The sequence below is a fragment of the Xiphophorus maculatus genome, chromosome 16, assembly GCF_002775205.1.
Source record: "Xiphophorus maculatus strain JP 163 A chromosome 16, X_maculatus-5.0-male, whole genome shotgun sequence".
NCBI classification, from domain to species: Eukaryota; Metazoa; Chordata; class Actinopteri; order Cyprinodontiformes; family Poeciliidae; genus Xiphophorus; species Xiphophorus maculatus.
The window spans coordinates 11,220,818-11,339,172 of record NC_036458.1 but is presented as its reverse complement, the minus strand read 5'-3'; the positions used below and the strand labels follow the sequence as shown (position 1 = coordinate 11,339,172).

At 38.9% G+C, this 118,355-nt stretch overlaps 1 protein-coding gene across 3 annotated transcripts; it reads right to left on the bottom strand.

Annotated features, from left to right (window-relative positions):
• Nucleotides 1-18,687: 18,687 nt before the first annotated feature.
• On the bottom strand, nucleotides 18,688-93,798 carry LOC102217257 (BAH and coiled-coil domain-containing protein 1-like). Of its 3 annotated transcripts, none has more exons than XM_023348825.1 (29): nucleotides 93,518-93,798; nucleotides 90,385-90,712; nucleotides 54,974-55,156; nucleotides 46,784-46,906; nucleotides 44,412-46,694; nucleotides 43,829-43,940; nucleotides 43,532-43,731; nucleotides 43,126-43,287; nucleotides 41,277-41,530; nucleotides 40,846-41,191; nucleotides 38,548-39,483; nucleotides 36,692-36,861; nucleotides 36,202-36,338; nucleotides 35,906-36,019; nucleotides 32,561-32,675; nucleotides 32,021-32,252; nucleotides 31,719-31,910; nucleotides 30,694-30,867; nucleotides 29,991-30,271; nucleotides 29,736-29,816; nucleotides 28,171-28,297; nucleotides 27,705-27,819; nucleotides 27,211-27,286; nucleotides 24,752-24,860; nucleotides 24,560-24,673; nucleotides 23,207-23,368; nucleotides 21,221-22,461; nucleotides 20,876-21,112; nucleotides 18,688-20,765 (listed from the first exon to the last, which is right to left on the bottom strand). In XM_023348825.1, exons 2-29 carry the CDS (start codon nucleotides 90,554-90,556, stop codon nucleotides 20,556-20,558), a joined length of 8,658 nt encoding a protein of 2,885 aa, XP_023204593.1. In that variant the 5' UTR covers nucleotides 90,557-90,712; nucleotides 93,518-93,798; the 3' UTR covers nucleotides 18,688-20,555. The 3 variants fall into 3 exon arrangements, with proteins under 3 accessions (XP_023204593.1, XP_023204594.1, XP_023204595.1); XM_023348826.1 differs by having other exon boundaries at nucleotides 43,126-43,284; XM_023348827.1 differs by lacking the exons at nucleotides 90,385-90,712; nucleotides 93,518-93,798 and adding an exon at nucleotides 60,710-60,843.
• Between the last annotated feature and the right edge of the window lie 24,557 nt (nucleotides 93,799-118,355).

Below are 118,355 nucleotides of genomic sequence, written 5' to 3'. Positions count from 1 at the left end.
CCTGCGTTGTGTCAAAACACTTTTAATAGCAGCTCTATAGAGTGCTGCTAGTTAGAAATGATTCTTGCATGGACAATTCATTCTAGTTCAGCTGAGGAGATCACATCTCTGTTCCTTGATAGAAACAGGAATGAGATTTTACATTTCAGTCAGAACCCAGAGAACAATTCAATATCACATCAAGACTCCAAATGCCGATTTTAGGAGTTTTAAAAAAAAAAGCAAGAGCCGGATTGATTTTTGTCTGTAGTTCAGGAGAATCTATAGTCATAGCCTCCATCTGTATCCCATCTAGAAAGTCAATCACTAATCTGAGGTAAAGAGTGGACTACATTGAATGGTCTATCTAGCTGGTGAGGCATGGAAACCATTTACAGCTAAATATCACCAGCATAAAAGTGACAAGAAATGTTATTTAAAGATTGAGTAATGTATTAAAGGGAGCGAATAAATAGCAAATAACAATGGACAGAGAACCAACCTCTGTGGAACTCCACAATATAAAGAGGCAAGTACCACAGTCAGGGTGGATATATCATCCTCCACGCAATGGTTTGCTAAACTAGTATATATTCATGATGGCCAAAAAGGATAGCAGTCAAAAAGCCTCACCAAAATGTATTATTACAGCGATAAATGTGGGATATCTGGAGACAATGAATTGACAGACGGAGACATTAAGGATATCAACCTTTGAACACAAGACCTGTTAAGACTCTTTCCTAGGAAGATCAATGGTGTAACTATTAAACAATTATATATATATATACATATATATATATATATATATGCAGTTGCCGTTTGCGGATGTTGGAACACTGAGCTACTAGTTGTTTAGCGCTTAGTGTTGACTGGGGATGTCGAAGTAACCATTCCTTCACCAGTCTTTGCATGTAACCTCTCTGATTAGGGTTACTTGAGTAGTAGCATTCCAACAGATCTACATTTTCATCGTCTTGTTCCAGTAGCCCATTTGTCATCAAGGTGCTCTGGTTCCCCAACACCTGACGCAGACCTTGTTTGGCCGGGCGACGTCTGAGCCGGCATGTTATGCATTTTTGTGTCTCTCATGGTATGAGGTAGGCAGTAGCTTGAAGGGTCTTGCCTAAGGACCCAGACTGGATTCGAACCCTGCCCTCTCGGGTGATATACCGATGCCTTATCTATTGAGCTATCCAGCCAGCCAGGGCCTCAGGGAGGAACTGGAGAGGACCTGGAAGGTGAAGACCACAGTGGTGCCTGTGGTCATCGGGGCCCTCGGGGCAGTCACCCCCAAACTGGACCAATGGCTACAACAGATCCCAGGAACAACATCAGACATCTCAGTCCAGAAATGTGCAGTCCTTGGCACAGCCAAGATACTGCGCAGAACCCTCAAGCTCCCAGGCCTCTGGTAGAGGACCCGAGCTCAGAGGATAAGAACCACCCGCGGTGGGTGAGAAGGGAATTTTATATACTGTATATACATATATATACTGTATATACATATATATACATACATACTTTGAGTTGTTTTTAAAATGAAATAAAATATGATAGGTGGATACAGTCTTTCAAGGATGCATTTTAAAACACCAAAAATCAACAGACCTTGACGGAGAAATCAAAATCCTACCTTACACATTTCTGATTGTTGGCGTGTCAGGTATGGGAAGCTACAAAAACAGCTAGACACAGCTGAGTGATTCCACAGCTTTCCAGCTTTGGAAGTACACCGTCTCAGTTGCTACTCAAGCATCAACTGAGCACCTCACTGGAAGTTTACTGACAGCTTTCCTCAGGAGATTTAAAATCCCTCTGTAATTGCTAGGCTCTTCCACCTTGACCAAGAAGCTTTAAAACATCAAAAAATGGATTAGGAAAACACAACAACAACAGAACTAAGCTAACAACAATAAAAAAAACAGTCAACATCACAGCAACTTTGTAACCATGTTTCAGTGTGAAAAAATCTTACTGTTATTCCTTAAAGTTGTTTTCCTTAGTTTTACATGGTTAAAAAATTGTAGTTTGCAGAAATATCCTGTTGTTTACAGCCTGTCCCCTATCATACATTCTCTTTAAATCAGACTTTTTTTTCTCTGAGGGATAATTCTAGGTTTTAACTAAGTATTTCAGTGAAATATTTTAACAAAAATACTTCATCATCTGAACACACAACACTCTTTCAGGAAACACATTTATTTTGATTTGTATTATCTTTACTTCTGTTCATGCAGTTACCCATCAACTGTATAAACGAATACTTAGACTTTTGTGCTGCCTTTCAGTTAAACAAAGAAATGTGTGAGCTGGAAATTGTCATTTAAAATAAGTGTGTTCTGTAAGCTTGATTCTGCTAAACAAAAGCACAATGTCATAATTATTCAGTAAATAAAAACAAAATAAAAAAATAGAAAATTCACAATCACATCAAACACAGAAGTGGTTCTGTGTTTTCATCCTCTGCTCACAGGGTGGCAGCATTGTTTTTTTCAAAGAATAACAGTAGTTTGAGTAAATTTTAAAAATTCTGAGACGAAATTCAGAAATGACAGCTGTTCTCTTAATGATGCTTGTTTTCAGAATCTAAAGAATAAAAAGAACTGCATCCGTCTACTGAAATGGTTCTTTTTTTAATCACTAACAGGAACATGTATAGAATGCCACAGACAAAATCGAAATTAATTACACAAAAACTATGAACCATAACATGTTTGACATTTTGTTTAGTTTTTTATTGATCACTAAAATTGTTACTTTTTTTTTTACCTTTGATTTAAACGTATTAGTTTTGAAGCAAACATAAAATAATATTTTTGTCAATTTACAATTTAGACACATTAAATGGATGTTGTTAAAATGTATTCCTGGCCAGCAGAGGACAGCATTGTCTGTAAATTTGAAACAGCCTTTTCTTAAAGTTGTGTATGTTTAATGTTGGGTTTGCTGCTCGGAAAAAAGGGATCAAACAAAAAAATTAAGAATTTGTTACATTTAATTCATCTCACCTATATTGTGGGAAATTATAGCAGAGGTTTCGTAAATGCACTTTTTTATTTTTTGTTATTCTTTTTCCAAATGCACTTTAAGAACAGATCTGATTCATATCCAATTTCAGTTCAGAATCACTTAGATGATGACAATACAGCATAGTTACATTTACATTCCAATTAAATACAGTGCAGTTCAATCCTTAATGTAATTGTAATGTAATTATAATTACATTACAAATAATTGTAATTACATTGTAATATGTCATGACAAATATGACATATTTGTCATATTTAACAGACAAATATGTCTGTTAAAGACATAAATATTAAATAAATAAATAAATAAATAAATAAATAAATATTCTAAGCAATAGCTGGATGCCATTTAAATGTTGCTTTTTGTGTTTATTTATTATTTAATTTATGACTGTCTTAGACCTTTTTAGATTAAACCATTTTTCACGTTGGTATCCATTAGCACCTATAAACTCCATCTCCCTGCCTCTATTATAGCTAAAGGGCCAGCACTTGCTCTGTTTAGGTTTCATCAAAAAGCACTTTTGTCAAGTAGTCAAGGGTTGTGTTGTGGCACATTGCACATAGCCATCTTAAAAAATCTGAGATGACACTTTTCTATTATGTTTCATATTTTGTAGGGGGTTTTTTTCTCCAATATGTTTAGCATAAACCACTCACTTATGTCCTTGAAGCAGATTTGTGGTCATAACACCAGAATAGTATAAAAAGCAGCCAGTTCAAGCCCATCCTACATAAGGTACAGGAATCCAAAAATGTCCTTTCTGTGCTCTCCTGTTCCCATTGGACCTTTCAGCTGCCCCCTCTAAAACCAGCAGAGGAAAACGAACAAACTATGGGACAACCAGTAAAAAGTAGAATGTGAAATGACTTGCTTGGCTGTGATTCTCCTTCCTCTGCAGCTTGGTGCTCACTGACCCCATCAAACCAGCTGTTCATTCATCTACAGTACGAACACCCCCAAAGGCAGCTAAAGACAAACCCTGGTGTATTTCCTTAGAGGCAGGCTATTCTCTACCCAGGAGTGTTTGGTTTATAGTGCCTGCAAAATTATTAATTCCCCTATTTCCTTTATTTCTTCTGTATTTTTTTTTTGTTTTTACCTGAACAAACAGACCAATGAAGACCAATGGACTTGACAAACAGATCATAAAGTCATGGAGGAGTTCACAACAGGATTAAATTGCAAAAGAATAACCCATGTTTTGACCAAAGCATGGATCAATCCATCATCTGAAAAAGGGAAGATTAAGACAGTACTGCAAACCTCCAAAATGAATTGTCATCTACATAATTGGGCGAGATCATAACTCAGAGAAACACTCAAGAGGCCGAAGGCAACTCAGGAGCTGTATAGATCTACTTCTCAGGTGGGATAATCATTTTGACAGAACAACTACAGTAGTAGAAGCAGATGGCACAAACCTGGATCTGACATTTCAAAAATAAACTTCTGGTTAAAATGAAACCATTTGAAGTTTGCAGTTTCCCACAAGTCATGTAGGGATCCATAGCAAACAAGTGGAAGAAGGCGCTCTGGTCAGATGAAATCAAAAAGCAACTTTTGGCTCTGCTGCGGCGTCATCCTCATGTCCAATGGGAACATGGGGAAGACATGTGCAGGTGGGAGTATCATGATGTGGGGTTCATTTTATTTCTTATTCATATATATATATATTAAATTGTTTAGAAACAATGTGTTTTATGCTCTTCCAAAGACTGAATTACCTCCTCTACATGTCATCAAGTTTTATAGGCCTTATAATGAATTATCATTTGCTTCAGGTGTTTTGGAACAGGCATGCATCTTAAAGTTACCAGGCAGAAGCCTAAAGGACTGGAAGCCCCTTGTTTATATAATAAAAAACACAATAAAATGCATTGATGTTTGTCGCTATAATGTGGTAAAATGTGAAAAAAGGGTGTGAGCACTTCTGTAACGCACCGTACAGCATCATAACTGGGACTTTCAATAAGTCCAATTTGAGAAGTCACATATTAGCGCAGCACTGATAAATTTCAAGCTTTTTAAGGGCTGGTTGTATTTCCACATTTGTTTTAAAGAGTGACCCAAACTTGTCTCGGAGGAGCAGACACAGAAGGCTGCTCATGCGGCAGGAGACAGTGGTGTAACTCAACTCGAGGTTATTGCTGTCAGTGCAATACATTATCGACAAAGAGAATCCGTCTCTCAGGTGAAGCAGCCTGTAAATAGGCAAGCAGTAAAAATGGCTGAGTTTCTTATTGATGAAGCTGCAAACTAGAGAATGGAGCTCAGCTGCACAGGCTGGCCTCTTGCTATGAGGTAGACATGGCAAGCTTTGAGGGACAGGAGTTCTCACATCAGTGTCATTCTTGGTTCACCGACCCTGACATCAGGTCTAATATGTGGCCTCAGCTGTTGCCATCCTGACAATTCAATGTGTCTTTCATTTAAAGAGAGCGATCATGTGATTTAAAGTGGCATGTAAGAAATGCACTTGCTCTGTGGGGGAGCTGCATTCAAAACTCCCATGTTCTTTGTATATTCCTGGGAGTACATGTACATGCATGCATGGTCATTTTTGTGCAAACACTTGTCTTTTGCCCACATGTAGGTCTGCTCTGTCAGAGGTTCATATACAAAGCACTGTCTTTCCAAAGAGCCAGACATGCATCAAGCTCCTAATTTCTCCCCTCTGAATTTGTTCTGCATTCCCACACACAGAGACAGTAAAATATGGCGCTCTGAAAACAAGGGAGAAAATACTTTGAGCTGGAAAAAAAAGAATCTATGGTACACATTGCTGACTCAAAGGCTTTAGATAGCCCAAGGTTCTTTTAGAGGGTCAAACGAGCATGTTTGTTTAGTGTCCCAGCCTTTTCTGAAAGGGGACTGTTTGTGTGCTGTAGCCAAAGGCATAAGAGAAGACAATGCCAAAACAGTTCAAATACAGAATTATAGTGATTCTGTTTTGTGGATTTAAATCTACTTTCTACTATGATATTTCTGAATATTAAATAAAAAACATGGTAAAGGCCAAAGGTAACTGTTAAAGAAGACAACATCAGAGGTGTTTAGCATGCTGAGTTCACTAGGATTGAAGTTTTGTTGTATTTTGTGACATCACAACCACAAAATTGATTGCATTTTATTACCTTACATAATGGATAATTGTTTTCTTTCTTGAAGGGAATCTTTAGTATTATTACCGCATAAAAAACTGCTAAAACTGCATATCTGATTTTCATTTTTCTGATTTTTATCAGTGAAAAAGGTTAAAACCATCTATTTTGCTTTTATGCAATAGTTTGTGATGGTCCACTAGATAAAGTCTGAATGAAATACAATAAAGTCTGTGGCTGTAAAGTAACAAAATGTAAAGAAGCTCAAAGGGGGGTATTATTTTTACAATGCACTGCATATTCAGCTCTTGTTTTTTCTTTTTTTCTTTTTTTTTTTTCAAGCTCTAAGCGCTGGCTTTGAGTTCACTTTCAGTACACAGAGATTTGCCATTTGTCCTGACACACACACTTACACACAAACACCATTTCCTCAAACAGACTTTTGTAGCTTGTCTGACAAATTGAGCACATTTGTTCACGAGAGAAATTTTCATTGAGCAACTGGGTCTTTTCTGTGTCTCCGGTTGTTTCTCATTGAGAGGTTCCCTCCCCTCCTTCTCGGTCTGTGGGTAGATTGTTTACAGCAGGAAGTGTCTGGCATCCTCTCACTTGGCATTGGGAGACACTGACTTGGCTGGCTCTGGTAGCCCAACATCATTCACAGTTCCCAGCGCCCGCTTCAGTGTAATTCATGTGCTTTTGGGAGACATCCTTACCGGAACAGAAAGCGCTTCTGCTGATTATTCCGTCTGTTTTTGATTACATCCTGGACGGCCTCTGAGAACTAGTGGACAATTTAGCCATCATTCCTAGATGGGTTAATGGGGCCCAGGTTGTAAGGTTTGTGCTGGGGTTCAAAACAGTTGATTGGCACAGATTTTCAGTTGTGGCAGCAATGATTACTGCTCAGGAACATTTGTTGCTCTTCTCTCATGTGTGAACATGGCATTTTGGTGACAATGCATATTTAAAGGTTTGGTACTGAGTCAGCATTGGGAAGGGAAAATTTCATTAGCTCCGATACAAGCTAGATTACAAATATCTATTAGATCTTCTGATTTCACCCTCCCAAGGTGATGAAAATTTGGGAAATTTGAAGGAATGAACTACAATAAAAAAAGAATAAATTCATTAGAATAAATCATGATGACAATTACATCAACATCCATCAAGAACATTTCAATATAGCAACTTTATGATAGAATTGCACAACATTTTGCACAGATGTGTGACTTCAGCAATCAAGACTGATTTCAGACTTTTCTTTAAGCACTACCACATTGATGTATTTGTGGTTTATTAATTAAATCAATCAACATCTGGGTTTATTTATTTTTGATTTCAATGATCCCTTTAAATGTAGCACCATTATTAGACCTAAATATCAACAAACTGAGCAGTTTCATTTAAAAACCTTATTTATTAATAATTGAGGAGCTTGAGATGAGATACTACCAACTCGAGTATTGTGATTTGTCTGCAATAGTCTAGGATTTGAAAATATAATAAAGGAATACCTTGGTCGCCATCTTTTATGCATATATGAAAAAGATATCAGGCTTTACTTTAAAGACAAGCCTCGCAAAAAGAAAAAAACAAAAACTTTTTCCTTAAATTTACTTAGTTTGCTCTGAATGGAAAGTGTTGGCTCTTTAAATGCAACTCCAAATTTCATGTATTAACACACATGTGTTAAAGTATTAATAAGATAAAAAATAGTTCTCTGATTGTTGATTAGAATGAACCTGTGTCAACGGTTCAGTTGTTTCCTTCAATTAAATGAACATTTATGAAAGCAAAATAATGTAACAGTTTTATACTAGAGTCTTGTTTTCTCTGTGTACAAGAAATAAAGTTTCAATTTGTTAGCAAGGGATTGAATAATTATTTCCACCCACTGGAGCTTAGAGCTGAATCTTGTCAATTCAAACTGACCTTTTGTTCTTAACCCAAACAACCCATAAATAACTTATGACAGCATTTTATCATATTTATGAACAATAGATTACAAACCAAATATTTACTGTATAATACACTTTTTTGTACTATGTGCTATGTTTCTCTTAGATACTTTGAGTTTTATTATATATTAAAATTTGCACATTTTATTTTGCTTGCGCATACAGATCCATTAGATGACAATGAAAAAGACATTTCATCAGAATTTGTGTCGACTTGGTTTAAAATATACTTAAGTAGCATATTACTGTAGCAACGTTTAGACATATGGACCCAACATTTGTATTTCCGTCAAAGTATCATTATTCAAAAAAGAGAAAAGAATCTCTAAGGATTCTGGTTCTTTTTTAGTAGATTCACAGGTCATTGGATGTCTAATTCATCACATGATTCTTTGGCCAGGAGACTGCCCATTGTTTGTAGACCCACAATGTCAAACACTCTAGGAATAAAGAGGATATCATCGTCTTCAATGCGCAAACAGAATTTGTACCATTTGACCTCTGAGATGGATGCTGTATTGTCTCAGTAATGCAAGCTCGTGCATAAATACACCAACTGCTCCAAGCTGAAGTGCTAGGTCTGCTGGAGCTGTTTGTTTTAGGCAATCTTCTATTTCCTTGAGCATGCACCACCTGCCAGCAATCAGAACAATTGTATCTGGATGTTTTATGTGTGTTTTTTTTTTTTTTTTGAAGATTTTGTGTAGACTGTGGAGAAGTTATACCAGTAGTGACAAAACTAACCCATTGTTTTATTTGAAGTCTACAGCAGAAATAAGCTGCCATTGCTTTATCAAGGATCTCTTAGATGTCCTAGTTGTAATCTAAAAGAAATGTATTTTCTTATACAAGTACATTAGAGAGCATGTAACTTTCCCAGAGGGCAGCTACCTGATCCGGTTACATCATCTACTGCACATCAATGTCTGGCTTTGTAGTCATTAAGCTTTCTCTTCACCACAGTAAATCACACAGTGTCGACAACAGCTGCCCTGATCATCTATTAAAACTTCTATAATGTTCTGAGTGAAGAGAGTGGGGCCTGTAAGCTGACACTGTCTTAAAGACCCCGAGTTAAAACCAGTGAGTCTCTGATCTGGTTCATATGGAATCACACCATAAGTAGAGCTGATGAAGGAGAGAGTTGACAAAAAAGCTTTGTAATGAAAGACAGCTGCTTAAAAGCTCATAATAAGGGAGATGAGACTGATATTGGCCATACCATAATTGCATTTCTGTCTTAAGGCAACATAATATGTAAAGCCCTCAAAACTGAAACTAATTTAGTTAGAGTCTTTAAACTTGAATCAACTCAAAGTATGATATATAGCAGACAGATTATTATTGTTATTATCATGCATGTTTTAATTCCTTCTTCTTATTTTACCACTGTAATGTAATGTTTTTTTTGTTTATTATGGGTTTTTTTGTTTGTTTTTTTTATCTTGTAAAGCACTGCACTGCATTGTTGCTGAAATGCACTATGTTTGACTGGACTTGTGGTTTCAATTAATCTTGGTTAATCAAAACTCACAGAAAGAGTTCTTCATAAACTAAGCACTTTGCTGCATTTATGAATGTCTAGAATCATACCAGCATGCAGCACTGCACTCAGATTTCTGACTCTGGCTGCCACATGAACCTCAGCTGACTGCTCTCTAATAGCAGGGTGTCGACTGGTTTCAGACTGACTTGCTGTTTGGTCCAGATCAGATTCAGACTTCAGCCTTTGAAAATAACACCTTTAAACTCTGGTCATATTTGCAATTTCTTGTTGTTTATAAAGCCAAAAATTATTTGACAGAAATAAGTAGGAGGAGGTGTGCCCCCAATGACTGGAATGGGGTGGAATTTAGCGTTCCACTGCACAATCTCAATTTAATTTTGAAGCAAACCAACCAAAAATAGTTTTTCTTTATCACTGTGTAGAGTAGATTTATGGAATGGATTAAATGATGAATTTAAAAAATGTACAAATATAAGCCATCTTAGCAAACTGTTTTCAAAAGCAGCTTATTGGGAAATATGTTGCATAGAACGGGTGTCTCAAAGACCAAAAATGCTATGAAAAAATGTATAATTAATTGCACATTTAATTGCACAATCTCAAGAAAATGAGATTTAAATGTCAAACACTGTGGAAAAATGTAAGCTTATCTGGTATTAAAATATTTAAATGCTTGAATGATTTAAATGATAAGTGTGAGAGGGACAGGAAATCAGTAGATATTGTGTCTTCTACCTGCTCCTTTTCGAACAGATAATGCAAAATTGCAAGTCAATTTTTTTTCTTGTTTTTACTTTTTGTTTGTTTGAAAAAAATAAAATAAAATAAAATAATTGAAATGAAATTTCAATGCTTTGACTTCCGTTCTGGTCATTAAATTGTGTAAAGTCTTAAATCTGTTGAAAGGCTACATGGGAGCATTGTTTCTTCCACTGCTATTGAAACAAAAGGAAGATTATGTAGATGGGGGGTATATGGGTTTAATAAACAGCTGGTAAAATATTAATTAATACTTTTTTTTAAAAAAATCATAAACTATCCATTTAATTCTGTAGACACAAAGGAGACTAATTGATTTTAGCAGGGGTATTCACCACCCTTGCACTGATTTTGACTTTAAAACCATGGAAATCAATAGCAGTACTAACTCACTGAGCTACTGTCAGTCTGTACAGTGGCACACACTCAGGAGGCCTTTCTCCAAAGAGACACAAACTGGACACAAGGCTACCTTGAGGTGAATTCTCTGTGGGACTCTGCCAGTTGAATTGGTCCTTTTAGATTTTCATTTTTTCTCCTGTCTACATCCTTCTTTTTTGTCTTGTTCTATCACTTTCTCCCCCACCGTTTGGCTGTTGGATGCTGTGCTCGACTTTTCTATCTCTTTCTTTGGTCTGCTCACTCTTTGCGTCTCCCCCACTGACAGGTTCCACAGTGAACACTCAACAGAAAATATAAAGTAAAATTGGGCCTCTATAACATCTGTCACAGGCAATTCAGGGGACAGATGGTGATTTGCCCCCGCTAAGGCTGCAGAGATGTTTGTCAGCTGATCTCATAGTGTGATCCATGCATGCTGTTCTCCATCTTTTCTTTTCTTTTACATTAGAAATGCATTTTTTTTCTGTATTTCACCTCTGTAATATCACAGAAACTATAAATGGACTTGTCTCTCTTTCTCACATCACAAGGTACATTTTGTTCTTTGAGTTTGTCTTAAAATTAGCACATCAACCCCCACTGGATTTGTCTGCGGGAAAACGAGAGATGTCTCCAAAACATCTGATCAAAGCCTTGTTTAGTTGCCCAGGGCCTTCAACTCATGTTGATAAGATGTCCACGTGCCAGTCATGGAGCTTATGACTGCGTGGTATCTGAGCAGAGTGCATATTTTTAAAGTGCAAGATATAACTGAGGAGGAGAGAAAAACTCCTGTGAGGGACTCAGATGTGTTTAAGGACTCTGAAAAACGGCACTGGGTGCCTGGCAGCAGAGCGAAATTCTTTTATAAACTAGAATTACTAGCATTTACAGAGTATGGACAGATGCATGCTCTGTTTCTAATCCATATCTAATGCATATTTTTGCATGCCAACATACATGCAAAAATACGTTTCTTCTTTTGTGTCTGGCTGTTTGTATTTAAGGCAGATGTTTTCTGCATGTGCTTGCAGCAGCTTAAAGTGTTGCACAAATGAGCCTTTGTGATGCAGAAAGGTCACGAGGAAGCAGTGTATCATGTTCTTAGAGCACGTGCATCCCAGGTCGGGGACAGATTTCGTCTCTCTTTTTTTCAATCACTTTTTTTTATTTGTCAGCAGCAGAAAGATTGCAGTTTTTGTTGTTCGCTATCACATTTTTCCAACAGAGTTCAATGTTTTGATCATTGTTTTTGATCATTGTTCATAATCACACATGTTTAGATAAATCAGCTGGACTGAATATGGACCAGAATCACAGTCAAATGAGATGGGGTGTTTTAGAAAATATTAAACAATAATAGAAAACCCAATCATTGAGATTTGTGCATCTTTGTGAATATTTATGTCTATAATTCATGACCCAACCTATATATAAAATGGGAAATAAAGGATGTTATTTATGTAACTGAGTGAAATAAAATTTTCAAGGCATTACAATAGATGTAGGAAATTAGAGTTGACATTGCATTGGTTCAAACTGACCTGGACCATTATTAGTTGTGGTTTCTGTTAATTGAAATATATTTCACACTATTTTGAAATAAAGTTTGTTGAATTGTTTAAAACGATGATGGTGATAATTATGGTGATAAATATATATATATATATATTTTTTTTTTAGCTCAAACCCCAAAAGCAAACAGCATTGAATGGAAATTATTTTTAATGGTTACATGAGGGCATTAATAAATATCATATCAAAATATAATTATAATAATCAAATACTTTCAAAGTTATTACTGAGCACAGCTACAGAGCGGGGCTCAGTACAGTTTCCAAAGCAGCCAGTTGTTGTTTGTTGTTGTGTAGCTTTGATACCACGGCACGTAGTGACAGATTCACTTTCAAAAAGAAATGCATTTTTAATACTTGTTATTGTCAGTTTAATCATCATCACAGTGTCAAGATAAAACACTAATTCCATACTGCTTATCCCAAATGGATAATCTAAAACCACATAAATTAACGGTCTTGGGAATTTATGTCTTTCTTTTGAAATAAAAAAGGACACAGAATGTAATAGAAAAGGATGACACATACCATCTGAACAATCTAGAGTTATGTATATAACTCTAGATAGTATATATATATATATACTATATATATAGTATATAATGTGTGTGTGCTGGACTTTTTGCTCTGCTGCCACATTTTCTCACTTACATTTTACTACTCATATACATGCGTATGAACATTGCTGCATTGACTGAGACAGGCTCCTTTTCCACAAGCTGGAGGCAGCAGCTATTGTGTTGTGATAAATGGACTGTCTCCTGTCCCTGTAGCCAGAGGGCTCCACAGCTTTCCAAAGGGAGCCTGCAGATGCTTGGTGGCCTCTGTCCTAGGTTTCCTGTCTCCTGATTCAGCACCAGCTGTGCACACCAGCAGAAAAAAAACTTGTGAAAGGTAAAAAAAAAATGTATATAATTCACAAGAGGCTTCAGAGGTTAGTGTGACCTTAGATAGACAATAGTGTTCACTTTAGCTGATGGCAATCAGGAAACGTATTGAAGAGGAAGGAAAACCGCAATTATATAATTCTGGAGCAGGATAGCATTCTCTTGATCATCTGGATATGATTGTTGCTTATTTAAGCTTGAATGAATCCCATACAGAGCCAGCTGATCAAAAGCTGAACTTGGCAAATTTGCTGTGTGGTTTGAGGACAATCTCTGACAGTTTCTATGGCTGACTTTACCCAGGAGCCGCTCTGGCAACTGAAAGAGGCTGGGCTTTACGGCAACAATGGCAGGCGTGCCAGGGGAGCCACGGCAGCGACCGTGGTGGGCTGTCAGAGAGCTGTGTGGCAGTGCTGCTCGGCTGAAGCTGCTGCTCCCTCCTTAATGGAACAGCTGTTTGGAGCATGGTGCGCCAGGGTGCTGGAGCACAGAGTAAACAGAGGAGAAGAGCAGTGTAAACAGAATGAGAAGGGGGAGGGAGGTCTGGATCTCTGCTACCATGAGCGGGGTAAACACCCCAGAGAACTAAATGGAGGGGTTGTCAACACAGGAATGCACAAACACCACTACATAGCAGCTTTGGGAAGAAATGAGGGGGCGGGGGTGCATTGTGAAACAACCATTACTCCAACCACGGTTCACATGCAAGTAAATGATGTTTTTTTTCTGACTGGATACCGAATTACAAGCTCATATCTCATGGAGCTGTAATTATTTTTTACATAATTTTATTTTGTAATCTTAATTACTTAGGATTGTAGCTCCTTTAATGATATTGAAGACCAAACATTTTTTAATTATTCACTTTAATGCTTACAAGATAAGGAGTGCGCCAACTGTCCTGTGATTACAAACAGATACTACATGAGGCCACCTTTTATGATAGGTGCAGGAGTGACCTTTACTGCGCTTGCAGAAAATAATGTTTGGAAATGTGCCTGGTTAACACAAACACAAAATATTTTGAATTTAATGTTGTCACATACATTCTATAGTCTGAAACAGGCTCCCAAATATCTAAATTTGTATGTGCAAAAACTTGCATGGAGTTTTATTAAATGCTGCATATTCTTTCTTTTCACAGAACTTTGCAAAAGAAAAAAGAAAGGTTGGAAAAGTTAAAATGTTTAAAATGTAAGGACCAGTTTTAAAACTCAAAATTACTTAAAACAAAGTTGAAACATACATTTTATATTCTTGTTTTACCTTAAGAGATTGCTGATTCTTTTCTCCTGGTCCTAACTTTGTTGATTTATCCATGGAAACACCACGTTCATCACTGGCAGAAACATTATCAAAAAGAATAAATGCATTTTAAAAAAAGCCCACTAACTTCAACCCTGAAAGAAAACGTGATAATATGAATATGAGTCACGCTGTTAATTATATTGTTGTTGTCATTTCAACAAGCTGGCAACATCCCATCAGAGTTTGTACATGACATATGTAACAAGGAGCAACTGTAATCTGTGTATTACAGAGAAAAGCTTCTTTAGCATAGCTGAGTCAGAATATGCACGAGCCTGTTACAACAGAGACATGAATCAGGCGTGGCTCGTCTGAGCAGTGGCCACTACAACAACAATGTGCTGCCTGTATAGCAGCCTGCAAAAGTTTGAATTCAGACCTAATTTACAGATGTTTAAAGTGCTTCTCATAATTAGATCTTTAGGTTTCACATAGATCTTTGGGAGATTTAGCTTTTCCAATTGTCCGGTATTTTTACCACACTGTGCTGGTCGTGGTTAAAACATGGAAAGTTAATTAAACAGAAGACCCTAGATATCTATCTCCAGGACAATTGGAAGTCAGTTCTTTTAGAATGAAAAAAGTAGCACTGATCTGTATACAGTCCTCCCTGAGTAAGTTGCTGTAAATGTAGCTACATTTTGTGGTTTCTCTTTGGTTTCATTGCATACATAGTATATAAAAATAGTGCCACTGGGGGAAAAAATACAATTTTGATTTTATTCTAAGAATTCTTTTTTTTCTCAGAATTCAGATTTTGAGATTAAATTCAAAAGTCAGATATTTTCTCAGAACTGTTAACATTCTGACATAAAAATCAGAATTTTTTTTGTTTTCTTTTCTTTTCCCAGTGACTAATCATTTTTCTGTGTATGTAGATTCTACAATTGCTTCCTTCATTTTACTTTGAAAAGTGGGTCAAATTGGATGGAAAACATTTGTGAACATAAACATTTAGGTTTTGCCACATATTTGATTCCAAATCGAAATGTGCTTTGGAGGTTGAACCTTCCCCACAGTCTTTGGCCTTTTGGAATGCTAACAGGTTTTCTTAAAGAAAAGCCTTATCCATCTATAGACCAACTGACCATCACATTCTAAGCAAAGAAAAGCATGTCCACAACATGATGCTGCTGCCACAATTTCCGTCAAAAACATGAACATTTTAAGTTAATGTGCAGTACCATTTTTTTTTCCACACATTTTTTTTAATTAGGGCACACAGTACAATTTTGCTCTCATCTGACCAGAACATCTTCACCTTCTTGCTTCTCTTTGACCGTTACATGGCACAGAATTTCAATTTACAAAAGGACCGATTTGTAAAGTACATGAGTCCTCTCATCAGATTCTCCCAGCTGAATTGTGAGCTTCTGCAGCTCCTGAGGAGTTACTCTGGGAAATTTTACAGAGTATGAATCATTTTTCAAGGAACTCTAGACCTGAAAGGTTACTGGTGACAAACGGCAACTAAAATGATTAAAGGAAGTTATCAGAAGGTGGAGGTTTTGTACAGTGCACCTGTTAGGATATTTCAATTAGATACATTTATCTTACAAAGACACAGCAGTGTTGCATAATTTATTTCCACTTGTTCATTTGCGCATTCAAACTATTACCTTCTCTGGCATCGAAACGTCCACAAAAAGGCTTCACTTCACATCACACAAGAATAACTTGAAATACCTGCTTCGTTTAAAGATGCATTATAAGTGAACCTTTTCAACAGCAACACATGCTTAAAATAGATGATAAGAGCATAAGTGGCCTTTAAAAACAGGCAGTGTGTACCTTTGTTCTGCTCTCTTCTCTTAGCACCTTGTTAAGACCCAAGACCTCACCTCCTCACTCTCAGACTCACAGGCCCCAACACGCACAGGACTGCCGGTCCCTTTCTCAACACTCACATTCTGGGGCCAGACGGGGTCAAGCAAAGGGTGAGACATTTATGAGGTGTAGATATTTGTGCAGGAAGGCATTCCTCCTGTTGACACCGAGGAACACAATCTGGATGCTGACCAAGCTGAACCAGACAGGCAGTGAAACGTGAGGCAAGCAGGCATGTCTGTCAAGTGATATGTAACATACCCTTCATTCCATATTTCAAAAAGCTGCTCCAAATGAGTACAGTCTAAATGTAATCACTTGGTGACCTTATCCTCCTCACTGTTTGTATTATGGATCAGAATTACCTGATTAGATTCCTGATGAATATTATGCTTACTGCGTAAAAGGTAATGAACCAGAACTATTTCAAAACACATTAACCTTAACACTCAGACACCTTAACCTTTTCCTCAACTCAAACACTGTGCAGAGTGCCTCTTACCCTCATGCTGCTGATCCAGGAAAGGCCGCAGCTTGGACATGGGGCAGTGGCCACAGTCAACACAAAAGGTTGTGGTGGTAAACAGAACTGTTTGTGTTCACTGGGCCACTGCTGGAGATGACTGATGTGCCCATTAGCCGCTGCTTGGGCATATGGGGGGTGGAGGGGTGGGAGGGGCAAGGTGGTGGTGGTGCTCTGGCAGCATGCAGGACAAAGAAGACCCCTGGGTTTGGAGAGAAAGGTCAATGACCCATATTGTCTCCATGCCTCCAGGCATAGCCAGTAGATATTTTACTGATTTAGGTTAGAGACATTGGCTTTGTCAAAGCTGATGAGCATGTATGCAAACGGACAGATGCTGTAGGTTATGGCTTGTGTGGGCGGCTAGAGGAATATACCTGCAGCTCCAGGCTGTGAAAGGAGAAGGGCACATGTTGCTGAAGGCATCTTGTGCTCTAATAATAATAAAAAAACATGTAAGTAGGCCAAAAGAATACTTTAATTTGAGGATAAAAGGTATTTCAAATAATGCAGTATGACTTTCTTTCCACTAGAAAGTACTTTAGCAATTTAAATTGACATAACAATTCCACACTTAAATTCCATTAAGCATTTGTTTTGATAAAAAATATATTTTACTCTATTATTTATACCTAATCAGAAAAATAAGTTTCTTGCATTTGCTACAAAAATGCTGCGCATATTTATAAATGACACATTTGCAAATGAAACAATGTTTTACCTATTAAATAATCTCCTTCATATGTCAAATTAAGACTCCATATTTCTTTAGGCCTATTGTATGATATTCTCTCATCTCTACTGATTCATTACTAAATACAGAACTTTTTTGAGATAATAGATCTGGAGGCTAAATATGTTGCTGCAACAAAACTGTCTCCGTTTACAGTGGACTACAGAACTCACACAGAGTGCATTGCATTTTTTTTTATACCTCTTACACTTTCACAGTTTGTCAGGTCACAAATACAAACATCATTGTACCAGCGTGTTTGTAGGATTTTCTGTAAAAAGACAACACAAAATATTTAATAAAGGTCATGAAGAAGGGATGTGAGTGTATTAAAATATTTTGCAAATTATTTGAAAAGTATTATGTGCTTTTGCATGACATTTTCACCAGTACTCCTAAATAAAATGAATTGTAGCACAAACCACAGAATTACCACTTGTATTTAATAATAAATAATAATAAAATGTTAATAATGTCCAAATATATATTACTCTGTGTTGGTCTATCAAATGTAATCCCAATAAAATAAACAATAAAGCATGAGAAAATGTGAAAAAAAGTTCTAGGGGTGTGAATACTTTTGCAAGACACTAAATTATTTCATTGATTTTCAAAGGCTTATTTAAAACCATCAGAATCAACAAGAAAAACAATTTGGCAGTAAGTAGACTTTTTATAAAATAAAAACTTACCATTTTTTAGGTAGGGCCATTTACACAAGCACTTTAAAATAGTTGTGTGAATTGTTTGATTATATTTTCTTACATATTTTTAAAAAAAAATCATTATTGCAAATATTTACCCAGATTAACCCTAGCATCTCAATAATATTTCACTCTGTTTTAATCGCAATTCATGATCATTGCTTTCTGCTCGAATAACTTCAATGCACAACAAACAGTAAGATTATTGTTTCATCCCCCCCCATCTCTTTTTGTTACTAGACCACTTAATCAGCAAATTTTTTAAAACAGCAGAGGCAAATTTGACAGAACAAAATTGATTTTAACCACAATGTGGTGAAGGGAAATGAGAGCAGTGATTGCAAAATAGATTAACTACCAAATAAAGCAAAAATAAAAGGGAAGGGAAAAAAGGCATGTACAATTAATAGATTGTTTTGTGGATTAGACAAATCCAGTGTTGCTTTATTTGTTTTCACTAGATGGCCTCTATAGGACCAGAATGCAAATGTGACAGCACACAAAACAAAGAAAAAAACAAAGAAAACCAAATTACATTCTCATAAAGTTCTCTTGGCATGGACAAACAGCAAACTGACAATAAATAAAATGTTGGCAAACAAAATAAAACTTTCAACAACAAAAAATACTCAAGCTTGCATATCAGACAAGACAAAAATAGAAAAAAAAATTACTTGGCACAAATTAAATAAACTTTTCAGATTGAGTTAACCTACTTCGTCCATTGCTTTGTGAATCTGATTGTCGTTCACAGTTAGCACTGAGATTGTGTATGGACTGTACAAAATAGACATAGATGGCGATGAGAATAACATAATTAATTTCAAATTGTCAACATCCATCTTTGCCAGTACATTGACCTTCATTGTCACATCCCTAGAAGTGACATTTTTTATGCATATTTTTGCATTGAAAAAATCTGCAGGTACATGTGGAACAAACCATTGTCACAATGCAGAGTTAATATTTATGCACACAGTGGAGGACAAGCATTCTTAAAAATTGCCAGTGATTTCTGATCTGAATTTTGCACAAGTGCTTCTGTGAAAAATTTAAATAAAGGAAATAAAATTTCTAAAGACACTTTGGTATTTTGTAGGCCATGTTGTGCTAGTCTATGCTCTGATGAGTGCAACACTCAAACACATTTTCATTGAAAGACCCAGTTTTTTTGTTGTTTTGTTTTGTTTATTTATTTGTGTGGACATGATTATAGTGATGCTAGGACACTTATCGCACACAAACATAGTCTCATAATGGTACACTCACTTTTTTGACCCGTGACAGCAGTCCGATGGGATCTGCCTTGTGATAATGATGCATGATACATAAATTAGAAAAAAAAAGACATAAAAAAAGATTTTTGTAAAAATGAAGTAACACTTGAAAGAAAACACTTTTTTTTAACAGGGCGATTACTTTCTTTGAGAAAGTGAGTCTTCTCCTGTTACAGATTAAATCCTTCTGCCTCCGTCTGTGCTCTCTTTTTCTCGGGTCTGTCTCAGCAGGGCATACGCAGTGCAACACTAATCTCTCCAATCTCGACTCCCCAAAGCAAAGGGAAAAAGAAATAACACAATACAATGTAGTCTACACCCATATAAAAATAAATCAATTGCAAACATGGAAAGATACATCTCATATATACAATAAACTCCTATATAAAATAGCTTTTATGTACATATAGACAAGAGACAACAATACATTAACTGATCTGTACAATGTACACCTGAACAGTTAAGACAGGCGAGAGGTACTGAAGTGTATGGCTTGATTGGGGAAGATTTCAAAATATTTACAGACATTTTTAACTTTACACTCTTGCCTTTACATGTTTTCAACTTCTCTGGAATGAAAAGGCATGAAGACGCTCCATGTGCCTTAAGATTTTCTTCCAATGACTCAGACAAGGCCAGCCTTTTGAAACGTAGTCAGCAGTGACGATTTGGACCTTGTTTTAATTTGCACAATCCAGTGCAATCATAGCTCTCTTTCTAAAACAATGGATAAGAGCCAGAAGTAGAAGTCTTAAAACCAGTATTCAGTCAAGAAAGACTGCTTTTAAAAAAATAGATTCATTACGGAATTGAAACACCACTTGTTCAAGTTTCTGATCCCCAGGAAGACCCAGACTTTTATAGACGCCAGAATGCTCCAGTGTGTAATAGCAGACAGCCCTGCTTTGGCGACTGATGTTCAGTTAGTGGACCTTTCAGACTCACCCATGGCATCGTTCACAAGCCTTACTCCTAAGAAGTCCTTCAGTAGTGTCAATTCAGCACATGATAGAAACCCCCTCTACAGTGACCAGCTGACCGGTGGTGGGGTCGTACGTCCCAGCCAGGTAGTACAGGTCAGGATAACTACTGTTTGGCTTCTGATTGCGAGTCAGACACTCGTACTCCTCCCTGCTTACAACCCGGCACTTATGAGAGATTGTCTGGACATCGTTCTCATCCTCGTGACACGACTGGTAAAGGGCGTACTATGTAGGAAACACAGACACAGCATAGTGATGTTTATCAAGAATTTGAATTTCATCTTATGTACTAGTATTTTTTTAACAAAAGTAAGTCTCATAGAATTGCAACATACCTTGCCATCACGATGTCTCTTGCCTAGTTTGGTCTCCTCAGGGTGGTAAAACCATTTGACTTTGACAACCATTCTTGAGGTCCAGGATTCCCAGAAATTCTCGATTTGACCCACATATGGGAGATTAGGACGTCCAGCCGAGAGGAAAACGGCACAATCACCAACTCTTACAGTATCTCTTCCTCTGACAATAGCCTTATAGAAAAGCTTCCGGGCCTTGCCCTTTAATCCTCGTCTCTGTGGAAAATAAGGAAATGGTTTGATTGTATTATATGTCTTTCCGTCACGTATTTTCTATAAAGCAAGCTTGGTGAATGCAGTAAAAATGTGAATAACTGTTCGCACCTGTGTAGGGTTTCCGGCCCACCTCCACATCTGCCGGCCAGCCAGGAATGCAGATACCTTGGGTCTCGGAATAAATGAAGTGTCATCTGGAAGCATCCGTGGTTTTTTCATGCATTCCTTTGTCGGTTTAGAGACTCCAGCCATGCATTCCTTCCTCTTTAAGGGCTTGCTGTTGGACAACTGCTCTGACGGGCCTCCTTTGGCACTGGAAACAGCAACAGCTTTGGCGACAAAGGAATGTTGCCGAGGCCTTGAAGAAGTTGAGGGTTCCGCAGATGGCAGCAGTCCCTGGTGAGAGGACAGGCAACTTTGGAGCATCAGTGCCGAACTATCCTCATCATCTGAGCTGTAGGATGAATCGTTGTCTGATGAACACAAGCTAGAACTGGAAAGGGAGCCTGAAGAGGAAGAACTTGAAGAACCAGAAGAGGAGGAGGAGACAGAGAGGCGAGAAAGAAAACGACCAGGCATCCTGAGTCCTCCTGTGGCTGCAGCCAGTGCAGCCCGCCTTCTCTCTTCCTCTTCCTCTTCATCATCCAGATCAGAATAGGAAGGGTGACACTCTCTGTGAGAACTGAAGCCCAGATCACCATATTTCTCCTGCCGCAGAGAAGGAGAGGGCTTTCTTTGTGGAGTGGTTCCTTTTAGGAGGAGTTCCACTCTGGAGGCACCACCTTTCTTGTTGTCTTTGACCAGCAGGACTGGGTGAGAGTATGCCTCAGTTTTAGGCATACTGCTCACACTGGAATATTCACTTTTCAGCAGCAGTGCCTTGCTGTTCTTGGTCTTGGGAGATGTCACTCCTTCGTGGTCCAATTTGATAAGAAATTCCTGTCCAGACTTTCTGCTCCTTGGTGCAACCATGTCATCTTGCCTACGCTTCTCATTGTACATGCCAGTCCTGGGAACCATAGATAAACCAGGTCCTGCCCCTGCAGATTGAGAACAGAAGGAGGAATAGCCGTTTGCAATGCTTCTAAAAGAATCCACCTCAAAGGAGCTGCTGCTGAAAAGGCCTTTGGTTGGTTGGGAGGTCAGGGACTGCGTTTGAGGAGAAGAAAACAAGGCATCGTCCTTTCCTCTCAAGGCCTTCCTGGGTGCCCCGTTAAACTGAAACAGACTGTCAGCAGGTCTCTTCCGGGTGTTACCCAGTGAACTCCAACCCAGGAAAGCTGGAGGATTTTTGTTGGCATTTTCTGCCTGTTGCTGCTTTTGTTTCTTCCCTGAGCCTTTTGGTCTCCCTAGGATAAACAACAAAATGTTACCTACATTGCGTTTAAGCAAAATATTGCAAATTATATCACTGCTGCATTCACTTTTTATAGTGTTTAGGGAAAACTTAACTAACTCAGCAGAAACTTTACACAGGGTGGATTGTACATGGCTGACAATATGACAATTTTAATAGAAAAAGTTGCAAGCTATAAATTGTTCCAGAGAACTGAAACAATAAGAAAAATTGCACCTGGGATTGTTCATGATCTGCTTTTTTTTAACATGTGGCGTCAATTTGGGCAAATAATTCTGCTAATAAATATGTTCCATGGTTATCCATATTGTTACTGAACACAATGTTTTATTACTCGCGATTAACTGGACTTTATGTGAATACAGCTGTATGGTGAGAGACAGCAATACCACACTGCTATCACTGTGTGATGTTCACAAGAAATTTTCTGATAGTTTTCAATTTTAAGCACAGTTGTGCAAAATTTGATAGCAGCTCCACCGTGTTGTCTTTCTGCACGGTTGATTACACATGACTTATTTTGCTTACTGCTGCTCAGTTGGTTTTGATGCCGTGTCACCTTTAGTTAATCATCTCAAGTACTTTTAATCCCACATTTACAAGTGTGTTGCTAAAACCAGTCATTGAATAAAAGATTAAAGCAACATGACTTATGAGTCTATCAGCAATAAGAGGGACTTCGGCTTCACTTTGCAACAGTTGTATAACATCATTTTCTGTTCAGAATTAAATCTTACCAGGTCTTCTTTTGATAACAGTTAGGTTTTGGGTGTTTGACAGAGAAATGGTGGAGCTCAGTCTGTCAGAAGGCCTGTCACTGATTGGGGCCTGCTCCAGACTGGAACTTCTCTTGGCTGATGTTCCACTTGGTGCCAGCAGAGCAGGAGAAGACTCCCCACCTTAATAAGGGATTGCAAAAAGAAAAAGAAAATTAGCATTTGATTAAAAATACAGAAAATCATATGCATTGCAAGTGTAACAATGGTAAAACACATCACAAACCTTTTAAATTCTTTGTTTTAAATATTATGTAAGTAATTCCAGATTTGGGGTGTGATTAATCTTTCACAACTTTTTCCATTTTGGTATTACTTTTAGTAAACAGTGAAAGTGGAATCTGTGATATGTGATTTTGTTTGAATTCAATAAAGAGACCTCATATACAAAAGGTGCATACTCACAACAAAACTCAACAAGAAGCATTTCCATCCAAATCTTTTGATGTATCAATAGTGAAAAGAAACCTTACATTGTTTTTCTATAATAAACAATAAATCAACTGCACACACATTGCTAAAAATACAATCACAGGGTAAATTTGTTAATGCCAACAAAAAAGATTTGGGTTAGGGTTAGGGTAAAGATTTATTTAAGTAATTTACAAATTATGTGTGATGGGCAAAAGCAATTGAGCAACCTGTTGAGGTGACCATGCATGATTATTTATTCTTATTAACAGTGTGGTTGGAATAGAACATATTAACACAGACACATATTAACATGCCAAGTGCACATCCAGCCTGTGACACATTGTTTTTTGCTGATTAAAATGCAGCTTAGGAGCTTTCTACACTACCTCTGTTTATATTCATAAACAGAAACATAAAGTCTGACATCCCTCAGCCTTGCCTTTTTGTTGGCACACTTCTACATTGATTTATAATATCAGTGAGTAAGTGATGTAAAGAAGTAGCAGATGAAGCACAAATTGTGTATGTAAGTATAACTACTTGTGAAGTCTTTCTATGCACCTCTCATTTATAGACACATTGAATTCGCATTATAAGGTCTTCTTCTTTCTGTATGTAACAAGCTTTCATCACATGTACAGGGCATATTTGTGTCAAGTCAGATATTTATGTCCTTCCTAGTCTGAATGTCATACATTCCATTTCATACATATTGTTTATTTATTTGTGTGTCTGACCTTTTCTGAAGTTAATCCTACATCATTATTGAGAGGGAAATCCATGCAGATTTTTATGCATGAAGCCCCACATAGTTTATTTATTTAAATATAGTACTAAAAAGGGTGTACTTTTTTTGTATGATAACTGTAGGAGCATTAATTACAAAGCAAGACTACCCACACTGGATCTGATATCCTGGAGGAAGAAGTCGGATGTTTGGCAGAGAAATCTTCCCCCGATCTCCATCATCAAACTCAACCATCACTCCTGGCTTCCCCTCATCAACTGAACCGCCTGCAAGAGACAAAACTGCTATTTTACTGCTAAATAACGACTATGCAAATTCAGTTAAATGTGTATTTATTGTCTCACCTCTGCAAACGTAGCCGGGGTACAGACACCGTGAGCGTTCGCTCCAGTAAGCGCACACCCTAGTTCCATCACTTAACACAGCCTCAGACTCTGGTCGTATATCCAAGACCTTGAAAGCAGACCAAAAGCATAATTAAGATTCATTACAGATTGCAGACAACGTCCTCTAACAAAGATGTGAATGCATACACACACTCACACATACAAACAGTGTGAAAGCAATGGGGCATTGTGAATGGACAGCCACTGTGCCACGTTTCCAAGCGGTCCTTATCTCATGCCAACGTGCCAGTCAGAGCTGAAAGGAGCGGAAGCCATGATGCAGTAAATCCTGACTTGCTGAGTAATACTAAAGAGGGTCTGAATAGAGGGCTTGTGATTGCAGGTTGCCAGATCCTCCCTCCAACAATGCAGCCAGTCTCAGCATCCGCCGCTCACTGGGGGCCCTTTCAGGTTGCTTTCATTTACTGTTGCCATGGTGAGGGACCTTTTGACTGATGAGGTGTGGATGTTAGAGTGTGTATAGGGGGGAGAGGGTGGTGCAGGGATCAGTAAAAATTGCGGTATTGGTGTCAAAGTCAAATAAATGGGTTTTGGACACATTTAAAGTGGAAGTATGTCGTAATTAGAAGCAGCTGCTCTGCGTTGAGTGTTTAGATAAGAGAACGGTTGCCAGAGATGCTAAGTGCTAAAATCGCAGGAGAGTTAAAAGTGAAAGAAAAAAAAATCCTTTGATCCACTAGGCAGGTTGAACTTGGTGAGAAATTAGGGGTGAAGTTGAAAGTTCATTGTCCAGTTGAAGCCTGGAATTGTTTAACTAAAACTGGAATTTTTGATCTTGCACCCATTGAAAACAGTAATAAAAAATAAATAAATGTAATGCCAAAAAAGAATAAACCTTTAACATGCAAATATATTATAGCTCATATGTTATAACTAGAATGCTACATATTTATACAACTATAATTTTAAATGCTGTGAAAAAACAGATACAATGATGTGATGGTAGAAGATGAGTACATGCAGTTTTACTCTTTAATTGTGTACTGCTGTGGTTACTGCTCTTTAAAAGGCAATGAGCAAATAATCCAAAAATAATAAAAATAATAATAATAATTTAAAAAAAACCATTGTAGAACTGATGAGAATCTGAGGAATTACTGTCTAAGAGTCTCTGTGGAATCTCTAGCTACAGCAGACAAGAGTAAAATCATGTCTTAATGACTGCTTTAAACTACATTTTTAGAAAACCAGAGAGAAGTGTGCAACAAGCACACTTCTAATAAAATAATGGAAATAAGATCAAAGACACATGAAAATTTTCCATAAGTTTAAGTTGAAGTGGAAACTTGTTGGTGTGATTTATCAAAATTCAAATTTTTTTTTTAATAATTGAAAACAGGTAGATGACACAACAGTCTGTCCAGGTACAAACCAATAATAATGATAGTACGTTATTGCGCATGCCTTGTACAACCTAAATATACACTGCAAACAAGCTGTTAGTCTTTACTTATCTTAGCTCTTCTACACATTATGCTTATAAGAAAATACTGTGAGGAAATGATGAAAATACTCTTGATCACTTAAGGCAACTGAAAGAAAGTTTTGTTTCCTAAAAAAAGACAGATTTTTAACTTTTTAAATAAAATATAAATATAATAATTGGAACATTCAGTAAAACGAACACAACTGATTAAATAATAAAACAGAGGAAATATTTTTTCTTTTCAAAATTTTCTAATTGTGAACTATCTTTGAGACAGTTATATCACTGTGATTAGCTTTAAAAAACAATCATGATCACTCCTGCACAACGAATGTGACCTTTAAGCAGTTTCCTCTATTCTGATTACAAAAAAAAGCACGCACTAAAACAATAACAGGCGGTTTAAACCCTACCCTACATATTGACATTCCTCCTGTTTGGATATTATATTGCATACAAACCTAGCACCCCTTGTCCTATTTGGAAATGCTGAAAATATACCACCTGGTATAGAGATATGGCCATTGCTTTTATTGACCAAATGCAAGAGACCGCCATCGTCTCATTAAACATTAGCCCTTGCTATAATAAACACAAATTTGCACTGTAAACTCCATTTGTATTAAAAGTGGTCAAAAAGGCAAGCTCATGTATTTAAAGAGATTTAATGTTAACAATGTCTCGCATTACAGCTTGAAAACAAGGATATACCCAGGTGTTGTGGGGGATTATCCCACCCACAGCTTGGTTTAACGGACATTCACAGTCACTCACACATAAAACTACAAATCCTGGCCATCTGTCCGTGTCCATTTATAAGTTTATACGGCTTCAGTGACTCACAGAGAGAGAAAGGGGAAAGCAAAGAAACTAGTATTGCTACAAAAAGGTTACCATTGTTTAAGAAAAAATTAACACAAATGACAGGAGATTATTTTTATTGTGTTCTTGTGCAGTGAGGTAAACTTACAGCTTCCTTTAGCAACTGCTCCAGTGAATAGATTCTTGGTCGGTTTCCCCTTTCACCGTCGATAACAATGCTAAAGCTAAATGAAAAAGAGCACGGCAGAGAGAGAAAAATAGACATGGTTATTTTCAGAGGCTTGTATTATGTTTGCCTGGCTCCCATGTCATATGTTACTCCCACTCTGTTGTTGTTATAGCATCTCTTTGCTGCCTGAGCCAAAGGAGTGATATTGATATTTAGAGCTTGGTATGAGATAATGTTTTTTTTTTTTTTGCAAGGAAGAAAAAGACACAGATGGGGATAAAAAAAAAAAACTACTGCTTGTCCTTTCATGCAAAATTACAGTGTTTTGTGCCTGGTCTTAAGAATGTTTGTCTGCATGAATGGCATTTGAGAGGATTTTCTTTTTTTACTCAACTAAAACAAAACATTCACAGTTATGAGAAAAGTTGGCATTTTATTAACTTTTTGAAAGACCATCCTGGTTTTCTACTTACATATCCGGGATCTCCAGAGTGTGAACCCTGGCGGCGTACAGAAGCTCATCCTCCTTGGAGATCAGCACCTTCAGTCCATCACATAAGTGTTCTTTGGTCAGGATGCAGTTAGGAACTGTACAAGAAAGAGCAAATTGGAAAAATTTATCTTAAATGTCAACAAAATATGCAACTTCTAAAACTTCGATTCAAGATACAACTGAAACCAGATATTTGCCTGTGGTGTTTAAAACGTCACACTGACTTTTTCCCCCCTCAATAACTGAAACTACGTCAAATGAGTCCTTCCAAACGTACTTCAATTTGGTAAAATACATCATGGGGAAATCAAAATATCATCGTAACTGACCTAACACAGGAAACATTTAGCCAGATAATGAGGGAAAGAAGCTATCTGTCTTTTTCTACAGTGTATGTAAATATCTGGTTTCATCTGTATATTTTTTTTGTCATTAAGTCTTCTAACTTTTCAGGTTTCTCTTGTTTGAAAGACCACGGTCCTCCTCCTCTTCTGAGAAGCTGCTGCCATCTATCTGAAAGCCCTCGTCAGCCACGAAACTTTCCAGAAGACGACTTACGGCTCGTCCCTTTGACTGAAAAAATATAACGAAAAAATAATCAAAGAAAAAAATAATATTCAATATTATTATTATTATTATTATTATTATTACCTTTAATTCATCAAGGATGAATCAATGGGATTTTTAATTTCTTTAAAAAATGTTTTTACAAGAGATTAGCAACCAAGATTGGCAGCAGTTCACACAATTTACAAAACACTCACAAGAAAAAAGGAAAAGTTAACACCACCATAAATACAAGACTAAAAGGATTCCTCAATTAAAACATTTACAGACAAATGATTACTTCTTAAACTCTTTAAGAGCAGTCTTAAACAACATTAAATGACAACAGCACTTTTACGTTAATGTTTTTTCTGTACCTGGTCCAAGAAGATAGAGCATAAAACTGAAAAGATTTCTTTTTAAGTTCAGTTTGGATTTTATGCATCAAAATTAAAAGTAAGTTCTCTAAACAAAGAGAGTATCCTCCAGTAGCTTTATTATTTATGCAGGCCAACAAATAAGATGACAGAAATCCAAATATGCCCTTATAAATAAAGATATGCCAGGGATGAATTTTATGTGTAGCCAAGGCTATCCATCCAACCCGGTTGTATAATGTACAATGATGTCTAAAACCTTTTAAACCTGTCATAAATCTTTAAGTTTCATAATTAACAGTATCCAGCAAATGAAAACATTTAAGAGAAGCACACATGTTTAAAATGTCACCATAGTCCAGTACAGACATGGAAGCAGAATCAACCATTTGTTTTCTAACTCCAAAAGATAAACCGGGTTTAATCCTGAAATGTTCCCTTTTCAGGGGTAAACACAGCGAGTCATCCTCCTCGATCTATACCAACTGTTACCCCTCTGCACATGTCTAATCCTCTTTTCTAACTTTATTGACCAGTTGTTCAACCTGTGCTCTACAAAGAATCATCAACAAAAAATCATAAGTATTAATAGTGTGACAATTTTTTAACCTTCAAACTTTCAGCTGTAGTAATGACTGGAAGATATTTACTTTCTGGAAGGCGCCTAAGATTCATCTGCATTAAAACAGCTTCAAGTGATGAAAAATTGTTTGCAAAAAAATGAAATCTTGCATATGGTACATTTAAATAAAGACTATTTATATATAACATAAACAAAAGTGGACCCAGAGGAAAAACTGTTATATGGAAACAAGTGGAAGCTGACTCTCTACACTTGACCACACTGAGATCTGTTGGTCAGATAGTTTTCAAACCAACAGTTTTTTCATACAAGCCAATACTCTGTAGTCTCATCAGGATGGAAGCAGTGGTAGAAGAACGAAGACCTTTCAAATGCAGTTTAGTTTCTTTAGGGTTAATTCTGAAGCTCTTCAAAGTCTTAGAGTCTTAGAACAAACTATATCAAAACTGTGAAATAAAGTTTGCATTTTGATGCTTCTATTCAGTGGATTAAATATGAATGTTACCTGCTGGTCCATGCTGTTTTGTCCTCTGCTTCCATCATTGTTCTGCATAGAAGATGCTCCGACTGACCAGCAGCTTCTCCTCTGATGAAATCAGTATGAGAACAGACATTAATATTTTGTTCAGTGATTCCTGGCATCTATTTCCCTAAATGAAGACTATCTTGCTGTTTTGTGCATGGGAATGACTATTGCTACTGAATTGCCATTTGATGTCCTTATGAGTTGTATTCAGGACAAATAAAATAGTTCTAATACCTTACTGATTGCTCCCCTCAACATTGTGCTCTTGCGTGTCGCCCTCTTCAGCCTCTCACTGGTTGTTGGGAAGGTGGCCATTCCAAAGGTCTTCCTGTAGCGGTTACCTCTCGTCCCGAGGCTCCCCCACCTGGATTCCTTTGACCTGGGTCCACATGTTCTCCTACCTCCCTCGGGTCGCTGGTGTTGGAGGTTTTTCACAGCAGGGCCAATCCCCAACCTATTGTTGGGTTTCTTCTTTACTTTTACTTCACTCTCTGCTACTGATAGAATCTGGGACCCTGCATTGTTCAATTAGAGAGACATTTAGTCCAAACTTACTACAAATTGTAAATAGCACTGAATCAATCATTCCAATAAAGATATTGGGCAATTGTGTTGACTAATTGCTTTTAAAAATACTCATGACCATTGCACTTTTTATATTTTGAAAAGTTAAAACCACAAGCTTTGTCCATTTTACTGGATTTCATATAACAGACTAGAATATTTAGTGTCATCAGGGTAATCTCTGTCCCAATCTTTTCCAGGATTGCCCACTTCAAATGAACAGCTATGGCTATCACTTGATTAGTAGATGTCTAAGGCTCCTGCAGAACTATCATGGGTCTTTTTGCTACTTCTCAGATTTAAGCTCCTAATAAATTGAAGTTGTGATTGATAAATATCAAGGCATGTGATGTGGTATCACATGGAGACTCACCATACAGCTCCTGCCTCTGTTTTTTGTTCCTGGCCTTCTGATTGGCTTCCAGTTTCACAATAGATGAAGGACTGGGGCCCATCATGGATGGGCCTGAAGTGATGTCTCTTGTAGGTTGACTTCTGAAATCTTGACCTTCATCTGTCTCATAACTTCCCTCCTCTTCTTCATCTTCTAATGGTTAAAGCATAGATTGTGCCAGTTTCTTTTAAGTCTACATCTTAACAAACTCATCAGTTTCAATTATAACAACAGATGTTTCTCCTTGTGGCATGTCATTTCACGGTCCTCCATTAGTTCTTTAATACAGAGTTTAACAAGTTACAGAGATGATATATGAAGTGCTTCAGTGGTATTTCCTGGTGTGAACCAAAACACTGTGCGTGTGTGTGTGTGTGTTTTTGTCCTGACAGCTCTTTGACCCAGTCTGCAAGTCTCCAGGCTGTCAAAGTCTCTCACAGCCAAGTATCCACAGCTGTGGCGGCACATCTAACCCAGACCGGGCAACAAGGCTGATCACAGAGGTGTTGGATATCCACGAACACTCCAGGCTGCTGCAACATTTATCAGCATTTTTTTTTGCATGCCCCATTATTTGTTTATAAAGTAATTTACAAACAGAGAAAATAAGTTCTGGGCTTTAAGATTCATTGTGTGGAGTATACTAAACACTCCCACTGGTAGATACATAAGTTGGAGTTTTTGGTTTTGTGCTTTCACTAGAAAAGCGAATCATGCACTTCACACACTGCAGAATTTATTTACCCTTTAATGATCTGATTTTGTTGCATCTTTTAATAAAACTATCAACAAGAGGTACAACAGATGCAGCGTTAGTGCTAGTTAATCTCTAACTACAATTTGCAAAACAGTAAATATAGAGAGTAAAAGTAGATTAAGCAAGTGAAGTTAGCTTGTGTGAGGGTAGGCTGCAGAGGACAGGACTAAATAGAGACAGAAGATTTGTTGTAGTGAACTCTAAAGGAAAAGGGTGAAAGAAAACACTATACCAAGCATGTTCTCACCTTGGTCAGAGGAGTCACTCTCAGCTGAGGAGCTTTCCTCCTCCTTTGCTGCTTCCTGCCTCTGACCACGTAGAACCTTTGATCTGGCCTGGTGAAAATAGGAGGAACCTTGCCCCTGCGTGGAGCCTTTCTTGCTTCCATGCCGCACCTGTCCCGACCAGCTTTCTTGGGTAGTACTGTCCACACTGGCTCCTGAGCAGTTCGCAAAAAACAACCCAAAAAAAGAATGTTGTCATTGTCGGCAAAACAACAATGTGCCAGCAGGAAAAAAGGCCACAGGTACAATTAACTAAAGTAGGTACCTGTATCACTTTGTCCTCCCGACTCTCGTCTGGATTCACCTTTGATTCCACCCTGACTTCTTTGTGCATGCTTGAGGTTTAAGCTGCAAGGTGAACCTTCCTTGTCCCTGGAGCCTGTTCCTGAGAGATTCCTTTTAACCGGGGCCTTCTGTTTGAGCTGAGCCACATCACCAGCCAGCTTGGAGCTGAGCACACTGTGAACACTGCTTTTTCTGCAGCCCTGTGCTTTTATCTGGTACAACAGAGAGACATGAGAGAGACAGAGAAAGCCAGTTACACTCCCGCTTACAGCGGCCACAAAAAGCCTCTGAATGTCAGGGCCCTCATTTGCACATGCACTGAGAGAAAAACAGAACAGCAGAAGCCTCAATGAAATAGACATTAATATGGAGAGCAGCGGATTTGACTCCTGAGGGTAGTACCTAATTAGAAAAAGTGTGCCACAAAGGAATATATCAAATGCAAAGTAACAAAGAGAGCGGCCTTTTTCATTTCTGGCTGCACACAGGACAAAAGGGAGTAGAACAAGAGGACCCTGACCTGTACAGTGCTGATTCGCTCGAAGCCTTGACTGGACAGCCTCTTCTTCCGTCTCTGGGTCTCTCCGCCCCCTCCCAGGTCCTCAGGGGATGAGCTGAGCCCCACCCCCGCCGACCTGCCAGTCAAAACATGAGAGACATTTATCAGAGGAGAATGGAGTTAGTTTGAAAGAAAAATAGGACGGTAGGACATTACAGATAAAAAACACAGCTTGAGCCACATCTCTGTGGTATCTAATAACAGTGCTCTCTGTGTCTGGTTCACAGAGTGACAAAAAAGGACAAGGAGGGCTCAGCGTCTGAGACACACTTGAAAAACTGGTTCTAATAAGCACTGCTGGAGAGCAACATGGTATAGGAGGCATTAAAGCGTTTCGAGAAAAAGCCTTTAGGACTTTTAGAAACACCATCTCTCTAAAGGCTGATGAAAGTTTTTTTTTTTTTCTTTTTAAGTAAATTGTATTCAGCAGTACAAGTAGATTTTTCATAGCACTGAGAAACACAGAGAAGCATCACAACCAAACCTTTAACAATCAGTAATGGGCTGGTAACAGCATCCAAGTAAATTAGTGGTTTTAAAAAGCAATCACTTCAAAACCAATAAAATGTTTTCAGAACCACAAACAACTTTGGACACTTTTTTTTTTCCAAAATTGCTTCTAATGAGAATAGTAATAAAGGACCAAAACAACAAGAGTTTTATTTAGAAGCATAAAAGTACAAGCAACACTCCTTCTTCTATTTGCACACCTGTATCCAGCTGGTTGAAAAAAGGCAACTTATTACTGTTCACTAAAAGAAATACAATGCCTATTATTGACCTAAAGTGGATTACTTCATGTCAACAGTCCTTTGGTGACACTTTTTTGCATTACCAACTATCAAAAATTGTGAGTTTATCACAGAGGTGGAAAGTGGTGTTGTAGGCTTTTCACATTGTTGGGGTGATCTAGCAAGTCTGAATTTTCACTAAGTCCAATAGTTTTTCACACTGTGCAATGATGCTGACAATAAAGAGGAGACTGTATTGGCTACTGCAGCTCCTAATTTGTCTTGGCCATGTCACCTACCCTACCCTGTCCTCAGATATCCGTAGACAGCTGTTGCTGTGGGTGAAGGGTGAACAGAGAGCACTTGCCAGGTTAACCTAGAATTGCAGCAAGGAGATTGTTTGCTGCAAGAGTAGCAGACACTTATCAATCCTCAGCTGGAAATCTTCAAGTATCATATCTGTTAAGCTACTGACTGCAATATCAGACTGGTCTTTATTCTAAATTTTTGCTTAACTCTATATATAAAAATCAAATTAACAATAGCTAAATGTACTAGTTCCAAAATACATCATCATGCAAATGCAATATATGATTAGCTATAATAAAGATAATTTTATGAAATACACCATATACAGCAAATTTTATTTTGTCTTCATTTGTATATTGTTTCACATAAAACGTGCATTTAAATCTGTGGGTGAGCATATTCTGCTGAAATAACGTAATTAGCAAATGCAGACATGCACCTGTAATCTATTGAAACAAAAAAGTAGAGAATTTATGTGTTTGTGTTTTTTTTTTGTTTTTTTTTTTGTGGAAGTGGGTAGTTTGGCAGTTGAGCTGTCTTCGTTTCCCACTGACAGACTGAGTGGCAGAGGTACCAGTGATTTGTGAGCTGTCCCTGTGAGGCAAATCCTGCCGTGCCTTGCTCTCTGCTGCTGACAAACACAACATGACACAGTGACTCCTATCTGTAGGGGGCTTTAGGGGTTGAGGATGCAGTGGCTAATAAAGAAAATTGATTAGTGGAGTTTGCCAGCAAGCAATGATTATAATAATGCAGCCCTTTCCCCCTAAAAGCACTTAGAAATAAAGCAAAAAACATTGAAACTTTGCAGTAAAGTGCTCCTACATGTATATGTAGATTGATATTCAGCAGATGGAGAGATGCTTGAATGGAGCAAACAAAAGTGAGTTAAAACTTCAGGGTTGCCTTGAAAAAAAAAAGTTTTGTACAAGTGAGGAATATTCTGAGGTTTACTATATTCTGACCTGTACAAACAATATTCCTGTCCTCTCTACCTCCCCGCAGAGACCTGGCCTGTTACCTTTTCATCTTGGTGTCATTGTCACCTGTCATCAGTGTCCCCTATCTGATTACTGTTTGCATGGTGAGGGGGCAAAGGTGCACAGGCGGATGCAAAATGGAAGTGACATTGCAGAGGGTCAGCTGGGAACACTGTGGACTGTTGCCCAGAAAGCACAGACAGAAGGAGGGTCGAAGATGGATAAAAGAAAATGCCATAAGGTGGCCTGTTGTGTCTTAATTCCATGTAAACCCTAAAAACAAGGCTCATTAAAGCCTGTTTAGAAACCCTTCAGAATCATGGTGATCACTATCAAAAACTTATATTGTGCTTACAGAAGAGAATGTGTCTTTTTACTTTTCTGATATTCCCAATTTTCTACGTAAAGCCGTTTGAGCGTTCACGTTGCTTTGGACCCTTTTGTGCAAAGATACAAATGCCATGTCACATTCCTGCTGCCATCCTCAAGTTCGTACAAGTTAAAAAAAAAATCCCAAAAGTTGAATGGTGTTCAAAGACCCACAGTGATGAACCGTTTTCAGTGTTATTACATGTAGCCTGCCATATCTGACAGTGGCTCTTCTGCATATTCATTATTTGCCACACCTACACCTCCAGAGTGTTTGTTTTTATCATTTGACAAAATCACTCAATTTTAGTAAAAGTCCCAAAAGTGGTCGTCAAACTCCACATATATGTTTGTAATAGGATAGAAAAGGGTCATGGCATCACTACAGAACCAGTTAAGAAGTACATAGCGTGTTATGGATGTTATACATATTTAACTCTTCGTTACTGGTATCCAAAGATCAGCTTTATCTCCAAAGGCTGTCGTGTCATATACGTATGTTTAGGAAATAGTAGACAGCAAGGAAACATCTTATCAACTTAAAACATTAATATACAAACTGGTAACCAGTAAGTTTGGCACCATTAGTTTTGTTGAAGTGTATCATTTCTTAACAGTAGGTAAATATAGTCGAATTAAAATCTGTCGAATTTGGATCTTAATTATTTTTGTGTGCAAGTAAGACAATGTTTCTGCAACTGAAAAACATTTTAAGACACATCTGAGTCAGGTGTACCAATAAAGATAACTTATAGTCCTGGTGTTTATTCGATCAAGAAGAGTTCAAATAAGAAAGGGGGGATTCCTAAACACTCCCATGTCCTGTTTATGCCAGTGAGGGAGATCTCTGGTTGCTGGTGATTTCATTAAAGCTTTGAATACAGTCAGCAAGCGGAGATGGACTGATTTACACTTACTTGACTTTCCTTTGGCCCTCATTTGAGGACACAGGACCCGTGGTTAGGGTGGGCTTCCTCTTCCTTGGACGTCCAGGCCCTCGCCTTGCAGGACTTCGAGGTGTTTCCTCCTTCCTGCATACACAAGAGGATGTAAACACACAAGAAGGGAGAGGAGCTTGCATTAAAACCATAAGGTGCTATTTGTGAAACACTAAATATAATCCTCTCTAAAGCTGAAAGCATGCTGCCTTAAATTTTGACTAATTTGACTGTGTTTGCTTGAAAAGTCGTGAAGCTTTATGGAAAAAACTCACTGATGATCGTGCTTCCTCTGAAGTTTGGCTAGCTCCTTTTGTTTCTCTTTGTAGCGACGTTGTATATCAGCCAGTTTTACACGCATTTCAAGCTCAGGGCCATCCATTGTTTCCATGCTAACTTTAGCAGGGCATACCTGAAGTACACAGAGTAAAAAAGCAAATATTAGAGATAAAGCTTGGTATTTGTTTCATAGCTGATTTTTTAACAGAGTAAATAAAAAAATCTGTGAAAAGAGTGACTATGCAATCTGATGAATATCCTTAGATAGAAAGCCTTTTAACTAATTTGAATAAATAACTTAATTTCACTGCATTGTTTGATATCTAGGAGAAATTTGGAATGTATTAAAATCCGTCTATTTGACAGATTTCTTCTGAAAAGTGCTTGAAGATGACAGTTGTAATGAATTGGCTCTATATAAATAATGTCAATTTGAAACTGAAAGAATTTAAATTAATGATCTCCTCTCATCAGTTTCAGCCTTACCGGCTCATTACGAGGCGCCCAGCTGAACTTTCTTCGTAAATTGAAGATACGACGAGCTGAGAAGCTTTGCTGTGGGCCAGTTTTACTGCTCTCCTGTGATCCTGCCTCCAAGGCGCGGGCTGTCGCCAAGGTGGCAAGACTTTGGAGATCAAACATGAGCAGGTCCTCCTCTGTAAGGAAACAAAGGACGAATGTTTAAGCTTATTACATTAACAGTCATATTTTTATAGATACCCATGATCATGGTGTATCGCAACGTGTTGCATGAAGGCTACTTCTAGCAGTCATTGAGAGAGAGGCAGGGTACGCACTGGACAGACAGCTGGGCATAATAAAACTCACTGACAAATCTAACTTAATCATGTTTTTGAACCACAGGAGGAATAGCATAGAGAAAACCAAGGTATGGATGGAGAAATCATGAATGAACCAAGACTGAAACTCAGGACCCTCTTACTGCAGTATTACAGTACTAACAACTGTGCCATTTTGCAGCCTGCTGCCAAATATAAACGTATAAAAACAACACTTTTTTTATTTTGCTTTTTTATCTCTTTGCTTGGTAAAGAATGCTTTTGTGCCTCTAAACTGACTTAAACTGTTAATGTTCTACCATGGAAATGATGTTCCTTATTCTGTAATCATGTAATTTTTTTTTTCTGAGCCCTCATAAGGGAGCAGTGAAACGCATTTATGTTGTGGTAAATACAAAACATTCTTTTGTATTAATTAAAAAAAACACAGTGCTTTGAACAGTGAGAATGCTTTTAAAGCCACTTTAAACAATAGGCTCTAATTAGCGAGGCAATGCTCAACGACTTGAAATCATGTACTGCCTTTGTGACTGCAAATAAGACTTTTGATAACATGTTGTGTTTGGGAGGAATGGAAAAGAAATCGATGTGCCTCCTTTTTGATTTAACTGCATGTGCACGTGTGGCTCAAACAGCTGCCAGATGGGGAGACGGTGAGATAGCTTCCTCGACTGGACTTAAGAGAGAGGCAGCAAGAAAGGGGGTGCACACCCTTTCCTGAGAGTTCAGCACTGTAGTGCTTCTTCTCCTTCCTCTCTTGAGGCTTCTGCATCTTTAAAACCAGGTTTTATGATATAAAACCTGCTTTTAACATGCAATAGATGAGCAACACAAGGCAAGCATGAAAGGAGCCTCTCTGGGGACATGTTAAAGTCCATCAAATGCTCCTGAGATCAGCATGAAGAGATGAGTAACTGGGAGGGAGCTTGCAGGATAGTCTCAATGGAAAGAGAAAAAGGAGCAGGGGTAAGAAGTGTGTTGCTATTTCTATGTCAATACCTGTCATTACAACAACTTGAACTTTTTCACATTCTGTCATGTTTCAGCCACGAACTTCCATTTATTCTGCTAGAGTTTTATGTACCAGACCAACAAACGGTAGCATACAATTGTTGACTGAAAGGAAAATGATGCATGATTTTGAAAGGAGCTTTTTAAAGGCATTTATATTCAGTTTGTTTTGCAGCAGCTACAGTTGCACATATTTTGCAGTGTGTCTCAACCACCACTGCACATAGAAAGTTTTTTTTTTTTTTTCCCCAAACAGTTCAAGCTCACTCAGATTGGATGATTGGATAACTTGGTGTTCAAGTCATTCCACAGACTTACAATTGAATTTACATCTGGGCTTTGACTGGGCCAATCCAACACATGAATGTTTTGATTTAAACCCTTCCAATGTAGCAACAAAAATGAAAAATGTATAATTTTCTTTTGCTTTAAAGTTATAGGCTACGCCTATAAAATGCATTAGCACATATGATTGTAACAAAATCAAAACAGAAGTACTGAGTGAATCATGCAAGACCCACTGTCACTCACCAGGGGTTTTTCCACAGATGTGCTTCATCTGCTGCAGCTCCAGATCTGCAAGCTCACTTAGAAGCTCCATGCCCTTGTTGGGGGCGCACTGTGATAGCACAGTTGATGGTGTGCTATTGGAGAACAAGGGGAATGGGGGTACATCTGTGCAAAAAGCAGCGGCAATCAGCAGCTCCAGACTCCAGTAGCAGGGCACATAAGGTTTGCAGGGCACAGCAACAGCTTCTTCGCCATTGCTGCAGGCGGAGGTTGAGGCAGGCGAAGGACACAGAAATTCTACTGCAGCATCTTCTTGGGTCATCTTATTCTCATGCTCACTCTCCTTTGCTGCCTCTGGCTGGGAGCATGGCGACTCATAGACAGCAGGGGAAGCGGGGTCAAGATCTATGATGGCAGGCATCTCTGACTCCTCTGCATGTAGGTTGACCTTTTGATCATGTAGCACCTGACTCTCCTCACCCACCACCTCCTCATCGTCTTCCTCCTCTAAAGTAATGACAGCATGTGGCCCACTGGGTTGCTCTGTCACAAGAGGAACTGGGCAGGAAGCCGTCTCACAGACTGAGCTCACAACTGGGGGGCAAGAAAGCACATCTGCCTCAGCTGAACGCTCTTCGTCGGCCCCCTCCTCTTCAGGCACATAGTTGACTCCCGCGGCGACCTCCACCTCCTCCCTCAGTTGTAGGGCTCTCTCATCCATGCTTTCCTCCTCTCCTGGCTGCACTTCCTTGAGTGGGAGTGGCTCTGTGAGGGGCATGACTGGCACCTGGCAGTCTAACTCCTCCTCTAGACCAGCAAGAGACTGGGGAGCGTGCTCTGGAGGTTCTGCTTGGACCGCTTCCAGATCAGCCGGTTGAGCCAGGCGAACATCCTGCGGGGATGGTCCATTTCTGTATCCCAGGGCAATGGCTGGGTATGTATATCCTGGAGGCAAATCTAAAAGCAGACAGAATTATGAATAGTAGGTGCTGAGGACAATTATTGCAAGCTTTCCTTTTTGTGTGCAGAGTTTTAAGAACTGAGTAACAGCTTAATGAAGATGCTCTTGGCTCTATCTCCCAGCAGCAGAAAGGGGCTCAGAGAAATCTGTATGTGTTTAATTTAAAGTCTGCCATGCCTTTGGTTTATCCGCTACACTAAAAATTCCTCTGGCATGCAGTAAACATTAGCCAGACATCATAATGATGAAAAGAGAGTAATGGTTGAGCTAGGTGGGGGACATGGCTGAGGTATTTCTTGGTGATCACCAAGGGAACGATGTCCAAAATGCAGCCGTCACAGACGGCAGCCATTTTCCTGAGCTCTGAGTTGTTTAGTCAGTTGGGGGGTTTCCAGAAGAGCCACCCACACATTTTTATCACAACACCAGCTGAAATAAGAGATCACTGAATGCCGATTACCATTCAGTGTATTTTCAGCGTGGTGCTTAATCCTTGAGAACTTTTCCTTTGTTAGCAAATTGACTTATTTTACTTTAGATGTATTGGTGAATCCCGATAAATTTGAATATTCTCTAAAAGTTAATTAATTTTGATATTTACATTTTATGAAGGAAAACTTGTCAATTATTTATTTGTAGTAATTTTGATAATATCACCCGTCAATGGCTTATCAAAGTTTCATGGCATGGTGGCAGACTGCTGAGGAGTTATTGTCCCTACTATTATCTCAAAGATTCAGGCCTGGTGACTGGCCAGTCAATGATGATGATACCATTGTCATTAAAGTAGATACTTTTGTTTTGGGTGTGAGTGTAAGTGCTAGACTAACACCAGCAAAAACATTGAAATCACTCTTGAAATCATTAACTTTGGAAACTTCAACTTTACACCATTAGCAACTTGGAATCTGCTTTTCTACTTTAAGTTCTGGGACACTGATTTCCAGATTAATTGTACTTGTTTTTTAAAGCAGGACTTTGGACCAATGTGCAACAGTCCAGTCTTTTCTCTCCTCAACTCGGGCAAGACTCTTCAGAAATTGTCTCTGGTTCAGTAGTGGCTTAATCCAAACAAAGGGGCTCTTGAAGCACTGACTCATGCTTACATCTTGTGAAATAAAACTTCCCAGTCAGTCTTTTGTAATATTCATCTTTTCAAAGAAACTGGATTTTAGGCTTTCATTAGTCATTATCATCAGTATGGACAGAAGTGGATGAAATGACCATGTTTAATGACCAGTTTAAGATTGAAATTATTTTGAAGAAATACACTAATGTTCACTTTTACTGAGATTCACTTGAATCCAAAAAGCACTTTGCAGTTGCAGACAATAAATACTTCTTTCCCTGTTGCTTACCAGGCTCCAGAGATTCTGGGTAATCTTGAGGGGCCTGTCCTTCGCCCCTCTTATCCTGGGATTCAGGACCCTTGAGCATCTGAGGTGGTGCAGGACTGATTGCAGGAGAGTGAGGGGTTGCCGCCATGGGGCTGGGTGCTGGGCAGGGTGTAGAAGGAGTGCTTCTGGGATGTTGGCGCAGTGAGGGGGATTGGTAACAAGGGGACAAGTGAGTGGCACAGGCTCCAGGGGGTGAGTTGCTCCTCTGTGGGGGGTTATACGAGTAGTTCTTAGCAGGTTTGGATGGTCTTGGCTCTGTAATCAGTTCTTCTAGTTCATCTGACGGCTCGTCTGGTCTCTTGTGTATCTGCCATATCAAAAAGTTTAGTTTTATACGCATATCATGTGTGTCTTTAAAATACAATAAACACACACCAAGACTTATTACCCACCTGTTCATTGTGCGTGGATTGATGCTGCATGGTGTGTGCAGCCCTGTGTTGCTGTTGAGGCTGAGGAGGTAGCTGCAGCTGCTGCGACTGGTGATTCTGGTGCTGATGCTGGAGCTGTTGGTGCTGCTGGAACGCGTACAGCTCCTGTTGCCGTAGAAACTGAGATCGGGAGTACACAGCAGGATGTTGCATGTGGGAGGGTGGGCCCCGCGCGCTATACACAGGGGGCCACAGCCCTTGCTGCTCGATCACGTCTAATGAGAAAAAGGAAGGAGGAATTCAATGAGGGGACTCTACGCTACAACAAAAGCCCATGCATGCACACCCATGCACACATTCTTTTTTCATATGACCATGTATAGCACTCTACCATACATTGCCATGCAGATAACAATTCTTTTCTCTTTTTCTATCATAATGTACCTGTCAGAAGACAATTGTCAAACAGCAAAAACCATTAGGGATCATTTAAAAACCATTGTATTCACATTTTATAGAAACATCGATCCTTTCAAAAAAAATTTTTGACTTCACTGCACAACATCTCCCCAGGCAGCAAAAATCCCACACTCTCCCTCCTCTGTTTAAAACAAAAAGCACTTTCTTACAATCTTCTCTGAGAATTTTGGAATGTAGGAGGAAAGTTTAAACAATGGTAGAATGACACCAGATGATTATTGTTTTTAGGTTGATTAGAGGTCAAGCTGCAGGCTGAAAATAGAACTACGTCCCTTCAGAGAACTCAGGAATGCCCCACCTGCTCAATCAAACCTCAATGAAATGGGGGATTTTCATCCTAACTCCCATGTCTCAAAGTGTACTTCCTCTCTTATGGCAGATGTTACGCTCAAGGAACCACACAACAACCTCATTTTCCCGTTCCCTCTCTGTGTGACTTTATTATGCATTTCCTATTAACAGGTTCATCTACTTTTTTCTTAATTCCTTCTTTTGTCATACCCCAACAATTTGAGTCAGACTTGAATATGCAAATGTTTCCCTGTAGGGTAGTTTGTGTTGATCCATTTCCTTCTCAGTTGTTAGTCCCACAGAGCGACGACTGAACTGCAGGTTCTAAGACTGTGAGCAGGCAGATTAAAGTTGTCTGTCTATTGACTAAATATGTGTATTTGGTGGCTTATAAAAAGCAATCATTCTGTCACATTTGTTATTTTTCCTCCCCTGAGCATTCAAAGTTTATTGTAGTGCACATGATGTGCAAAAGTATTTACACTACTTGAATTTTTGTCATATTACAGACAAAAACTTCAATATATCAATATATGATTTTATGCTATAGACCAACATTTGGTGGTGTTGTGAAGTAGAAAAATGAGACAATTTTATATTTAACAAGTTAAAATCTAAAACGAGGGGCAAGCATTTGTACATAGCTCCTCTGAGTGTGTTTATTAAATGTTTTTTTGGGGGTATATTTACCAGTCCATACATTAAGATATTGAAATGCTTCACCATTCCTCTTTAGCTCTTGGGGCCTTGATGGAGGCATTCTGACACATAAATATAACTTGATCCCAACCATTCAGTTGCAGCTCTGTATGTTAAATGTTTTTGTCCGGAAGGATGTTGAGTTTCCTTCTAGTCTAAAGTCTTTTATTGCTTCTAATATGTTTTCTTACAAAATCACCACTAATTCTTTAAATTTACTGTGATCAAACAAACACTAAAAAACACTGGAGTTTATTTAAAAAGACGTTTGAATGTCTAATTCAAACATTCAAACAAGTAAACATTATTTATTCAAGTAAATAATGTTTAATTGAATTACTATTATGCACTTATTTTTATTTTATTTTTTTACATTTGATAGCGTAAAATTATGGCATACCCAAGTGATGTGGCGCTGGATGGGGTGCAGGCTCAGAGGGAAGGACCACTAACTGGGCTGAGGGGTCCTGTGGTAGAGGAAGGACTGGCTGTAGAGGGCCTGGCATGGCTGAAGAAAAACCTGGAGGCAGGTTCTGATGCAACGGTGTATGACCTATACCTGCTGTACAATATTGATTACAACAGAGATTACAAAACTAATATATGCATGTGATTACCAGTTTCAAAACCCAGAAGAATAAAAGGCGACTTGAAATAGCTTCAGTTAAAAACAAAATGGTAACAAAAAGCATGGAGGGAATTTGTAAAATACAAGTGTTGCATTTTCAAAACTTGGATTTTAAATTGACACCGCTGCAAACAAGACATGTGTAACGGTAGATTTTTTTTGTTTTTGTTTTTTTTACCATAAGAATGTCCTGTCATCCAAAGGGATGGACTTCCAGTTCTTGGCATCCAATGATGGTGAGCAGAATGTGCAGCAGGGTCTCCTAACTGACCAGACTGGAGGGATGTCCCACCAGGGACCATCAGATGGGAGGTGAGGTCTCCATGGCAGCTGGTGGAAGGGTGGATCCTTGCAAACTCCACACGTTCCTTATTATCCCTGTCATTATAAAATAGAGGAGCAGAGGAATACAGTACATGTTTTTGTTTTTTTTTCAAAGCAAACTTGTGTAGCCTTGGGATTTACATTTACATACCTGATGTATGGGTCTCTATCTCTATCCAGACAATTGAGACCCATTTGTTCTTCATTTAGCCTTTTCCTTTCCTCCTCATTGGGATCCACAGGATACATAGAGCGGGGCAATCCTGTGAGACGAACATTACATATAAGGCAGATACTCCTAATAGTCTTCTCATTGCAAAACTATGCATTAAAAATATGAATTCATGCTGATACTAGTTACACGTTTTTCAAAGTTCTGAAATATGGACATATGCAATTCAGTTATGCTACTGGTGCAAATAAAAAAAGGACTTTCTGTTTGTTTGCAAAACCCAATATTTGAGACTGGATATAATATGAAAATATATTAATTGAATGAATATTTGGGGTAAAATTCAACAGTAATCAGCAACATTCATCAAATTTTGAGTTCAATTTGCATTTAAAAAGAATCCTGAAAGAGGTGACCAGACATTGCTAAATAACAAAACTAAATAAAATATTTTGACTTCTATTGACCACAACAAATTTTTAAAATGTTGGCCTTCTGAATATTTTATTTTTGTTTCAACAATTTGTTACACTTCCATTTGTTGTGCATTGCTCTATCCTACCTTTCACAGAGTTATGTACTCGTCCCTGCCGGCTGTTGGGGTGACTGTCTCCTGAACGGCATGGCGGCTCCCTTTGTCTGGCGACTGCTACTGCAATTCCCACTGGTGGCTGCCGCACCTCGTTTTCCACATGACCCGCCTCCCCCGTTTCTCTACTCCTTACACTGTAATCAGGGCGCTCACCATCAGCAGGACCCTTCCTGGAAGGGAGAGTCTGCTTGTTGCCCTGGAGAGCACAGCTACCCCCTGATGGACCCGATTTGAGACTTCCCAGACCCCCAAATGGGCTCTTCTGAGAAAGAAGCAATGGTTGTTGCTGGTTGCTGTACTTCAGCAGACTTTTCATGGCACTGCTCTCGCCCTGAGTAGGACCTTGGCCGTCCGGTTGCTGCTGTGGCTGTTGCTGACTGAGAGTGGGTGCGGGTGGGGGCTGTTGAGGAGGGAGCCCTAATCCTTGCTGTTGTTGCTGCTGTTGCCGTTGTGAGTGTTGTCCACCAGAACCTCCTAACTCCATGTACGACCTCCTCTGCTCCTCCTCAGGTTGTGACATGTGATGTGGAGGCCTCATTCCCCACGGAGGTACAGGAGGTTGCTGATGGTGATGTTGCCCACTGTTGTTGTTATACCCATAAGGAGACATGTCCATCTTTCTCTTAAGCTCCTGATTGTTACTCTGGTTCAGCTCAGCTGGAGAAGGAGCATCAGGGCCAGGTCTGCCATGCTGCTGGTGACGAATCCTAGCTACCTTTTGGCCTTCTCTCTGTAATGAGCAGCTGCCTCCAGAAGTATGGGCTGCTCCAGGCCCTACATGTTGTCCCATGTTTTTGTTTCCAAGTGGGGAAGAATTAGGTGGAGGTCCCTGATGGGAACAGTCTCTGTAAGGAGAGGAGTTGACAGAATGAGGGACAGAATGCCCCGCCTTTGGTCCCTGGGAAAGCGAAGGTCTGAACACATCCATGTCCACCGAACTATTAATACACTCTGCGCTACGTGATCGTACAACTTGGTGCTGTTGTTGAGAATGGGGCGTTTTTTGTTGTTGCTGTTGGGGTTGCGGAGGAAGCTGTGAGGGCTGAACATGTTGATGGTGAGACTGCATCCAGTCTAGAGACTTCTCTGTCTTTCTGTATGGATGCTGCTGTTGCTGTTTTCTCTGCCAGTTACTATGGTGCCCACTTCCACCTTTTTCAATTGCTTTGTCCTTGGAGGTGCTGCCTCCGCCGTTTACCACACCCTGGCAATCAGGGTTACCAAGCTGGAACGGTCCATTTGTTTTGTCCCCTAGATCTGCCACAGATGGTACAAATGTTGGCCCTGTGACTTTAGGCTCCCGTCCTACATTGATTGTCCCTCTGTCTTGTGAGGCAGGGTTGGCCAAAGGAGCAGGTGGGGGTGGACAGAAAAAATCTGGATGGTGGTGGGTATGGTGGGAATGATGTGGGTGGTGTGGATGGCTGGGGTGGAGCTGAAGGCAATGGAATCCCCCTGGATGAGGATGTGAATGGGGGTGAGCATGAGGATGGGGATGACTATGTGCCCCTCCGGCAGCAGAGCCCATGTGTAAGGGTGGAGGTACTGAGTAGGGCAGAGAGTGATGAAGTGGTGCCTGACCCCTTTCCAGACAATCTGAAGGCTGTTCACTAATCCTCATCTCACCACTTACCCCTTCTTTGGTGCAGCGACCATTGACATTGGACCCTATATGCCTGCCCTGGCTGCTCCCCCCATCTACCATAGATCGAAGGCCTGTGCCCTCTCCACCACAGCTTGGCAAGGAGACTTTCGACCCTGTTGTCGTTCCTGGATCTCCGTTTGGCATCTTGCCATTATGTAAACAAGCACTAAGGGGCTTGCTCATAGTCTGATGGTGATCTTTAGTGTACTCCATAGTAAGCGATGCTTTATGTCTCTCCAGCGCTCGACTATTGACCTCCTCTAATGGCAGTGGGTGCTGTGGATAGTGAGACTGCTGCTGATGGGTGTGGGAATGGTGGTGGTGCGTGGTCTGAGGTGTCTGGTGATTCTGGTGTTGCTGTTGCTGCTGCTGTCGCTCTTTAGCATCTTGTTTTCCACTGGATCTTTCCTTGTCCTTGACAGGTACCACTCCTCTCTCTACTGATCCCTCTTTAAGACCCTTATGTATACCTGCCCCCAAGCCTGGATCTCTGTCCCTGCTGCAGGACCCCTGAGAGTGTCCTGAACCTGTCCTAGACATTGATGGCAGGCTGTGATTGGCTGAAATGAGTGATGGCTGGGATGGGAGACCCCGCAGGTAAAAGTTTTCTAGAACAGAAAAGAAGGCATGTAAGCAAAGAAGGTTACATTAGATAAATAAATGTGTTCTCAACTGTCTTCTTATTAGCATGTCTTACCTTTTTGTGTGTCATAGAAACGGTGCTGCCCATACAAAACACCACTGTTGGCATGGTGATCTAAGTGGCTCATTGGAAGGAAAGTGTGGGCCAGACTCCCTGAAAATCGAGGGTATCCTGGACCTACAGGAGACAGGGAAAGAGACGGTTGATAAAACGACACCCGCTACTGTGATGGAGTTATATGCAGTAATCCTTCTGGCCCAGTGCAGCTGCTGGTGTTCATACGCAAATAAGTACTGGCTGTGATTCTAATGTTTGCTTTTCCTGCCTGAGTTTAGCATTTAGATAATGAAAGAAAAGCTCTGGGATTGGTGTAATATGACATTTTTCTTTGAGACATACGGCTTATTCTTCATCACACCGTGAGAACCAACAGCAGCACCTATACTCATCTGAGTGTAGCGATGAGGGTGGATTTTAGGCTTGTGTGGACAGAGAGCTCGTTCTCTATAACTCTTAGTAACCTAGTTTAGAGGTAAAAGGATGCTTGGATTTTGGGCCTATAAGCCAGTACACCTGCGCTCTTTAAATCAAGGCCATCTGTGGCACATTTATACCAATACCACAGAAAAACATAATCATTATGAAATAGGACACTGGAGAGCACAAAGGACTTTGAGGGTGGAGAAGAGAGAGAATGTGGACTGAGATGAAAGCCTAGACCGGCATCACTATGACAACACCACTGCAACTGGGTAACTATGGCCTCTAAACACGTGAATGCAAATTAAACTACCCTATTTACACGAATGTATAAATAATTTTCAAAGAAGCTTAAAAAGTAAGCTCTAAGGAGTGCTAGAAAAATAATGCAGCATGCCTGGCCATTTTTATTTATATTTAAGGTTGGATACATGTAAGTAAATAATATTTAAAAACCCTAACATGACAGAGTGAGCCTGTTTTTTCTGGGATTCCTGTGCAATGCCAGTTACTGAAACATGCACTCATCTATGACATGAATGTCATAATTTGGGAGTTTTTAATGATAAATATAAGCCATTCTTCTTTGCATAGCAAGCAACCAGCAACCTCAATACATTTATGAAATAAAAACAGATTGCACAAGTTTGGAATTATTATGGATTTCTGTTAATCCTGTTAAGATCAAATATATAGACATAGACTGAATTGTATACATACAACCCCAATCCATTTGAGTAAATTAAAGATATGAAGTCGCAGTCCAACCAGACACTGACTGCATCTCTAAGCAACCTCCTGGCATCACAACAAGGTCTGAGGGAGTGCCAACCAAAAAAGGAGCCCAAGCGACAAAACCAATATCTTCAAGCAAAACCAACATCTTCAAACAAAACCAACATCTTCAGTGCCCATATGAACAAGTCAAATTCCTTCTTTAGAAAGGTTTTACGGTCAAGCAGGAGAAGAATGTTCTGATGTTTAGATGAGTGAAGGCAGTTTATTGCACTAGGGCAATAGATTAATCAGGGGCTACCTCCAAGTTCTTCAACTCCCCCCTCGATTTAATTGACAGATGGTTGAAACTTGGATACCCTTTTATGTGTTCCAAAAGGACCCTGAAGCCAAATTAGTATCAGAACTGGGTTTGGCATGGTATAGATAAAACAGGGTAGCATTAAGCTTCTGGAATGGCCCAACTTCCATGCTATGAAAAATCTACATTAAAGTCTAACCTATCATCTATAGTTGGAAACTAACTAATTTCAACCAAGTTTATGAATTGATTTATTAGTTTATCAGTTTACCAATCAGTTTACCACTGATAAAAAGAGCAGTAAAATTTCTAATCAGAAATATACCAGAAGATTAGTGCCCACAAAAAGGCACGTTAATTGTTCCAATGTAACTTTCCAACATAAAGAAAATATGGACAATGAGAGAAAGGAACAGAGTACAATCTCTGTAAATTAAATCAAAGACAAACATGCACCTTCTTTCAGGAAAGCAGTATTGCACTTTATGTGGCCTTGTCCTTTCTGACGCTATCTGTTGTTTTTTTTCCTTTTAAATTCATCCCTGGTTGTTGAGTCTCTTCTTTCTTGACATAGGAACAATGCAGCTGGAGCTGAGAGCTGGCTCAGGAGAGGGTGGAGTGTTGTGGTGGGCTTAATGACCTTGCCTCATTGCAGCCCCTGCTTCCTCCAATCTTAATTAGTGAAATGCACACAGAGGGCAAACAGCATGGCAATAACACAGGAGGTGTGGCTTTCTGTGCAGGGTAACAGGGCAATAATTGCATAGTCTTTTCTTTTTTTTTCCTCTGTTTCACAGCTTTTTCTACCTCAAACACTCTTTTCCCTTCCCCACTTTGTCATTTTTTATTGTGATGATTAATAAGCATCCAGATTTATGCCAATTCACCAACTGAGGTGGGGGCAGAGGGATCCTTTGTTTAAGCAAGACATTTTGCTCTGATTTTCAAGGGGGAGAAAAGCAGAGCGCAGTTCGTCAGTCTTTATCCAAGCTGGGAGAGCGCCTTTTTTCTCCAGCAGCATGTTGTTTGTGAGCGTGACGATTGACAGCGTAATCCCTTTTCACAGTGTGGTCTGGCTGTGCCCGATAATGCCAGCCTGCTCAGTTTCAACGTACCCTCCGATGGGACAACACGGGGGAGACTGCTGGGCATGGTGGAGCCCATTCAGCCATTAATCTCTGCTGCTGCTCCAGCAGGTGACTTGAGAATGGTCTTAGTGCAGTCTGCTGACTGCACAGCAGCCAGGCTCTCTCCACATACACAGGGACGAACAGAGACATGTCAGCATCAGCAAGTAAATGACAGAGGAGCGTTAACAGTGCATGCCTTTAATTCTGAGGGAGGAGCAGAGGCAAGACACAGATTCAACACAGAGTTGAATTTCTTCTCTGAATATCCAAAAGGTAATACTTAAACAACAGAAAACAAAAAGAGAGGAAGAGTCTGGATGGGTTAGGGTTAGGGTAGAGTTAGTTCTCCTCAGCCCAATCAATTACTTATTAAGTTTATCTAAAATAAATAATGAATAAATGAATTAATATAAAATTTATACAGCTTGTATAAGGGTGTCAGTATGTTAAGTTCTATGCACAATTTTTCTATGTAAAACAATGTTATCAAGTACATTTGTTGCATTGATATATATATATATATATATATATATATATATATATATATATATATATATATATATATATCAGTCAGAGGTTTGCTGGGATTTTACTTTCCAATTCAATTATTACTTTTAAAACTGACAATCTCTCTGATTTCTCAAATCTTCAACATTTTTCAAACCACCACTATCTGATATCATGATATTGCTCATTCAAATGCACATGGTTACAAAAATTCATAGCTAGGTAAATTGATGGACAGTGCAGGGTAAATGAAGACCAAGAGAAGAGGAGGAGCAGCCCAAGTTGCCTGTCAGGGCCGCTAATTGAGAAAAAATGACAGAACCATCAAGACACAGAAGGGGTGGAGAAGAGCAGAGGAGGCGAGAGATACTTGGCGGAGGAGGGGCAGTACTGTGATGTATCTCCTCAGGTTTGACTAATTGAAAGGAAGGGATGCAGGCTGGCAAGAGAGAGAAAGAGAGCATGAAAGAAGCAGACTTGTGCTTGGGAGAGTTGGGTGGTTGAAGGGTGCATGTTGGGGTGGGAGGAGGGTGGATAGTGCTGCTTAAATCCTTCTACAGGAAAACCAACAGGAAGGACCCACAGAAGGAAAAGAAGGACAACTGAAGATAGGCTTGGAAAGGCGCATCAAACAGGAGTGGATTAGACGAGCAGTGTGCAGGCAATCGATGTATTCATGTATGTCTATAAGTGTAGACTGAGTTATGAGAGAGATTCTTTTTGGCACAAGGTAAATCATTTGAACCACAACCAGCTGGCCTCAGGCCTGTATAAGGTTTGATTCAAAGATGTTTTCTTTTTTTTTCACTCAGCTACCAAGCTGACTGAAAAAAGTTATGCGAATTAACATGACTTTTCACACAAAGGCCTAGTACATAAAAAACAAATCAAGTACCCATTATAGTAGTCTCTATAGGTCTATACAAGGTATTGCCTCCCCATGAGTTTTCACAAACATCTGAACACAGACACAGGTTAAGTCAGTAAAGGAATAACAGAAAGTTTCGTTTTGTATTTTGTCCAATATAGAAGCATGTCTTGCAAAGTTTAACAAAAACCTTAAAGCTGGGTTTCTCAAAATAGTTGTTGCAAAAAACAGCTAATTACAAAGCCAAATATATTAAAACATTTTTTTTAATTTTGTGAAATGCAAGAAAAACAAAAACTGCTTCTGATAAAGAGTGAATTAGGATATTAATGGCAATCTAAAATAGCTGAAATCCCACAAAGGCATATCACCAGTGCATGTAATGAAAATGAGAATAAAATATTTTTGCATTTTTAAAAGAAAATTGCTCTGTTTAGACCTCAGACATTTTTGTTTTGCTTCTGAAAGTTAAAATGAGAATTTACACTATGACAAAATCCTTACGAGACTGGAAAGGGTATTGAAGATGTCTCAAGAGAACTTTAAATCAGCCATTATACTGTCTTGAAAATAGCTTACCTTTGTAGGAGATTTAAAGTAACACCCAAACATGCCTAGCTCTGGTCATCTATACAAGTTCACCCTGAAAGTAGACCATAAGACTCTAACTAAAGTCTCAGAATCCTAAAATGTCATCACAAAATCTACAGCAGGCCCTACTCTTCATGTGAAAGTGTATGCCTATACAATCAGAAAGAATTAAATCATACTAATTGATATGTGGAACGATTTATATGTGAAAGAAGCATCTTAAAGTCACATATCTGAAAGGGAAGAGTGAGGAATGTTGATTGGAGGATCAGCATAAAATCTTGATTTTACAAAAAGTTGATGTTTGTTTGGACAGTACATTATGTTTTTCGTTACTATAGTCTTCACTGGACATGGGGTTCCAGACCAAACAGAGTGAGATGTTCAAACTAATCTGAGACAAAATATAAACTTGGCAAGATACGACAGTTTTCTCAGACTCAAATCAGCTCTTCAGAAATAAATGGTGTGAAATATTGTTACATCACCGAATTAACGGTAAAGGACACCATGTGTGTATTTAAGAGATGCCATCAGCTTTGACAAAACAGCAACATCTGACGGCTTGAAAGTTTATCTGACGGAGTGTGTTTTGATTACTGTGGGCTTTGCATGTATACTGAGATTTGACATTTCCATTCTTTTTCTTTTACCAAAACAAAACTTGGAGAGGTATTTCTGTAGACCCTGCATTGATAGATGCCAAATTGCTTTAAGCTTCTTTTTTATTTCACTTTCAAATACATCATATGATAATTAGAACATAAGAATTCACTTCAAAGCAAGGAAGACTGGAGAAGCATTATGCACAATGACATTTCCAGTTAAAAAACAAGATGTTTACATACAATGTACAAGCCCACCTCCCCCTCCACATTACTGTTTCCCCTCACTGTCTGACATTAAATCAGTCTAGTCATTTCCCAAATTAACTCAGGATTACCAAGATGATTTGGACTAGCTAAATTATACAATCATGAGATCATTTTTTATAGATGTTTCGTTGATTGCTTGCTTCAAATTCAGGAGTAAATATACACTGAGTTTATCCTTTTAAACTATTTCAGAAAGCCCAGGTGTTGATTACAGTTTGCAAATACACTCAAATAAGACAGGTGCATTTGGAGGAAAACTTGGTAACTTTGGAAACCTTAGAACACAATCCCAACTCTAAAGCACGATGGTGGCAGCACCTTGTTATGGGGGAGTTTTGTTGCAGGGGGTAGTAGTAAACTTCACAGAATGCATGGCATCACAAGAAGACAACATCATGTGGAAAATAATAAAGCCCAACTTACAAATAAGTGTGTAATAAGGTGAAGGTAAAAAGACAAGAAGATGAAAAATAAATTAAATATTATTCTTTTACCAGTATTTAGCAAAAAAAAAATTATAAAAAAAAAGAGATCACAATTTACCTTAATCAGAAAAAATCACAGTTTAATGTCAGAAAGTGAGGGGGGAAACACAGTTTAGTTCTTTTTTTAAAAAAAATAATGTAATATCTGGTTTAAGCTGTCTATACCTTAAACGTGAATCGTAAACGAGTAGCTGACTCTAAATTTCAGCTGCTACATTTGAATTTTCATGTAAGTAGTCTGTTTAAAAAGACACTTGGAGACAAGGAAGAAAATATCCGCGGAGTATCTCAGAGCACACAAGTGAGACACTAATGCTGCGACACATGCAGAAGTCAGAGCTTGCTCTGCTGCCGGCGGGGGGCTGCTGACACCCAGAGAGAAGAGGCGAGAGTCTGGGTAATTGTGCCGCTCATTTTGATGACTTGCTTTTTATGCAAAACAGGAAAAAGACAATGTGCAATTATGTCGAGGAGGGAACAGCTGAATGTGGTTGATGAACAGTCTGGATTCAATCATGCTCTTAGTGCGTTATATGCAATTAAACTGCAATAGAGATAATGGCCTCCATTGCCAACTGAGTAATAATCCCAGTCATAATCACCTCCATTACTTTTATTAGGGTTGGCATTGCCATCATCACTCCTAATATTATTTTTCTTTTCCACAAAAGAAAGTGCTTGACGATGAAACCTTAAGAGCGTAAGGTAAGACAAACAGAGAGGCTTCAGAAAATGAACCTGGAGGGAGAATGTATCAGAGTGAGCCAATGTTGAAGTTTATCTTTCAGCTAAGATTTTCTCAATCAATTGGAGCAACTGTTAACTGGCTGAATCAATGATGTCTTGGTTGAAAGAAGCATTCGGTGTTTCAACAAACTCACACGTCGTCTATGGGTTCGAGGAAGTAAAGTCTGAAGTTCAGAAGACACCATAGTCTTTTGTAGTTGTACCTTAAGCATTTTCTTGATGATAGTATACTAGTTTAAATACTTCTTGTAGTTGTTTCTGTTGTTGATCTACTTCTAAAACACTTTTATGTCTTTGAAGAGTTGTTGTGTTGATGTGTGAAACATCTGCTCATATAGAGATTATTTGTCAGCAGGATTACTCAGAATGTTTTTTTATGACGGAAACTGTGTTAATGTAGAAAGTCCATCTCCTCACCAGATGTACAAAGCCAAGCAAAAAGATTTTCTCTAAAATTCACTCACTCACTCACACACCACAAACTGCCACATTACAACCCCAAACGTCAATGTGTTTTACTTGGATTTTATGTGACAGACTAACAAAAAGAAGTACATGTGGTTTTCAAGTATTTGTTTTACAAATAAAGGTATCTGAAAGATTTGGTCGCCATTTGTTTTTGTCTTTTTTTTTTCTTTTTTGCTCTTACATAAAACCAACAGTTGCCAAAATACATATAATCAGCAAATAAGGTCAGCCTGTATGAAATGAGATGAGGTAAAAATTGAACTACTTAGTCCAAATGCAAAACACAATATGTGGTGGAAAACTAACACCATACATCACATTAAGCATACCATTGCCACACGGTGGTGACTGATTTATGTTGCGGGGATGATTTTGTTAAGCAGGGGCTGGGAAGCTGCTAAAGAAGGCTACACTTTTCAGATCTTTATTTGAATATACCTTTGTTTATATTTCCTCTCTTAGTCTAGGTGTAAATATTCAAAAACAAAATGAAATTCTCAATGTCATCCTTCTCTGACTTCCTGATGAAACTAACATTGCGGTTGCTAAACCTACATTGTGTACTTATTTTGGGTGACTGGGCGCATGTTTGTGGAGTTAGGATGTTATAATGCTGAGTGTTGGGTGGGAACGCCCCTTTGTTAAGCTGCAATTGAGGCACTGGCAGAAAGCTTTGCAATCACTGCAACTTTTTATTGGCCCACGTTTCCATGTGCTGCTTCGCGCAGCCTGGGGCGACATTCTTGCTGACATGAATTGAATACCGCAAGATTCCTTGGCTGAACTATTGACCCTGCATCCTTATCCAGACAACTGAACCACAGCGCTCTGTTCTTTTTTCTATTTTTGGTGCAAAACTATCATTAGACTACTGCAAATTTTAGCAGAAGCCTTATACAAATCCCCAGAATAGGAAATGTCAGGACAACAATACACCAGACAAACCTGTGTCTCCAGAACTGCCAAGATACAAGTATCACCTTTTACTGACGATGTGATGAAGTGATGGAATAACTACATGAGCGTGTATACAGTATGCTCGTGTTATGTGAGGTACCTTCATGGGAATGGGGAAACCAGATCTGTGAGGCGCTGGAGTGGGGTCCGCCTCGGAAGGATGGCGAAGAGGGGGAGGAGGGCGGCCTGGAGGGGTGAGGCGGGTGAGAAGGCGGGGAACCCAAACTACTGGCCAGGAAGGTCCCCATGAAAGAGGCTGACGAGTTGCCCATCAATCCACTGCCTGCATCATGGATGGGACAGAAGGGGAAGAAAGAAAGTGAAGATTAGATTTAGAGGAGTGGACTGTTACCATGATTTTGACCAAACTATCTAGGAAGTACCCTAACCCTATCTTGTTGTATACTCACTGTTTAGCTTGAATTATTAAGCCTTGGAGAGGATGAGAGATTGTGTGTTCATGTATTTGCGTGTGTGTGTGAGAAAGAAAGAGTGTGAGACTCTCCTCCCCTTCGCTGTCAGCGGAGTCCTCTCCCCTCACAGCACCTCTCCCCATGGGCAGACAGAGGTCTCATCTCACAGCTGAGTACACACTTTCTCAGGCTCTCTCCCTCTCGCTCTCACACACTTTTGCTCCTGCTCCCCAGCGTCCCTTTCTCAATTTCTCTCCCTCTCTCCATTATCTTGCTCTCTCCATCTCTCACTTTCATGCCCTCAATCTATTTTATTGCTTTGCTCCATTTCACCTCCACTCTCTCTTTTCTGTCTTTCACTCTTGCATTTCTCAGCATGACTATAACAGTTCTATTTTTCACTCTTTTTCAGTTCCATTTTTGGTTTTCCCTCTTTCTTCACCCTTTTTTTTGTCACAACAGCCATTTCCGCTATTCTCTTTCCTATTCCGATGAGCAGAAATACACTATGTCCGTGCCTTTTCAAATTCCTATTGTCTCTTCTTTCCCTTCCTCTGTCACGATTTCTTTCTGACTCATAACGTTGCTTCGCTTTGTTCTTCCCAATAATAATGGCACCAGCAGAGCAATCTGTCCCTGGCTGGCTGAACCTTGTGTTTAACAAGACTATGATGAGTAATTGACCATTTGTAGCAACGCCCATGTGACTGGGGGCTGATTGTCTATTATGCATTGCTGGGCAAGCTGGTGAAAACACACTGATTAACCACTGCTTAAATTGCATTCCCATTACGCGCCCGCCAGTGCACTTGAGTGAGGGGCCCGGGAGCCCAGTTCTTTACACATTCATTTCCCCCAAGTGACACAACCATGAGGTCTCATGCATATGTATGAAGTTGCCAGTATGAGACCTCACTTGCACACAAACGCACACGCACACGCACGCCCACGTGTGTGTATCATACATGCAAAGCTATAAAAATATATACATAGGGTTAAGAAACACTATGAAAGTTAATCATCTTTGTCCTAGGATGGTTGATCTTGCAACATGTGTGACGTGACCTGATTTTCTTCCACCTTTAATCAATCCAAACATGAGTCAGTCCCTTCCACTGACTGTGAGAACAAAATGTCTGGAAGTTTTAATCTGGTAAGCAGGGAATGAGCACCTCCTCAAGGCAGACAGAAGGCCTGAACTCACCAGTTTGCTCAATGCACCTACAGCAAACAGGCATATGGCTAAAAGGTCAAAACAAAAAGGTTAACAAAGGAGGTCACACACATCTACTGTAGGTCAGGATATACATTTTGAATAATCTCGAGCCACATTTTCTGCCATACCATAAGACAGGTGGAAGTTCTCCGGAACATCCAAATTTTCCTAACTTCCACTTAAAAATAAAAAATATATAAACTTCCATAAAATTAGCCTTTCATGTCATCTCACAAATTTAGTTAATATATATAGAGGGAAGCGTCTTGCAAAAATATTATCTCCTTTTATTTTTTATTTTTATTTTTTTGTAAAAGACCTGTAAAAGTGGATAATATTGAACTGGAGAAAACTGGTTTTCAAAAGTATTACAAATTTTATATTGAGCCTCCTTCACTCTGATAAAGTGAAGGAGGCTCTAAATAAAGTGCACATGAATTTAATTTAATTTAAATACTGTAAAATAATTTTTTTATATAATACGTTATTAAATTAATAGCTTCATGAAGTACAGAAGACACAGCAACACCAAAACCAACCAACAAAATGGCTATTCACCTTTAAAATGCTAAGAAGGAGTGATAGAATGGTCGAGTCTACGTCAAGACTTAAAAATATATATTCACAAATGCTCTCCATTCAATCTGGCCAAGGTTGAGTTGTTGAAGAATGGGCAAAAGTTTTTGCGTACAGATGTGGAAAGATAGGAGAGGCGTAGCCCAAAAGAGCAAAACCCCCAAAAGCATATTGCAGTTTTTGGTTGCATAATGAGAGATAAAACAATCCAAAGTGTGTAAATAGGGTTGCAAGCATATGATGCTGCTTTTGTGAAGATAAATAAACTCAGATGTAAAAATAACTGGAGCTGCTAACAGATCCACAATTGCAATAAACTGAAAGAACACCATCATTCCTTCAACTATTTAGAGAATGTAACGTATAGAATTGAAGAAGAGGATTCTTCAGTTGTAGGAGCATTGTGTGTGTTGATGCAACGTATTGTAAACTACCACAAAAGCCAATGTTGTTCTTCCTCTGCTCTCTGCTGCCACCTCATATCACCCTGTCTCCATAGAGGGCTCCTGGCACAGCTCTCCAAACTACAGGGCAAAGCGGGTCGGGGGGTGGGATTATGACCAGCGTGCTCACCAGGCATGCATCCAGCTTCCGTCATCCAGGCAACTAGGGCTCCTATGTGCCGCCGCATTTCACACAGCACACACTCGTCCCCTTTGCCTGTTGCCCCCAGGAAGCCCAGCTTTCCTCATCGCCTCCAGCTCACATAGATCAGCTAATCCTCCTGCATTATTAACAGCTTTTCCTCAGAGAGAGAAAGACAGAGGGAGGGAAAGAGAGAGAGAGAGAGAGAGAGAGAGAGAGAGACTATGAAGGTGACAGAATGCACGAAGCCTCTCGTAACCATCTGAGAGGAGAGTTGCTGCTGTTAGAAAGATGAGTAAAGGAGAAAGAGGAGATGAGAAAAGAGGATGCCAAGGAAGTAGATTTTAAAAGACTAAGCTAGATTTAAGGCCGATTTAAAATTATATTGAGGCAGGGGACCAGGGGGGCTTAGGAGGGATACCTAAGGCCCTCCCCACAACTATTACATCAGACCTTCACATCTATTCCAGAGAGGATAACAATAACTTTTCCAATATCAGCTGCAGAAGAAAATATGGCTTCATAACATACTGACCTTTACATCAGGTTACTGCCTTGCTGACTCAGCAATAATGAACATATCCAATAATTTGTCATTTCATTTTGTTTTATTAAAAGTAACAATAGTTCAATATCATACCATATTTTACCCGCTACATCCTGATAAACTGGAAGTACCAGGGGAGAAATAGCAAATTTCTGGGGTACTTTCATTTTGGATACTAATGTAAATGCAAAACAAAGTTACTACAAGCACTGAATTTCCCTCCATTTATAGAAAATCTATCAGTACTACTCACAATGAAGTTACTTGATCTTTAAATATATTTCCTTTCCTTTCAATGTAGTTGTGCAGGTCCTTAAAAAATCAAGTCATGTGGATCCTAATTGACGCCGATCTCTAATGGAAATAAAGATTAATCCTATTATAGAGTTAAAGTAAGGGGAAAACGAATGAATTGAGGAATCAAAGTTTTCTTCCTTTAAGCTTAAAACATCTAATCAACACCTGCTCTTATTAATGTCTTATACAAAGGTTGAAATGTGAAAGCAAAAAAAAAAAGAGGGTCTATCAGATACCACAGCAGCTCGTGAACAGGAGGTGTTAACTAGTTTTCAACGTAGGTGTGTAAGATGACGGTGGACCAAAACTAAACAACTGTGCACGTGAGGTAACGTGGGCCAACGCAAAGGCCCCTGAGGATGCAAAGGAGCGAGCAGCAGGCTGGGAGGCGGAGCAAAAGAATGAAAGCCCAGTTGTCATGGGAACAAAAGAGAAACAGCGCTCAAGGCAAGTAGGCTTTACAACGACCGATGGACTGATGCACTCAGTCAGCCTGCTGCTCAGCAACAACAGCCTTCACAGCCTACCTTGAAGCCCCAGAACTTGTATTCACACACACACACACACACGCCTCCACATACGCACACACACCCCACCAAGAAATTTTATCTGGTTTTAATTGTTTGGATCCTGGGAGGGAGGCCCCACCTTTTTGTACTTTTTGGGTAACTAATCTGGTCTGTTAGCAACCCTGCTGATTAATATTACTCAAGGTTGTGCTGTTGCTTGGCGTCCTAACAAGGCATTGCACAATAATAGGATGTGAACAGATTTACGTGGGTCAAGAAGTAATCTGGGAAATAAAAACGGTGGAGAAGACAATAAGCACCCACCCATGGCATGTTGTCCTTTTGAATGCTGGACTCACACCAACATTTTCTCCTTAGGAAATGCACACTCATTCACACACTGCCCGTGATTATTTCCCAGTGCATCACATTTCCTTCTCTGCTTTTGATAAATGAACCCAGGAAGTCTTTGGTTCTCAGTCTTGTTTTCAGACAGCTGCCTAAAGGGACGGATAGTCGTGTCGTCTAGACAAGGACACTCGACAGACAATGAGAGGTGAGAGTGAGAGTGACGGTGACGAGAGAAGGGAGACAAAGAGAAAATTGTAGGTGTGACTGCATAAACCTGCTTTCCACTGCTCAGTGATCAGGGAGCGCTGCAGAAAATGGGCCAGAAGAAGCAGACCACGTATCTTTGGAAACAGTCAAGACACACAAGAAGGTGAAGTGTGTGAAGAAGGCAGTCACTGTGGTGTGAAAGTTGAGTTTTTTATAATTCCAGCAAACATTCTCTACCTGTGTGATTATGGAGTGACTCTCACAAATGTATAGTTAGCCCTGTTAAGCAATAGATGCATGCACAAGTTCAAAGTTCAAAAGAAAAATAGAAGGAAAAAAAAACGGTGTGCCATGTGCTCCAAACTTGTTGAAGCACCTTTGATTCAATTTCATTACTCAGTGTTCATTGGCAGGAGTTGATTAGCATCCCACATTTTGATTTGATAATGTTTGCCCATTCTACTTTGGAAGCCTTCTCAAAGTCTTTTGAATTGTGAGGACATCTACTGTTCACAGTCTGCCTCAGATATCCACACAGATTTTCTGCTGAATTTAGTTCTGAACAAAGACATTTTAAATATTTGATTTTTCCCATCTGCACGTGTAGATTTTACACATTACAGTACATTAACATCTTTGTGATCCTAATGACCTTTGGCTTCATTCGAAGGTTGCAAATGTAAAAAAATAATAATAATTTAAAAATTTAAAAATAATAATAATAGTAATAATCTGAAAAATGTGTTGTTTACATTACTATACTATAGATTTTTATGGAATTAATGGGAAGTGAGTATTCAAGAATGAATGCAGAATTTACAACATTACTTAAAGAGTGTACAAACTTTTTCAACCAAGTTATTACACCTCTAGTACAATGTAAATTCTATAAAGTAGGATAAATGCAACATTATATGTATTTTTAAAAATAATTTATCATTCTCCCATTTATTTGACATTACACAAACCTTGTATTTCAACAGGGGTGTGCAAACGTTTGAGAGCCACTGTTTATGTAAAAGAAAATAATTACAACAAAATAATCACTGGTGGCTCAGTTAATTGTGGCATGTATTCTTGGGACAACTCCAAAGCAAACTCATTCTGAAACCAAGTGAAATGAATATTGACTTACCAAGTAAAAACATACTGAGCAGGATGCCTGTTGGTACAAAAAATTGACCTCCACTTTCTTTCCTACCAGACTTTCCTAACGAGCAAATTCCAAGTTCTGTCCAGGAATTTAGATGTCCATGAAAAATCAAGACAGACTTTCCACACCAGCGTTCACTCCTAAATACATAACTGGGTTTTTCAAACTTTTAAAAGCTGGACTAGAGTGAGGGACTGTACACACCAGCAGCTCCAGTCAGACTGCATATGCTATCCCAAAGGGCCGCTGACTAACCCAGCGCCTACTTCCTCACAATAAAACCCAGTAGGAATTTGAAATGGCTACTAAAGTGGGGGGGATTTCCTTTAAACAGTCAAAGCCATATTGAAAGCATTTGTGCAACTGGTAGCCAAATTCCTTCTCAGAAACAATTGTTGCAAATATTTTTTTTTTCTTTTTGTTCTAGAGAGAGTTGATGGTAACATCTATCTAGTGAGAAGCTGGGCTGATCAAGAAGTATACTGAAGCAAGAGCGAGAAAGAGAGAGCAATCAGGCAGTCCAGCGCTGGAGCCGTGCCCAGTGCAGGGGTGGGGGAAAGTGCCAGCAGCGCACGCCTCCGACACTCTCCATACTGCGTGCCTGTGGAGTGAGCTTAGTGGATGTGGTCAGCGCGGGGGTGGGAGAAGTGGAAAGCGAGAAGCAGTTGGAAGGATAGGTGGATAGACACATGGAGGAAGAGAGTGAGAAGGACTCTTTTGACACAGGGCAACATCCAGTGGGGGACAGAAAGGGGGTAAGAGTGGAGAGTTTAGAGCAGATAAGTGTGAGAGCAACTGTGAGAAAGTTTCAATGTGAAAAGAGCATGTGGGAGCTGCCGAGCATATGCGAGCATCTGTGTGCGCGATTGTGAGTCCATATGGCAGCCGTCTTGCTGAAGTTGACAGCCTGTGTTTGCAAAGTGGGGCTGGTGGTCAGCCACTTGTTCACTATCAGAACGATGACAGGGTAAAGACAGCAAAGGCAGACTAGAAATCCTTTTGGAGCGGTACAAAGCAAATACAATTTATTTGGAGAGGTCATATGATTTATCTACAAACTTTGAACAAGTGTTTACACGACATGCAAGAGGACATGACTGAGATTAGCGGTTCTTATCCTAAATAAATTAACCCAAATGGCTTACTGTAATTTGGCAGGAATTCTGAAAATAACAGTGAGCGAACTCAGGCCCGAACAGATACACAAAGAAATGTATCTTCTGAGACGTATTTAGAGGTAACATCAAAGAATTTCACCAGATTTTGCAGTGTCAAAATATGTGAATAACACTTTGACTCCACAGAAGTACAACAAAGAAAGCAGTCATCTTGCACCGATACACACTCTATGTGTACAGATGCTTAAAGTTATTTACAAAATTATTAATGCTCATTGATCTTTTTCACATTTTGTCACAGTATATCAACAACTTCAATCATTTGGGTTTTGCGTGACACACCAACACAACCAACTATGTAAATATTAAGTAAAAATATTGGTCCCTACAAAGTAAAAAGAAAAATATTAACGAATTCATTTTTTTTTACAAGTGAATATCTGAAGAGTTTGACCAGCTTTTATACAATCTCTGACTCAATAAATTACAGAACCCTACTCTGCTGCAAGCACAATCTCACATATTTCTGTTTTCCAGCATTTAGTGAAACTCTCAATTAGATTTAGATCTAGATTTTGACTTGGCCATTCTAACCTTTGAATTATCTTTGATCAAACATGGCATCTCAAAATACAGTCCTCAAGGCATGCTGCCTTGAACTTTAAAATGCATCCTTGGTGCAAGAAACCTGAATCAAATATGTAACCAAGTCATAAGTCTTCTTATGACCTAAATATTGGCTCAGATGTACTGAATTAGAAACACATCTAAATGTGCTTGAGGGACATTTAGTTTGAGACTCCTGATTTGAACATTTTATTGTACTTCTCACTGTACTGCTTTGTTATGCATGTTAAAAGATTAATCTCTGCCCCATTTTAAAATTTTTGCAGCACATTTTCTAATAGGATTGCAGTGTATGTATCTCCAACCATCTCTCAGTAGCTTCAATGCCTGCTCTAGCTCATTATCGAACCATAATTCATCTTCCAACATAAGAGATTGTTGTTTGTACAGGGTGCATCTAGGCCAAATGTTTAATTTTTAACTGACAGTAATACCTTTTCCAACTTGACTGTGTCATCAAGATGGCTTTTCATCAACAATGACTTTCTTCTTCCACAAAAAGTTTGATTTGGAACTAATAGCTGTCCTCGTCCACTTCAGCACCTAGTAAAGCCTTCAGTTATTTAAACCATTACTGCAAACTAACTTCTCTATACTCCCCTCCACAGATATTCTGCTGCTTTTACTTTCTAGATTATTTTGATTGTAAATTACAAAACCTACACATATATCCTTCACCCATGCACACCAGAGTCCTTATGTCACCAAAGTCACACTTCATATTAGAAACTTTGATTTTAACCGTAGCTTGTGTTGAACATATTTATAGGAACTTCAGAACAGGCATCTCTGTTTTTGCTGTGGCCTTTGAGCCAGATCAGAACAAAATGTAAGTGGATGATATACTGAACAATGTTTCATGACAACCTATCACCACTTTTGGCTCCCTGCTAAAGAAAAGCATTTTCAGACGAGGATCTGTGTCACTGTGAATCATAGTTTATTCAGGGTAACATGTAATATTAGTTTCTTTCCATTTCCAGAGATTGAACAGTCATATAAACAAAGGCCAGCGTAGACTTTATGCTGGTCTATCAAACAAAAATCCCAAAACATTTTCTGGTCCCTACAAAATGTGAATAAGTTCAAGGAGTGTGAATAAATTCGGAGGAAATTGTCACTAATCTTTTCAGTGTATACTTGACCTCGGTGTTACGGCAATTATCATTAATAAAGTAATTTTTCACAGAGTTTTATTGCCGTTCAAAGAGTTCACCACCACCAATCTTGATGAGGAGAGGATAGGGAGTGGCCGGCGAGCAAGTGAAAGCAATGTCTGGAAGAGTTCCAGCTGAAGAGATATTTTATTGGTACATTAAATAAAGAGGACATGCAGCACATTTGCAGCTTTACAGAGGAGCAGGCTAGAGAGAGAGTTCCATTTAAGAATAAAAAATATTTCTGACTGTAGTGATAAGAACTGAGTGATGAGGGAGAGCATGGATTTGAGGAGGGCCAGGTAGAAATAAAGTTTAAGAACTACGGTAAAAATTAATGTAAAGCAGCAAGATCAGATGGCATATTTACTGGGCTTAGCAAAAGGTTTGGGCTCACTTAGGTGTCCTGGCTATGATTTATATCGAAATGCAGATGTTTGCAGAGTCACTGGGACAAATCTGAGAAGAGCGGTGAATTCCAGACCGGGACGCCAAAGGTGGGAGGACAGATTTGAAACAGCATCAGGTCGAGGACAACAATCAGGACAACCAAGATTCCAAACTTATCACTCCCCCGTAACACCCACCGGTGAAATCATCCACGTTCCTGCTTCCCACAAAACAAACTTAACAGCGCACGCAGTGAAAATAATGTTACAACACACAGTAGGCAAACTGCCCCTTAAATTTTCAAGATGTATTAGGAAGGGGATTACAGGCTGCTCCAATCTAGTTTATTTTTTTCATTGCAATGTGATTTTTTCTCTGCAAGTGCCTCAATGTTTCCTTTAGTATTCTACTAAACCAGTAGGGTTATTTGTCTTCTGGTTAAACGTTTCTTTTAGACTGGGCACAAAAAGAGACATGATTTTATGGAAAGGTTACAAAGGTTTAACAAGTATGCTTGCTATCTGACCCTTTGTTACATGAGATTAAATTAGGGCCATGTGTCAAGTCCCGACTCTGCATTTTCACAGCATTAAAAGGTGATTCAATGCAAACGTTTATCCACATGTGCATGTTATCTTCCCCATTTAGCTGTCTCTTACTCACACCCCATCCCTCGTTTTTCAACCCTTCTCTTTTACACACACTTTAACTTATGAGCAAACACAGACGCGCGCACACAGCAAAGCGCCCAAACACAAAAAAGAGCCGCCCACAGCTGCGTCAGGCCATCGCTCTAACAATCCAATCTGTTTTCTTTCCCATGATGTTTCCCATTGGCACAGGGAGGAGAAAATCAGATTTACTCCCCCACAGGGCCCATGCAGTTGCACTGATATGGAAAATGATTTCAGTGCTGCTTGAGCCCATAAACATTATTTTGGTCTCTCTCCCCCCTCCCCGTTAATGACACATTTCTTCCCAGCATTGTGGAGCTCACAGAGGAAGGGGTGAGTGTAAGAGAGGGAGAGGGAGGAGGAAGGGGAGATGAATCCTCCAGGGCCTCACATACAACAGGGGAGTCCTTCACCTCTCATACTGCATCCTGGCTGTTCTCACTCCCACCTCTTTCACACACATGAACACACAGGCAAGAACACAAACTGCTAATCAACCACTTCGGAGTTTTTAAGAGCCGGCTGTTGGGAAACAAACTGAATCAAAGAGATATTTCTCACCTCTCTGTGCCTTTTTCATGTTATCGTGTTGCAGCCGCAAAGTGTGCGTGCATATGTATTCAGCACCCATGAGTCGATACACTTTTTGCTGAAATTACAGCAGCGAGTCTTTTGGGTTTTGTCGCTAGCAGCTTTGCCAATATTGAGACCTAACGTTTTGCCGCTTCTTTTCAAAATAGCTCAAGCTCAGTCATTTTGGATCATGGTAATATCAGTTTTATGTCTTGCTAGAGATTGTCCATTGATTTAGGTTATGACTTTGACTGGGCCTTTCTAAAACATAAAAACTTTTTGATCTAAACCCTTCCATTGTAGATATGTATGTTTAGTTTGGCATTCCTACAAATCTGCACCCCAGTCTCCAGTATTTTGTAGCCTGTAACAGGGTTTCCTAAAGCTCTGCTGAAAAACAACAACAACAACAAAAAAGGTTCCCACAACATGATGCTGCCACCACCATGTCATGTTTGTTATGGAGAGTTAAAGGGCTTTAGATGTTTAACTTTGATCTCATGTCCTCAAAGCATATTCTACCAAGTTTGGTTGTTAGAAGATTGCCACTACTACACTGCTAGAAGTGACAAACTTCTAGCAATGTAGTGACAGACTACATTGCTATAGTGGAAAACATTAAAACAGATCTTTTATGGTTGATATTTAACCATTGGCTTATGACAAATCCCAGCTGTATTTGGCCAAGTTGCAACACCATACAGGTGATCCGGTTGCTTCCGAAAGTAACTGGCTGCACTGGATAAACCGGATTATTAAGATATCAAAATAAGGGGGCTATCTATTATGCAAAACACTTTTTTTCTGATGTTTACTTATTTGACGAATACTTAATTTTCATTTCACAATTATGAGCTACTTTGGGTTGGTCTATAAAATACAAATTTAATAAAGTACATGCAACTACAGCGACAAAATATATTAGCTATTTCATCATCGCTTAATCATTATATAGCAAATGACTGTTTGGAAAAAAAGTAATTATTGACCAACTTACTCCAAATGTCAGAAATTCAAATTTTACACTGATCTATTATTCAGCCAGTAGGATCAACTGTTCCTGCAGTAAACTCTAGTGCTCAACACAAATGACGTAGGTTAATCAATAACATTGATTGTTTTTTTAATAGAATGAATTCAGTGATGAAATGTGAAATTGTTCAAAGGATGGAAATACCTTTGTGAGAGCCTGTATGTGGATGTCAGCTTAAATCTAAACACATTTGGCTTAAAGCAGCCCCTCTACAATCCTGCCTTCATATATTTCTTCATTGAAAGCCCCAGTCTAGCTGCGCTGGTTCTCCTCTTTAGCAAAAAACATAAACTGTATGAGCTCCAAACAGTTTCTGCTGGAGGCATATTGTCAGAGATGGGAGCATGATCCAGCCTCAAGCTTTAAAAGCAAGTCATTGTTCTGAGTATGCTGAGGTAAAATGGCCCAATAACAGGGCTCTAAACCTCTAATTTTCATCTAATAAAACCCATCTGCTGTCATGGAACGGTGCGGTGTTGGTGGTGAGAGGTGGTGAGGCAGACGCAGCGGACCCAGGTATGATGAATAATGAAATTTAATTGAGAAAATCACAGTCCAAACAACAAGCAGCAGGCACATGGACACACTGACGACGAATAAGCTAGACATTGACAACGACAAGGACCCGACGAGGAACAAGGAACACAGGTGGAGTTAAATACATGGGAGGTTAATGACAGAACGAGACACACCTGGGAACAATCAAGGGGAGGACAGGACAACGAAGAGACTTAAGGACACAGAACACTCTAAATAAACAAGGAAAAACACAGATCCTGACATCTGCAGGGCTAAAAACGAAAAGACAAACAGAAAATAGCCACGGTGTATATGACTAAAAGGTCATTTTTCGATTATTATCTCATCGCTATAATTGCAAACTGGATTCTCACAATCAGCTAGTTTTGTTGGAATCAACCAAGGGATCTGGTTTATTTTACAGACGATGACTGATCTGTCTGAAACTGCAGGGTTCATATTTAAGACTCCTACCATAGATGGGTGACTAACAGTAGGTTGCGTGCCAGTGAGGTCACGGACAGATTTGCCTGGTGAACGGAAAAAAAGGCAGATTAAAACAAGTACTCAGCATTATACTCTCTAATTAGTCCCCTGTTAACTTTTGAACTTAATTGCTTAATTGAGATGTGGTTAGACTGGGCAGGTTTCCCCTCCCTGAGGGGGACCATACGGCTCCAGTTTTTCAGGCTGCACTGCCTGGCACAGTAGGTGGCTGTTTCTCTCTCTCGTTCTGCTTCTTTGTCTTCTGAAGCATCCCACCACTCTAGCAACGAGGCACGGCGATGCGGCGCAGGAGGCAGTAAAACTGTGTTTTGTGAGTGTGTTTTGGCTGTGATTGTACCACATATGCTGGTGCCACATCAAAGCAGAGTTTTGACTACCCGGTCCTGGGTGGTCTAAACCTCTTTTCTTTCGACCAGCACCAGCAAGGTAGGTAAGCTTTGGGGGGGGAAAAAAAAATGGTGTTTGGATGTGGGTGGATGTTGCCTCACCACAGTGGAGTACTTTCTGCAAAACTCAGAAGTCAGTTTGCTTTGGAGGAGGCATAAACTGCATGCAGAGGAAGAATAAAAGTGTGCCGCAATACACACACAGATAAACACACACACACGCACACACAACCTCACAGGCGTCACATTAGTTGAGTCTCCGCATCCACTCGGGTTGATGTATAATGATACGCAGAACAGCACATAAATCTGCAAGCAGTTCAAGTCATTGGAGCAGATTTTGCCTGCTGTCTTTTCCTTTTTCACTTTTATCCTCGTGTCTCCTTCTGCTCCTTTGAGCCCCATCACTCATTCCCCTTCTCAGTTTTCCCTTTCCGTCCTCACACCCTCTCCATCACTCTGCCTCTTTCTCCTGATGCTCAGCTCCATATTTCTGTCCTCCCTCATCACCTCGCTCTCTTCTCTTTCTTGGTGTCGTTCACATACTTAAAAATGAAAACACTTCATATTTTGGGGGCCTTTTTTAAAAAAAGAAAAAATCCACACTCCCTTCCATTCGCTTGTCCCACTTGCATGCTGTTTCCTTACTCTTGTATGTCTGGGAGTGCAATGAATGTCTTATTTTATGGATAGTCATAAGTTCATCCTCCCTCTATTAGATAAATCAACACTGGAGCACTCAACAGGCAAACCATGACTTGTCAGAATGTCATGTTCCCCGTTTGTCCTCCCATTCTCTGCCGTACTCTGTAATCTGCAGCCCGGCGCCTCCTTTAGGTCATGTGGAGCAGTGCTGGACATCAAGGCCTTGCCTCACTGCTGTCCTCTGAGTTCTCTTGGAGCGGCTTGTAATATGATAAACTCCTGGAGTTGTGTGCTCGAGAAACAGAAGGCAGCTCCCTGCTCTGGCTTCTCTCTGTCTGATGTAGCCTGTCAGAGCCACAGAGGCAGAACAGCGCAGATAACAAGTCGGGAGCTGCCACGCCAGCAAGTCCAAGGTCTTTCTGCGGCCATGAGTGTAATTTGCTGTGAAATTCACAAGGGGAACAAAGGAGAAATGTTTAATTCTTGTAGCTCTGACCAAAACGAATGCAAGGCGTTTTTGCTCTGATAACCTGTACAGACGAAGCACCTGGGAAGCCAAGGCCAAGCATTACACAGTATTACCTTGTAAAGAACACACAGTACAGTGCCTGTTCCAACCAAAAACTTCAGTGTTTTTGATAGAGGACTTATGTAACACATCGCTATAGTAGTGTAGCGTCTAATTATGAACTGGAGAAAACATAATGAAGGTTTGAAATTAGTTTCAGAGGATAATCTGAGGAATCTGGTCAGCATTTGTATTCAAATCCCTTTGCTTGGACGTCATTAAGTAAAATTCAGTGCATCAATTATCTAAACAGCAAATACAGTACGTGTGTGTAAGTTAATCTGAATGTCAACACAGCTGTGAAGGCCTTAAGAGTTTGTTAAAAAAAAAAAAACATCAGAGAACAAACAGCGTCACAAATACCAGGAAGCACAGAAGACGGGTCAGGGATGCAGCTTAAAGCAGGTCAAGGTTATAAAAGAATATCCCAAATGTCGACCCAATGGAGAGCAATGATTTCACAAGCAGCCAAGAAATCAATCGGATCTCTGGAGGAGCTGCAGAGATCCACAGCTCAGGTGGGAGAGTATGTTGACCAGACAACTTTTGGTCATGCACTCCACAAAATGTGGCCTTTATGGAAGCACAGCAATAAAAAAAAGACATCAATAAAAAAAAAGCTACAAGATGTCTGATTTGTCTGATTTGTGGTTTTTCCACCCACTCTGTAATTGACAAGCCAGGCATGTGGAAGAAGGTAGTGCAGTCAGATGAGACCGCAGTTAAAACTTTGAACTATGTGGAAAATACTGTGTACAGAAAACGACTGATCGTCAGCCAAAATACACCATCCCCACAGTTAAGATACAGTGGTGGCAAAATCATGTTGTGGGGAGGCTTTAATTAAGAAGAAAACAGGAGGTTAGGCAGTGTTGATGGGCTAAATACAAGGTAATATTGAAGGAAAGATTTCAGAGGCTGTAAAAGACCTGAGAGTGATGTGGAGGTTTCACTTTCCACCAGGACAACCCTAAACATACAGCAAGAGGTGTAGTTAAGTTATTTAGATCAAAGGTGATTTTATTAAGTATCTGTTCACTGGGACTTAATACAAATGCAGCATAGATTTTGCAGATTTTGTTTGTAAAAACATGGAAAACGTTCATTTTCCTTCCACTTCACAAATATGCACAATTTGTATTGGTCCACTATGCAAAAATTCCACATTAAATACACTAAGGTTTCTGGTTTAAAATAAAAAACTTGAAAGAATATATACTTTTACAAAGATCTACATAAATATGTTTGCCTCTCCTTGGCATTTTATGGCGCAAATCCTTAAAGTCAAACTGGCTCTACTTCTGGACTCAAACAAATAGCTGCTTTCCTTCCGCCTGTGGTAACTCATCTTCTCAAATGTATACAAGTTCAGCTCAATTGTACATTAAAAAGATTTATGAATCACTCCTGACAAACCAGGATTTAAAGCTGAGGAATGCCTTCCGACCACTGACGCTGGTCCTCCATGGAATGCTCCCCCCGACATCTGTAGCCATATATTCAGGCAGGGATGAGCAAAATTGGAAACATTTCCTGCAATCTGTAGAGATGACAGCTGGTCATCTTTATGAAAAGTAAAACATTTTTAAGAAACAAAGAAGCAGTGGTTGTCTCTCTCCTTCTAACAGCTAGAAGGAAAGAGAAAGAGCATTTCATCACCAGCTGCTCATTAAATCTTGTTTGCTTGGTAAGGCTGCTCTACTAATACAGACTGTATTAACTTTCTCTACGATTGTATTAGGTCACCTAAATGCCTCCTCTTCACCCTTCACTCATTTTAAACTCAGTATAAATTGAAGGGTTTAAACCACAACCTTAAAAAACTGATTATGGTGAGAAGTTACTAAAACCTGGCTCTGTTTTGAAGGCATGGAACCCTGCTGCAGGCGGGGAATGCTTCCTGGTGAGTTTGCAGGTATAAAACAGCAAGCGGAAGAATGAAGCAGCATTTTAATTTAATGCTTCTAATTTCACGTTTTTGTCAGATGACATATAGACAGAATCAGCAATTTATCAGTGAACAAAAACAAACCTCACTGTGTTTCAAAAGTTGCTGCAATTACAAAGATAGGATTAATGTTCTTTTTATTTCAGATTTAACAGAGAAATTTTGTAAATGAGAGCAGCTAGGTTGAAAATTAAGAAGTAAAAAATGCTTGAAGACTAACACTTCGCATAAAAACTGTATTTATAATGAAAACATCTCAAATAACAGTAAAATATTTCGAAATTTAAAAAATAATTTTTAAATTAGAGCTGAACAACATTATGAAAATGATAATTGTAATTAACCTGCATTTTCCATGCTGTTTTTCCTAACGTTACAATGGACCCATCATTTTCTAGAATTTTCATCATTTCAACCTGAAGACTAAACTTGCACACCTGTTGCATGTGTTACGGCCAATTAGTCCACTGCAGTTGCAGTTGCAAAGATCAATATTGCAACGACAATAGCACACATTTTGCAGATTCAAATTATTAAAATATAATTGATGTGAGAGAAGAAGAAAATAAAGCCGACACAAGTAAGATTGGCAAATCCCACATTATAATATAAGGAATGACATCAATTTCTGAATTGACCCCTGACCACATAATTTTTCTTTTCTTTTTTTTAACTTGATTTTACAATTAATGAACAAGAACTACTTGGTATGGGGAAAGCAAAGTTACTTCACAATGTTTACAGGGTGACCTTTTTAACCTTTGTGAAGTAAAAGTTAGAATTAGTCCTTGATAAGTGTGAACCTATGTGTGTTTGCCTTCTCCTATAGCTAGCCATTTGGAAATGGAAAAGACAGAGCGCTTGCAGGGTTACATGAGGATTGCACCATTTGATCGAATTTAACAGATGTGCTGCAGCTGCTCATTTGATCTGTCTGTGCATATCCTCAAAAAAGAGCACAAGCACAAAGACTCAAAAATACCACACACATGCACGCATAGTAAAATTAAAACTATATATTTTCCTAATGGAAATGCTCAATAGCACCACAGAGGATCTGAAATAATAACTCAAAATTCCATAGTAACCATTTAACTGTCTTTAAGCTGTTTACTTATTCTTTTTCATGGACGTGAGCTTTAACTTTGCACCAAGTGGAAGCACTATGCTTTATATCGGGGGAGAGAGTATACCAATATCATATGTTGAACAATTCAGAGACTCTGTGAAATGAAACAGCGATTTAAAGGAAGAGAGCGACATAGAGAGGCAGTGCAGATAAACCTCAGTTAGGAGACTGCATATTCACGGGAGAGCAACAGCTTTCAACAGGTTATCACACGCCAGAGACAGAGCCAAGCTCAGTCTTTGAGCTGGCAGAGACCATAATGGAGAGAAAAGAGAGGGAGGCAAAGGAGGACGGGGCCAGGCGGGGGAAGGAGACTAAAGAAGAGTTATTAAGGTGATGTGAGGCAATGAGGGAAAGAAGCTCCACTGAAATGTTTTGACACAGAAAAAAGCAAATGTGACACAGGTACTTAAACACGTGTTTAAAAGCGGGCCAGTGACATCTCTCTCTCTCTCTGTGTGTGTCTTGTGTCTCTTTGGGCTTGCTTTGACATACACACACACACAAGTGGTAATTGATGCTCCAACCTAAGCTATTCATCCATTACGGCTTTGATGGAATAACTTTCCTTCAGGCCGTAAGGTTGGCCTTACTTATTTTTTACTTGATTGCACCGCTGTTTCATGGATCTACAGCCATCTTTAATGCGTTGTCCTCGGACACACTGCATTAGCTGCAGCAGCTTTAACTCGTGCCGCCAATGCATTCCCTATCAGCCGCGGTGTGCTAGAATAGGTTTGTGTGTAGTTTTGCAACTCTTACTGTATTTGCTCTGGCACAGTGTTCTATTGTGGCGCTCGGCTCAGATAAGAGAGAAGTTATGTCAACAGTGGGCACTGTGAAGGAGCCGCCTGGTCATGTTGACATTCTCCGACACTGCTTATTTACTCTGACCACAGAGTTCGGCCGTCATTGAGGCCTTATTCACTGATGGCCAGGGGACTCTGAGAGTGGAGCCTCCTGCTGGATCAGACTGGTACTGGTTATGTTATTGTCAGGTGAGAAAAGAAGTGGCATTCAAAGAATTCTGAGTTTTAAGCTTTTTTCTCACACCACCCACACACACCCACACACACACGCCCACACACACAAATAGAATCTCATTGAGTCAGGCAGCATGAGTCTGCATATTGACTTGTGCTGAGCAGTGCTATCAGTACAGTAAAGAGCCAGTGGAGCAATCTATTTACAATTAGGGTAGGAAGAGGGGGGCTAAATTGACTTCTTTGAGAAAGATCTTGATTTTTATCAGCCAGTCCCATAATCATGGCATCCAGGTCTTTCATTAAGCCTCTTTATGTATTTTATGCATCTTGCAAAAGCATTCCTATCCCATTTTATTACATTGTATCATGTTAAAACCAACAACAGTGAATATTACTGGGATTGTATATGATAGAGAAACACAAAATAATGCAAAATTGTGAATCTACCTCCTCAAATTTCTTTAACCCCAAAGTAAATTGCAACCAGAAGCCTTCAGATTTTATTTAGAGATAACTGAGTAAATTGGGCTAAAAGCCAAAGCACAATGATAGATCAGCTTAAAGTACATAATCTGTATTTAGCTCAAGATGATAACATTGTAACAACACATTTTGCAGCCCTACAACACATTTTTCAAAATGTATTTAAAAATATTGTTATGTTTCTTTCAGTTTATAATCATGCACTATTTTGTTGTCTATCTCATTAAAAAAATAAAATACGCTAAAATTTATAGTTGCAGCACAACAACATTTCTAAAGGTTTTTGGAATATGGGTAGTTCTTAAATGAACTGTATTTTCATTTTTCCTCCAATCCAATCCTCTTCTCCTCATACATCTTTCCTCCACTACTTTCACATAGGGGCGAAATTTCAACTGCTCCAGCGTTATCCTCAGCAAACCAGAAAAAGGCAGATTTATAGCTTCCACCTGAGTGAGGAAGGTGTGACATGAAATTGAAACCCTCACCCACTACTATTTCACATGCATACAAACACACACAAAGAGAGAGACACTTCAGATTAAATCTGACCTCAGTATGAACTCAGTATCAAAATGTGATGGCTGGAAGGTATTTGAACCAAACCTGGTTAACAGGTTTTGTTCTGACCAGAAATATCTGCATAATGTAACAATGCTGAAATAATATAGTTACAAGGGGTTTCAAATATTTAGAAGTATTGGGTATATGCCACGCAATGACACACATTCTTACCTCAAACAAAATGATGTATGAATAGTGACTAAAACGTAGCCACAAAAACAAGTATTTTATTCCCCCTGGCTGGAAACATTTGCACATAAAAGCTTTAATTTCTTCCTTTCTGTTAGGAATCATCTCAACATTTGGTGTAAGAGCAAAAATGGAGAAATAAAAAACTGAAGGATAAGTTAGGGAAAAGAAATGGAAAGTGACAAATGGGAGATTTCCTACACAAGCCCATAAATCAAGAGGAACATGGAGGGCAGTCTGAGGCCTCACTTAAAAAGCCAAACTCCTTTTTTTTTTTTTTGCTAACAGCCAAAGCTAACCACCTTCCTCCTATTACATGCACACAAACACCAACATGAACATGTGTGTTCTGCCCTCATATTTGCACAGCACAGTCCCCCCCAGATGTTGTGTGCTGCAATGGCATCTCTAAAGCTCTCCATTCGCCCTGGCTCCTACACAGCAGCCTGGCTTAATGGCACAGAAGCTGGTCTCATAAAATCACATACAGTTAGGAGCAGCGCAGGCTTCAAAAGCAAGCATGGAACAAACAGGCATGCATAAGTAAATCCTGTTCCTTTGCCCAAATAAAAGCACACACCCTTTGCAGAGGACAGAGTAGTGCAGCTGTTTCTACAGGTAAGTAGGACAGGAAGATCTGGAGAAAGTGGTCCATAAAAAATTTGGTAATCACTAAAGAAGAGTAGAACCCAAAGTGAACAGTTTGCTTTGAAGTATTTCCTCAAAAATAACAGCAAGGCCGACAGGAGAAACTATCAGCAGGTAATATTTCTAATGTTTGACAAAAATGTATACGCTCTGTAGAAAGCTGAGTTGTTCTACTGTAGGGCTGTAGAGCTAAAAAGGTTGACTTAGAGCTGGAGAAACATGAGCTGCTGTTCACAACACACCCAGAGACCAGTGGACTGATGAAGATCCAAAAGGACTTAGGATCTGCTTTCATTCTGAATGTTCACCATCTGCTTGGAGGAAAAGAGAGCCCATAGAGTAGTAGACAACTCTGTCAAGTGACAGATGACACAGTGCAGCAGAAGAGTGTGCGGGTGTGTTTTATGTGTGTACTGATGCATACAGTGTTTCAGTATTGATCCTCAAAGCAGCTCCACTTTCTGAAAGAAGATCTGTCTAATGGGAAAACACACATTTACCCATACACACTCAAAGCCGAACACAAAGTAGTTAAAATACTAAAAAAAAGCCAAAATCATAATTATTTCCTTAATCTTTCAGGCCCCAGCAGACTTAACCACCTATTCCAGGCAGTTGCATAGTTTACTTATGTGAAAATCAGATTATCCATCCAGTTTCCATCATTACATAGTTCTACCCATGCAATGTCCAGTAACCAAGGATGACCAATCCTCTCATCATACCTCACTGCTTTGTCACACATTAGCCTGAGAAGTCTAGACTTTCCACATCACCAAAATAACTCAAAGACATGTTGTTTTGTTTCCTAACAACCGTAAAATGAAACAAGATGTCAGCAACTGATATAACAACTAAATTACACTCTAAGTCCAAAATCCTTCCAGTATCATTCTCACTTATACACAGTCTAATTATACGTAAATTATGTCTAAATAATAAAAAAGTATGCTATTTTTTTTCATTTACTATAACTAATTAACTCATCTTGGTTTTTATGCCATTAGGTCGTAGGTGACTTGTAAACTAGCATCAATGAAGCTAGCTATAGTAGCACTAGTCAATTGCGTAAGATGATAGTACAATTTTAAAGTATCCCACAAACAACAACAATATTGCTTTAAACAGTCATTAAAAGCTGCTATTCATTTGATGTTGGTTACAATTGTGTCACATTACTGTGCTTCCTGTTTATCTTCTTTTACTGCCGTTGCTGTTGTGTAAAAACATTTTGTCAACGTTGATGCCATAAATGAAAGTAATTTCTGCTCCATGAAAACTCTACAATGTTGTTGCTTTATCTACCAATGGGTAATTATGTTTCACATAACCTCTTAAATTGTTTTGACAAATAATGGCCTTAATATGTCTTTATTGACAGACTTTCTATTTCTTATTATGAATGAATTGTGTGTATTTCAGTCAGGGTGGAAGCAAAAACAGCCTTTAAGGACAACCACAGAAGGCTAAATGGAGTACAGCCAAGCTGCTCTGTTTTTTCTTCCCTTTGAGCTTTCGACTTGTGTTATAAAACATGCTTTATTTGGAAATGTTGAAATCCTTTCGGAAATCTGAGAGTTAAGGTAATAACTCTACATTCACTAGGGGGAAAAAAGACGTATTTTTGTAATGCTAAATGTGTTAGCCGCTAAAATTAAATGATGCTGGCAAAATGTAATGTTTCATGTCAAAATGTTATGAAATAATATATACACCAGCAACTGCTCTGTCAGACACAAAATGTGAAATCACCTCTTCTCTTAATATCAATTATTAATGACCAATTATAATCTCAAGGCTAGAGAACTGTTTTGAATCTTTATATGTTCTTATAATAAAGTTCTTAAAGTGAAATCTAAATAGGCTAATATCAGTATTGGCAGGCAAAAGCTAAGAACCAGAAATTAGAAATCTGCCAACAAATTCTGACTGTTGTAAGAGTTTCTTCTTCTTGATATTGTAAAATTTAACTGTCCAAACTTTCTGTTCACAAGACAAAAGAAAATCTTAGGAAGACAGAAATGAGTTACCATGGTTATACAAACGAGGATGATGGAGGACTGTCATTAGCACAGCTATTTTGTTTTGTTCATGCTTATGTTAACAAGAATGAACTAAGGAAAGTAATCATAAATTTAATTGTTTGGTAAGCTGGATGTTTTTATTTTTTTATTATTATTTCTCCAGCGATGCAGTTTTCCTCAAGCACACCTAATGTGTAACTTTAACACTTATATAAAACACCTTGAAGTACATGTAAGAACGAAGAAATCTTAGGGTGTTAGTGAACCCTGACTAACCTAGTAAGCAATCGGCGAAGAAAAATGACAAAATTCCAGGAAATTCCTGTCAATGATTTCTCTGACCTTCTGACTGCTGGTGAAACTGCAAGGATGTCTGCAATACAGCCCAAACAAAAACAGAAAATATATTTGTGTCGCATTCCATATTTTGACATTTTGATAAGATGTGTATGAAAAGAAAATACCCAAGTAATTCTATTGGAAATTTCTTGATGACACTGAATTAAGTGCTTCTGTTTTGTTATTATTTGAATTGCAGTCAGAGACATACAAGCATTGTTGTAACTGAAGCAGGTGGATCTACAACACCAACAGACGAATACAGCAGTTGAGACAAGATGGACGGTTGCAATGCAAATGCCCAGGGATGAGGTAGAATTAGGCACCTGCATCATCCCACTCCATCCCCACACCCCCACATGCTGCCCTCTCATCTGCCTGCCACTCTGTTTCCTCTCTCGTTTCTTTCATACAATCTCTCCACCACACAGCTCCTTTGATTGCCGTTTCCCGTGGGCATGCACGCTCACACACACACATACAAAAACAAATACAACACATGCATGCATAAAATCTCAAACGCAGCCCTTCCCCACTGCTCAGAGACAGTTGCGCCAGCTGAGTTTTGATTTGGGAAGAAAAGTTGCCTCTACAACAAATAATGACAGCCACTCGAGGAACAGGCAGCGCACCATTATCACACGAAAACACATAGACACACACAGTATAAGGGAAATGCTAAACTTTAAAAATAAAACATGCAAAAAAGAACTCTTTAAAGCAAGTTTAATCACATATACACACAGGCAGCCACCCACACATAGCCAGCACGAGCGCACAAGTGTATTCACACACCCTCCCATTATGCTGTATAACCAAAAGGCATTCAGCCATTTCAGCAGCGTTCTGAGAGGCAGCCAAGTAAGAGGTCTGTCAGTGCATTAGCCAGCATGTAATCATAGCCCAACCTCACTGCAATTAGAACTGGTTCTAATTCTTCACTGGAAGCACTGCCTTGTCCCACCGCTAATAGTTTACTTTACTCCAACAGCTGACAGACCCAACCCTGCTTCTCCTGGCATGGTTTTTTAAACTTGCACACACTCAAGCACCCACGGACGAGCTTGCTCGCAAACACATCCACAGCTGTGGCTTGTCTGTCACCACGGGAGATCAAAATGGATCCCGGTAATAGTCCCCCAGCCGTGTCCCACTTGTGCCACATCAACCCTGTGAGTGTGGACCACAATTCACTTCTTAAAGTATGGTGCTTTGAAAAAACTCCCATACTCCTGGAAGTTTTCCACATTTTGCTATGTCCACAAATGCAAACTTCCAACAGATTTGCAAAGTTTTGTGTGATTATGAAGTGGAAGGAGAATAGCATGTTTTTTTAAATGATATTTACTGTATATATAAACATTTGTGTGCAATTCATTTGTGCTAAAGACTGCAAGTATCTCCTTTTATGTTTTTTTCTAATGGTTTTAAATTGGAGTTAAGCATGGACTTTGACTAGGCTATTGAAGAAAATGACAAGACTTCAATTTCCTCTATTTACCTTTATGTCCAACTTGGACCAGAGTCCCTGATGTGCTGAAGTACCCCAACCCCAACCATGTTTTTCTCATTGTTTTGTCGCTTTTTCAATATGGTCCAAAAATGTTATTTTGGTCTTATCTGAACAGAACCCTCATTCTGCCAGTTTGTTGCAAATCTACAAACTCTTGACGCAAGATTTCTGCCATATAGACCAAAACTAATATTTGTTCTGTGAACAAATTCTCCCCCTTGAGCAAGGACTTCCTGTATCTCTCTTAAGTTACTGTGGCTTCTTCTCTAAATATCACATAAAATTCAGATAAAACCCTATTAAGTTTATGGAGGCAATGTCACAAAATGGGGCAAAATTTCAAGGCTTGTAAGAACTTTATTGGCAAGGAACTGTAAATGTTTCACAAACATGACAAAGAGCAATGACCTCAAATCATTAAACAATTACAAAATAAGTAAAAGCCTGAAAGCTCCTGGAAGTTCCTCACAGAAAGAGGCAGGTGTGAGGGGGCTAGGTGGTAAGAAAGAGCCGCATTGGGAAATTGTCTAATGAAGACTGAGGAAGAGGGAATGCTCCCAATACTGATGGTATTGCTATTAGCCTGTGAGCGTGAGGACTTGGGTGTCACTTCAAAGCATTCCCCACTATTAATCAGAAGCTATCCAGCCCTCCAGAATAGGCCCTGCTGGCTCTGCTGCTAAACACTCCTCTTAACATCAACACAATGGAGCTATCATCGCACCCGTTACGCTATGCCTTGGCCAGACAGCACACCTTTATCTCGGCATTTACATTACAACCTCACAGCCAATTAATTTACCTGCCACGTCTCAGGCTTAAGCACGTGGAGTTGGCAGTGGCAAGGTAGTGTACATTTCAGTTGTGCGCTGGTTTGTGTGTTACAAAGGGAATGGGGGGAAGGAGGAGTCCACCTGGCTCGGGTTGCACCCAGCAGGCTGTGGGTTTGGCCTTGGGGGATCTTTATGAAAGCACCTGCAAGAAGCTGCAACCACAACACCACCAGCCCAATCCCGTCCTGAGCTGGCTCTCACCTGCCATCCCCAGGCCATGGCTTAGCGCCCCCTCCACCCCTCATCCCCTTAATGTTTCCCCTCCAGGCAGCCCTGGCAGACAACAGCCACTCAGCGACTCAGCTGGATATCAGCAACCAAGACTGAGGATTAACTTCCACACTGGCACTGTCTCTTTAGTGCTAGATACATTAGATACAATGCTAATCCGTAACTTCTACTCTTTTTTCTTTTGCTTATGGCTGCTGCGAGAGACAGTACTTTCTCTCTGTCTCTGGAAGCAAAATAAGAGCCCACAGGGCAGAGGTGAAGTATTTCTTTTCTTTTAATCAGGGCAGTTGCCTATTGGCTCTCTAATAAAGAAAGTGTCATCTTGTAAATCTGCACATTCATGTTATACAAAGATGAGAGGGTTTACAACACAAGCTGCTCTCCCCCTCTAAGTGTCCTCTTGTACTGTACTGAGAGACTGCAGACTTTAGCGGCGCTGAAGGGATGAGATAACCGCTCACTGTTGTGAGAAAGGGCTGTCAAAGCTTTGTTTTTTTCCTTCTTTTCCTTTTTTTCTCATTCTCTCTAAAGGATATAAAAAAGCTGGAGCGGCAGTTGCAGAAATAGTCCTGTTTCTATAATTAGAAGTAAACAGATGAACCAGACTCTCAAGCTTTCTCTGTCCCACTGGCCCCACGGCCTCCTGGGAGGCAAGATGTGTGAGTCTGTGTGACATGCTTGTGACATGCTTGTGCGGGGTGCAAGTGTGTGTGTGTGCATCTTTTCTGTTCGTGATGCACCAGTAAGTGTATAACAGCATGTGACAGTGTGCATCTAGTCTTGATGTTGCTTTGCACTGTCTGTCTGTCGGTCTGTGATTTTTCTCGTCTTCACCACACACACAAACACACACACGCCAATACGCACGCACACACAAAAGTCTATCCCATCCCCCACCCTCGCTTCTTCCTCCCATCCCCCTGTAGGTCACTGGATGGGCACAGCAAGACGAGCTAATATGAGCTAATATGCATGAACCAACAGCAGACAAACACACATCTGTTGCAGCAGAGCCAGTTGTTTGCCCCACATCTCATGCTGTATCACAGAGAGGATGCAGTGTAGCCTAGTGGTCATAACAGGCAAAGAGGTCCAGATGAAAGAGAAATGCAAATTGGTGCTAAAAGTTATCATTGAATGACCCTTTTTTCCTGACATATAGCTTCAGTAAAAATAAAGTATCTCCTTTCTTAATTCTAGACTAGAATTCTATTTTTTTTATAGCGCTAATATTTACCAGGTTTAAAGTAGTTTAAATCCATTATCTTAAACCATGACTACATTTTTGACAACATGGGACAGGGTAAAAGAGAATGTGGACATAACTGGAGGTTAAAGATAAGGTTCATCAAAACATATCTTGGTTAATAAAAGTTAAAGAAGCTGAAGAAATCTGTGAGATTGTCAAGTTTCCTTTCAATTGACATCCAGGCATCTGGCTCGATGGTTTCAGGGCCCTGGAATTCCTGACGTTAATCATCTCTATCTGGAATAAAGGCCTTCCACACCCTTATTAAGTATGATGCATCTTGATTTGATGGCAAATCTTTGTACATTTCCAGGAGTACTTTCCAAGGTTCCCATGACAGTGCAATTATGCAATTATCAGTGCAATTATAAGATTATCCTCTGTACACACACTTTCTACATACTGTTAGTAGTAAAGATAAACAGATAAATTGACTAGAATCAGTAGACTTTCAGTTTGACTTGACAGGCACCCATCCAGGTGAAAACTCAAGAATTCAACTCTTTTATTTTTGAATAAAAAGTAGAATTTTTATTCAACTTACAGGCAATAAGGCAATGCAATATTGCCTGTATTGTATTTACAGGCAATACCTAAGTTCTAAAAGGATGCACCAACCCTCTTCAGATTGGATGTTTATTACTGACTGAAAAAGACTCAAAGTTAGATATTTTCTGTATCAGTGAGGTGTTGTAATAGAAAGTTGGGAGAAGAACAAAGGGCATAAAAAGCAAACTGCACTTATGTTGGCTTTTCATTTAGACTCCTATAATGGTAATTTTCCCTTTAGTGCTTTGTACTTTTGCAATTTTGATCACTTTGTACCTCAAACCTTTTGTTGCACTGGCGATGGTGTGAATTGGCCTAAGGTCAATTTCAGCAGATACTTATAAAAGTTGAGACACAACAAAGTTGCTTTAATTTATCAGTTGGTCATGGATCATGCTGTGTGTTAAAATGTTGGACGCATTTTTTGATATCTTGGTTAGGATAACTTTCTACATTATTCAAGGAATACACACAATAACTGTTGTTTACATTTAGTAACACTTACCATGCTAACCCACTGTTAATTGATTGAGACAGTTTAAGATGTCTCCATGATATAGGGATCCTCAAATTCAGGCCTCAAGGGCTGGTGTCCTGCAGGTTCAAATCAAATGCTGAGGTCATTAGCAGGACTCTGGAAAACCTGACTGCATAGTGGGGAAATAATTCAGCCATTTGACTGAGGTGCTTGGACCAATGTCTAAAAGTTGTCCTGCAACTTTTAGACATTGCAGTTGTCTAATGTTTCAATGTCTAAAAGTTGTCCTGCAACTTTTAGACATTGAAAGTTGTCTAAAAGTTTCAAAAGTTTCAATGGCATGCCTCAATCCATGCCTCAATGGCATGGATTTGAGGAACCTTGCATAATTGCCTTTTCTGTATTTTAAAATATTAGCAAAACTCTGTTTTACAGCAACTGTGATGTCACATTTGCTTCTAATACAAATAAATAAGTGTTTGGAGCATCAAGACCAGAAATAAATACTGCGAATGCCTCAGGATTCTGTGAATGTTTTCTTTTTCAAACAAAATTCTGTACAATAATAAAAATTCAAGCCTGCAACAATAATGCATACAAAAAATTTTCCAAGAAAGTTAAAAAATAATAATTTTGTTCAGAAAATATTTGCATTTGTTTGAGGTGCTTTTCTTGTTCGTTTAATAGCATATTTCAACTTCAGCAGAGACAAACTCAGCCGTTGGAGGGTTTAACAGTGCACCTGTCCCCGCCTCATAACCAACCACAGGGTGCCTCAGAAAGGAGGCTGGACATCTGGAAAAACCTAAGACACAGACACACACACGCAATCCCACCCACCCACCCACGAACCCAAACACTGACACACACACACATTCATCCACTAACAACACTAACACTGACCGCAAATCAAGTGACAACAATGAAGCCATTGCCCCCCTTTTTTTTCTTCTTCTTCTTCTTTTCATTGAGCATTCACATTAACAAAATTGGAAAAAAAAAAGTAATCTGGATTTTACGCATGAGCCGTTAATGATGTCTAACAGCTGTCACATGCAATACAGCAACGCACTGAGGTGGGCCTGGGGCAGCTTGATGAGAAGCCGCCTGATGTTGGGAGAGGGTCAGAGAAGGAGGAGTAAATGCACACAGGAGGAAAAAGAAAAAGGAAACACAGAACTAACGTGGTTGATTTGGGGTAAATGAATCGGTCTATATGCCATTTAGTCAGAGGAAGTGAAATAAAACTACTGAATTCCTAATTCAGCTTCTCGCTTCCTTATATTTAGTTCATAATAGATGAGAGGGCTTTGAAATCCGATGCTCTGAAACCCAATAAAGGAAGGTATTTTCATGCCCATCACTCTCACCTGCAGATCTTCTTTGTGTTGGACCTGTGTGCACGCCCTACGCTCGAGGCGAGGGTTGTGTGGCACTGTGCCACATGGTGTAAGTTTAGGGAGGAAGCAGTTTGAAGAGCAAGTATCTGTTGTAACATGGCTGCTGAAATTCTCTCTGAAAGACAGATCTCAAACTGTTGGGAAAGTTTTCCTGATGACCCGAGAATTTTCTGAAACAGAGGCAGAATACATTTTTTGATTTGATTTATAAACATACTAGAATGGAAATAAATTTTTAAAAAATTTACTGAAAAAAATGTCCATGGCTTTATGGATCCTTGAGTATACTGAAAATATTTTACTCTTGTAGATAAAACTATTCACAATTATGTCAAGGGCTAACCCTCTCAACAATACCTGACCGGCCTTGCCAAACGTTTGCAGAAGTGCGGTGTCATGGGGAAGGGGACAGATGGTACCGGCAGTAGCAGCTCCAGGCAAAGTGCTATTTTAGCCAGGTATAGGATGCCAAGCAACGGCAGACTCCAGGCGGACTGCAGTGACTGCCCTCCCTGAGCCGTGTCATCTCATAAAGATCCACAAATGAGTCTAACAACAGGCCATAGAGGAGACCAAGTTAAATGAGTGACCTACGTCCTGTCCTAACACCTTCTCCAGTTCATCTCACCAAGTTGCCTTTTGAGAACATCCACAAATATTTAGAAAGACAGAATTTGAACACTTTTTAGTAAATTTTGGTGTTAGGAAGCTACATAAATATGTTGGACAAGGAAAAAAGTGATGACATCCTCAACTTGATATATGGCTAAGAGTTAGTCAGACATGAGGCCATCATTTTAAATAACAGATTGCTGCAGGCTTTTAATACTACTTTAACCACACACAGTCCAAATTCCTTCAGGTTCACACATGACATTATGTCCTTTTGGCACATGCACCCAGGGAAACCTAGACCAATGTTCTTCCAGTTCCCAGTTCCCAATATCCAGTTCCCAAATGATAAAAAGCAATACCTTAGTGTCTTATCGATGCACATTTTTTTGCATTGGGTTAGGATTACTGAAAGGAGTAACGGTCTGGTTTCCAGGTTTTGGTTGGGCTTATGAATGAGAGCATGACAGCAAAGAATCTAGGAACCTGAAAAGCACTGAGACTGGTGGTGCCTGAGAATGACGGGGCTTGCAAACCAACCTTGCCAGTGGATACTTGTTCCTGTTTTTGCTAATTCTAGCAATTTAAAACAACCAACTATGACAAAGTTCATAGCCTTGAGATACAATGGTATAATAAATGCAATAAATGTCTGCTCTTTTGTAAATTCGAAGACAGCTAAGTTTGTAGCTGTTTTCTCATTGCTGTGAAGTAACAATGACTGGGTTACTTCACAAAGTTTTGTCAGTTGGAGTTGTAGGATGAAGGCTAGAGTTGGAGACTTGGAGAAGCATTTGATCGTGCACATGGGTGAATGGGACAGTGTTTTCAGTGTGTGATATGACAAAAAAAGTTCTTAATTTTTTAAGTCCATTTACTGAAAGCCAAGGAGGCAGACAAAGGAATCTGGGAGCCTCGACCAACGTTACTTTGAATAGTAGAACAATTGTGACTGAGCAGAGAAATAAGCAACAACTAACTTAACGTTTTTTGTGACAGTTAAATCATTTGGCAAGGCTTTACAACAGAATTTTGTTTTGATTTTTACCATAAGAGTCCACTTTGTTTAGGCAAAAAGCAAGTTTCTGATCTGGAAAAAACATGCACGTTCTTGAAAACAGAGGTCACAGTTCATTAGCAAGTAAACCCAAGTGTGGTTCACTTACAATGGAAGCATGAATGGACTGTCAAATAAAGAGAGAGATTGAAAGTGAACTAAATGGTGAAAGTGACACATGATTTCTTGACACATAGGGGATCTAAAAACTTATAAATTGTTGCAATTCCTCGCTCTGAGTCTGTGCAACACCAACATGTCATACTCTCTTTTTTTTGCCATTTTTATCTCTACTGCTGCATTCTTGCCTTGTATACAGAAAAACAAGTCTGGATAAGTCACTGACTGGCATGCTGCTCATACTGGGCAGCTTCTTGTGATAAAAGCCAAAATGAGCAGTTGATGTAATTACATGTCATTGTCCAGACAGTTTGGTCCACCTTCAAAAATAATGGCATAAACATGGATCAAATCAAAATGAAAGTCTGACATTTTTTCACCATTTCTCTCCCGTTTGCAGCAAGTCCCTTAGACTGCACTGATCTGAAAGAAACTCTTAATATTCATTAGTATAGCATTGTATCCCACTGATATGAAACTTCTCAGTTTGAGTTGCTAAAATCATCTTTAAATAAATCCAATGGATAGCCTTTCACTTCTCTAAGGATGTATGTCCCTTCCTTCTCCAAACTCATGTCATAAGACATTTTGTCTATTACATGTAAGATAATTGTTACTGATATCTACTTCACAGAACCTCACTAAAAAAAATCTGAGCTATGCCTTTGAACAGCACAGCCAAGGATCCTCAAGGACATAAGGTGGGTATAAGCTATGGCACAATCTTTTAAGTGCTCACAAAACATGAGCACCAAGGCCTTGAAATAGAAACCTCCTTTTCCTTAAACAACTGTTAACCACTCACTGAGGTTTGCTAACTCCACCAGAGACACCCATGTTTGTCTTTGAAGGGTCTCCTCAACAATCACAGACCCATGGGATAGTCCTGCAATGAGACATTCAATAAAGCTCTCTGTAAAGTTATTTATTCCTCTTCGGGGGGGGGGGGGAAAGGGGCAAAGGAAGACAAGACGGCTAACATTTGAAGGGAGGGGGTCTAAGATATCCAGCTAGGACATAAAAACCAAGGGAATGACAGGGACATCCTACCAGTAAACAATAAAGGGGGTGGAAGGGACTGTTTTTTATCTTTAACAGCAGCTGTAAAACACACACCAAGCTGGGGTCTGCAACAATGGCCCAGAGGCAGAGAAGGGTAGCTAAAACAGAAGTGGCAGGAAGACCACTGCTTCCCAGACACGAGGGTCTTCCTGCTGCAAAGAAAGGAGACTGAAAAATTGGAGGGGAAGAGACTGGGAGGACAGCTTATGGAAAGAGGGAAGGACAGATGTAAAGGAAGGGGAGGCCGACCGAGGAAGATGACACAAATATGACCTTTGATTATATGGGGTGTTTAGAGCAGAGCCCTGAACCCCCACGCTGCTTTCACACAGCCACACCTCAGCCAGAGTGGCCTGATCAGAACAATATGGCTGAAAGATGAACCCGCAGCCATAAATGCCAGCAGTGGAAGACAGCCCCACTGTGTCTCTGCGCACTGACACTGCCCAACATCTGAATCCAGGGTTCACAGCCAAAGACAAGTCTGTCTCCAACTTTTGCGCTGGAGCCAATGGAAGATAAAATTTCTATTTCAAAGTCCTTCTAAAGGAACAGGCCAAATCAAACAGCATTAGATGCATTTAAAGGTCTTACTGTTTCAGGGAGTACACAAAGAGAGGAGCCGCTCCAATGTCACATTCCCAGAACACAGTGCAAGTGTAAACTATAAATCGACCACCTGGCGTGCGTTACAAATGACCGACTTGTAGTAGGTGAAGATGGACAGAGGCAAATGGGAGCTGACGGAATTTCCATTGGCTCTAAGCAACACGGTTCAGCGAGTAAGAAGGTGGAACTGCATGCCGGCGCCCGCTGTAGCCTAATTACCGCCAAACTTACAAATCTGCGCAACAAACAAACAAACAAAAAAAGAATAATTTCTCCCATACTATGTTTAAAATTCTGCAACCCTGCTGGGAACGATGCCAAGGGAGAGTGTTGCAGCTGCCGTCACTCTTTTCAACAGCAAAAGGTGTCGGAAGCGCTCGCGATAAATACCTCTGCAAAGTCAGACGAGGCCTTTCATGGAGCCACATCAGAAACCTGCCTCTCAGTGCATTTTTACATCAACCCTGAAATATTCATGCTCTTTGTAAAGTATTCATGTGAACTAGTGTGCAAGTTAGTCCCCAGGGGGAGAAAGTGCAGAGAAACTGAACACACTCAGCAAGCACCACGCACGGTTTGTGTTGTTATGTTGCTTGCACACAGGTCACTCAATGGAACGCTAATGACCTGGCCCATCAAGATGAACAACCCTCAACCAGTTTGACATCCTAAAACTCCAGACTTGCTCATATTAATTAAGGAGAAATACGTAAAAAAATAAAATAAAATAAAAAATTCAATTAAGTAGACCATAGACAGGCTCCACTAAAAAAGACATCTCTATTTTCATGTAATATTATTATTTGAGATGGGACTTGAACTTTGATTAAGACATTTAGATCATTTGTAATTTCTTCACTTTTTGTTGTATTCTAAATGTTCTGAATGGTGATCGGAGCGTCAAATACTAATAGGTCAGATTTTCTTTTCCCATTTAAGACTTGCACGCCAACTAAGAACTCAAAATTTTTGGTCTAGATACTTACATTAACAAGAGCATGTGCTCTGCTATATCCATTTTCTGTTAGATTCAAAATTACTGTCTCTATTAAAGAACCTGCAGCACGTTGTCTTTTTTCCTTTTTTCATTTTGTAACCCAAACAATAAAAAGTCTGACTTGGTCAAAATTGGAACTGGCAGGTCAGTCCTTAAAGAAAATTGGAAATCGATATTGGAGAGGAAAAGCGTAATTGGTTGTATCTCTAATTACTCTTAAATAAATAAAAAAATAAATAAATAAATATCTCCGGAAACAAAACAAAAAAATTTATATTCAGCTTTGAGTTCAAATTACTTCAGTGTAATAAAGAGAACCAGTTTCACAAAAATGCTCTTATAGTCCACTGAAAACGTGAACTTACAAATGAGAACAGTCTGTTTCAACATAACACATCTATTGTTTCAGTGCATCACCACCTGAAAAATGAAAATCATGAATGATTTCAAATTAAGCTTCATCCCTCATCCACCCATTTGCATTATGACATGCTTGACATTTTCATATAATATTAAAACAATAAATCAAATACTGCAAATCAGCTGAATGTAATAGAAAAAAATTTTCATAGAACCCAGTACAGGTTTTGAAATCATGTGAAGTTATGTCAGGCTGTTCTGTAAGTTAATTTAATCAAAAGCAAAAAATGTAAAGAATTAAATCATATTTATGTGCAGGACAACAGGGCCGCTTTTCAGTCCCTCCCCATGTGTTGATGACGAAACAAGGAGAACAATAAAGCGCCTCTGCTGCTCATTGAACAGTGATGACATTTGGAGGATAGGTCTGCATGTTGACGTTGTTCAATAGGCACACAACGTCTGATTGGTGTAAGCACCTGCAACGCGCAACCAGCGTTAGCCTTCATGTTTCCAATGAAACATCTGCATGCAGAAAGAGAACAAAAAGGTGCACAAATGCAGCAGGCTCTCCGTGGATACATGAGCAATGCCAAAAGCAAACATGTGTGGTGAGAGATGAATGGTGAACAGCGCCCATTAATTCTCTTGAATGACTAATTATGCTTCTTGTTTATCTGGATTTATTTATTTTTTAGAATTAACTCACAACCTTCACAAACATTTGATTTGAAAAAAGAAAATCTTTAGTCAGCCTGCCACAACACTGTGTATTAGAAATAAAAAAAACTGATATCTAAAATGTTTGGAAATATGAGACAAAACACATATAGGAGGTTCATGGTGTTCTTATCCAACTGAACCAGCTACGCAAATATTTAATTTTGTACAGTTACAGCTGTTAAAATTACTTTTAAGTGGTTCAATATGTATTAGAATTTTTTTTCCACAGCTGAGAAACACTCAGATGCATCATAAGCGTCTTTTTAGAAGCTTCATTAGCATATTATCACAGAACAGCATTTTAGAAGCGAAACTATTTGATGCACTAAATGCATGCTTTGACATAAACACCATCTACTTGCAAAATAAAACCAATTACAACATCTGCAAAATTTGCTTTTTTCATATACTTTTGTGTATTTTTTATAATAATGCCAAGCTTAAATAAATTTAATGACTAAGATGTGTCAATTGTGGCCCTGAAGTGTTAAAAAATTAATTGAAGCTATAAATATATAGATTTGTTAATGTCTGCTTAGTTGGAGCTTTGGTGTGGAGTTGCTTTTCTTATGTATGTTCCTAATAAATCTGCAGTGTGCAGTCTAAGAGGTACATTTTGACTCTTTTCATGCTCTCCTGTTTGTAAACGTGCTCATTTGGGTTAAGATGATACCTAAGTCACTTGTTAAACCTGATGCATGCACTGTGAACACATTTGCACCCAGACACTTCAAAGCCCAATGCAGAATGGGATTTTTCCCCCGGCATTGCTTGTATTCCTTTAACGCCCCCATTAGCTTGCATTGTAGAGCATGAAGACCTTTCCACCCGAGCTTTATACCTTTAATGTTTGACCTATAGAGGTTTTGGTTAAGTGATGGCGCTGGGGTGACACCTATGCGTTTTACGTGAAGTGACAGATTCTCCTGAATGCATGCAAGATAGAGAAAACCAGTGCACATATGGTGTGTCTAAAAATCAGACCAGGTCCTTGACGGATTATTTTCTCTTTTTTTAAATTGCATGGCATTTTAAAATCAAATCACTATTTGTTTAGCAAAGCTGCCTTCATTATCTTTTGGAATAAGCTGATTCAAGTGTAGATTTAGATTATTCAAAAAACGTCCAATTATGAGCTTAATGCAAATTTCATTTTATTATATCGTTAGTTTATGTTTGAGCAGTTAATTTCTGTCGAAAGTTACTCGCGAGAAGCAAAATCTAATATGTATTTTTCTGCTTTGCACGACACCACACAATGCCATATCACATACGCTGAGGTCGCATTTGAAACAACAGAAACCCCCCCATCAAGAGCAGAGAATAATGTCAAAACCTCCGTGGATATTCCACTGACCTGAGTGGGGAGCCATCGGTATGTGTGACGGGTAGTACTTCCCCGGTGGGAAATGACCGGCATGCTGCACGGAGCTGTGGCCCGAGGGAGCGATCCGAGAGGCGGCTCGGTGCACCAGGGCGCCCCGCTCCGAAAGGAGGTGCGCCGGAGCAGCAAAATCCCGTCCTTCCATTCCGCGGGAATGTTTAGTAATCCGAAATCCGGACGGGGAAGGTCAGTGAAATCGGATGCAAACCCATAAAATAATCCTTTCCCTTCGTTGTCTATGTGTTGCATTCGGTCGATCGCAGGCTTCTCCAGCCAAAAGCGCAGCTCCCGATCATCTTTTCTGTCAGGGCAGAGAAATTCAAAGCGACTGTCACAATCAAGGAAAATTAAAAACTCAACCACGATGCAACACTCTTACGTTGCACTCTCCTTTTATATTTTTAAAAATGCTCATTGCCTATATGATAAAATTATTATTTATTTAATTAAAATCTTTCCACTCGTCTTTGCATTAACGCTTTTGCGAAAAAGAAAAACAACTGCCAGTTCGAGTGAAATCTCCTTGGCAAAGTAGCCACAATGCATGCAGGCGACTACCGAGGCGTCACTGCAGGCTCAGCTTCAGCTCTATTGATCAGGCTGGGATGCATAGGCCGATATGGCGAAGTACACACACACACACACACGCACACACACACACACACACACACACACCGACGTGCACGCACACATGCACAACAAGCAGATCTTTTAGTCTTAAAATCTTTATATTCTGCATAATCTTTTCAGATAATCAATCCAAATGACATGTCTGCAAATATCACTCCAAAACAATAACAATATTGATATACAATAGCCTTTTTTTTTTTTTATAAACTATGATTTGCAAAAAATAAAAAATACAAAACTACCAGAGGATTGTGTTTTAAGAGGGGGAAGTTATTGCTTATCCATTTGGGTTAAAATGATGGTACTCAGTCTACATCCCAAGGTAAACAACGCTGCCTTCCTTCTCCTGCTCCTTCCATTGTCTCGACTTGATGCAGACGATCTTTCCTGCTTCTGTTATCTCCAATCCCAAACTGTGTCCACATTTTACTGCAAATTGATTTTAATCTACGTGAATGGAAATATAAATATATATACGTAATATTTTCCAATTTAATTTAATAAAACAATTTTTAACAAATCTGGTGGATTGGAAAAGAATAAAAAATATATATTTTCATATATTGTTTCAACTGGAGGGATACTGACACCTAAATGAACATGAACAGAGTTCATAAGATTCAAGGATGTGTCACAAAGCAAAATAAATATTTATTATGAAAAAATATCGCTGCTATACATTTGGTAAGATATGCAGCAGCTCCTAAAAGGCATGCTTTTTATGGGTGTATGTGTGTGTTGGCGTGCACACCCCTGTGCACACCCCTGCTTGAGTTTGTGTGTGTGCCTGCGTGTGTGGGTGTGTGTGTGTGCGAGTGTGAGTGTATGTGAATAACTGCACTCTCACTGTCTTTATCTGACTTGACCTATTTCAGGTCAGGTAATCAAATTGAGTAGTAAATACATTATAGTGACATCCTCTGACACAAAACAAAAAAAAAGGCATTATTTGGTCTAAATTGGAAAACAGCCTTCATAAAATGAGATAAAATATAATTTGCTGTTAAATATAGGAATCAGACATGTCATTCCCTCAGAGAACATTGCCAGTAATTAAAAAAAAATAAAGCAGGCCATCAAAAGGCAGACCTGGGTTGCATTACCAAATTATTAGAAATATAAACACGTTTTTTTATTTTGTTTTGTTTTTTGTCATGGTGTCAGTCTGAGGTCCCACAGGGCTACTTCTTCAGAAAGAAAAAAATCCATTTGCAATAAATGTAATTATAAAAAAATACATTTATGACATTTGTAGCATATGTTACTGACCAAGGATATTGTTGTTATATTGACCATTTCATTTCAGCTCTATCATTACTATCTCCAAGTGCAGCTCACAATTCAGAGCTAATGCAACAATAAAATCGCTCCAAATGCAAGGGGAGGAAAAATCCGTCTCAGCTGAGAGGTTCCTGTGTTAATTTGTGTGCATGCATGTGATTTCACAAGGTGAGACGTTTACCAAAAAAAAAAAAAGGCCACGCTGCAGCATTTAGGTCGTCGGTTTGTGGTCTGGAAGGGGGAATCCAAGGTGAATGGCCGCCCGTCAGGGAGGACTGCCTTTGTCTTCACACTGAGAAAGCGCTTTGCAGTCGGCCATTACCTCCCCCCTTTCGCCATGCTGTTCCTTCCACCCTGGATTCCCCAGTAATGAGCGAGGAATAAAATAGTTGACGCATTTACGAGAATTAGGAGCAGCTACAGCTTTACGTGGTTCAAAATCTGAATTTATCAGTGTTTTGGTTTGATCCGCTTTTCAAACGTGCCGACACGGCTTCGCTTACCAAATAAATAAATGCTTCGTTTTTATTTTAAAAGTTAAAAGTGTGGAATTTTGACGACTGTCAGCTGCATTTACAGATTAGCCAAAACGCTGCAAAACAAATTATGACTTGTGGGTCGGGTCTTGAGAAAACAAGCCGACCTCCGCGGGTAAGCTGGCCGGCAGAGAGTGCTCCTTACCCGGTCGCGTTTGGGCATGCATTCCGCTCTCCTCCCCGGTAAAACCTAGCCTCTCGGAATTTGTAACAAGCTGTCGCAATTTACGGACACCACAATTTAGTGAAATTTACAAATAGATTATATAAATTCTAAATCCTTCTTACAAACGTTTATTTATTATTATCATTATTATTTATTTTTCCTAAAATATAGATGAGTAAATGACAAATACGTAGGTGAAAAAAATCTCAAAGAAAATGGAAGGTAATTACAGAAACTGCATCATGCAATAATAATAATAATAATATTAATAATACATTTAATAATAAATTAATGGCTATTCCAGAGGATGGACACATCCTGCCTTGTTATTTGGAAAATTGCAACAATGTGCTGTGTGTAATGCACAGCATGTCACATCCAGAAAATGTGGACAAAACACAGCCTCAGTCATCTCGTAGCGAGGAGCCAGGGCCTAAAATGTTTTATTAAATTAAAATAAAAGAAATATCAAGTATATAAAATTACTACTTACTGGTGTGTTAAATCCTTGCATAACAATAAATTCTAAAATCACAAAACTCTGGGACAGAAGGTGCAAGTGCGACGCCCATTTAAAAATCAGAATCTGAGATTAGTGTGGCTAGAGTGGAATATCTCCATCTGAGGCTGTGCAGTAGTCTGCTGCTTCAGTCTGTGAAAGCAGAGGCCAGTGGGACTGGGGCTTCCGGCCTGGCTGGATTGCGGCTCGGATCTCCAAGCAGCGGTTTCTCTCCCGATGCAACTGCGCACCTCGGCGTCTCTGGGGCAGGGTAAACACGCCCTCCCATTGGTTGGATAAGTGCATGTTAATGGATTCGTGCCGCCCGCCCGCAGATTCGGCGGCCTGCGATTGGCCCGCAGCGAAAGCCAATGCCGTGCTGACTGACGATGGCAAACTGAGTGAAAAGCGCCAGATTTAAAGCGCCTTAATGGTGAGACTGTTCACAATGACGCTCAGTGCATCAGACCACAACCTAAAATGAACTATGAGGTCAAGCAGAGGCGGGGAGGGAAGGAGAGAGGAAGGGGGGAGTTGGATGAATGAGGTCAAAACACAGATTAGATATATTTTTGGATGTTTATTTTACAAAGAAAAATCTTGCAGTGTAAAAAAAAAATAAACTAAGTAGATTTAACTGAGCATGGCTCAGTGTGGGGGGGATTATATTTTCTTTTTAATGTAAATCTTGAATTTAATCAATATTCAGTCATTTGGAAATCAATTTGTGCATTTAACGTGAATAGAAAATGGGATATGGCCGACTGCAAATTCGAAAGGGCTCACCACAAACCTGCCTATCTCCATAAACCTGCCCAAGGTATAAGCAAGCTAAGCTAGAGAACCCAGAGCAGCAGCGGGCCTCCTTTTCTCACAGAACTTAGATCTCAGACCTTCATATTTGTTGCGCTTATCATGAATGAGCCTTTTTAAATTTGCTCAGAAGAACATCAGTTTAAAAAGATTTTAAAGTATTATAAATTTAAAATTAGGATTTTGAGCTGGGTCTTGAAAAAGGATTTAAGAAAATCTGATACAGATAATGACCACAATCATAGAGGAAAATCATCAGTTTGCAAATAAATCTGAATAAATAATTGACAGTTTGCTTGCAAGTACAACCAAACAAACAAATTACTCCTTCCTCACGCTAGCGAGACCTGGTTTTAAATTGTACATCCAACATGACCGCAAGACCAAAATAGTAATTCAGAGAAATAAAATGCCTGCACAGTTTATTTACTTCTATTTGTTTAAAGATTAATGTGACTAATAGACTCAAACAAAAGTGATTCTGTGATGTGGCCAATTTAAATGTTGGTTTACTGGTAAACCATAAAACTTGGGTGCTGTCCACAACGGAACATTTTGTTGGTTTCAAAATCACCCACATCCACACGGAATCGTTTCCAGGTATGTTTTTAACCACCCTGAATCACAGAGAATATCCCAAAAACTTTATTTTTACTCACTCAGATGTGTAAATAGCACTAATCATGGACTATGGGGCAAGCACATAAAGCCTTAGTTTATTGGTAAACGCAACAAGAAAACGCATCTGCCTTCTCGTTTCAGCCAAATTGTTCAACATACAGAGGATTACTTGAAGTTGAATAATGAGGTTCAGCAGCAGCTGCAGCACAACCATGAACATGTAATCCGCTATTGTTGTTGTTTTGTATGACACATACGATGTGTTTGGGGTTATAGGTCAGGTTAAATATTAGGCTAATATGTCAGTGTTTTCACAAAAGATTTATTTTCTCTATCCAGATCAAACTTTTACTCTAGAACCCATTAAAAAATAAAAAAAATAAAAACAACATTTAGGGTTCCCTAAAACATTGTAACCTTGTGGAGTGAGGCACAGATGGATAAAAAACAATCCCATTTTAGAAAAAAATTTTGCCATATGGAGAGGGCGTGAGTCTACTGAATGCACAACATAAATTTCCATCCACCCCATATTTGATTGGACATAAAATTTAAAAAAAAAGCATTTCTAACAAAAAACCCCCAACATTTTTCCTTTTTTTTTCTCGATTCAAATAATTGTGCCACCCTCTGGAACAGTGGCACCCTAGGCATAGAGCCGTACCCATATCAAAAACTTCCTTGCTTTCTGAGCCAGCTATATTTTGTTGCCAATCAAAAATAATTATAGAGCAATAGAGATAATGACAATCATTAAAATAAAATGAAAATGTTAACTCCTTCCTACTTAATTTTACAGTCTAAATCATAGCCTTTATATTCTTTGGTACAGCATGATCTTTTAGTAAATTCCTTTAATGGTGGCATTTTGGCTACCTTGTGGCTTCGATTTTTGGACATGTATACATTCCAAGTTGTATAATGCATTTATTTTACATAACTTGCTTCACAATATAATCTTGTTTGCACAAATAGTACTCTCCATAACCCCCCTTGTCTTTTATATTACTCTTTATTTTTCTTCCAAGCAATCAGACTTTCTAGTAATATTTTAAAGTGGATGTTTAGGCATTTTCCCATTTAAAGGGCATAACGTTTTGCTTAAGTTTGATCTGTAGTTTTTTTGGGTTCACTAGAGATAAATGCTGGGGCATATGCCCCAATAAAATAAGTCTGGCAACACTTATGGAGATATGCCAAGATCACAAGGAGGCTCTGTGGCCACTCCCGACTTGGATAAATCAAGCTTTATCTCTTTGCATAAAATGTATACATATTGTGCAATTTTAAATTAATATATTGCTTAAGTGAAAAAAAAAAAAAATTCAGCTGTTCTAGTAAATTGAGAGTTAGAGATGTTTCAAAATGTTGTTTTTTCATATGCTCAGCCACTGGGGGATTTTTGACAAATACTTTCTAAACTAATCTGTTTAAAGTCTGCGATGAATCATTCAGACAAGACAGCAAACCCAATATCTCTCGATATGTTATTACCATGGACTTTGGTTATTGCTCCTAATGTTTACAAATGAATCCCCGACTTTTGAATGTGGCGATCTGATTGGCTGGCATTGTGCCAGAGCATTGTCAGTCATAGATTGTAAACAAGACTGTGATTGGCTGTTAGCCAGTCCGCATTGGGCTGTCCGGGGAGGGGGAAAAAAGCAATAACTGGCCCCACCGTTTCAAGGCGTCCCTGGTTAGATGATGAAAGGGGATAAAATGGGACAGTTTCAAGGCGCCCTATAGGCGGACCCACATTGGCCCTGAAGCCATATGAGTCAAGCGTGAATCAAAGGGAATGCTGCATAGAGGGAGAATTTTTAGCTTGCATATTTAAAATAATCCAGGCTATAGTTTAAGCGTAAAGGTGGACCAGCAACGCTTTTATCTCTGTTTATATTTGTTTGAAAAAAATAAAAAAATAAAAGAAAGGAAAAAAACGAGGTGAAGCGAAGCAATTCAGGGCAAAAGGAGGCTTCACGTGAGGGCGCTGGGAGAGAAAACAACTCCGTCTGTGGATCGCCCTGCTTTAATGGAGAAAATCTGCATGGAGTCTTTTCACCGTGTTAAAATGGGTCTGCATGAGGTTTGTCGTTGTTTGGTCGGTGCGGTGAAAATAAAAACCAGCGCAATTTGTTAAAAGTCAGACTTTTTTTTTTCTCATGCAGTTAATCGGATGATGGCGTCGCATGCTGTTTGTAATAATAGTCGCGGTTTGGCTGTTTGTCCGCAATTTCGGGGGGTACAAAAAAGTAAATGCGGTACTATTTTGAAATGTAAGTTTTGATCTATTTATTATTTTCACTGTGTATTACTTGATTGCTAAAATTATGAGGGTTTTAATGTGTTTGAAAAAAAAAATAAATGCTACATTATTGCATTTTGTTTTGGTTTCTGTGATAATACTGAAAAACAAAATGTAAAAAAAGCAGACAAAAATTTATATTATATAGTTTAATTGTATGGGTGAAATCTGGGATAGCATTATTTGCTTAAAAACCCCCTCAAAAGATGAAGTGAATAAATGCAGAGCAGGATCATCAAAGAGGTAGCCAGTTGAACTCAAACACATGATTGTGTGTTTCATTTCTGAAATGTAGTAGCATTATATTCATGTATTTAATTCTTCACTTCATTTGTTATTCACAGAACAACAAAATTATATATATGTAGTTATATCTCCAGGTTTCATTGTAAAGCCTGGATATCAATTAAATATTCCCCTTTTATTCTCAAGATTCCAAAAAAAAAAAAATCAACCAACATTTGAGAAGATAGAGGTTGGTTGATTTTTTTTTTTTTTTTTTTTTTTTTGTATTTGGAAGGTGCTAGAATTTTTTCATCTGTTCATGAGCTCTTGTCAAATGAGTGAATGAATGGATCCAGTGCAGAATAGTCAAAGGAGGTGGTTATCTGCACATTTAGGAACACACAATGATGCGTATGCTTGCATGCACACCCACACGCAGCAGACTTGGTGATAATTAATACGAAGTGAGTGATTTCTTAAGAAAAAGACCAGTTTTATGACAAGGATTGTCCTTGATCAATGAAGCGTTGATGACTGACAGTCTCTGCCTCCCACCCACATCTACCCACGGATAAAGGGGACTTGGATGTTTAGGTATAGACAAATTCATTGTCCTTGATTTCAAAGTATAAAATTCCCTATAAACTATTGGAGTATAATAAAAACTGTTGATTACATGTAACTTTTGACTACAAGGGGAATCTTCCTTGCAAATAGGGTTAGGATGAGGGTATGACTCATCATTCCAATCTAAAACGCTTATCTGATTTTAGATAAAAATGACAAATGATTTACTGTCAAAATATAAAGAAATAAAAACAATATCCACAATTGATTGTTTGACTAAATATATATATATTTTTTATCAAGTTAAGTTACCGCTACATCCTCCATCTACATGAAGTCTGAAAAAGAAAGCGGATAACATTCGACCTGCATGTGTGTGCTTGTGTGAGTGTTTGTGCGTGAATTAAAGTGGTGTAATTTACTATGGAGAGATATATTTGGAGATTACGTAACACTGAGGAGAAATGTTTGTAAGATACACTTACTCTTTATTTGTTGCTATGCTTATTGTGGATTGGCATAATCTAAATCTGTGCAATGGGAGGAGGTAAGTTCTTGGACATTTGTGGAAGAAGAGGAGGGGGGTCCTACACAATAACTGCTTGAATTGTAGTGGCATATGGTATAACCAGAAGCCTACCGAAGACCGGCAGTGTATTTAAAGCTGTGCCCTGCATGGATCTGCCTTCCCTTTATTTTTTTCATTATTTTAAAAACATGCTGATTTTATTTTTAGGTTATTATTATTTAAATGTAACACTTACAAAGAGGCATCTGTAATGCATTGCTGTGTAGGTACTGTGCCAGAAGACAATCTGTTTATTCATATCATACGTCCTGTGACTGGAAACAAAAGATCATTGGAAGCATTGCCTGCACAGCCAATGTATACAATGGAAAGACAGATCAGGGCCTAGACACACTTGCACACACGCACGCCCCCGCCCACACACACACACACACACACACCCACACACACACTTGCACAAACACATTAAACTAAACAGACATTATTATTTAAGTAATATAACTTGTATTAATTATTTGCAAAGCAGCTGTTAGATATCCTCTCATTTGATTTTCAGTTTTAAGAAATTAACATTGTTTACTTAACCCCTAAATTACCAGAGTATTATATAGATTTCACCTCTGTGGCATTGTTATGGGAATTTCCATGCAAATTTTCTATGCCTTTAACATAGCACTTTCATACACTCTTTTTTCTGATCGTTTAAAGCCGTACTAATGCAAGAGATGAGTTCTGCCACGTTGACAATATTTAGATCAACTTAACTTACAATCTTTGAGTCTGATCATGATGTCATGCAGGCATGTTGTTACCATAAAGGCCTTGTTTTACAGAGGACAAGGCATTTTTGTGGGGAGTGATTGATTTCTCACACAGCTGTAGGTTGGAGAAGCATTGCAAAGGCATCAGATAGCTGAACCAGCAGCAGCGATGAAGATCACTTATGGACTCTCTGAAACAGGCCTGCTAGGACTTAAGCATGCCTATGGAAAGCCAGATAAGTTGATTGGGCATCTTATTTTCAATTACCCAAGCTTCTGAATTTTTGCACAACAGCCTGGAGAATTATGAAGGTTTCTTATTTGCAAACTTCTCAAAAAATAAAGCAATACAACATTATTTTTGGAGCTGAAAGGTGCAAATAAAGACCAGGCTATGCACTCTTAATCCCCCTAAAACATATTAATGCAAATTTGATTCATTTGAAGGATACACAAGATTATGAGAAAATTTCACACATATTTCACAAATTAAAATAGCGTTTTCACCTTGAAACTATGATTTACCTCAACAGATAGAGAGGTCTTACAAGTAAACATGTTAAATGCAACAAAATAGCCGATGCAAATCTAGGGTAAGAAACATGACAAAAGGTTGGCATTAATAAAAAGTACCTTAATTGCTGCTTTGCTTGAAGAAATAAAAATTGAAATCTTGAAGAGGAGCATGTTTAATGCTAGAAAATCAAATTAGAGCTAAGTAGTGAAAACTCCAACCTCACCGAAAACTGTTGCTGAGTCGCAGCCTCCCGAAGAATGATCAATATGTATTCAGTTATTTACGCCTTCCTGCACGGCAAGCTGTTGCTTTGATAACGTGTAGCTTGGTTGAGAAGTAATTAAAAGGCTTAGCATGCACTGAAGTCGGGACATGTTAACATGTCATTGACTCTGAAAACAAGCAGAATAATCTGAATAAAATGAAGCATTCATGCAATGCCATCCAATTTAGGGGGTTAATGGTTAAAATAATAAAAGTGAACAACACATCTTCCCTTCTGTGTGTTTCTCCCTGTCTTTGTTTCAAGCTTCTATAAATCTAAACCCATCATCAGTACAACAAATCAGTTTATGTGACATGTATATTATTTTGCGAATGACGCATCCAATTAAAAATGTCCTCTGCAAGACCTAAACCAGTTTTTCTGGTAGCCATTGTGCCCCACTCTCCTCCCCAGACCCCACCCTTCTTCCAGCAGATGGCCCCTCTGTCATATTAATTTCACATCCCAATGGCCAATTGCGACTCCAACATAAAAGTGATGAGCCGTGTTTCAGCGCCCCGGCTGATACCCAGAAATCCCACAGATATGGTGGCCTTTACTTTTATTTTTATTATGGATTTTCAACAATGCAGTCATCGTTCCCATCGTCTACCTGACAAGGCTGCAGTGTCTGCCAAGAATAAAGGTTTAACTATGCCAGATCTTTACAGCAAGCCATATGTGGAGGAAAACAACAGAATCACAAATGTTGTCGCTTCAATAAGAAAAATATGCTCTGATAAGCCCAGTAACTCTTTGATATGAAAAGATTTAATAGGTCCAAATCACATTGCCTTTTGTACACATAGTATTTTAAAATCTTTAAATTAAGCGGACCTTTGATTCTCATCTGAACCAATCAGGCAATACATAACAATACATAAAAATTTCCAAATTAAGCAGAAATTTAGAGGGGTGAGGGAGTAGTATGCATTTTCCTGGCACATGGTGCCATTTTATAGCAAATCAAGCAATTGTGTTACCTTTAGCTCTTAAAAAAATATTGTATATGTCAAACATAACTTAAGAAATCTGTCTTTGCAATTTGACACCTTGAAATTGGCCTCTGTCATCAAAACCGTGTTCCTTTAATTTGCTGATTACAACCATTCTTAGGAGCGTTGAACTGAAAAATAGTCCATATGATGAACTAGTTGCTGCTGCCACTAGTTTGGTGGAGCTGTGTGGGGAAAGCGCAGAGGAGGGTGGAGCTCCAAGAAGGAAATTTATGTAAATAGGTGGCATTTTGCATGAGCGGTCTGGAGATTCAAGGATTTCTCTAAAATGCATGAACGAATCAAAACAACTCTTCAGCTATGTTTTTGATGAAGAAATAACATTATAACATGATATAAAGCTGAAGTTAGTCGACATTACAGAATACCTCCCTTTAAAGGGGGAATTTAGGAATGTTGAAATATCTCAGTCATGAACATGTTGAGTGCTGTACAACCTGGAATTACTGAATGAGAATGAGACATTAATAAATCATAAATTGGCCTCTCTGTGGTGTAGCTAGTACTTTCTGAGAACAAAAGTCCATTGTAGCCACGTCTTTTTAAAAAAACAATAAATGAGTACCATACATTGTTTGATAATGTGTAATCTGGATCAACAGTGTCCAATAAACTATTGTAGCTAGGACATGGACTGTTTTCTTGATAAAAATATATTTTTAATAAGAACCGGCTTACAGATTTTGCTGCAAAATTGTCTTTTGTCAGTATAAAACGTATGTTGATGCTCATAAATTATGTAATAACCATCCTTATTTAACAGTTTCATCTGAATCTTCAACTGGATATTTTTTTCTGTGTCTGAGCCAAATGAAAGAGAGACTATTACTTAATCTGTATGATTATATGTCAGTATTTTACATTAAATTGTTTCACCACATGTGCAGCCAGCATTGTAGTAAACTGTCTTTTTTGGGAGAAATAACATATTTGTGGAGAAACAAGCTAGAGATTGACTCAAGAAGGTTAAGAGCATGACAAACTGATTCTCAGAAATAATATTTTGAGATTTATTACTGTGGAGTAGTTGAATTCTCATGATTAAAACACAAACTGATTATGTGGATTAAGGTAAGAATCGCTAGTCATTTGGTGACAAAATTGTTGGTAGGAGTTCAAACTGATGCATACCTTTGTAATTCAAAGTGACAACGCTGGTCAGAACTGGAGCAGTTATCACAATGTCTATCTGAATGCTGGAAAAATGATGGCATATCAAAGTACTGGTTTTGTAAATTGATTGTAAATTTACTTCTGTGGTGAATTACAGCCAGGCTGGGTATTGATATAATTTGGCAACTTTTCGCCTGCATTCTCAGCTGTCTTATACTCACATTTTTCTTTTCATCCATACCTTTTACATCTTTAATTTGTCATGGAAATGATAAGAACTATCTTTATCAATAACAATTTACACATTTGAAAATGAAAGCTTGTAAAAATTCTGAAATATGATGTTCAATGAGTCTTTTACTTAAGTGATCTGCAGATGAAAATTGTAACCTCAAATAATCTACTTGCATACAAAAGGATAATGTGGTTTATGATGAAAATACATTTGTATTTTATTTGATGATATACTAAACAAGGTGTACAGAAAGACTGTATTTTTCTTGGCTGAGGATGACCAGGATTCAGCATTCTCTCTCTCTAGAGGACATTATACATGGCTTAGACGGGAGAGGATAGGATAACGTGTAGTGTTGAGTGAATGGCTGCACATGCTCATTAGAATCATTAATCACCAGGGACAGAAATGTCTAATGATAGAGGGAGGATGGACTTTGCCAAGGGAGGAGAAAAAAAATGTGCGACAGAGATGAAGGATTCTTCCAGAATATTACATTTTGTAAAAAAAAAAAAAAAAAAAAATCTAAGCATCTTTCACATCTGTTAAAATTTACAGGATCTGTTCTGAGCACTCCTGGGTCTGGCAACTTTGCCTGAATTGCCTGAAACAAAAAGAACAGTGTAATTAATAACAACCTTCATTGTCGTTTTAAATTGACATATACTTCTAATTTAATATGACATTCTCACTGGAGGTGTGAAAGAAAAGTGGGCTGGGCCAACTCCCTTATGTGGGAGGCGGAAGAAAATCCTGTCTCTGTTGGAAATGAAATGGGTGTGTGACATTTTCTCACAAACATTTGATTGTGAGCTAAAGGATTCCTCTTAAGGGGCCTGCATTCACTGGATCGTTCCTTCGTCACCCACTGCTGATGGGAACAAACTGAGTCTCAGGCCTGTGGAGAGTTGGAGGGAGCCCTGCAACACCAGATCTCATTCGGTGAGAGCAAAAGGCCCTGAGCATGGATGTCCCTTTGCGGCAGCAGAGGCTCTGGTGATTTTCGTGTAGGGCGAGGGTAGGCTGTTTGATCAGCACATATTTTTAATTGGCTCCAGGCCCCCCTGGAGTTTCAGCTCCGCCATGGAGTAGATTTCTCCTGCACCTTTCCTAATTAAATTCGTTACAAATTCTAGACGCATCATAAAGGATTAAATGAGAGCTTTGTGTACGTGAACCTATAGTAACGTGTGTTTTATCCACTGGTGTGTCTCTATTGCCCTCCAATACACTACATGTATTATTTCTCTCTTCAATTTTTATGGTTCTCTCAATCTGAGGTGTTTACAATGCCCCAAGAAAACATTGAAATAGGGTTTTGTGTTTTTGCGCCAGTGACCTTTTCCGAATCTCAGTCTTAGATTTAAACATCCTCATCTGCAGCTAATTGTGTTTAAGTTTCAGTTTAAATAGTTTGTATTTTGAACCAGAAATGGTCAAATGCAGCATGCAGTCCTTAAAAGCAGTAAAATAACTCTTAAGGTTTGGACAGAATCTAAAGTTGTGGATAATTTATTAATTTTCTCTAAATTAATTCACCACATTGCAAAGCCACATACTCTCCGAATTGACATGAAATTTAGCAATAAAAAAGGTACCACCCCCCACAGAATACTACCCTGAGTAGTGAGCCCTATTTGGTCAAAAACTCTGCTTCTGCTCCATATAAATAACTGTAATCTGTAATCTGGGTCCACAAATCAAATTAGTCTGTAAAGGAAATCCAAAAATAACAATGATAATAAAAACAGAAATATTTTGAACGTGAAACCCTCAAATACTTTAGATTTGGAGTGACTACGTGGATTTTTTTAGTATTTTTTGAATTCACATCTGCTTTGCTGATCACAGTGAATCAGACTAGAGCGGTTTGCCTTGCTTGAAATATCTCATGAGAAACAAACCGTGAAATTCCATGGAGAATTATTTTGAAGGACTTGGGAAGCAAATCATCTCAAAATATTATATATAACTTTGGTAGAACTTTTTATGGTGTCGACATCCTTTCTCAGTGTGAATCAGAGATACTGAAACTATTCTGCTGAAGCTGGTGAACCGCAATTTTGGACATGCAGAAAACGCGGTTTCAGTGCCTTGACAAAGAAGGCTTAAATCTCTTAAATATCTAACAGTGCCACTTTGGCCTGGGGGAGAAAGGAAACAAGAGAGTGATTCTTTGCTGTGACGCTGCAAGCTTAAGTTCATAGGACTGACCATGGAGGGGTTTTATGAGCGGGCTCTGTTCGAGAAAACATGTGGCTGAGGCCTTTAATGCATGCCCCTGCTACAAACACTAAAAATCATATGACAGAAAAAGTTACTACTATTTGTGAAGCTAATAACCATATCTGGTCACAGTTTAGAAGGAATGTCTCAGTTAGAGCAATTTTAAGAAACTCAGTCACATTGAGGGACTCTAGTTATTATGAATAACTGAACAATATTTCACATCTATACATTACATGAAGTGTTTGTTAAGAGTATCGGAAAGTGTAATTGCTCATATTTGCTCCATGCAAGAGTGGTAGACAACAGAGAGGCACAGCAGGAAAAAAAAAAAAAAACACACAAAGTGCCAAATAGATGGGAAAGATGAGTGAGGGTTGGGTGTCTCTTCAACCATCGCAGGCAGCTTCCTGTCCGGAAAAAGTCTATTCATCATTTTCACGTCTTAGCGTCATGGCTTACTTTGGCAATAGCCAGAAATGTGGCAATGATGACACCCAGGATTGATGAGGTGCAGGTGGGGGTGGCTAGCAGGGGTTTTGAGGTGGAGATGGTCAAACCAGATGTGGCGTAAGTGGGGCTGGGGATGGACTGAGGGGAACCCGATGAAGGTCATGGTGTTACTCATTGCCCCCATTCCATTTACACACACACACACACACACACACACACACACACACACACACACACACACACACACACACACACACACACACACACACACGCACACACACGCACCCACGCACACACACACACACACACAGGCACACCCCCACATGAATGTAGGCCATTTACAATGGCCAGATTGTATATTCATGCAGACACATAAACACTGCTTTCCACATGCTGCTACCCTTCACAGCACAGCCGTACCCACAATGTAGACACTGGCCAGCAAAACTTCATTACACTACAACAGCATTACAAAGACAGAATGCTGTATTGAAATAATGCTAAAATTATAATGAATGGGGGGTATTGTGCTGCAGGAAGAAGGATAAAAAATGAGTATGAGTCAAATATCTGTGTGGTAAATATGAGGTTACGGCTGGCAGTCAGCACTAGTCTAGATTTGGAGACTGGAGACTGCTTGTATTATAACTCCCAGTCCCTTTATAAGCTTTACAATGAAATTATAAACTGAAGTGAATAAAAGTTTGAGCCGAAATAACTAGCAGCTGCTTGCAAATATCTTAAATGTACTCAAACATCCACATGCCAGAACTAGTGAAGTCATAAAGCAATACTTTAACTTAATACTTTTTGACATTTTTTTTCTAGGAAATATTGCTAAATCAAAACAGGGGACTGGGTAGTTAGAGAGAAAATTGTAAGAAGACATGAAACTGTAATACGAAAATAAGCAACTGTAATGCAAATTGTCAGTAATTAAAATGATATTTTAATAATATATTTTCCAGCTGCAGAACACATGCACAGCCTCTGATAAATGCCACAGGTCATAGTAATAGTATTCATTGTGGTTTAATGCCTAAAACCTAAATATGCTATTTACAAATTGCCAGAATGGAATATGTAAAACTAAAAAAACTACATATACATATTTTTAGAGACTTACTGATAGTAAAATAAAAAAGTATCTAAGTTATTTTTTGACAGTTTGACTGAAATTTAATGTTTTATCATTTCCTCTGCAGTGACTGTTCTTGTATTAACGATACCCTGGGTGAGTCCCTACTTCACTAAACACTGCTGATGCTTTTCTTTAAGTTTATACTGGCCATGCCCTGCTTGGCCAGGTTTTCTTAAACTGTCATATGGACACTGTTCCTCTAAGTGTTTTTTTTTTCCTGTTCATGCACATTATTAGCGACAGAGAGTTTAGGTGGGGCTCAATATGTTTTGAGAAGCTTGCCTATAGACGTCACATAATCCCATTTTATAATCAAGTTTCTGAAGTCATAGTGACAAATCTGTGACATTCTATGGCTAAAACATTATAGTAGCAGTGCTTACAGTAGCACTGCCTCTTCCTATAATGTTTCTAGACTATTCTTTTCAAATTATCCTGTTTTAGGAGGGTAAACTGCACCCAAACGTTCTCATTTACATGGTGCAATCTCTTTGATGTAGCATTCAGGTACCATGTAAACATACATTTGCATTTAAATTTGCATTCAAACTTAAACTAGGAGAAAAGAACTATCAGAAAAAAGAGTGACAAGTAAACCATGAGGAATACATGAGCTTGTCACAGAATTGTGAGTTTCTGTATGTCTATATCTGAAAGAAAGAAGAGATGTTTTTAATTATCCAGAAGCCACTCTTTAACCGCTGATGCATTCTGCTGCTCAGGAAAGCATATCTGTCTCATCAAGACAAAAAGAGAGAAAAAAAATAAAATAATTTTTTTATATATAAATGGGTTACCAAAAATAGTTCCTGCATAAAATTTCGTATATGATTTACGGTCAAAGGCTTATGAAAATCACAATCAGAGGAGGAATGTATGCTTCCAAAAATGTCATTAAAAAGTGTCTTTTTCAATGCAATTGATTACTTACTGTATCTGTAATATTTTTTTGTTACAGAAAATACATCAAAGGACAAATCAGAAAGCAAAAATAATAAGTTCATTCTGATACAATATATCAGAATATACAGGTATAAACTTTTTTATTTATTTGTTTGTTGTTTAGAGTTTGATAGTTTGATTATTTTTGTAATTTAAATTGTCTTGCTGAATCAGTCAAGGTGGATATCACAATGGATGTCAAGTTAATTAGTATATGTACAGAGCTTTACCGTACACCATCAAAGATGTTCCAAATGGAAGGGAACTTTTTTTTTTTTACTGTGTTGCAGCTTTCTTATGAAATATGAAAATCATTTCCATTTGGCAATATATTTATTCCTCTTAGGCAATTTGACATATTAAATAATCCTTCCAGGCTGTTCTAGAAACAACAATGTTGGAGTCAAAATTGGAGTCAAACTTTAAATAATCTGTTTGGTATTCACATCATGTTTCTATTGAGAACTCAGATTTTATGTTACACCGCACAAAATCTGTTCTGTAATTTGGAGCCATTCCCTGTCCTTGATTACATTTGGGACATTACGTGAACTCTTTACTGGAACTATGAAGACTTGTGCTTAATGTAGGGTTGGCCCAGTGTTTACTAACTTCACATGGAGAGAATGTTCTGAAATTTGAATAAATTGTTTTTTCATGTTGAAGTAAACAGGTAAAACAAGAAAAGCAATTTAAGACATTTCCTGCACTCCAATCATGACTGGAATCCCACTGCACGTGTACATGCACTCATTAACACGGAGCAGTGAGTTAGAAATGATACACTTAAAGAGACCTGGACACATTTTGAACATGCACACTTTCAAAATTATTGCCAGACTCCCCCTTGTGGCAAAACAGAACAACAGTCACAGAACACAGTCTAAACACAGCGACAAGCCACGCTTCAGAAAGGACAGCTGAACTGAAATTAGAACCAATTGTTATATCAAAACGTGTCCTTTCTTCCTTTTCTCTTCAGTCTGCTCTGTGTAGCGTATCCCTGTTGGCACGAGGCATACTCTGAAGAGTGTGCTTCTCCCAACTCGGTAGCTGATCAGAACCAGGTGGATGTGGCCTCCATGTGCTTTCCATTTGTGCAGGATGTAAATGGATTCAATTAGATCCAAATGCACAACCTGTCAGCCAGGAGGAAGTGGCAGACTTTCAAAGGCCATTAGATTATGGACAGGATTTGGAATACAAACTTCACCGGCAGAGGACTGGGCCGTTAAAACTGCTGTTGATATTCAAGCTTGAATGCTGAGTCCGCAATATCTACGTGGATGCAAAGCGTGGACATTTCTTTTTCTCAACACTATCTACCGCTGCCATGCACGTGCAATTACATATGCAAATGGAAACACACAAACAGTACACACAAAGCAGTATCAAAGCAGACCTTCAGATGTGTTGCTGGTGGAGCCGTGAACACGCCTGCATTGCAAACAGGGACTCCCACTGCTTTAAACTCACATGGCTCCATCAGTCATGGCTGTTAAAAAAAAAGGCGAGCCATAAAAATTAAAGACTTTCAGCAGGCTGACCAACTGTAACACATTTCCTTTGTTTTGATAGGGTGGGATGATGGGATTTCTAAATTTAACATTCGGTTTCACACGCTCATCTCTGTAATTGTGTAAAATACGACTTAATGTAACAGCACTGAGGCTAGAAAGGTGCTGCAGAGAGGAGTGAATAAACTGTGATGTGTTTTCACACTGTTCTAAAGAAAGCTTTAAAAATGGATTTGCCCAGATAAAATGAGAAGGGAGGGCAGCTGCAACAGAGATTGTACCCACGAGAGAGGTCATACCACAATAGACAAGGTTCAGTGGAGGGCCTCAACTTTACCGGCCTGCTACAGAAGTGAATCAGTGGGATATTTCAAAGCCATTATAATCCATCACTATTGCTTAAGACATCCTAATTAGCTCATTAGACAAAATGAGCATCAGATTGATCGCAAAATGGAGAAAGTGAAAAGCAAGACGGAGAGAAGCAGAAGGTGATGGAGGAGAAAGGAAATGGATCTCATGTATCTTCGTAGATAAAAGAAGCAGAGAGGGGGCTTTTATAAGGTAATTATTTGGGTTATTTTCTGTCTATTTCTGGGAGTAACACTGATCTGTCTTGGATCACATTCTCGCATTTACACAGGTGCATCTAAATACATTAGAATGTCACTGAAAAGACACATTTTTAAAATTTAATTTTAAAAGCTGCTGAAATATCCCTATAGTTGCTACCGGAATGTATAAGCACTCAATACTTGAGTTGTTTTTTTGTTTTTTTTCGTTTTATTTTTGCATGAATTACTGTGTGTCAAGGACACAATTAGCCTGTGGGACTCTTGAGCTGTTATGGAAGCTCAGGTTACTTTATCAGCCTCCAGTGTTTCTGTACTGTTTGGTCTGCCATCTCATATCTGTCAATGTCCTACCCTGGTATTAATAAAATATTTTCATTCATTCATTCATTCATTCATTCATTCATTCATTCATTCGTTTGTTCGTCTTGACAATAGTCCATAGATTCTCTATGGGGTTTAGGCCAGGCCATTGTGCTGACAAATCAAATATATGAAACTATGGTCATAAAACCAGGTTTGCTACTTTTGACAGTGTGGGCAGGTGCTACGTCTTGCTGAAAAGTGAAATTGACATTTCCCTAAAGTTTGTCTGCACAGAAAGGCATGAAGCAATTTAACATTTCCTGGTAGATACCTGCAGAGACTTTCGATTTGATAAAGCACAACAGCAGCTAACATGACGTCCTAAATCACTGACTGAAAACTTTTTCCACGTTTTGTACTTCCACTGAAGTATTTCCATTATTAATGTTGGCATTTGTGGACAGTTAGCTTCTCCACCATTCACCATTTGTGCCTTACTTTTCTCATGGAGAGTTTCTGGAGTAACTGATGTTTATCTCAGAAGTCAGCAGTATTTCCCTGTTATTGTGTACCCCACAACATTACATCTCTGCATTGAAATATTTTTAAGCGGCATTTTATAATATTCTGATCTTAAGAAACTCAATTTAGAAAAAAAAGAACACTTAAAATATGTTGCTCTGTATAATTAGTTTCTGTAGATTAAGAATTTTACCTTTGTGAACTGGAAAAATGAAATACATAAACTTTATGTGGTATTCTAATGTATTGCGATGGATATGTACATAGTTCAATTCACTATCCAATATTTTTGAAAGAAGGCTTGGCTGTATAAATTAATCAGACAGAAAACATCTGAAAATATAAATCAAAAAACAGTACAACAAATTATAAAATGAAAAAATATTACCCTGTGAATTACGAGATTTCTGAAAACATTCCCTCCCAGAAAATTACATGAAGGGCTGCTAAAACATCAGTGATGTGAAAACACTACTGTCCCAAACTACTTTTAAAAGTAAGAAATATGTACACAAAGGTCAATACTAAAGCAGAAACAACGCACTCCGTTTCCACCTACAGCGGAACAGATGTCCTTGCAACTCCCAGCTGTTGCCAGATGTGGATTCAAAACCATCTGTGTGAGCTGTTGCTCGGTCTGTGTTTGTTCATGTGTGTGTTTGAAAGAAAAAAGGAAGAAGGAAGCCAGAGCAGAAATCTGTGTCAGATTGAGTAATGTTCCTGTTTTGTTTTTTTTTTTGTGTGTGTTTTTTTTTTTTTTTCATTTTTATGATTTGATCCTCACACTGTGGAGTTACAGAAGATAGCTCCACTGTTCACGCTGGCTGTTTTATAAGGGGAAAATCTGTGAAAGGTTTAATTAGTGGAACATAGCTTCAAGTGTGTTCATAAACTTTCATGATCTTGTCACAGTTTAATCCAATTAAAATGCAGAACATAAACTAGAGCTGCACGGCACAACTGCTGCTATTCATCATTCACATAAGGTAGGAATAAAAATAAAAGCATACCTTTCTTTTTAAATGCATTTTTTTGACAGTTTATTCATTGGAAGTGGAAAGTTTCTACACTCATTGACTGTTACCATGTCTGCATAAAATTTAAAGTTTTATACATAAACAAGATAAACCAATAATAATCAAACTTACTTTCTTGTACTCACTAAGAAAGTATTCATACCCATGACCATTTCCACTTTTTGGAGGAAGAGCTGGTGGTTATGCCAAACACCGACCCAAATAGAACACTGTTTTAAATTTGAATACGAATAATGTATGATGTTCTATTTTTGTATTTGAATTCAGAGCCCCTCAGTCAATCAAAGGGTCTGAGCCATCTTTTCTGCAAGCCTTTTGGAACATACCTCCAAAAGCTTTGTACAGAGACCCTAATAGTTTAAATTTGATTTTAAAAAAAACAACACTCCGATTTAGCCAGATTAAATTAAATGAATCTATGAAGATTACATTTTGCTGCAGATTGAACTTTGACCAGATCATTCTGACACATGAATTATGCTGGGATCTGTTTGTATGTTTTACAGTCACTGTCCTGCTGTAAAGTGAACCTCTGATCGAGGCTCAAGACAAGAGCTAGAGCAGGAAGGTTTTTATATTCTAATGAGTTTTACTTCAGTAATGCCTTGTATTTAGTCAGCTGTCCTGTAACAGCTGATAAATGTATCCTGACAGCACGATCACTTTTGGATCCACATTGTTTTCTAGTCTATCTTCAATTAAAGCCAAATTAGTGGAGCGTGTGGCTAACAGTTGAGCTGACAGCAGATGTTCCCTCTTCAGCTGTGGATCTCTGTAGCTCCTCCAGAGTTATCATGGGCCTTTTGGCTGCTTCTGTTTCATTGTCTTGTTCCACATGTCAGTTCAGTTGACAGCCATTTCCTGGTAAATTTGTAGTAGTGCCATGTTCATCACATTCCCAGATGACAGACCTGTACTTTATTATCATGAGATGTACAAAGCTTGGGACATGTTTAACCTGACCCCACTTTAAGTCTCTCTACAACTTTACTCCTAACTTGTCTAGTGTGTTGGTTTTTATCATGCTGTTTGTTCACTAATGTTTTCTGACAAACCTCTGGCACTTTCACTGAAAAAACTGAGAATAAATTACAGACTGGTGTACTGTGGTTAGATGATGTCTGAAAGCAATTAGTTGCACTGGAGTTTAGTAAAAGTGGCTAAATACAAGCACACTTTAAAAACACATTTTTGAACATTTTTGGAAACCATATGTAATCTTCCCCCCACTTAACAATTACGGGCTACTCTGTGTTGGTCTGTCACATAAAATTAAAAGTAAATGTTTTGAAGTTTGAGGCTGTAACATGACAAAATCTTGAATAGTGAAGGATCATGAACACTTTGGCAGATATAAAGCTAGATTTAGGGGTGTTTAGTTAGTGGGACGAAGTTCAGTTGCAAAGGAGATTTTCCCAGCAGAGAGAACAGTTGTTGATGTTTAGTGACGACAGAAAAACCTTCCAAAATTTCTCAAAAATGTAAGGCAATGTAAATTTCTGTTTCTTGAATCACTTAGAAACATGTTACGATGTGTAATTTAATGGCAAACATATGAAATAAATAGAACATGTCAAAAAAAAAAAGTTTAAATTAAATACGCACATCAAGGATCAGATGAAAAAGCGTAATGGCGCTGAATACCCAGGAAATGACCGATTAAAAACTACAAGTACAATTTAGACCAATAAAGGTGGAGACGGTGATTGCTTTACTGCTGTGCTCCGGCCAAAGAGGACGGTCTCAATAGAGTTCACCGACCTCCATAAAGCCACGTCTAAACCCACTTCACAAAAGGGAATGAAAACCAAAGCGATCAATTAATGCCCTTCTACAATAACGAGTACAGGCAGGGGGGGAGAAACGCTGTCAGAGCCGCTGCGCATGTCTGCAACTTGCTGGGCTTCCAGCGCGCTGTGGCCCCGAGCAGCAGAGTCAGACTCCGCTCTCTGCATGTCTATGGCTGCTTTCCTTTCTTGCTTTCTGTGTGTACATGCGTCTGTGTTCTAATGCGTCCGTGTTGAAAAGTTCAGTATTGAATGAGTACATTGAACAGCGCACCGTGCTCTTTAAATGCCAATGAAAATAAAGGGAAGGGAAAATGTAGGCACTATGAAGAAACAGGGGGAAAAACCCAACAGAGCGAGGCAGAGAAAGCAAAACCTTACAGCGCCAAGAGGGACTTCACAAGGTTTTAGCACTCAGATATATAGGGGCCATAAATCCACCACTTAATGTCCTTTTGGCTCCACTTTTACGGTCAGTGGCAATGACATTGAGTGACTTGCGTTTAGAAATGTTAGTCAACACAGCAAATTTCAACAAGGCTGCCTAGAACAACTCAAGATTTTAGTCTTTAAATTAAGCAATTCCCAATCCTTCAATAAAAGACAATTTATTGCTCCATTGCCGAACACAAGCTTTGTGTTTCGACAGAAATTTAGTAATTCATGTAATTCACGAGAAAACAGTTCAAATGGCTCCTAAATGATCCAAAGACCACACTGGACGAATTACATCTGTTTCGTTTTGTTTTGTTCCTCCATCCAACTTTCATCTTCTAGAAGTTGCATTTAGTGTTACAAATCAGGTAGAAAATTACAGACAACGCTGAAGGTAAGCGAAAGCACTGAAATTTATTTTAGGTGGGGGATCAAAAGGAGCAGTCATCTTTGTGAAGAACGACCCCATTCAGCGAGGTAAATTATTTATGCACAAAGCAGCAGGGAATATTTTAATACAGATGCTGCAAACTACTTTCTGCACTCTTGGGGAGTCTCAACCACCATTATCATTTGAAACAACTATAAAATAATATTAAAATTATTAAAACTGGGAAAAGGTATTTTGGAGATTTTTAAAAAAAATCACATTTCGGGGGATTGAAAATATACCTCTAAGGTGTTTAACCACATTGTTGTGTTTCCTTCTGGTTTATGTAAGTTTTGTTTTGTAAAAACCAAAACCAACCAAAGAGCTCAGCTCCAATCAATTGAAATTGCTTTATTTTTGCTTCCACCTCCTAAAGTCTCTGTTTGCAGAGGCATAAAAGTAAACAACATGCAAAAGTTCCTTTGTCTTGTAAGCAAGATAATCCAAGGTCAGTGATTTATTTCTATTTGAGCTCTCAAACAGATGTGTTTAGCTGTCTTTCTGTCCTAAATGAAGCCACTATAGGAACCACTGATAGCTGCTCACACTGCTGGTTTGTTCCTTTTAATGGAAACTTCTCCTGCCCACTGTTGTCAAACACACGCTCAGTGTGAAGTATTGCTGCAAAGTTAAGGACTCAGTAAAATATTTAACTACTAAACCTTTGGAATCGGTTGCGAAGCAATTTTAAAGTGTGTTTAACATGTCTGAAAAACAGTGTTGTGTTTGGTTTATCCTTTTTAAACTCTCAGCTTCAAAGTTCACACTTTGAGTACAATCTAATTTAGATCTGCAACTTATTTTCACAGTTTTTCTTTATTCTACGTACTTTCTTAGACGATGGGAGTTTTAATTATATATTGATTTAATTTTGACTGATAACTGTATAAAAACTAAGCTTCTTAAATTTGCCGCCCATGGGAACCTGATTTCATTTTTCTCATATTTTCACACTCTTCGCTTTGCAAGTGATCCAGACACACATGCATCATCAGTCACTGTGGCTTCAAGAACTGTGAGCATTCTCCAGTAATACCCCAGCCAAGGATTACCCAGTGTTTTCTTTGGAGAGGTAATTTGTTTTCTTTTGATTGAGTCTATATATCAGTGACCTCAGATAAAATTTATGTGTTGTCAACTTTTTCTCTGCATAATTTTGAGTGTTCATAGTATCTCTTGACGCTCATCTAGTTGTCTTGGCCTTACAACATACATAGCCTTCATTTGTTTATAATAGAGCATTTTTTACATCCTTGCTGTATCTGGTGTGAAACACTGTGTTGGTGTTGGAGGAGTTCTGACCTCCTGCAGAGGTAAGTGTCTTTTTGGATATGGCCTACCTTTTGGGGAAAGAATAGGAGGTCACATGCTTTAAATGCCTGGTTTAAACTCTATATACAATAATTATACTCCTTGAACGTCATCACATTTTCTCATGATGCAATCACAGATTTCACTGTATTCAATTAGTATTTAATGTGACAGATCTATCAAAGTTGTGGATAATTATGACGTAAAAGAAAAACGATGTGTTGCTTTTGACATTTTAACAGATTAAGAGCTGAAAAATGTGGCATGGATTTGCATTTAGCCCACTTAGTAAAACCGACTGCCTTTGGATTACAAGTCTCTTGTGTAATTTAATCTCAGAAGTTTGTTGGAGAACATTAGGGGGAAAAAAAGAGTCATGACGTCCAAGAAACAAACCACACACATCTGGGAAGAAGCTATGGAGAAGTTTAAAGCTCAGTTTTGTTATATCAGTGAGAAATTCATCCATCACCTCAGTATAGAGTTTAGCGTAAATGTTTTCTTCAGCAGGGACAGGGCTGCTGGTCAGAACTCAATGGAAAATGGGTGGAAATACTGGAAGTAAACCTGTTGGACACTGCTAAAGAGGCAACATTGGGCCAGAGGTTCACCCTTCAGAAAGACTACGATCTTAAACATGCAGTAAAGGTTCATACAACAGCATATCCATGTGTAAGAATGGGTCAGCCAAAGTCTATTCCTTGGTTTAACTGATAATCTGTGGGAAGACTTCAAAATGTCCATTAACACTCTTTATCCTATTTTATAGACAGTCTCTATTGTCCAAAGAACAATAGAGACTGTCCCCTTTTACTCATGTGACAGAAAATGTCATATGAGAATATAATATTAATATAGAATTAACATTTTCCTTCCACAATGTAATTAGGCAGTATCTTCTGTTGAAGTTTCTAAGGTTGTAACATGACGCTGAAATCAGGTGTTTGATCACAGTGGCCTTGGTTGCATGTTTAGAAGAGTCATCAGCAGTGACAAAAAGAGAAGGTGGGGTTGGTGAGTGAAAGGCTGCTTGCTCAACAGAGGTGATAGATGCCTTTAATAACCTTTGGCAGCTTTTTTCAGGGTCCTGCGGGATGTGTTGTTATTAGGAACTCGATCTCATTATGATGACCACCTCTTCTATTGTCTCCCACGTCTAGGAGAGCTTCAAAATAAACCCAAAGACAACATCTGCCCCCCTGTACTAGAGCTGATGTAGCACTTGCAAATGGTGCCAGCATGTCTCAGTCCTGACTAAGGGCGATATGGCCTCACATTAACCAGCAATGGTGGAAAAAAAAAAACATTCTGGTGGCTGATCACCTGTTGAATTGGTGAGAATCTGCATCTCAAAGCGCTATGGCTGCTGACCTAACAACAATGCATTAGAAGAAACTGCAGAAGCCTACTTTGGTAAATGGTGTTTGATGGCTTTAATAAACATTTTCCATTATGCCCAGGAAGCGAGAAGAAGGAAAAAGAGCTCAATGGGAATACATGTAAGAGTGTGGGAGCCATCAGTGTTGAAAACAAAATAAAAGGATTTTATTGTGCCTCCATAACAATCGCAAACTCTCTTCCCTTTAAGTGTGTCTGAGTAGCTCCAAGCTGTATCCCAGACATGGAGCTGGTGAGGGCCCATGTTTTATTAATTTGCAGATGAGCTCAGCTTTTGATGGCGTTGGCTGCCCATGGGTTCAATTAGGATAATACAGGGAGAGGGGCAGATTATGGGATGCGATTTAAGTGAGGGTACAGTATATCTCTTCCTGACAGTTATAGTCCAAATGCAACAAATTGCACCTTAGTGGCTGTAAGCGGCGCCGTATCAGTCCAATGGCGATGAAACATGGCAGTGTGGCGGGTCAGCTGCTGTAGAGACAACACAGGGCAGCAATAGCTGAGTACCCTGTCCTCTCTGAGCTAACAACACACTCCTGCAGTTCAACCTTTTCCCATTCAGTAATAAAAGCCATTTAGAAAACAGTGGTCTATACAATGAAGCTCTGAGTGCTTGCTCGACCCAGTGAAGCCAAAACGCTCCCAGTTAGCACGGCTCTCTCTAAACTATTGCACTTCTTCAGCTCTGGGGCGAAAACCTGTGAGTGTTAACCGCTCATCGGACCAAAACTGAACCACAAAGACATCACAATTTTACCAAGATGATCCAGAGTGTGTGAGTGGAAGGGTGTGTGTGTATGCATATTCTCCTTTAAAAAGGTTTGGATCCAAGTTTAACTGAAAGCCACCTATACAACCACAACAGAATTTGATCACACACTACACGTTCAAGTATTTAAAAAAAAAAAGTTTGACATATCAATATCAAATTGTGTGGTTTTTACAGGTAAACCCCAAAGTATTATCTAGTGCTACACAGTTCAATTAATGACAAGATGAAAAAGTTAGGACACCCTACCAACTAGTTATTATTTCCCTTTAGTTTGAAACAAATTTACTTGAGATATTTCTAGCAGTTATCTACCAGTCCCTGACATCATACAAGAAAAGTTTGTCCCAATCTTGACTTTCAGCAGTGAAATAGCTTAGCATCTAAATACATTAATAATCTTTTTCATTGCATCAACATTCCAGACCACTCAGGCCTTCTGGTTTAATTCTACTTTACACCCCAAAATGAGAACCAAACATGGAGAGGCAACATTCACTTCTTTTGTCCCTCTAATCTGGAACAAACTTCCAGAAAGCTGCAAACATGCTGAAAGGCTGAGTTCCTTTAAATTAAGGCTCTCATGGTGATTGTAAACAGAGTAATGGAAAGGCATTGTTGTGATAATGTGCTAAAGGCAGAGTGTTGGAAAGAGCAGGAGCTTCTTAAAGAGACATAGGCCAATTTCAAGGCTTCAAATTGCAAAAAGTCAAATTTCTTTTGTTATGTTTAATAAATATAGAATATTTTATAACAACTGAGGGTAGTATAAAATGACATTATATACTTTACTGTAAATATATAGTGTAAATACATCAATAGGAATGTTGTTTTGTTTATATTTTTGTTTATTTGTGTCTGTGTATTTGTGGGTGTGTGTGTATGTGTATGAGATAAATATTGTTATTACATAAAAAGATGACTTTGCTTTTTTTTTTTTTACTTTTGGCAACTTGGATTGCACTGTTTGAATGAAAAACAGATCTGCCTGCTTGTCTGTACTTTTGCATATT

Excerpts from the sequence above, each read along its gene's own strand:
- LOC102217257 (XM_023348825.1), bottom strand. The coding sequence starts at position 90,556 with ATGGAAGGACGGGATTTTGCTGCTCCGGCGCACCTCCTTTCGGAGCGG. Across the intron at positions 36,862-38,547 it reads CATCTGTGGAAAAACCCCTG|AGGAGGACCTGCTCATGTTT; the intron begins GTGAGTGACAGT and ends GTTTCCTTACAG. Across the intron at positions 30,272-30,693 it reads ACAGAGGCAGGAGCTGTATG|GGTCCCAGATTCTATCAGTA; the intron begins GTGAGTCTCCAT and ends TGAACAATGCAG.